Below are 144,179 nucleotides of genomic sequence, written 5' to 3'. Positions count from 1 at the left end.
GCCAATGCCAAAGAGCATGCACCGAAATTTGTAGCGACAGTAGGGAGTGCTCATAGTTGATACTAATGAACTTTCTTAATCTAGCCTAATTTTCCAAAACCCTTGCGATGCATCTACTCTTGAAAAGTACTTTGCCCCAGGCAGGTGAGGAACTGCGCCGTTTAATGTTGGCATACGACAATACTCCCCTCACCCAAGATACATTTCAGCGCACTGTAATTACTGCTGCACCCAAACGCGATACCGGTGGTTTCCTGAAGTCAATGTTTGAACCAACATAACATATATTGTTTCGCACAACGAGGTAAAATACAGTTCCGCCGCACGCGATGGCACCGCGTTCAAGCATATTAGTGCGCCAGGAGATGAATGCCCCGACGCTGTCGACGCGTGCTGCCTGTCCTCCTCGTCCGATGAAAAGACATTCTTCCAAAGACAGGGCTTCTGTCGACGTGTCATTCCGACGCCTCGGATTCCCACTGGTTTGGGCGTCCCAGCTGCTGTTTCCCGGACGACGCCATGGCTCCGCCTTCAGGCATCTTCTCGCGTTCCTAGAGGACACGGGGCTGTAGTGCAAGTTGTGATTTCGCCACCTTGCTACCGCCAACAGCGGCAGATAATGGTACCGGGCTCTGCAATCGCATCTGCCTTCTCTTTCTTCTATCTCTGCCCCTCCCCTTCCCCAAAGCGCTGAGTCGTTCTCCTTAAAGGGCTAAAGAAAATAGCACCCCTTCCCAAACAGAATGTTCCTCTCTCTTTCTCTAAGCATCATAATGCTTCACATAGCTTTTGATAGATAGATAGATAGATAAACTTTATTAAAAGAATAATCAGAAAAACCGCTAATGGTCGGGGCCCTTAGTCCAGGGCTCCGCTGGCTCTTGCCATCTTCTCAGCTCTCTTAATCAGCTTGAGCTGGTCGTCGAGGGCCGAGCTGGACAGCAGTGCCTCCCATTGCTCCCTCGTTATGTTCGTGTCTGGGTGTTCTATGTTGTGTAGTGTGCACTCCCACGTAATGTGGTATAGGGTTGGTGTGGCCCCACACCATGGGCATTCGTCCCTGTAGGCTGACATGTACGATGGACCTGCAGGGGTATGGAGCGAGTTGTCACATTTGTCGTGCACCCTAAAGCGCTGCAGAAAAGCAGCGCTTCTATCCAACCTTCCGACATGCATTGCATACGGAGCCGTAGCTATGCGGTAAGTTACGGTCGTGCTGTCACACGACCTGCGTGTAAGCTCTGGTATCCCAGCGTAAATTTTTCCCAATTTTTGAACGCCCTTAAAGCATGGGCGTACGGGAATCAAACATCTTGTACTTAAAACAACTGCAACTTTCTTTATTTATTCTGACATTCGTCACGCTTCTGAAAAAAGAAAAACCGCGTAAAACGCACATGTTGAAATCTGTGGCGATGCGAACATATTGCCGCGACACCATCTGTGCCCAACCACGTTGACGATAACGACGACGACCTCGTCTGTGCAAGCGAGGCGCTAGAGAATAAGAAGTCTGGAATGAGCGCTTGTCCTAACTCTCTCGAATAAATGCGCATATTATCGGCGATTTATTGCGGGTTTTGCACGCATCGCCTCACCGCTCACCTACTTAACCAGATAAGATGTCACGTCTGTGTGGGGCGAGGAGCAGGAGGTGGCATTTAACGAGTTGCGGCACCGCCTACGAACTCCGCCTGTTCTTGCCCACTTTGACGTGGATGCGCCGACAATGATCCACACCGATGCCAGCAACGTAGGTCTAGGCGCCATCCTTGTTCAACGGCAAGACGGCGCTGAGCGAGTCATCGCTTACGCGAGTAGAACATTGTCACGTGCCGAGTCGAACTACTCCACCACAAAGATGGAATGCTTGGCTGTAGTATGGGCAGTTACCAAGTTCCGCCCGTACATATACGTCCGCCCATTTCAAGTTATAAGTGACCACCGTTCTCTCTGTTGGTTGACCAACATGAAAGATCCATCTGCACGTTTGGCACGCTGGAGCCTACGGCTTCAAGAGTACGACATGACAGTGGTCTATAAATCGGGAAGGCAGCACTTAGACGCTGACTACCTTTCCAGATCGCTGATCGAGTCGTCAGGCGGAGACGATGACGAATCCGCAGGTTTTTTGGTCGTTGTTCATGCGGCCACCATCTCTCAACAACAGCAAGAGGACCAGGAGCTCGCGTCACTTATTGATTTCTTAGAAGGCCGCACCACAAACAAGTCCAGATTGTTCTCAAGGCACGTGTCATCATTCTGCCTACGCAACAGTGTTCTTTTTAGGAGGAACTTCTCTTCAACAGGGAATAGATATCTGCTAGTCGTCCCTAAACCTCTCCGCAATGAAATTTTGCGGGCCTGTCAAGACGAAGCTACCTCAGGTCAATTAGGATACACAAGAACATTAGCACGGATCAAAGAAGTATTACTGGCCACGGCTCGCAGCACAGGTGAAGCACTACGTTCGAACGTGCCTTGACTGTCAGCGACGAAAAGTGCCACCTACGAAACCTGCCGGATTATTACATCCCATTCCAGTACCGGAAACACCGTTTGCACAAATAGGTAGGGACCTTTTGGGCCCATTCCCAATGTCTGCTGCCGGAAATATATGGATCATAGTTGCGATATATTACCTCACGCGATATGCTGAAACCAAGGCACTTCCTAGCAGCACAGCAGCCGAGGCCGCACAGTTCTTCATAAAAAAAAACGTCGTCCTGAGGCACGGTGCTCCAGCGGTCATCGTAACCGACAGGGGAACCGCGTTCACGGCTGAAATTTTGCGAAATGTACTCACCCTCAGTGGCACGGCACACAGAAGGACGACAGCCTATCACCTACAAAGCAATGGACTTACGGAGCGCCCCAACAAGACTCTCGCAGACATGCTGTGCATGTATGTCGATGTGGAACACAAGAACTGGGACCAAATATTACCCTATGTAACGTTTGCTTATAATACGGCTCGGTATGAAACAACAAGAATGACGCCATTCAGTCTCCTCCACGGTCGAGAAGTAACTACAATGCTGGCTGCTATGCTTCCTCATGATTCCAGCGATTCCGAGACTGACGCCGCAGATATTAAAGAGCGCGCCGAAGAAGCAAGACAGCTCGCGCGCGTTCGCATAGCCAGCCAGCAAGACCGTGATGCCCGACGTTACAATCAACACCATCGATGTGTCGTCTACCAGCCCGGCCAGAGAGTCTGGGTTTGGGCTCCAGTACGCCAACGAGGCCTCGCGGAGAAACTTCTGCGCCGATACTTCGGGTCGTACAAGGTTCTACGACGCCTTAGCGACGTCAACTATGAACTCGTTCCTGACAGCCCATCCTGCTCGAGGCGCCGTCACGACCTGCCTGAGACTGTGCACGTGGTGCGCATGAAACCTTATTTTTCTGAGTGACATGGACACTCTGTGGTTTGCTGGACACTGGATGCTACCCGCCGAGCATCGGGACGATGCTCCTTCTGGAGGGGGGCAAATGCCGCGACACCATCTGTGCCCAACCACGTTGACGATAAAGACGATGACCTCGGCTGTGCAAGCGAGGCGCTAGAGAAGAAGAAGTCTGGACTGAGCGCTTGCCCTAACTCTCTCGAATAAATACCGCTCTCCGCTCTTGTCTTATGTGAGCCGTGACAATATATAGCGAAATGGTAATTTGTATGCTTTACACGTAACCGTGATGCTTAGAATATTGTTTACTTTTATCTAGTGCAACGAGTAATCTCATGAAATGGTTATGTTTGTGCACAGCAAATGGAACAACTTTAGAACTGTCATGTGATGCCAGTATGAGAATTCACCCTAAAGACTGACGTCATCTGACTGACCTGAGCGGTCCTCGAACCGTTTAGTGCGACTACGTCAATAGCCCCCGTAAACTACCCCACCCAGGCCATAGAGCCATCACTTCTCTAAAGTAAAGCGTCATTCATTCCAGTCATTCATTCATTCAATCATTCATTCATTCTTCTGTCATTCTCGCGCAGTTTTTATGTATTTACACTAAACCTCTCACGGGGTATCTCGAAACGTAAACTCTAAATCAAGTGCACGCACAATGTGAAACTTATACACAGCGATGACACAAGGAAGAAGGCAATGTTTACTGTAGGCTTTCAAATAGCGAATAATTATCTGCTGCTATACAGTCTTCAGCCAGCAGTTGTTATGACCTGACCCTGAAACCGTTTTTCGCTGGCACAAACACATTTATACAAAGTTTTCTCCAAGTCACCATTGAGCTAAGGAATTCTTTACCTCGCAATATCCGTTCGCGCGCGTCAAATGCGGCCTAAAACTCCTCCCATTTTTTTGTATAGTTACTAATTGCGTTTCTATCAACATATACTTCCTGCTTGTTGTACTTTAGGCTTGAACCTACACTACTGCAATAGTCCTTCCTATACGCTGCAGTATGTTTAAATAAATAAATAAATAAATAAATAAATAAATAAATAAATAAATAAATAAATAAATAAATAAATAAATACCTGTATGGTGTAATACGGCGATGACAGACTTATGACGCCCAAAAAAGTACGACACGTATCTATCAACGTTTAAGAATTCCTTGCGTTGTATGTCGCGGTGGCACGAATCCATACTGGAAAACCGACCAAGAACGCGCACATACGCTTTGGCTCCATACCGAATTTATAGATCGAGAAAAATAGCGTAAATCAACGAATGCATTGAAATATATGATCCGCTATTTTATTAACAGGTCGTTATGCTTACCTGTGAGCCAGCATTATTTGTCCAGGCTTTACGAATAAGTTACTCTGCTTCTTAAACTTAAAACAGAGGTACGCTTACTTTCAAATGATGAAGCGCCAAAAGAAAGGGCACACCAATGAAGAAACAACAGTGACAGGACAAGGGGCTACTTGCAACTGTATATTGAGGTCAAGAGCGGCTGCATATATAGCTACGGGGAGGGGGGGGGGGGAAGAGGAAGAGGGAGCGCTGAACCCGTGAATGCGCACGCGCGAGCACACAGAAGATGTATAGGAAGGGAATCACGAGATTAACCGAAATCTAAAACCTATCTAAAAGCATGCTTTCATTTCTATAAGTATTCAAAGACGGGGTGCGGCGGACACAGGCTCTTTTTTCTTAATCTGATTGGGCTCCAACAGCTCACGCGGCACAGTATCTTTGCTTTTAAACATGGTTGTGGTACCGTGAAGCTTCGCTTCACATACTTGCTTATTCTCATTCCCGCAGGCCTTGCAATGAAGCGGCAAGTTTCAGCCATAACTGTTTTTCAGCGAAAGCTTGTGCTCCCGCAGGTGTTCATTAACGCAGTTTGACCGATATGCAGTTTCCCACACTTCATCCGTATGCGGTATACGACGCCTTCTTCACACTTCGCAAAAGGGTTTGTATGTTTAATAGAACACTCTACTTTCTTAGAGTCATCAGATCGAATCAGGCGGCACAAAGTAGCAAGTTTCGGGGGCCCGGAAAAAAATCACAGGAATTTTTCCCAGATGTTCAGGTCCCTCTTCTTCTTCCCCCCTCCCCCCAGGTGTATATATTCAGCCACTTTTGACCTCAGTTAACCGTTGCAAGTATCACTTTGTGCTGTCATTGTTGTTCCTTCATTGGTGTGCTGTCTCTGTTGGCGCTTCAACTTTTGAAGGCTATGAACCAACTAGCCCCACATCTTGTTCTACTGCGCTTACTTGCGCCACATTCTCGTTCAGCATGCAAGGGATGTATATGCCAGTTCGCTGGTACTTTAGCTTAGTACACGCAGTGCTTTCACACATATGTTATTCAGGTTTCCTGCCACATCATTTGCTTACCTCTGTTGTTTTCATGTGTTTCGTTAACAGTGTATTCAAATTCTCTTTATTCATGACTATTCGGGTGGCAGCGTGGTTGCCAAGCACTGCCTATGCGCGCCGTGGGGCGTAACATTTCATTCTAAATTTTGTCTGCAGTGCAAAAAGTAAGAAACATTAGAGCAATGCTTTATCCACTTGTGTATTCGAACAGAATTGCCGGCGTCTTGTGAGTCCTACGTTCTTTGTACGTTTCAGTGCGCATAACATGTGACAGAATAATTTCGTGGACTGACTTCTGTCTGTTCGGGCAATTTGCATATTGGTAATACCGTGGGTCTGCAACATTGGGTGGAGGGTCAATGGGGGCCAGGTATCCACCGCCGTTGCGGCTATGTGCATGTGTCAACGATTGCTTAAACAACGAACGTGTGGTTTTGGGATACTATCTTGAATAAGAAACTTTATTCGGCAAAACAAAAGATGACAACTGCAATTAAGCTTCGCTCTTCTTGCGGTAATGAGGTCCTCAGTCCAGGACTACTGCGGCTTAAGAAGTCTCGAGGGCCCGCCTTACCAGTCCATATATACGCTGGCCACGCCGGTCCGAGAAGAACAGCCTCCCACTTTTTGGGAGTAGGCCTCGGGATGTAGGAGGTGTGCTGCGTGGGGACAGGTTACTTAGAGTCGTTTACGTTGGCGCAACAAGAAACTTATTTTTGCAGGTCACTTAGTGCTCCCTCGACGTGCAGTGCGGTCCACACCAAATAGTTACCTTTCCATACGTAGACTTCCGTAATCTCGAAGCAGTCGCATTGTAACCACGGAGTCGTCAGTTTAGCGGACAGAAAGCGGTTCTGCAAGAAAGTCGGTTTGTTCTCATTGTCTGCCCACTTTCTTTTTCCTTCGATTTTTTTTTTTTTTTTTTGCTTCGCGAACGTATACACACCCTGGATAACGTCAACCGGAGCATTCAAACATGGCGCCTTTTCATTCCGAGTAAGTTTGTGCGTCAAATGCGGGAGTAGGAAACGAGGAATTCGGATAGATAATAGAGGATGACATTGCCTGGCAGTCGGACGCCTTTGTTTGCCCGCAATGAGCATGTAATCAGCACAGAACCACGCGCCTCTCAACTCCAGCATAGTTTACCGCCCCCCCCCCCCCTTCTCCGCGAAGCATCGACCGAGGCACACCGCAAAATTCTGCGTGTATGCGACGTCGGTAGCGTGGCCGAGCGGTCTAAGGCGCTGGTTTTAGGCACCAGTCTCTTCGGGGGCGTGGGTTCGAATCCCACCGCTGCCACCAACGCTTTTTAGATTGTTCAAATCACGTTTTATTATGAGTTGTAGCGTCATGCAAAACATTGAATTGAATTCGGGCATCTTACGTGCCGAAACCACGATTTGATTATCAGGAATTCCGGATTAATTTTGACCACCAGGGGACCGTTAACATGCTCCCAATGCAAGGGACACGGGCGTTCTTGCATTTCGCCCCCATATAAATCCTGCCGCCGCGTCCGTGGTTCGACCCCGCAACTTCGAGCTTAGGAGTTATACCCCATAGGCACAATGCCACCACGGCGGGTGCAGGACACTGACAAGGCTCCGGATTTTATTAAGGAATAATCAGGTGGTTCACTATTTTGTCATTCTGTAGCTCATTTGTTAGGACCTGCTTCGCCTTACAAATATTTATAGATGGATTACGGGCGCCAGAAACCTTTACTCGCATGGTTTTATTTGTTTGAGAATGTATATATTGGTATTTATTGTGTAGCTGCCTTCTTCGGAAAAACGATCATTTGCGGAAACATTAACACTGCACGTGCTTTCATTTATGGGAACAGTCACAGAAATGCAGCCGTTTTCTTGGTTTCGAGCAGCTCGCCAGAAGCATACGGACGCCAGCGCTTAAATATTCGATGCATACAGAGGCAGGTGGGCAAGCTCGTCCAGATGTGGCATGACGCGAATAGCCGCAGCTGCAGCTGCTAGTGGTAAATATAGTTGTCAGGGTGTGTGAAGCTATAATACACCTCGTGCAAGTGGAGCGCAGCGTTTTGACTAGCAACTAATGCATAAAAAATGTTTTGCCAGGGATTTGCCCTATCAGCAGTACGAATGATACGGATGAGTCACTGCCTCTCGGCTGCCCTATTTTTTGGAATGGGAAGAACCACCCTTGGTCCTCGCTTGGTCATTACGTGCGGTAAAACGGCGTAGCGACAACGCAAAAAAGTACTAAATATTTGTCCTCTGCTTTAATGCATGACACAGCGTTTCCTTTAAAGATGTAACTAGAATTCCAAGGCATCTTGTCGGACACTTTCAAAATTAAAATCTCAAAACTGGTGCAGTCCGGAGAATTCGTTTCAAGTTAATACGCCTCTCGAATTCACGGGCTTATAATTAGCAGAATGAAATGCGTGCCGTAATTTAAATAATACAGAAGTTATTTTGTGGAAATGTACTAATTATGCAATTAGGCATATTGATTTCTCGCCGAATTTACATGAAGTAATTACATGAAGTAATAAAGAGTAATTTACATGAAGGGTTATAATTGCACTATCCGTCACAAGCAATTTTAACAAAAATTTGTTGCAGCTAAATACACGACACCTTATACCGTGCAGCGCAAACAAGACGAGCACACGAGAAGGACGCATGAACACAATGACACGGCGGCAACTTCCAACCACCACGTTTATTTCCTGGAACGACATCGGACCTATACTCCCTGCGTCGCGCGTTGCAGAACGCGTGTAAAAGAGTGACCATTTATTAAGCAACAAAAAGAACAAATGAGAACGCTGACATTATTATACTTTAATCTGTTCATGCGTAGTCATTGTTATCAGACCAGCAAACTGGCCCTCATTTCTGCCAATAATAAAAGTACCCTCAATACAGGGACGAACGCTACTTATCGCGACACTAGTCAGGACTCCTGAACTCGCTACAGATATTCCTTTTCACCGCAGCCTGTATCCTAAAATTCTTCTTTCCTGGTCCTCCCGATAAATGTGATAAAGGAATCGCTGACATTGTAATTACCCATGTGATAAAGTACAGCTGGCGCGGAAAATTCTGCGCACTATCCCGATCCTGAAATCTCTTATATTAATATATTAAACTGAGAAGGGAGTAATGTGGACTTTAATCCACCTTGAGCTGACTTTCACCTACCTTAACCCACCCTTATCTCCCTAATCCACTTTGATCAACCTTAATCTACTTAAGTACACCCTAATCCACTGTAATTCACCTTCATCCTACACCACAGTGGTGTCCGCGTGTAGGAAAAAAATCCCGAAGATAGAGCAATGATGGGGTATCCCGCGGTTTAAGTGAAACAGGTGTTAAACACTCCCCATACGTCAGCCGATCCCAAAAATAGTGCAATGCCAGTCCCACCCGTCATGGACGTGAAGCAGGCGTTAAGCACTACCCATATGTGGGCCGATACCAGAGATAATGTAATGCCGGGCCGACCCGCGGTGGAGGTGAACCACTAATATGTAGTTCTGGAGCATGTCATATGTTGAGTTATTCACAGTTTCCCGTCGTCACCACTGAACGTGCTTCGCGCTACCAATAGCTATAGATGGATTATGGGCCACCACAATTTATAGGTTTTTTTTTTACTCCCATGGTTTTATTTGTTTGAAACTATAAAGATCGGTTTTATTGTGTAGCAGGCTTCCTTAGAAAAATGACCAGTTTGGAAGCACTAAAACTGTACGGGCTTTCGCTTACGGGAAAAGTCACGGAAATGCAGATGTTGTCTGGGTTGCGAGCAGCTTGCAACTAGCATATGGACGCCAGTGCTTAACTATTCGATGCATATTGTTTTACCATCACCTTCGAGATCGTCATCACATTCTTCTTGTTTCCTCGTTGTATACTCTTTGAGACAGAAACAGCGGAGAATTAAGAAGACGGAATTAGGGCTGGAAAGGCGAGCAGAAAAACCAAAGCAGAAATGTAAATGAAAAAGGGACAATGACAAAAATGAGGTAAGAGAAAATGACGGAATATATAAAGAAAAGAAACAAAACAAACAGATTTAAAAGAAAGCAGATAGAAAGATGGACTAAACAAAACGAGAAAAGAAGAAAGAGGGAAACGCGACAAAATGCCCGTTCGTAGCGGCGGTATTGAGAGCGAAAATCACTCCATTATTTGAATACAATGCCCGCGTTCTTGCAACGCCTCCCAAATAGCAGGCACGTGTACTCTGCTTATGGCGTCATGCTATTTTGACCGAAATTTCCGTTGTCAAGCCCGGCGTGATGAAAGCGGCGACGTCGAAATCACCGCGACTTACTCGGGACCATCCCTTTTAGATTCTATGGCAGCAGGGCAAGGTATATATGTAGCATGACGTCATGGATCGAATTGCTCAGGCCTTCTGGTATCTAGGAGGCGTTGATTCTTGGCGAATGTGGCTGCCATTTCGGTGTGCATAGTGTGAATGATCGTTCACGATGTAACACGTGTTGCACTCTGTTTAACCGTGACGCTAGTTTATGCGTTTTTTTTTTCTTGGCTGCATTTAAACGCAATAAAGAGGCGGGCAGGGCGCGAAGCTGTAAAGGCAGTTGGTCGCGTATTGAGCACACATGCACGAAGGCCGATCGCAATGCGCAGCCTCGCTAAACCTGTCGGTAGCGTGGCCGAGCGGTCTAAGGCGCTGGTTTAAGGCACCAGTCTCTTCGGAGGCGTGGGTTCGAATCCCACCGCTGCCATGATTTTTTAGCTTACTTTTAGTCATGTGAACGTTCGGAGAGCTCTGCTTTTTACTTTACGCTGCTTTCGGTTGTTTTAGGACTTTAAGGCTAACACGCATTTACTGTTTTCTTTACGCACTTCTTTCCGTCTTCTCCACCTTAACTTGCTATGACAGCTATCGGCGGTTGTTGTCAACGATAATACTGTCAGGAGAGGAGCCTAGTTATAGCAATTAAAATTACCTGTCCGTGTCCTTCCCCCTGCCCCCCCCCCCCCCGTTGTGATTATAACATATAATATATTATACACCCCACTTGTGAAAAAAATATACTAAAATACTCAGAAAAACGAGCCGCTTGCATGAACTGCCTCATAATGATCATCGTCATCCCCACCATCACCTACTTTTATATGAAGTAGCCGTCTCCCATATTACTTTCAATGACCACACATACATCTTATAACAGCTGCAAATTCCTAATCTCACTTACTAAGTTAAAATGAAATAATGGGGTTTTAGGTGCCAAAACCACGGTATGATTATGAGGCACGCCGTTATAAATAAATTTATAAATAAATAAATAAATAAATAAATAAATAAATAAATAAATAAATAAATAAATAAATAAATAAATACCTGTAGGGGTAAAATGACGATGAGGGGCTTATGATGCACAAAAAAAAAAAAACTACGACACGTATCAATCAACATTTAAGAGTTCTTTACGTTTTGTGTTGCGGTGGCACAAACCCATACTGCAAAACCGACCAAGAATGGGCGCATACGCAGTGGAACATACCGAATGGCTAAATCGACGAAAATAAAGTTAATCATGAATGCAATAAATATATGCAGAAAAACGGACTAAAAGAAACACAAAAGACAAGAATGAACATAATTAATCGTTACCTCGCACAGTCTAACATGTGGTGCACCCCGATTACAACCGAGGTAGAAGAAAGGCAAGAGCCGCGGCTCTGCTCCATTCATTCGGCGGAGAGAGAAACGCGCGCTTTGTCGACGCAGCCGAATATGCGAACGGCCAAAAACACACCGCCGTAGTCATAGACGCAGAGTCAAAAATCAGAACCACATGCAGTGTATACACCAAACACTCGGAAATAGCGAAGGGTGTAGCGATTGCGCTGGCCCTCACAGAACAGGAATGCGAAGTCGTACTATAGGTGACTCGCAAACGGCAGTAAAGAATTATGCCAAAGGTCGAATTTCCAAGGAAGCCCTATCCATTCTGGCCAAAGCGGGCAGTTCCGAAACGGCGAGCTCGAGGATCATATGGTTCCCCGCGCACGTCACCACGGAAGGCGACGCGCTCCCGAACCTAAACGAGACGGCGCACCCGACGGCGCGAGACATGACCCGCCGCGCAGAACAGGGTAACGCCTCTCGCACGATAGCGAACGCTTCTCGAGCAGAACGGGACAGGCTCACCAGATACAACGACATAACCAGTGCATATTTGAACGCCAGAAGGACATACTCACCGCCGAGTCCCAAATTGAACAGGAGGCAAGCCGTCGCCTGGCGACAACTCCAGACGAACACCTTCTCTAATCCATTCCGTCTGAAACGTATCTTCCCAGATAAACATCAGGATGACACGTGCAAATTGTGCCAGGAAGGACCAGCAACACTCAAACACATGCTGTGGGAGTGCCATGTAGTTATAGGAGGGATGGCAGTTACTACGGAGACCTGTCGTCGAGGTGGGTCGCCGCTCTGCGCAGCTCAGGCCTCGGAATCCAGACGTGGGCAGTCCAGCAAGCCCGTCAGGCGGCGTTGAGGCAGGGCCTTGACGTTCCCCCGTGGGAGGCCTGAGCCCGGGTCGCGTTAAACCTTGCCGCACGTACGAGAAAGTTGTATCCATCCATCCATCTAACATGTGTGCGTTACTAGCAATTGCCAAAACTGCCCTGAATAAAATTGATTTCTTTGGGAGATAACAAAAGAGACGGTGAGGTGGCGTACCCTTAAACATCATTACTCATTACTGCAGCTTCCACGGTCGCGCGTGTGCGCCGACTTTTGTCTCTAAACAAGACTGCAGGGCTGTCTGCTTTTATGCATATGTTCGCGACATCTTGCATTAAGCATTGAATATAATCCACTATTTCATTAACAGGTCGTTGAGCTCTATGAATACCTGTGAGCCGGCATTATTTGTTCAAGCTTTACGAATGAGTCATTTTTAAAAAAAAAAAACTAAGACGAAGGTGAGCTTACTTGCGCCACATTTTTGGTCAGCATACAATGGTTGGATAAGCCCTTTCGCTGGTACTTTCCCATACATATCATTCACGCCTTTTGCAACATTCATTGTTTACCTCCGTTATTTTGGTGTGTTCTGTTAACAGTATATTCAAACTCTCTTTATCTACGAATATGTGTGGGGCGGGGTGATTGCCATGCTCTCCCTATGCGTGACCGCCACCCTGCGTGAGCGTAATGGTTCTTTCTGCATAACGAGTGAACATTAGAGCAATACTTTATCCACTTGTCTATTCGAATAGAATTTCCGGCATCTTCTGAGCCCTACGCTCTCTGTACGTTTCAGTGCACGTAATATTTCTCAGAATAATTTTCTGGACTGACTTTTGTCTGTTCGGAGAACTTGCAAACCGACAAAACCGTTCGTTCTACAGCATTGCGTGAACGGTCAATGGGGGCCAGGTAGCCACTGCCCTTGTGGCTACGTGCACGTGTCAACGATTGTTTGAACAACAAACGTGTGGTTATTAAGGAACGAGATTGATGAAGAAACTTTATTCGGCAAAATAAAGACAATGAAAAACAATTAACTTTCGCTCATCTTGCGGTAGTGAGGTCCTCAGTCCAGGACTCCTGCGGTCTAAGCAGTCTTGAGGGCCCGCCTTACCATTCCACACGCAGGTCCGAGAAGAACGGCCTCCCACTGTTTGTGAGTAGGGCTGGGAATACGGGAAGTCTGCAGCGTGCAGGGGGGGGGGGGAGGGGGGGGGACGTTGACAGGTTGTGTGCTACAGAGTGAGGCATATTCTTCGCAGTATGCGCACTTGTAAGAGCAAAGTATGGGTGTACGGCGGGGTAGAGAAGGAAAGTTTATTTAGTGTTGCCAAACGAGATAATAATAATAATAATAATAATAATAATAATAATAATAATAATAATAATAATAATAATAATAATAAATCAGTGATCAGTTACCGTGCCCAAGAACAACCATGAAGTCTAAGAGCTGGCGCACGCTTTCATTAAAACAAGAAAGAACTGCAGGGGAATATAAGTAAGAAAAGACAATAAATAAAAAGAACAGTCTTGAAAGAAGTAGTGTACATACAGCACGGCGCAAGGTGAATATAAAAGAAGAAAGGAGGAGAAGAGCACTTGAACAATATATCAAACTATGACACAACAACGCACAGCTCAGAAAATAACCATGACAGTGAGTTTTGAGAAAAAAAAATATTAACATCATAAAAATAAACGTTCTAAAGACTGCATTCTGTGGACGGTCGAGTGTTGGTGATGACAGGCGCTAACATGGAAAGGTCTATGTTCTCTGATCTTGCGCGGAAGACGAAACGTTACAGAACTGCGGCGCTCAATGTAGGTGAGGATACGGTGTTAGGGTTGGCGTCTGACACCACGTGGCGAGAGGTCATTCACCCTACCACCTGAGCCGGAGCCCACGAGCGACCTCATCCCCGTCGCCTCTCATGGTCGTGGCATCGCGTGTGCTGACCTCATCCCCGTTGCCTCTCATGATCGTGGCATCGTGTGTGCTTACCTCATCCCCTTCCTCCCCCCCCCCGCCTGAGCCGGAGCCCACGGGGGCCCTCTCTCCGTGCCTGTCACGTGTCATTCGACGGAAGCAAGATCCCGCCCACAACTTGTAGAGAGCCTATTTAAGGGGCTCCGAAATGTACTTTGAGACACTTCATACTGATACGTCTTACTTCATGCTTTTCTTATTTTCTTTCAACTACCTTTGAATAAACCGTGCAAGTTTCGCACTAGCAAATCGTCTCGCCCCTGCTTGGTCGTCATGATCTACCGGATGCCTGCAGCCCGCCGACAACGCCACGCTACCCAATAAGTAATGTCGGTCGAGCTTCGTTAGGCAGGCGTCGCTACTTCTCGGCAGCAGTACGGTACGCTACCCTGGAGTACGCAACAACGGTAAAGGAGTTGGAAAGAAACAGGCCAGCACGATTACGCTGGCAGCGAAGTAAAAGCAATGACAATTATCCTATAGTGCTAGAAGGAGGTGCAGTGTCCGTGTTAGCAAAGCGCTGATGATATATGCTTATACAAATTTTTGGGACCGATCGATAATGTCACTGTTGGGTCTATAAATACCACTCCAGACGGCCGACGCAAATTCGAGTTGAGGAAAACGGATTGTTGCGTACAACTTGGGGAATGCGGTGTAGGAGAATTGAATTATTTCGACAGCCTGCGAGCAGTGACAAAAGAGCGCATACTCGGTCTTGCAAGGCGTTTTGTTGTAGGTGAAAAGTGTAAGGTTGTATCAAAAAGCACAGCGAGATCATTAATCTCACAGAACTTAGAATGTAAATAATAACAAAATGAAATGCTTGCTGTTTTGCGTGTGAAAGTGATGACTTTGGTGTTAGAAGGATTCAAGGTAGGGATATCTTTGCACCATTTAGAAAAAGAAACCAGGTCAGACAAGTTCCTGGACAAGACACGTGGCTTTGGGTATACCGCAACGCAGTATACTTGTATATATGAGTCTCCTCCTCTTCATCATCGCAAGTTATCACTTTGTGTTTTTTTCTCACCCTCCTTATCCTGTGCAGAGTAACACTCCAAAGCCAGCAATAGCTCAAGCCGACCTCTCAGCCGCTGTACATAAATTTATATTTCACTGCACAGAGTGCGGCCAGGAAGCGCATCTCTGTCCCGCGTAATTAAACGATCAATTGCTGCATAATGCCTGCATAATATAGAGTCATATGTTAAGTATCTCGGAAGCACACGGTGCTGATAATGTAACTACCATGATATTCAGTGTTTTTTTTTAATTGAAGTGGAACACCTACGTTGTTGGTACGCGTTGATACTTGGTGCGTATGAATGTGAGCAAAACAAGCGGACGGTAGATAAAATTCGAACTTGAAACTAAAATTTGCATACTGCCTTGAGTCACCGGCAGAGTGCGTCCGAATATGTGAAGAAGGCGATGACGCCGGTCGGCGAAACGGAGAGTGGTCACGTGGTGCGAGAAGCACGTCAAGGGCGTGAAGTGCGACAGAAAAAGAATGAAAAATTCACGAGCCATTTTACTCTATGAAGCTGAATGACTAGCGAGGCTGTTCAGCACACAAAAAACAGGTTACACAAAATTTCGAACAAAGGTACGAACTCATGTATTGTCTTAATCGGTGGTCATCGCGACGAAAGGCACGCAGGCATTTTTATTGTCTTGATCGGTGGTCATTCGGGTGAAATTCTGGTCTCCGTTCCTGCCGTCGCTCTTCGTAGGCGCGTTGCTCCTCGGGAGTCCGGGCTATACGCGGCGTCCTCATTACAACGACAGAGGACAAGTGCATTTCAAAATGCAGAATGGCAACTTTTCTTTATGTTTTTTTTATATAAATTCGCGTGGACGACAGGACCGCCAGGCCCGAGGAGCCGGAGGAAACTATCTAGAGAGGCGTGACGTTATGACGGGAGCGCTACCACGGCAGAGCGGAAGGAAAGCAAACTAGATACGCAAGGGTTGGAACGCTAACAAAGAGAGTGCGGTGCGAACGGAGCGGTCGACGCGGGGCGCACAGCGGAGAGTCTTTGAGAAACCTCTATTATCTACCTGAGAGTCTACTCACCTTGAAAATGGTCCCTATTGATCAGTAATGTACTCAAAAATGCAGACCCAAGGGAAGAGACATGTAAGCTTTTGTATAGAATGAAATTATTTTGCGCCGAATTCGGGACGTGAGTTTTTGCACACGCAGAACAAGACTGCACGGAGCCCTATCCATAAACAGCTTCTCTTTGAGACCACGGCGATTGAGTTAGCATTGCTGACATGGACGAGGAGCAGGGCAGACGCATCTCCACCTGTGATCTGGAGACGGGAAGCGACAGCTTCGAGGGTCACGGACCGGAGAGGGGACGTCTGAGAGTTGGCCGGCGACAGTTCCAGCTCCTGAGCCCCGACGTCGTCGCCGTGGCAGAGATACAAGGCCCGGGTCCAGCCCCACGCTGCCGTAACCGGCCACTGTCCAGTACCACGGAGGCAATCGCCTGGGCACGTCAGCCGCACAAGGCCCCACTGGCCCCGACTGGGTCCTATGCCACGAGGGTCTCTGACGAAGACTACAACCCTCTCGCTCGAAATTAAGTCGACGCCCACGCCGCGTCGGAATTACGCAGGGCAATGTCATAAGCCACACTGGGCCGAAATCCGACACGACTGGTGACGGTTGATTTCTCGTGACTTCTTGTTACTTGTTTACTCGAACGGAAGAACAGTATATAACTGGGGGTTAGTTTGTTCTTAATGTATATAGCTAGTTTCATGAATTTCTCTTATGTGCATAGGGTTTATGCTGTGTTCGTTTACTTTGCTGTTTATTTGTTTTGGGTTAGAATTGTTTCTCGGGATAAATGAGGTTTTTTGACGTGTTTCATCGTTTCTCTGCTCATTTCTGGAATGATGAAATTCGTGAGAATAGGCCATCCTTCACTTCGTGAAACAAGGCTACCATTAACGTCTCTACCTGCACCGGATGATAGTTCAGACCTAGTTATTGCCCGAATTAGCCGCGTAGCCAGAACCCTGCACCGCTTTTTAGATCCTTTCCAGACCATTGCTGGTTCGAAATCATAACTGTATAGCGGAGTCGAATAGTATCCGCGCCTTCCGCGTTACCACGCGAAGGTTCTTTATGTGCTATACATACACCGGGAGTCCTGAAAGTACAATATGCCTCAGACCGTGGTGCCACTGGCATCGAGAGCATGGGGTCTGCAGCCGTCGCAGCCGCTGCGCTGGTGGTTGCGGAGGTCATGCTTCGGTATTCACGAAAGGTTCCACTGGAAACCGGTTGCGATACGAAGGTGAGCGCAATGTCGTTAACCGGTGCGAAAAACACGGCGGCGAGCCTGAAGAAGGCGACGTGAATACGTGACGCAACTCCCGCGCTAAAATTACGATGCCATTTGCGGGCACCCGTAAGTGCAAAAAGGACTTCCTCACTGTCGTTCACGTTGGCGGAACCCGAAACAAATTTTTACGGGTCACTTTGTGCTCGCTCGAGATGCAGTATGCTCCATACCAAACGATTTGATTTTCCTTACGTAGACTTCACGAATCTTAAAGTATAGTCGCACTGTTTGCACGGGGTTCGCATTTTGCCTGTGCAGAAGGCGATTTTGAAGAAGAATGTCTTGTTCTCATCGCCCGCCCCATTTCTTCTTTTGTTGTTTCTTTGCTCCCCACATATACACACCCTGGATAACGTCAACAGGAACGTTCAAACATGGCGCCTTTTCATTCCGCGTAACTTTATGCCACAACTGCAAGAGTACACAGGAAACGAGTACTTCGGATAGATAAGAAGTGATGACATTGTGGGGCACTCGGGCGCCTTTATTTGCCCGCACTGAGCATCTAATCAGCACTAAGCCGCTCACCTCTCAACTTCAGCAGAGTTTAACGTACTCTCCGCGAAGCGTCGTCCGGAACACCCCACAAAATTCTGTATGCTGTAAACGTCGGTAGCGTGGCCGAGCGGTCTAAGGCGCTGGTTTTAGGCACCAGTCTCTTCGGGGGCGTGGGTTCGAATCCCACCGCTGCCAACGACTTTTTTAGATTGTTCGAATCACGTTTTATTATGAATTGTAGCCCTATGCAAGATATTAAGTTGAATTGGGGGGTCTTAATGTGCCAAAACCGCGATTTGATTATGAGGGGCGACGTGGTGAGGATTCACCCCGGATTACTTTTGACCGCCAGGCGATCTTCAACGTGCTCCCGACGCATATGACGCAGACGTACTTGTATATCGCCCCCATCTAAGTGCTGCCGCCACGGCTGTGATTCAATCCCGTACCCTCGTGGTTAGCAGAGTAACACCCCACCCGCTGAGCCACCACGGCAGGTGGAAGATACTGACAAGTCTCCGGAATTCATTAGGGAATAACCAGCTGCAGTGGTTCTCTGTTCTCTCGTTATGGAGCTCATTTGTTAGGTTACACTGAACGTGCTTCGCCTTACCAGTAGTTATACATCGATTACGGGCCCCACAATTTCTACTCTCATGGTTTTATTTGTTTGAAACTGTAAATGTTGCCATTCATTGTGTAGCTGCCTTCAGAAAAATGATCAGCTGCGGAAACATTATAACTGCACGGGCTTTCATTTACGGGAACAGTCACGGAAATGCAGCTGCTGTCTGGGTTGCGAGGAGCTCGCCAGAAGTACATGGACGCCCGTGCTTACCTAGTCGATGCATACAGAGGCAGGTGGGCGATCTCGTACAGATGCGGCATGACGCGAATAGCCACAGGTGCAGCTGCTAGTGGAGAGTATAGTTGTCGCGATGTGCGGAGCTATAATGCACATCGTGTAAGTGGAGCTCCGCGTTTCGGCTAGCGACAACATAAAAAATCTAGTAGCGCAGCTTTTCCTTATCAGCAGTACGAATGATACGGATGAGCCGCTGTCTCATATTGTGAGACGGAAAGATTCACCGCACTTGGTCTTTACGTATGGTTAAACATGATAGCTAAAACACAAAATAGTACTAAAGAATTAACGTAAATTTACCTAGCAATATTGAGCTTCATCAGTTACCCATGAGAAACGTGGCGCTAGAACAATTATTGCCGCGGATAAATCAAGTTAGCGATGAAGCTTGAGAATCAAGCTAAGAATTGAAGAGAGTTAACGACTAAATCCATCAAAAGTGCGTATTCACTTGATGAACTTAATAACCTCCAGCTGCGAAAAAAAAAACGGAAATATGGCATACTTGAAAGGTATTTTCTAGCTAAAAATCTTGGGACTTGGGCAAATTTAAGCGATTCACTAATGCGATCAGTGCCGGTCGCCAAGTGACGGGGACCACGTAACCCCGGTGGGAGAGTCGAGGGGAGGGCACTTATGCACTTTGCACCGGTCGAAGGGTCACTGCGACGCTCTTATTCGTCACCCCAGCGTCATTGCATCACCTGATATAGGGATACGAAAAAAAAAATGACACGATGCATCAAATATGACAACGACCCGCGCTTCATTGTTCGCTCTATAGTATCACGCACCGAGCTTTGCCGCGAGCTTAAACTCAATCTTGCTCTCTGTTTGATCTCTATCGAATGCATGCTTTATCACAGGGTAAGATATTCAATAAAGGGCGTTAATTGTGCTCGATTTACCACGGGGAAGTCTACATGTGCAGTGATGTAGGGGCCACAGCGATTAGAGCAAATAGCACCAGAAATGCATGCTGCTGCTGCTGCTGCCTGGCACAGAGCATTGGGGATGGTTCAGACATTGTGCGTACGTGACAGGAGCGCGGCAGAGAGCACAGGCGACACGAAAAACTGCTCGTTTGGGCCTTCGCACCACGTCGAATGTGCGCAATGGCTTCTGGAGCTTCCTGGCCGTCGCCATCTTAGCCTCTTGATAGCAGTAATTATCCGTGAGCACCCGCAAGCGCATTGCAGAAGTTGCAGCGCTCACATTTCTACTACTGTGCAAGTCCAGAGGGATGCTAGATAGGATGGTAGAGTGGAGGTGGAAGAGAAGGCAGAGAATGGATAGAACTATAGGCAGTCGCGAAACGAGTGAATGTTGCCACGGGTCTCGCCACTTCACTCGCAGTTCCCATACAAGGGAAGGGGGGGGGGGGGGGTGATAGGGAAAAGGTGACGTGAGAAGGCAAGGAAACGCTACTACTATAGACACGATAGCGATTGCGGGCAATCAGGATAAATTGAAGTTCAAGGTGCGGTAGGGTGCGTTCTTGCTAATATTGAAAAAATAAATAAGCCACCAACTTACGCAGGGCGTGCTGAAGCAGAGCTGCATTAGAGCGCGGCGTAGGGTTTAGGCGACACTATAGTATGCATATACGGAAGCGGTCACACTTTAAATCAACACTTCTGTGCCCGTCGCGGTAGCTATCGACGGGGACGATAGAAAAAGGAAAAAAGGGAAAAACGATCGTGCATACAAATTTAGGGATACGTTAAAGAATACCACGGTGTCAAAATTAATCTGGACGGATTAATTGACTGCCACTACGGCGTGCCTCAGTGCCTCATAATCCGATTGTGGCTCGTACAGCCCCGCATTTCAATTAAAGTTTAATTCATATGCCACGATGCGATGTGGCATGTGAGGCATGGGACACGCTCGACACTCTCAGAGTTCATAAAGTATGGCGCACAATAACGCCTCAAGCAAACACATCCCCCTATGTGTTCTGTGTACTATGCAGACAAACAGAAGCGGTGCACGCAAGGTAATGTTTAACGTCAACTCACCACTTTCGCGTTGGACTAAATGTTGAAGAAATTAAACATTCGCTGTCAACGCTACCGCTAATTATCGGCAATCAAAGCAGGAGAAAGATTCGCTTACATCGATTCCCACAGTGCATGTGGTCTAGATGATTTTTAGCCTATCCTCCAGGAAGGTCCACATGGACGTCTTGGTGAAAGGCCGTGTCGGACCATGATGAAGAATCTTAGGTATGTGCAAGAACCCGTCGGCATGGACCTACCCCGCGTTAAATACACTAAGCTCTGCTGTGGCACGTCAGAAGTGCTGGGGCAATGGGAGTTTTTATCTTGTTTTAGAGGCCCTACAGGGCAAAACTATTCCAATCTGTTTTTATTCTAAACTCCTGATGTCAACTTTACGTAAACGCCGACGCAAGCATCGGGTGGTGATGCGCAAGGTTGCCTGAACAGACAATCAAACGCTCTCCTCGTTTATAGTAGGTCGCTTTTGTTTGCTTTAAAAACGAATAACATTGCCTACACTGAGTGGCTTATCTTATCTAATTGGCTGACAAGAGGCGAGTAACACGCCCAAGTGGAGAGGGATTCGACGGTGCCGAGCCAATGCAATGAAAATCGATAACATGATTAAGAGGGTAGTGCCAGCGTCTGCGATTGGTCCGCTTTCCCTTACTTATCTTGCGGTGGCTCTTTAAGAATACCGCTAAAACGGATACTCAGCAAGGTAGAGTTGGCAGAGTGAGGTCGTAAACGTACCACTACAAGGGATCGAATAAACATGGTAGGCAATGTTAAAGGCACAGAGCCTGGAAGATCAGCGAAGTCTGGTGGACCGGGCCCGGGCTGCGGCATTAGCCAACGGCTTTCTGGACTAAGAGAGCCGCCCACCTAGGGCGAAGAAAGAACACTTTCTCGCTCTTTCCCACAATAAACGTTCATTCCTCCTCCTTCTCTCCGGCAGGTCCGAGTAGTCAATGCCTGAGCGACGAGCGACAGCCATCTTTTATTCCTTTCGGAACGGGGAAGCCTGCGGGTATTCAGAAAAAAAATTCATTTTTGTTCGGCATATTAATGCATCTTTAACGCGTACACGTCCCTTTGACGCGGCGAGCTTTCGCGGTTTTGTGACGTCGCGTGACAGGCAGGTGAAGTGACCGCATCCCGAAAACTTTTGAACAATAGCAAAGTGCTAATGGTGAAAAGGCGTCGAAAGAGGAATAATTATTTTTTTTTTGCTCGGTTTGATCGGGCATAATCAATGTGTACGCGACATATATCAGGTGGGTAGCTATAGATATATTGCGGTTTTCAAGACGTCTTGTGACAGACAGGCGAAATTGGGAGTGCCCCAAAATATTTTTTTAGCAGTAGTTTTGGGCGGATTGCCGAATTAGAAACCTTTGGAATAGCTTTACGTTATAGCGCTCCAGCTACGCATACAATGCTAATTTGAATGCCAACTGTGCGACTTTTTTATTTCATCGTGATCTCGCACAAGGGTTCGACAGGATTTTTACAACTGATTCTCATTTGATAGGTAAAACGACTGTGGGAGTTACGTCAAGTGTTATTCGGCCATACGCGGTGATGAACTGCTTGGAAGCTTATAGCGACACAATGCGGCTATTCTGTTCCTTCGCATTTCCCAATTAACGCTCTGCAATTAATTATCCACATTTCTGAATTTTGCTCCACTAGTCCGTATACTATACTACACTTTTTGAAATGCATTGGTGTTCTGGTAACTTTTGTGCTTAAATGAATAAAACGGCGTTTTCTTTGAAAGACTATCTGGAATACCAAGGCATCTTGTGGGACACTTTCAAAATTGATATCTCAGAACTGGTGCAGTCCTGAGAATTTATTTCAAGTGGGAACGCCGTCCTAATTCACCGGCTAAATAATTCGCAGAATGAAATATGGGCCTCAAAAAAATACTATAGAAGGTATTTAGCATAATTATATTGATTATGCAATGAAGTATTTTGATTTCTCTCGGCAGTAATGACCTCCTCGTAGAGTAATTTATATGCCAATTGCGCTATCTGTCACAAGGGACTTTAAGAAAAATTTGGTGCAGCTAGAGACGCAGCACCCTATATCGTGCAGCGCAAACAAGACGCGTACACGAGAGGGGCGCATGAACACAAAGACACCAGCGACGACTTCCAACCAAAATGTTTACTTCCTGGAATGATAGCGCACGTATAGGCGTGTAAAAGCGTGAACGCTTATTGAGCAACAAAAACAAGAAATGAAAACGCTGACATATTTACACTTTAATCTATTGATGCGCAGCGATTGTTCTTTATTCGAAAAGGCAAAGGAAAGTTTACCAACACGCGCCACCACCAAGCCTGGCAATCAATACTCCGCGTCCATTATCAGTCGAGCCAACTGGCGCTCATTTCTGCATATAATGACAGTATCTTCAGTACTGGTAGGGGCACAGCTCCTTGCAACATTGGTTCGGGGTCCTGAATCTCGCTACAGATACTCCTTTTCATCACAGCCTGTATCCGAAAATTCTTCTTTCCTGGCCCTCGCGATATAATGTGATAAAGTATCCACTGACATTGTCATTGCAGTTGTCATAATGTTTTGCTAGCGCGCTAAAAACCTGCGCACCATACCGATCCGGATATCTGTTTCTTCAATGTATAAAACTGAGAAGGGAGCCAGGTGGACCTTAATGCACCTTGCTCTGATTTACACTTACCTTAACCTACCTTAATCTCCATAATCGGCTTTAATCCACCGCAATCTACTTTAATCTGCCTTAATCCACTTTAATTCATCTTCATTCACATTACTCCCCTTTAAATCACCCTACTCTAAGTTGTTCTAACTTTAATTCACTTTACTTCACTCTAATTCACTTTAGTTGGCTTGGATTACCCATACTCACCACAATTTAACGTTGCTACACCATTTAAATTAGGAAGGAACAGCGCCAACTAAGACGATCACAAGTGGGGAGAAATTCCTATTTCAAGTATGCACCATCTAGCCCAAATGAATGTTGTCCTGAACACCATTTACTACCTTCTGTATTACTACTGACGTCATACAATATGCTGATGACGTCACACTGATTTTTGGTACCACTCATTGCTGACAACAACGCCGCCTTTTCTTTCCTCTTGGGATATATAATGCTTCAGTATAATGTCATAATTCATCAGAAAGAAAGCTCACTCGCTGTATTAAAAATGCCCGTACCAGGAAGAGCTTTTCTTCAGTGAGGAAGCTTTTTTTCCGCGGAAATTGCACGGGTTAGCTTTGTGGCTCAATGCTATAGTTACGTGCAGACGACTGCATTCTCTTCCTTGTCGCGAAATTACTGTCACGTTGTAGTGGCGGTGAAATTACCGTGACAGTGAGCCGGGATAGGCAACACTCAAACCATATACTCGTAGCACAATAATAGTGTCGAGGTTGTCAGCCGTCGAATCTACTCCCACCAGCCGAATTCGTCCGCGTTTTCTAAGTGCTTCACCTTAGCGTCCAGAATAATAGCTGATTCTCGCGTATATTCGAGACAGCACAAACATATTCGCGACGCGCGCGCAATCTGGCCATTGAATCGGCGGCAACGTAAGAAAATATGTGGATAATCTAGGCGTGTTTCGCACCGAGCAACGACTTGGTAACAATGAAATTCAGGTAGAATTGGAGGCAGGCAAAGAAAGTAAAGCAGCAACGCGTGGCAATGTGTTACAGCATCAAGATCAAATTCAAGCGTGTTTTTTTTTTCTTTAAGTTCTGGTAACCTTTAGCTGGAAGTAGCTATCTGACACGCAGAACTCTTCGATGCACACTGGACAGCGCGCGCACGGGGTAGTATCGGCATTACGTATCTTATCTGACAGAGGTCAACCACAGGAGATAATCAACTGACGTCGCGAGCTGTCGGCCGCAGCCGGCCAGATAATGAGCGCGCTTTCAGTGTGTTTGTTGACTTATCTGAGAGATTTCCACAGGGGCCGCATTTGGACGTGGTGCCACAAGAAGGCCCGCTTTGCACGGAATTTTATACGTATTTCTGTTTAATAATATACTAAATAGCCAGCAATTGTCGCTGTAGTTCTTTCCAGGAGTTCATCAATGTGAATCAATGAATGAATACCGGGGCTTTTAAGTGCCAAGAACCACGATTTGATTATGAGGCACGCCGTAGTAAGGGAGTCCGGATTAATTTTGACCACCAGGGGAACGTGCCCCCAATACACCGGACACGCGCGTCTTTGCATTTCGCCCCCATCGAAATGCGGCCGGGAATCGATCCCGCGACCTCGCGCTTAGCAGCGCAACACCATATATCCGCTAAGCCACCACGGCGGGTACGAGACACTTACAAGGCTCCGCAATTAATTATGGAATAACCAGCTAGTTCGTATATTGTACTTCTGGAGCTCATTAGTTGGTTTATTCATAGTTTCCCGTCTCCACACCGAACCTGCTTCGCGCTACCAATAGTTATAGATGGATTATGGGCCACCGCAATTAATACATTTCTTTTTTGCTCAAATGGCTTTATTTCTTTGAGAATATAAATGTTGGTATTTATTGTGTAGCTGGCTTCCTCAGAAAAATGATCAGTTTCGGAAACATAACTGCACGGGCTTTCTTTTAGGGGAACAGATACGGAAATTCCGCTGTTGTCTGGGTTGCGAGCAGCCCGCAACAAGCATATTGACGCTCGTGGTTAAATATTCGATACATATTGTTTTACCATCTGCTTCGTGATCGTCATCACATTCTTTTTATTTTCTCCATGTGTGTTGTTTGTGACAGAAAGAGGGTAGAATTAAGACGCCAGAGTAAGGGCTAAAATGGGGAGCGGAAAAATCAAAGCATAAATGTAAAAGAAAGAGGGACAATGACAAAAATGAGGTAAGAGAACATTGCGGAAACGAAAAAAAATATGAAGAGATAAAACGAGAAAAAAAAATGCCTATAGCAAAACCAGATAAGACAGAAAAGTGAAACACGACAAGAATACCCGTTCGTAGCGATGGTTTTGAGAGCGAAAATCGCTCTACTATTCGAACATACAATCGAGGTCCCTGCATACAATGCCACTGTAGTTGGTTAATGTGGCTGGAATTTTGGTGTGCATTGTGTGAATGGTCGTTGACAGAATAACATGTGTTGTGCTCTGTTTAACGGCGACGCTAGTTTATGAGTTTTTTTGGCCTGACTGCCTTTAGACACAATAAAGAGACGGGCAGGGCGTGCAACTGCAATGGAAGTAGGTCGCGGATCGAGCACACATTGGCGAAGGCCGATTGCAACACGCAGCGACGTAGAAACTGTCGGTAGCGTGGCCGAGCGGTCTAAGGCGCTGGTTTAAGGCACCAGTCTCTTCGGGGGCGTGGGTTCGAATCCCACCGCTGCCAGATTTTTTTTTCAGCTTTCTTTTAGTCGTATAAACGATGGGAGAGCTTTGTTTTTTTTTTAAACTTTACGCTGCTTTCGCTTGTTTTAGGACCTTCAGACTAACGCACATTTATTGTTCTATTGATTCACGTCTTATTTTATTACTCCACCCTAACTTGCTATGACGGCTGTCTGCCGTTCTTCTCAACAAGTAGGAGCCTAGTTAAATGAACTCAAATGACCATTCAGTTCCCTCTGCGCCTTAAGGTGAAAATAGCCTACTTGTGAAGGCACACGAGCTTCTCGCAAGAAGAGTATAATAATAATAATAATAATAATAATAATAATAATAATAATAATAATAATAATAATAATAATAATAATAATAATAATAATAATAATCACCAACACCACCTACTTTTATGTGAACCTGCCGTTCAAACTTCTCTCCCAGCTACTTTCAATGACAACTTACGCGTTCTATGCTGGCTGCAAGTTCCTTAATCTCATCGTACCACCAGATATGATATCATTCCACATTAAAATTATTGCGCGTGCGGCATTTGGTGAGTTGAGACCAATCTTCGCGGCCACCTCCTCTCGCACACTCACACACCCACTCAGTACTTTATAACCGCCTTTCATTGTCCCGATGATTACGTTTTATTGCCCCGCTTCCGACGTTTGTCTGCAAAACATAGAGCTTTGAATTTATATTCTTTATTTGCACAAGGAACAAAACATTAGGCTAATGTGCAATGTTTTGCAGCCTAGTGGGTGCGAGTGCAAAGGCTCCCACGTAACGAATCAACATTCAGTGAGCAGAAAGCCCAATTTTTAAAGGGACACAAAAAAGAAAAATATGTTTGATTTTATTAGTAAATTACGCTTCAGCTATGCTAACAAAGTCTCAGGAACATGTGCTGCATTCCAACAGCCCGAACACAGGGGAATACTTCGAAATGCGCGACGTCACTGTGACGTATACCGGCGGTCTGACTGGTTCCGGTGCGAAGGTCGAAAAAAAAAAAAAGAAGCAAAAATCATTGTGATTTATCCATAGAGCTTATAATTGGTCTATTGATACAAGATTAACTAACATGACATTTTCAAATAAATATTCAGAATAGTAGAGCCTTGGGCCAGTTGGTGATGCATTCTTGAGTATGTAGAGGCGCGATTGAAGGGACAAAATAAGGCAACTGGTGTACTGAACAAATGAACCGACAACTGTGAACGTTTATTGGAAAATTTCGCCGCGGCAGGGTGATGCGCGATATAATGTTTTAAAGTAATGTTTTATCGTTCTAAGCTGTTCTTTCTTTTGCTTGTCTGGTTTGTCAAGCATGTCGTAGTGCTGGAATGACATTACATATACGCACAGGGGGCACGTTTCGCGCAGGCCTACAGCAACAGCTATTTTTAAATTTATTATCCGTGGACCAGCATTCATAGCCTTCAGGTTTGTGGCTTTTCAACTTCACATCCCTAAGCATACTTTTGAGTACATTCTATGTCGTATAGGACGCGCCTAAACTTCGCGTAGTTGGCTGGCATTCGCTGCAGAGGCAATACAACCGCCGAGACCCTGGCCGACCCAGCAGCCACGCCAAACGCGGTAGCGAATGCAAAGCAGAAAACCGCCGAGCGTCTTGGTGCTGGGGCACTCGGCAATTCAATGCACAGGAAGAGCAATGCAAGCTCACGCACTCACATACACACACACACGCGCGCGCACACATAAAAAAAAGAATAATAATTTCGCGAACAGAAATTTTAACAGAGCATAAAATGCATACGCGAAGAGAATACAAAGCAAAACTGGAGAAACAGAAGAAAGGAACACGCACCAGATATGAGAGTTTTTGTTCGGTTATTGAAATTCCTCTGCAACTCCTTTCAGGAAAATATTAAAATTAGGCATGAAGATGTCCACGCTCTCTATATGAGCTTTATATTTCTCCTGCACTCTAGATAGAGGGTCACAAAAATCTGAGTGCTGAAAAGCGCGCTGTTTCCTTGTGCTTTTTTTTTTTTGCAGAACGTAAAAGCGCACATTAGAAAGCAAGTGCAAGCAGCAAATTTTTCCATGTATTCATTTGTGGAGAGAAATAACGTCCGATTTGTTGCGTTTACAGGTGAGGGTAGGTAACGTGAGTGTCTGTGTTAGCCCTATGGTGATGGAATACTTTTGACAGAATCGATGTTTCAATATCGATGTGAACTTTTTTTTTTTTGCACATATTCGAGAAGTTCACAATTTGACCTACAAGTGCCGACCCAAACCACGGAGGGGTACCCAAGAATTGGAAGGCATGCGCTGTTATATAAAGTTACAAATGGTCCAGGTTGTTAGAAGTCCCTCGTCACCCGACGTACTGTACCGAGCGTTTGAAATGCACGCCACCTCGTCTGTTCAGCGTAGGTCGAGAAACTCAGAGAGCTCTCGAAGTACATACACTCCAAGGTCTTTCGTTCCTGGAGCTCTTGGCAGGAGAACATCTTTAACGCTATAGGAAATTTTTACCGCTTTCAAAAGTTTCGCTTCTTCAGCATTATGGTATAATACTACTACTACTACTACTACTACTACTACTACTACTACTACTACTACTACTAATAATAATAATAATAATAATAATAATAATAATAATAATAATAATAAAGGGACACTAAAGGCAAATACTAAGTCGACGTGCACTATTTAAATATCTTTCCAGAAAACTCACAACGCTTATTTCGTGCCAAGGAAATGCTTAGTTTACTAGAAAACTGTATCTGAAGGGTCCGAATACCTTTTTCGAAATTAAGATATCCCGCCAACCAACCGGGGGAGTGGTGACCTTGCATACGCCACCATCGCCCTTTGCAGCCGTCGGTGAGTAAAACGGCGCCCTACAGACGGTGGCACCGAGCCAAGACAGAGCGGCGGATTAGTCGCTGCCGCTGCTTTTTGTTCAAGTGGCTTAGACCGTCAGGGCATTGCGCAACATAGCACGACAGTTGAATTTTCTGCTACTTGCAGTTTGTGCGAGTTTCGCGAGCCAGCAAAACAAGCGCAGCTCTACGCGAAAGCGAAACTGCTGAAACACGAAAGCGTGGGCGGCGCAGAGTCGAGCGAAAACGAAGCCTTTCGGCCACCCGCGACGTTCGGAATGGTAATTTCAATTAGTTCTATTTTCTAGAAATAACATAGAACTGGACAAGTAGTATTTTATTTCGTCTTATAATACAATGCAAGGATGTTCTTTCTTTTGCGACGAGTGGTTGAGTACTAGCGACTGAACTTAAATGAGGAGTGCCTTCGTCATCGGGCAAGTACTTGAATGTCCCGGGGGAGTCCCTAATCATGTCCTGCGTTTACCTCAGTTTATCTATTATTAAGGCTTTGTTAGCGATAATATTGACGCCTTAGAGATTCTCAAGCAATATATAGTCTGCCACTTTAGCTTGACTTAATGTTTCCCTCTAGTGGGGCCCCTTTAAGGGACGCCGCTAGTTTTCATGTAAAAGGAAGACCACTAGGTAAAAGGAAGACCACTAGGGTTGAGGATTGGGCGAGTTGGTATTGCATTCTAGAACTGGTACAGCGCAACATACAATTCCTTTGTATGTTGCGCTGTACCAGTTCTAGAAAGAAGACGTTTGGCCATTGACGTTAACATAAGATCCTCTATCAAGAAGATAGCTGCGCAAGAGATTTCGAACTGACGAGTCAATATCACAGTGCGTAATCTCGATCAGAAGCATTGAGTGGCAGCATTGAGTGGCAGTGGCAGACAGAACCGTCGGTAGCGTGGCCGAGCGGTCTAAGGCGCTGGTTTAAGGCACCAGTCTCTTCGGGGGCGTGGGTTCGAATCCCACCGCTGCCACATTTTTTTTGCACGTGACCATGCCAGAAACATGCAAGGCCCATACGAAGTCGGTCACTTCGTTTCACCATTTATTATCACATTTTTGTTGCAGTGCTTAGGGGCGTGCGCGAATATAATCGTCACTCATATAGGTACTGGCGGCAATGACATATCAGTTAGCTCTATTGGTTAATGCTATGAGGAGTGTGTAGATGCTGTGACATTGCCCCGCCCACAGCATCCGACTACGTTACAAATACCATTAAGAAGTTTTACGGTGTCCGCTATTTCGGTAAACGTGGATGGTTTGGGCGATTAGCCAGATGGGCGGAGGCGTAAACTTGAGCTGCCGGAGTGGTGCCCAGCCGCTTGGAGGCGCAGAGAAGAACCAGACAAACATGGAGCTAATATTGCAGTTACACATTCTTTTTCGCTGCTAGTCTAAATTTTTGCAGCAGTGTTACTGTGTCGCGATTCCCCGCTGCCGAAACATTACAGCAACAACGAAGTAAAATGAATTTTGTTAATGCACTATTAGCTCTGTGTCTGATTGGCTGAGTTTCACCAGGTGGCACCATCTGTCCAGCCACTCACGCTTACACCTCCGCCCATCTGGCTGAACGCGTAGTCCTCCTGCGTTTGGCGAAATACGGGACAGGCTAAAGCTTTTTATTATAAATTGTGCCAGGATAAATACCACGGACTGTTATCCCGATCGGTTCATCAAAGTTATCACCTTTGATTACACTGTCCCCGGTGTAGGCACAGCTTTCGTTACGATAGAGTTTTAGCATGCCCGCTATACCGGTACACGCAAGAGCGTTTGCGTAAAAAAAACCGGTTTAACTGACGCTGGTAGCAACACCTTGTGACACTTCATCTCCCACAGTGCCTTACAGAGACATTTTAATCGCCTATATAGCTGCCCACGCAAATCGGAGGGAAGCGACAAAGTTGAACATTCGAAAAGAGGCTGTCATCAGCCATCTACAGAGGTAAACTTGCGAGAGAGAACCTTGATACTATTCCACTGCCTTCTCCCACGTGCCCGTAGATTTCACTCTCTCCCTCACTCTTCTTTCTATTCCCCCTTTTACTAAACCCCAGTGTAGGGTAGCAGACCGGACGCTTGTCTGATTAAACTCCCTGTCTCTCCTCTCACAGCTTTCGTTCTCTCTCTATGCTCATGGAAAGACCAGTGAAAGATGGGGATCGGGGCTTCGTTATCTTGGAACTGAAGCGAAGGTCTTTTATTAAAAGAAATATATGCACAAGGCAGCCAAGTTATATTTTACCAATGTTTGAAAATATTCGGGTGGCCTACAAGAAGGCATTCCTAAAAGCATGCGAGGGTAGTGGCGTGGGCGTGTCGGTAAATCATAGAAACACAAGCACAGTGCTAAAGAAGGGGACAAGAGAGAAAGAAAGACACGGCGCAGCGCTGTCTGTCTGTTTTGATAATCTTGTCCCCGTCTTTCGCGCTGTGCTTGTGTTCCCTAAAAGCATGAATTGTCCACACTACGGAGCAAATCATGCATTTCTTTTTCACTCGGTTTAGGTGCGTAATTAGTCAAAATTATTCATTAATTTCAATACTCTTCAAGTAAGTGAAAACGATAACCAAAGACAAAATTGTAAAGCGTGGTCTAGCAGATGTACGACTTAACGGTATTTACCTTCCTACCTATTGCGAGATCGTTTCTTTTTTTTCTCTTCTTTTCAGCAGCGTAAAGAAAGCCCGCGAAACATTATTAAAAATACACCGCGTGATGAATGGCAAAGTCCAACGAGGCATAATATTGGAATAGAGTCGCAGTATTGTCCAGGCTCCGTTTACTTCTCGCTTCAGAGTAGCTCTTGATGCGAACCGAGTGGGGACAAAGTTGGAGGGAGAGAAACAATGCTGGAGAAATAGAAGATGCAGTGAGCGAGACAGAGCGAGGGAAAAAAGAAGAGGTCTTCCTCTGGTCATTGTTACAGGGCAGTTGGTCTTGTGCTATTCTCGTTGCACGTGGAACAGAGCGTACGTATCAGCATAGTTACTTCGAAAGACGTGCACGCAGTTTCGCGGCGTTTCCAGCTACCTTCCTCGTTTTTTTTTTGTTTTTGCTTTTTTTTTTTTACGGCAGAGGCCTGCCTAAGGCATGGCGCGTCTGAGGGCGCGGCGCGTGCCAATAGCAAAGAAGAAAAAGAAAAGTAGGACACATATCCAGAGAAGGGAGATTGAATTGCTGATTGTGAAGCGCGGCGAAGTCGGCCGCTGTCGGTAGCGTGGCCGAGCGGTCTAAGGCGCTGGTTTAAGGCACCAGTCTCTTCGGGGGCGTGGGTTCGAATCCCACCGCTGCCAAATTTTTTTCCCGTTCGGCGTCTGCTTTTACACCCTCGGTTTCCTTTCGCATGGCGATTTCGACGAGGAAATTCGCACGGTGTCACGACAACCCGCGATGGATCGGTCGTGAGGAAACGCTGCTGGAACTGCAGAAAGATACTTTTAAAATTTAGTTACTGGGTTTTACTTGCCAAAACCGCTGATATGGTGAAGTAGCATGCCGTAGCGGTGCACTCGGGATTAATTTTTACCACATGCGAGTCTTTGACATGCACTTAAATCTAAGTACAGGCGTGCTCTTGGATTTCGGCCCCATCGAAATGCGGCCGCCGTGGCCGGGATTTGATCCTGCGACCTCGTGCTTAGCGGAGCAACACCAAAGCCACTAAGCAGGCACGTCGGGTACATACAGATACGCCTTTCCATCGCAGCCTGTATCCGAAATGTTTTCCTTCCTGGTCCTCGCGATGTAATGTTATAAAGTATCCGCTGACATTGTGATTGCAGCTGTGATAATGCACAGTTGGCGCGGTAAAAAGCTGCGCACTATAACGATCCGCATATCTATTTTTTTAATGTACAAAAATGAGAAGAGAAAAAAAGTAGCAAGGTGGACCGTTCTTTTATTTCGTTCCCATCGAAATGCGGCCTTCGCGGGCGGGAGCGAAGATGCTTTACTTCGCATGCTTTCACTTTTCACTTTCACTTTATTCCCTTAAAGACCCCACTTGGGTATTACATAAGGGGTGGGTTACAAATAATATGAAATACAAAGTATATTAAATGAACGCTATTATTAGGCGGGATGCGAGGCAAGTGCTTCCATCAAGGCAGATGAGCTGGGCATAGAAAAGATTCTGTGTGATGCCGTGCGATGCATGCAACACCACAGTGACTACTATAGCGTGGTGGGACGGGGGCAATCGCCAAACACGTGCTTCTCGCACACCTATTTTTTGATTGCTTTCAGCGCTCACCAGCCTCAGGTTCTGCGATCACGTAATTTGGTTGACAAATGAAACTGCCCTAATTAAAGACAAGAAAGTGCTGCACGTGGAACGCCTGAGCAACATACACAGACACTCTTTCACAACTGACTGAAGGAGTTATCGAAATGCTGCGTGCAAGTACATTTCTTTTTGTGCATTTCAAAGCCATATACAGAATTATGCAGTAAGGCAAGCACCACGGTTGAATTCTCATGCTCAAACTATCGACTTGTTGTCATTGTGGCCCAGAAATAATTCATGACTTTAATGGAGGCGATATATTCCGTCAGGAGATTCACCTCAGGAGAACAAGAGATGTAGTTTGACATGAGTCCTTGCCACTTTGGTACTCATCTGTTTGCGGAAGCCTATAGAAAAGTGTAGGCGCGATATGCCGGGTGTTTAAGCAAACACTTCCAAAAATTTTTAAGAATTGCCTGTGACATTTCAAGTCCATGAGCCGACATATACTCGAAGAGGCGGACATTACTTACACAAAGAAGATTGAAACGCATAATCGTCTAATTATCAAAAATCACTAATTATGTGTTTAGCTAATTACCTAATGGTGCACATTGCAATTTACAAATTCTAACCGGGGAGCTCGCAATGCGGATACAATTGGAACGAGTTCTCAGGATGACACCAATTTCGAGATGTAAATTCGCGAACTTTGCGGAGAAATGTGCCCGCGACACATCCGCGGGGAACGACAGAGCGGACAGTGCAGCTCGAGCTATGGAGTCACCGAGGGAGTGTCCCCCGTGCAGACACCCTCCTCCCGTCCCAGGCGCCCCACACGCCCCGCATATCCAACACCAGCGTCACGAAAGACAGCGCTACCCCCCGCCACGCCCTCATGTTAGGCGTAAGGGGAGCGTATTGATTCGCTAATTAAATTATGGGGTTTTACGTGACAAAACCACCATTGGATTATGAGGCACGCCGTTGTGGAGGAGTTCGGAATAATTTGAACCAGCAAGGGTTCCTTAACGCGCACCTAAATCTAAGTACACGGGTGTTTGGGATTTCGCCCCCATCGAAATGCGGCAGCCGTGGGCGGTGTTAGATCGCGGATCTCGCACTTAGCAGCCCAACACCGTAGCCACTAAGCAACCACTAAGCACTAAGCAACCACTAAGCACTAAGCAATGGGTAGGGAAGCGTATGAGTGGCGCCGCCTGCAGGGAAATCCATACCGGCACCTGCGGTTAAAACATGCCATCCACCCCACCGCATACGTGGGCACTTGCCCGTAGTGCGGAGGCCGGCCAAGTCTCGCTCACATTACGTGGGAATGCGAGCTCAGGCCACCAAAAGCTAATAAGCCTCACATTCCGGCGCAAAAATTCAGACAGGAGCATTGGAAGACCTTCAGACCTGAGCAGTGGAGGACCTGAGCATTGGAAGTCGAGGAGTGCCCAAGAGGCACTCCTCGACCAAGCCCGGCGGGCTGCTGAGGCCAGTGGAGCCCTGGATTAGGGGCCCCACCCACCTGCTTCCACAACCCGCTCCTTATACAATAAACGTTTTTCAATTCAATTGCGGAGATATGCATTGGCGTTCCAGTTACTTTTGTGCATCAATGCACAAAACGACGTTCCGTTTAGAAATTAACTGGAACCATATAGTACACTTTTATCGTAAGTTTGACGGCGTATATCTCGTGAGTGGTTTCGTCCACAAAATTATTTTCGAGTGGATATGCCTTGCAATCTCACCTGCTAGACTTCGTCAATTGCAATATGGGCCATAAGGCAATTAGTTAAAAACGCAATTAGCGAGTTTTCTTAATTAACCGGTTATGCAAGTAATGTCCGCTTCTTCGAGTAAACTCATAGACTAGAATTGTGCTATCTGATAAAGGCAAGTAAACAAAGAATGATAATGTTCACTGAAGCAACCTGTATGCTCTTATGTGTGGATTATATACACGCGCCGTGGTCGCTTAATTGTGTGCAGGAGGTTGCGGGATCAAATCCCCGCCACGGCGGCCGCATCTCGATGAAGGGGAAATGCGATAACACTCATGCACTTTAATTTGGGAGCACGTTAAAGAATAACCCCAGATGGTCCAAATTATTTCGGAGTACCCCAATATGGCGTGCCTCACGCTCATTTCGTGGTCTGGCAAGTAAAATCCAGTAATTTAATTTTTTTTCGAATTATATTGTGATAGATTCGTTTAGTAACGAAAGCACAGACCGGTTATGATGGGAAGCAAGCAAAACAACTAGAAGATAAAAGTACCTTTATTGCGTTTTTCACGTATCCGAAAAGTCCAATATGGTTACAGTTGCCAGGAGTCAATCATGTGCAGTTATTTTGGACAAGTTTGAATAACATAACACAATAATAGAAGGTCCACATTAGGGGTGCATGCTGAAGTCTCGAGAAGCACCAAGAGTCACCTCTCCGGGTTTTAGTGAAGTCTGTTCCAATTAGCGTTTCTTCAGCAGAAGTGCTTTTGATATCTCTAGCTACGTTTCCCTTTGCGGCACAGTATCGACAAAAAAATACGGGCCCGTTTGATGGTTATTCTCGAAGGCTGAATGCCCTATTAGCTTAACTAAACATTTATTTTACTAATGGTTGCGTTGCGCGTTCTTGGTTACAAGCTGCAATTTTATCAACTGAGCGATTCGTATTGTACTTGCAATCTACATATCTGTGTCCTTTAATGGAGCTGGAAGAATTGAAAAAAAAAACAGAAGGAAACCCCTGTGAAAAATAGTGATTTTCCGCCTTTTGAAGTAACTTTGTGGAAGGTGCTTAGTTTACCTGCATGGAGAAATCTAAATGGCCAAATATTTATTTAAGAAGAGACGCTAATTAAGGTTTTCATTATTCACTTTAGGACGTAGGATGAAGCTTCGTTATTCCAACCGAGCACAGTGAAGTCATTTTTGTTTGTAACAGAAGTCGTAAGACAAGCAGCACTGTCAAGATATACGGCCTCAAAATGTGCTACGAAATTCGTTGTCGCCCCAGCTAACAGTTTCCCAAAAGCGTGCGTCAAGCCGTTGGTTGTGATCTTAACTGTAACGCCAATGCATTTTCTAGTAGATTTTGAAGTGGATATCTGGTAGATATGACTCTAGGCCTAGGACCTCTGGTGAGAAGACGTGACTTCACTTCACTGCTGGACTTCGATTTATCATTTCGAATGCGTACGTTGAACTGAATAATTAGAAGCGTAATTAGGGAACATATTTATTTGGAAACCTGCACAATGCCATTTGTTACGCAGAGTCCGCTTCATCAGGTCATCTATATTGACAAGCGGAAGTGCGTTATTTGCTCCATGCGAATAATGAAAGAAAATAGCTCTGCAAAAAATAATAGTAAATAAAGACGGAACACACGGCGTAAGCAACCTACGTACTTTTGAATAAGCTCCAGTAAATGCCGCAGACGACGTCATTGAACCAACATTGTCATTTCTGCTTCGCAGCTCAAGCATGCACTTGCGCACTGCAAAGATATACGACTGGCTACGAACAACAACAAAAGATAGTAGTGCTGCTCTAAGGGCAAAGCACTGACTGTGATTCAAGGTTAAGCGTTGTGTTGGAACTTATCGTATGGTATTCCAACTATACAGAAGTTTGATTACCGCGGAAGCCGACTTCCGCGGCTGCGACCAAATTTTCTGGAACCCTTCACAGCTTTGACGCAGCGTGCAGGACCTTTACTGACGACGCGCAGGCGCTGCTACGTTGCACGTAAACAGCCACGCCTCTAAAATCACATCACTTTCAGGTTTGAACACTTGTGTTGACTTGCACTTTTAATATTTGACAGTCTAAGAAGATTTAAGAGGGCATGGCGCTGTGAATGTTACCTTTCGTGATATTTGTTTGTGGGCTGCCATCCTCATTATTATGAGGAATAATTTAGTCATGAACGCAAGGCCTTGTATGAGCAACTTTAGTGATTGAATAGCGATATAACCGGCATATACGGCGTGGATAAGCATATAACATACATATGCGTAAATATATACGGAGCCCCACGGCGAGGGCATTGACAATGGTGAAAGCTCGCTTGAAGTGTCCATATAGTTGCTATCACAATAAAGCAAGACTACGGACATAAATATCTGGTTAAAATCTTTCGAGGTGGCAATATTATAGACGTATATGGCTTATATGCAGGAGAGTCTATATAACCATCCTGGTCTCAGGAGAGCAGACACCTGCTTTATGTTTTTCTAAATTTTTCTAGAGGGTTAACATGCGTACGTCAAAGTACTCTCATTGTACTCTCCTGCCAAAGGTGCATTCTAGAAGGCATCGAAAATATACTCTGTGTGTTTGAGACTTCGTTATAAATCAGCACAGAGTCGCGCCCTTCACAGAGCCTTCATCTTATCTCTCTCTTTCTTTTAACGCTCAATTCGATAATATTCTTTCGCTACAAAGCTGCTCACTTTTTCTAAGACGAATTGAAGTTCATGTCTCGTTCTGCCTGCATGTCTTTCCTATTGTTCTTCCTTTTAATTTGCGTTTCTCTTTTTTACGTAACAGAGAGAGAGAGAGAGAGAGAGACTTTATTTGGTTCCTTCAAGCATTTAGCGTCTCGAGGTCTCGGTCGTCTTCTTAGGCGCCGGCGACTTAGAGCTTCTTCCGGCAAGGGTGGGCCCCTATTCCAGGGCTCCACTGAGCCTAGCAACCTGACTAGCGTGCTGCACTAAGGCCCTTTGGGCCGTGAGCTCGCAGCTGGTAAGCCGACTCTCCCATTGCTCCGCACTCGGGTTATTGTGTTGGTGGAATGATTGATTGTGTTTACATTCCCATGTGACATGATATAGTGTGGGTGTGGCCCCGCACCATGGGCAGGTGTCTCTGTATTGTGTTGGGTACATTTTGTTTAGGATGTATAAATTTGGGAAGGAGTTTGTCTGCAATCTGCGCCAACTCGTTGCTTCCTCCTGCGTTAGAGCTTTGTGCGGTGGGGGATATTTGGCTTTCGTCCCTCTGTATAAGTTTAAGATTTCTGTGTATCCTCCGTCACAAGCGTGTGGGTGATACTCCGGGGCGTGCGACTGCTCTGCTCGGAACGTGGTCTCTCGAGCTAGGCTGTCTGCCCTTTCGTTACCCTCTATGCCTGCGTGGGCCGGAATCCAGATTAACTTGTGCGTAACGTTCCTCTCGGCGAAGTTGGCTCCGCCAAGAATTCTGAGGGCGGCTTTGCTAATCCTGCCCCTCGTGTAATTTTTGCACGCTTCCTTCGAGTCTGTTAAGATGTTTAGAGGCCTGCCAGTCCTATATCCTTCTACTGCCGCCAGCGCCACTCTCCTGGCACGTGTAGCCCCTAAGCGCGGTATACCTCAAGAACTTTCTTGAGGTATACCTCCTGCCACCCGAATCTTGGCTTATTCCCCTTAGTGGGTACAAGCCATAAAAGAGGATCATCATCATCATCATCATCATCATCATCATCGTCGTCGTCGTCGTCGTCATCATCATCATCATCATCATCACGTCCAACAACAACAACAACAACTTTTCCTATTATATATCGCGCCTTCGATTGTCCATGAGAGGCATAGAAGCAGCAAAGGGTACCGTTAGAGGCTAATCGACGGCCAAAGAAAGGCCGAATGAATGAACTGCGGTATTTATCAGACGTCCTTCGGTGTAGCTTACTTGTATATTGAGTGCAAATTGCCGCCATTTTAGACAATGATGCGAGGTTACTTTTGTAGTGCTTTTGTTATTGATGGTGTTCAAGCTCACCCACCGGGCCGCCGTGGGAACTCTGTGGCTATGGCGTCGTGTGGCTGAGCACGTCGTGGAGGAAGGAAAGAAGAGGAGGAACCATACCGCAACGCGATTGAAGCCGAAATTTGGTGGGCCAGTGGTGGCCCAACACGCAAGCACACGTCAAAGTGCGCGGTTGGTCTTAGTGTTCCCGCTCTGCAGCCAGAGCCACGGCATGACAGCTGAGCAAGAACGCGCACCGAATAAACTGCTGGAACAGATATATTAGGAACCAAAGGTCTAAGCAAATCTTGATTCTTGCTCCGTGATCTCGACGCAAGAGGTCAAGTGTTGGTCCACCACTGTGGCTTCACGGAGCTTTCGCTTGCCATGGCTGGCTGCATGACGTAATACTCCCTCCTATGTTTTCCTTCCTCCATGCAGCACATGTTCGCGGGTGCGTTTCACGGTCGTGGCGGCCGCATTCCGACTTGGACCGAATGCAAAAGGATCCGTGTACCATCCTTTGAGTCCACGTTAAAGCTTAACCCCAGCTGGTCAAAATTAATCCCAAGCCTTCTCGCTATACTGCGTCCCTCATAACACACAATACAGTTTGGGGGGCGTTGAACCCCACGGTTTAATTTTAAATGTCTTCAAGCTAATGCGTTCATGAGACGCCAAACCGGTCCGCGCGATTATTTTTCAGCCAATTCGACCGGGCTAAAGCGGTTTCCCCGGCCCTCGTCATTTTTTCATGCTGCCTGTCACCGTGGATTACTCTCAGGCACGTAAATCAGGCATGGCACCATGCTTTGTTCGCTAATATTACAGAACGACCTCGACGACTGAATGACAAAGTGCTACGTACGCTATGTTTAGCCAGATGAAGCCTATCAAGCTAGCGCGGGCGTTTCTGGAATTCAGGAATTACAATTGACCAATCAAGGTGTACCTTACACACAGTTGCGCCTTCAAAAACTGCCGACCGAGATGTTCCCACGCATCACGCTCGAAATCTGCATACGGCGCGCGCCTGTGTTGGCAGGCACTGCAGCACCTCCTCCTGCCGGGTCCTGGAGGGCGAGGCGGGCGTTCCGCCTCGCGTGCATGCGCGGAAGCCTGTGCTGGCGTCGTGTCGACGTCCTGTGGGCGCACAGCTCCAGCAGGAAGGCGACGAGGGAGAGAGCCGCCATGATGGCCCACAGGGAGAAGATGGCCGCCATGTCGTCGTAGCGGAGCACCTTGAAGGACAGCTCGCCGGCCTGCGAGCTGCCGGCCTGCTGCATGGCTTGGCAGCGGTGCCACTCTTGCATGCCGTCTTCTTCCCACTTTAAGTTCAGACCGGACTCCATGATGGCGGTCACTCTGCAGGGGTAGCAAGTGAGGGTGAGAAGAAAAGAAAGGGAGAAGGCAGGAATGTTGACCGTAAGAGCATCGGGCGGGCTTCCCCACGCAAGGGTTATAAAGGGTAATAGAAAGGAGAGGAGGAAGGAAAGACGCGGGGAACGTGTGGGCGCGCGTGAACGAAGCCATGGAGTGCGAGACCTTCTCACAGGCCAGTCGCCCTCAAGAAGCAGAAAAAACTTGGGAGTCGCTTAAAGGGACTGACAACCAATTTTCATGGTACCCATTTACTACGATGGAAAGCTTACCGGTCACTGTGGATAATTATGAAGTGCTAACCGGGAAAACGCCTTAGAACATTTTTATCACAATTTTTCGATCTTCAGTGAGGATGTAGTCGTTCACTGGAGGCATGCTGAAAACGGTGATAGGGGAGCGTGATAGCGATTATACGCCCGCGTTAGTGGGAGGTAGACGACAAGTGTGGGCTGCGCTGTAACAAAGTACGATTTTGTTTATGAAGTCGATGTTCCTGCGATTCATGTGTTCCGAATTAATTAAATGATTTCTGCGATAATAGCTACGTGTTTTTGTGGGTTCCTGTCAAACTGCTTTGGTATTTAACCAGTCAAAACTTAACCAATCAGATCGAAAACGAAACGATGCCTTTGCACGTGATATTGAGTTCAGCTTGTTGGCGTAGCCACGCGTTTTTTTTTATTTCGGAAACATAGAATAATGCGCGAGTGTCTAATAATATACCAACTGCAATTTTAAGCAATAATCATGTTTACTTAATAACAGTCCACTTACGTACAGTAATCTCACAGAATACATCCGAAGTACCAAGATTTCACCGCCAGGTTTCACTACTTACTCGTTCTTGAGCCTTTAATTCTTTGCAAATTTAAAATTATAATTCTTACCTGAATCGCGAACAGCGTGCTAGAATGCCCACCACTATAAATGATGGTCATTTCTTTTCCATCAACCTCTCGCAAAACATTCTGCCCAGTTGTTAGCCCCTTTAAGCTTCGCCTTTAAGAGTACAACCCCCGGTAGCGTTAAAGGGTCCCTGACTTCTTTTCACGCTTCCCGGGAACTGCAGCATATGCAACCGTAATCTTTACCGGCAAACGCTGCAGCGAACGCTGTGCGCGAAGGCAAGCTTTGTGGTTCTTTTTTGTCCCCCGCCCGGCCGGCGCCGCCGCTGCCGCGGATGGTAGCAACGCGCGCCGCTCTGTGATTGGTAGAAACGCGGCGCGCGTCACGCTGCTATTTATAGACTCGTTTCGCTCACGGCCAACTCACGCTCAACACCGCCCATGCCCCGCTCACTGGGCAACGGGACCTTTAAAGCTGTCGCCTTAAATGTGCCTCACTGTCTTGTAGGCCGACGCGATTGATGAGGACGGCTTTCAAGTAGCGCCTTCATAGAGATCGGCCGATCGCCAAGCGATCGCAGTGCTTTGTAGAGTGATTGTGATTGAAATTGAGGACAGTGAGAAAATAAAAATGCCGAGACGTTGCGAGGAAGTGATTGTAAACAATTTGAAGTTTTGGACTAGTGTGTCGCAGGCTAAATGCTCATGAGTGAGCGTGAGCTGGAGCTTGCATGCGTATTCATTTCACGACGCGTTATAGATAACTCCACAGGACCGCATTTCCTGATGATCCGTTTAATATTTCATTCTTCGCTTCTAATCATCCGCGGCACCGTGCGAGGACCTATATTATGCCAATATTCAACATCGTCATAAAGGAGGCGGGGCTTGATTCGAGCCCGACAACGAAAAAAAAGAAGACAGAACGGAAAGTGAAACAGATGGTTAGAAAATATGGCGATTCAAACAAATATTCGAAAGGATGACAATAAACGAATACTGTTGCCCACGATCCATAGACTACAATTTGCAGCGCTCCTGGGTTGTAATCTTCTATCGAGGACTGCGGGAACACTAGGTCGAACGCCTGCGACAGCGGGGCGAAAACGCTCGGCCTGTTTTTCTGAAAAGCTTGCCGCCGGGGTTCGGTCGTCGTGCCTTAGTCGTCAACTGACCCGACAGATGGAGACGTGGGCCGAGATGAAGGGCGCTCACGCTAAACGCTGCAGATGAGGGGCTCAAACAAAGTTCTTTCTTGGGAGCTTGGTATAACATGAATAACACTTCGGAGGAATGAGTTAAGCGCAAGACGTTTCTCGCGCGCTGCATGCTTTTCTCGTTTGTTGTGCCCTTTCTCATTGCTTCACTTTAGACTTTTTTTACCCTGTTATTTCTTTACTATTTTTTTTTTTTCAATCTTCAATTTCATTTGATTTCAGCTTTTTTCTGAAGTGTAGACAGGCGTTGTGCCAATCCCGGTAGAAGTTGCCTGCCTATACTCTTTAAATTTTTTTTCCTCCCTGTTAACTGCATTTCCATATCAAATAACATTATTAATTCCTTCTTCCTAAAATAATTGTACCACTTGATGGGCTTATCTATACCTTAGCGCTATACCTGCTTCCTTTCGCCTTAAATTTACAATTTCGTAACATTATCGGCATTCGAACATCGTAACAGTTATCGAGCGTAGCTCAACTACTGCGACACTCTCGGAATGTTTAGCTGCAGCGGGGTCCAAGTTTATGGGAACGCTGTATGGGTGCTTAGTAAGGGCGCAGGCGTTATTAATGTTGTTATGTCCCTTCAGCGTACAGAAGACGCATCCATTCTAAAAAAAAAAACAAGATACGTATATAGCAAAGACGAAGACACACTTTGCGTGTATCCTGCGCTCGAGCTCCGGAGGCAGGCGCTTCGAGTGCGCCACGGTGAAGAACCGAGTGAAGAGCAGCTCCGGGGCCACGTACAGCCTCCCTCCGGTGAGCCGGCACTGCTTGGAAAGCATGTTCATGGTCACGATACGGTCGCTGATGATGACGGCGCGGCCGCTGTAGAGTTGTTCCATGGCAGCGGAAGAATACAACTCGGCGATGGGCACGAACCCGCCGTGTCGGTGCACCTGTCGTGTCAGGGCTTGCATAGATGGCCTTTCGGATGTCTGCGGCGGCAAAACGAAAGGCACTTTCCGCGTAAATGTGTGTGCCTGCGCTCAAGGAAATGACCGCGCATTAGCGCACACTTGCGCCCGCACTACCGCGATGCATGCGACAACGGTAGACGTAGACGCTACGGCGCCATTACAGGCAACTAGTGAAGCTGCCGTAAGCGCGTATATAGACTGACATTACGTTATGACAACGCTCGAGTGCGACTGAACTATTTGCAAAGGTAACCGTGTGGGCTGCAACGTGAACCTAATGCAGCCGCTCTTATTTCCGTGCGTTCCAGCTATGAAAAAAAAAGTTGTGCAATTTATGAATGATAATAACGCTTTAAGTGGGCTGAGCCCAACCACATGTTGCGCAGCCACATGTATACGAGAGTTCTCCTCTAGCCCATGTCTTCTTCTATATTTTTGTACGCTACACTACAGTGACAGCAATAAGTCGCGTTGAACAGGCTAGAACATAATTATACGCTGGTTTGTCATGGCGTCGGCTTTATTATTGTTGCCGCAGTTTTGTCAAGGCAAGAGCAGACTCAGAGCTCGGCTTATCAAGCGGCGATGTGTTGTGAGGCAGCGCACAACTTCATATATGAAACAAGCGAGAAGTATGGAGGTAAAACGTGCATAGCCCGACACGACATTAAGGCCGCTACGAGGTGTATCAACTTGCTGGGTGCACCAGGAATCCAAAGCATTGGCGCACCATGTGAGCCATTTATTCTTGCAGTGCTTTGAGCAGAGATTGATTTTGGCAGTTCCCTGCCTGAACAAAGGTACATGTATGGCCCCAATCTCGAGACGCCCTGCTATACGCACATCTGCTTGTCCCTACGTTTAGAAAATAGCCCGTTATTACACTGACAACAGCACAAAGGTAATTAACGTCACTCGAAACAGTACCGTGATCCATGCCTCTCTGCGGTTCTCATAAATGTAATACAAGGCCAAGATGAGAATGTCTGCCCTCTAAAGCTTCTGGCGGGGGGGGAGGGGGGGTTGAATCCCAAAGAAAAGAAAAACCGCAGTAAATGCACCCACGCCAAAACTAAAAGGTGCAGTGTACGTACACTTTCTTGCACGCTGCTCCCGTGAGATGCAGGGAAAGTCTAGACGCTGCACGTGTGTACAACACATTGTGTGAGTTACATGCTCGACTTCAAGAATTTTGATATTACAAGACAACAAAAAGAGGCATGCGCTTATGACCTGAGACCCCCCGCGAGAGAGATGCTCGTTCTCAATGACTGATAGCCTGAACTGCTGGACGAAAGGCCTGCCAGTGTTTCTTTCTTCTCTTAGTCAGTCAGTCGGACACTCAAGTTTCGTCTCTGCTAATAAAATTTCCCTATTTATGTTGCGAGTGTATATACTGGTTTTTCGCAGGAGGCCAGGCGCGAACAACATTAGGCATCTGAATCTACTAAAGAATAGTGTATTCGCAGGATGCTTTTTTCTTTAGGACAGACAATATGTCATCAACTGAAGCGCTCGACTGACCAAACCACTGATACAGGCCCGTGAACGATGCGCATGCACTTACCCGCACGTAAGTCTCGTAGACCGTGTGTTTCCATATCAAAGGCCTTATCGCTGGCTGATTGGCGACATCACCTGCAGAACGGAACCGCGTTGGCTCCGTCTTGATGGCCATGCTGGCTTTGAGCTGGCCGGCAAAGCCATTCGTGAGCACCAGCACAGTGAGCCACCACAGCGAGTAGAGGAGCCGCCCACCGTGGCTCTTCGTCTGGGCCGTGTGCCCTGCACGCCGTGCAAAAGTTCCAACCGAGTTGGTTGGTTTCATGGTGAGCTCATCAGGGTGACCAACTTGGGTATGGCAGATCTTGCAACAAGTAGCGTCACGCGAAGACAGGCGGGCAGAAAGCGTATAGCACCTTGATTTTGTTTCGACACCAAGTTAATTGACCTGGCATACCGTTTCCTGCTTTTTCTGCGCTGGAAGGTGAACCCACTAGGTGAGCAAGGGAGAACGTCGAGCTTGTCGGTGTATTGGAGGCCTCTAGGTGCTTACCGACGAAGAACAAAGCGGATCGTGAACGGTGCCTTGTGCATAGCCCGCCAGCAATGAAGGTTCTGCACAAAAAATTAAATTATGGGGTTTTACGTGCCAAAACCACTTTCTGATTATGAGGCACGCCGTAGTGGCGGACTCCGGAAATTTCGACCACCTGAGATTCTTTAACGTGCACCTAAATCTAAGTACACGGGTGTTTTCGCCCCCATCGAAATGCGGCCGCCATGGCCGGGATTCGCTCCCGCGACCTCGTGCTCAGCATCCCAACACCATAGCCACTGAGCAACCATGGCGGGTCGGTTCTGCACAAGGTAGCATAAGGAACCGTTCACGCGCTGTTTCGCAGAAAGGAGCCTTGTGCACCTCAGTGTCCGGGTCACGTCATGCGCTGTTCACAAGGGAATGCTTTATGCCTTATCATCACTGGGAAAATGTATTTCGCGTGGTAGCCCGAACGAAACCCTTATACGTATATTAGAACTTGTATCTAGCCTTCATTGTGGCACCATCTTGCGGTTGCGGTAGACTTCGCACCTGATGAATACGGCAGCTATCGGTGTAACGAAGCAGGCCTCGCACATGCATATTTGCAAGATATACAGGCAAAATGACGTTTATTTTCTAGAACTAGATAATTTACCGTCTTCAACAGCGAAGTATGACAAAAAAGAATAATCGACAGCTTACATGTCTTGAGTATATCAATATTGTCTGATGTCACAGTTGAAATTTCGCTTTTCTTTGTTGTTACGCCTTCTTTGGAGATAAGTAAATATTAGCAAATCTTGTATATTGCTACCTACTACAAATACACAGTTTCATGCGATCAATGCCGACTTCTTACCCTGAAATCAACACAAAGTCTGTCGCGGCAGTACCACTACCTTAATTTCCAGTCCCCACAAAGTTTGTAGTATTACATCGTTTTATTTTAATTTTTGATCAGAATTATATGCTTCGGTGGCTTCCCGAATACGAGACAGCCAGTATTACAGTGCAAAGGAATGCTCAACAATACTTTAAACTCTATGACGCCAACTTCAGACACGCATATTAACAAACCTTCGTAGGTGAAAGAACGTAGTATGTCCCACGCATTCTCGTACATTTCCCAGATGAAGCTGCCGCCAGTCCGAGGCCTCCGCTTTTCAACGAAAGCTAGAGCAGCAGACACGACCGGAATGGTGGCCACGAGGACTGCCCACACCTGGGCAGGGCATGGCGAGACCTTGCCTTCTAAAAATGAACGAGGTGCGTCCGCAGCATGGTAATCAAAAAAGTAAAAAAAAAAACGGCGAAGTGGAGCACATTACGATAGGCGTGACTTTCATTCGCCATAGCTCGCCTGGCCACGTAGACTGTCCTCACTGCGACTATAGTGAGGCCTACAGGACCATTCCTGCAATTTGTCCATTCCGCTTTGTCCTGCAATTCATGAACTAGTTCACTGCGCTTAAGGTTCAACTCCGCGCTTGTGGGCAGCCGGACAGACACTTCTTGCACTAGGCGTGCATTACCTCTGCCGCAAGTGCAAGGAATGCTTTGGACTGGTTCTGCCCGAAGCCTGCCGCAGGTGAAACAAGCGGTGACGTACAAGAGGCATTGTGTTGCGAGGGTGAAACGACAAGGGAGGCGCAGTACCTCTTGGAGCAGTTTAGCACGTGAAAGCGGATCGAGTGGACCGTGTATACAGTGCTGTTTCTTGGACGAATTGGAATTGTATATTAGTATGGGCTTCGCATTCGAAGACAGGAACACAGTAAGGCACACAGATAAACAAGCGGGAGCACTCCCGTTTGTTTAACTGTGTGCCTTACTATCTTCATGTGTGCTATCTGGCCGTCCTCGAAAGCGCAACCCATGCCAGATCCATGTAGTGTACGCTTTGCGCATGTGACCCTGGTATGAAAGACAACGACGGTGCGGGTGGGGAAATTTCGAGGGTAAAATGCTTTTCTAATTTGCTTTTATTTTGGTGTCTTGATCGCTTGTTCGCTAATCAACAATCATTGCTCTAAAATGTTTACCCTAAAGTGGCCTTCCCTTGAGTCACTGCTGAATGCGCTGGCAGGCTTGTGTGTTCGTCGTAATATTGCATTGAGTTCCAGCAGGCATGCACAACGGCCGTAGAAACGATGACATAAAACTCATAGTAAAAAACGCCAATGGTAAAAAGCGGGACTGTCAATTTCAGCTGTGTGCGGTTTACTTTACAACTATCACGAGGCGCAGAAGCCCTACAAGTTAAGCAACTTTCGCAAAACAAGCGCGGACAGAGAAGTTTACGCCGCATGTAACAGAAGATTGCTGTCGAAAAGAAAACAAATTTCTATACAAAATAAAATGACAGATAATGCACAAAAACAACAACAAAAGCAGAAATTCATTCAAAGCGAGTGGCCATTTTGCATTTCATTGCATTGCACAGTTTGCCAAATTACGAGAGTGGGTAACAGAGGATACGAGCAGTGAGAAGGTTTACGAGGCTTCGCCAAATCATCGACCAAACACCCGTGAAGTTGCCACACTTTCGTGCTAAACAGGATCGTGCACCGAAAGGCATTGGGCCCTGCAGACATGATTACGTTACCGCTGCACACTCTGTTCCATTTTATCTCTGCTACTCTCTCTCTCTCTCTCTCTCTGAATAGGACACGCATACCCTCCTACCTCTCTCCTAATGTTGCCTGCATGATAGAGTATACGTATCTTTGGGAAGTTTGTCACAGTGTTCGCTGGCACTTTTCTGTTCACCCTTTTAACCGAACACGCTCTCTGCACGTATATTACTGATTCAAGTAACGTGAACAGCTTTGTCGCAAAAGAAAAAGAAAGAAAGAATGGAACCAGAGCATGAGGACATGAGAAAAAGGAACTCACAAAAGTCCGAGCAAGAGGTTATTCCGTACATGTGAGAGACGTGTTAAGCTGCATTTACTGAGCTATATGTTGGCTCCATTTCCGGCTTTCAGCGAAAGAACAGCCAGCGCATCAAGCGGACCTGTTCTGTTGCACTTAAATTAGTACGTTCTCTCTCGCTATCAAAATTTTTTATCCTCCTTAACGACAAACATTTCAGCGACACGTTCGCGCTTTGCTTTAACAATATATAGGTTGATCGCGATTCTATTTTCTCCTTTTTGATCCCTTCCAATCCTGTGTAAAATTGACACCGTTGAGCACCAGCCACTGCGGATTGGGACAGTTTAAGCAATGCAGTTTGAGCATAACAGTTCAAGGACCGCAAATATGTGCGCAATGTCCATGGAGCTAGCTGGAATTTGAATAACGGTCGCGTTTCGCACGGTTAGACCTCGTCGTCCTCATATTCTTTCCGATGGCGCCATTTCTTCTGCGCTGAGTCGTGTATGCTTACATACCTCCTATAAAAACGTCCTTCAGAAGGTTTTACAGGCTTGGGAGCTGCTTAAAAAACGCTTATAGACGCGGTACCTTGCAGCCTGCCCCCTGCGGGCGCCGAACGAGACTGCGGTTTCGGTTTGCCGCCTTTCGTTGAAAGACGCTCAATTCGCGATTACTCGAGCAACCGAGTGCACCGAAAGTGTGTTTACTTAGTGTACCACGAAATAAAAGGCATCCGCGTAGCACCGTCATAGAACTCTTGTGACTTGCCTCCCAGTCGAATACAAACAAGTAGCTGAATGCGTTCACAGCAGGCTCGCCCGCGACGGCGATGAGGCCGCAGTGGCTCGAGAACAGGACGGGTGCGTACGTGGCCACCTCGGTGCGGTCGTAGCGGACGAGCACGGGGGCAGCTGCCAGGTCCGCGGCCTGCGAGGTGTGCAAGCGATAAAAGCCTAAGGCGCCACGAAGACGAAGACAGATGTGAAACCGCATTTCAGTAACGCAATCGATTTAAAGATCAAAGGCGGCTACCTCGGCCCGTTCAGCCCGTTTCTTTGTCTGCACTCTTGCGAGGGCAGTTGAAACTGCGCGGAGCCTCCAGAACACGTTTGCCGATAGTCGTTACACATCACGCCGATTCCAGACGTGCTGCAATACGGAATGTTCTGTGTTTCTGGAAAGCATTTCCTAATGCCTTCGCATTAAGGTGAGGAATTTTTTTTCCGGGGAGCCGATATTCGCGGCGGCTTCTGTTAGAAAGGGGGTGATACCTGAGCGAGGAAAGTGATAACTGGTACCTAGTGATTCATTCACATTCCGAACTACCACGACGCCACCCGAGAACTAGTGCAGTGCAGTTCACAACACCAACGCAACCAAAATTCGCGTATCATTCTGCCACTACGTACGAAATTATGGTAGGCTGTCAAAAAGACTTCAAAAGAAGTTGGAAACCGCGATAAAAGAGCGATGGAACGAAAACTGATACACTAAATGTTATTAGCGAGGAAGACGGCAACATGCATTAGAGAGCAAATTCAGACAGTTGACTTTCTAGGCGAGATTGAAAGAAAGAAGTATAGTTGGGCACCTAATGCAAGGACTTGGTGGCCTACGAGTATGAATAACAGAGTGGCTGCTAAGGATCGAGTAGCCTAGTTGATGTCATTAGAAAATCAGACACAATGATCATATTAGGAAGTTTGCAGGAAGAGGACGGAGTCAGCTGACTCCTGATCGCTATGTTAGTAAATATGGCGGTGATGTGCGCACACAGTTGAACCATATTAATGTATATTTTAGAGGTCCAAGAAAAGAACGTATATGCCGGGAAAACGAAACATTCCACGACGTATGAGATCGCCCTAATTTGGAAAAGCTATTTTTTACACAAAAGCGTAATTGAAACTGAATAAGAAGCTAACAGACTGTTAAAAACCAGCTGTAAAAAGATCCCGATCGCTGCTTAGTAGTTAGATTGAACATTAACCAGCTTTGTGGAGAGGTTTCAGTCGCTATCTTTACTTTCAAGTTAGAGCTCGTGTTCTTTTGTTTAGTTTTCGTTCACGTGTAGAGCGCTGTTTTATTGTTGACTGTACACTACAAGCTCGTCAAAAAGTGGTGGCCGTAGTGGTGCTGCAGTAGGCGGGGTTAGCCTGGCGCTCTTGGCCGGCAGCTCGCCAAAAGCAAATGCAGTCGTAAGTACTGAGCTTCCACTTACCCCACTCTGAAGAAGTCCGATGATGCCCGTGTAAGAACCATTGGGCAGGCGCACTCCAAACGACAGTCGGTTGTCGTACACGATGTCGTAGCTGCAGCTCAAAAGAATGGCGACGTAGAACAGAGATACCACAAGCGTTCTAAAGCAAGTGCGGAACGTCACGCAAAATTCAGGGCTTGAATAAGAATATAACAGCCCCAACAGGCCGTTTACTTTGAGTAAACTGCTGTTACACGCCAAATATTCTCCGCGTTTCTTGCAGAACGATTGCAGAAACCCATGTTTACATTAAAAAAAAGGTCTGTCGCAATAATCATGACTCAAATGATAAAGGCGCAGAAATATGAGAAGGTATTCTTATGGTCAACATATTGGGAAGTACACTATGCGCTAAACAGTGCTTTGTAAGAAGCGAGCTGCCGGGAAGGAAATACGAAAAGAACAGAACTTGTCGTTTAGGGATACACATATACTGGCAACTTGTCCACAACTTGGGTGTAGGCCCCAACGTAAGCTTATTGCTTGCCTATTATTATTATTATTATTATTATTATTATTATTATTATTATTATTATTATTATTATTATTATTATTATTATTATTATTATTATTATTATTGTTGTTGTTGTTGTTGTTGTTGTTGTTGTTGTTTTTGTTGCTTGTAGCTTTTTAAATGAATATAAAAGAAAGAGATGAAGTCACCTTTTAATTGTGACGGCTACTCCTTTTCACATATCAGAAACAATAATATAAACATTATGTTGTAAGGAAATGAATACAAGCCACGTCATAATGCCAGAGATCCTCAGCACACAGTCCTACACAGCCATGGACATATACATATAAGTGGCAAATGCAAGTCGCCCCACAACAAGTTTGTAAATAAAGTCACAAACACACACGAGCGGCCATGATGCAGACTTCTATGAGCATATAAACAGATAAGGAATTACACAGAGTTAAAATAATGCAAGCACAGAATACAAAACAATATAAGACGTAATATACAAGCGCTAATAACTACTAATAATAGAAAGTAAGTTATAGTTAAGGATGCCTGTATCTTGGTAAAAACGTTCAATGCGTTCAATGCTTTTCGCGGTGATACATTTGCGATGGCCATGGTCCCAGCAATTTTTCGAGTGGGAAAGGTCGGTGAGGGTCAACGGTGTGTATGTCTTGTTCTAGTTGCAGAGGAGTAGATGGCGAACATCCTCATCGTCGTGGCCACGGGAGAAAGTCGGAAAAGAAGCCCGGTTTAAGCGATATATGAAATGCTTGGTGCATGCTGTCCCAAGGCGCAGTTGATGAATTAGCATCTTGATAACTTTCGAAAAAAGATTACGCTCCAGCTGCTCTGAGAGCAGCTGAACTCCGTCTTCACCAAGTGATTTCGCAGCGATTTCTGGTGACTCTTGGCCTGAATTTTACATCACTAGATTCGTGAAGTCACCAGGATTCCGTGGACACCTAGTTCTCAGGTGGGACACTTCTGTTCCCGGTGTTACAACGTTTCTGTGTCACGACCACGCCGTCGCCGTGCTGAGCCTAAGCACGCGCCGGCTCCGCGCCGAGAAGGGAGGTTCAAGTTATCGGTGAAGACATCACTCCAGAAGAACTGACCGCCGAAATGGGCTGGCGCACCGCCCTTTCCCGCCGTCCCGACGGGAAACGGGGCCAAAACTTATCTCACTATGACCGAACCCAATCGCAAGGCTCCTGTTCTCGCACTAAAACCAGGAAGAACGTTAAACTTCAGGTCCTCAAGGCCGGACGTATGCCCCAATTAACCAAGAACGAAATTAAGGTCATCGTCAGAGTTAAAGGGGCACTAAATATCCCCAAAGTCGGCAGCCTCACAGTGACTGCAGCCGTTTTCCAAGCAACACAACTTAGCCCGGAAGAAAGCCAACACGACACGATCCGTCCGAACGTTCAACGAAACATCGTCGTAATCAGCACGCCCCGACCGCACAATGCTGACAGGTACGTACGCATGAAGTCTGTCTACGTCAATGGTGACACCCACGAAGTCAACGCATACGAGGCTGCCTCAGACTACACAACCAAAGGAGTTATCCGAGGTATTCCCCTCACCGACAGCACCCGGACAATCGACGCTAACATCATAAATACCCGCAATCACCAAGGGCTGTCCGCCAAGCACATCGGTTCCACCACGGCCGTCGTCATCGCCTTCGACGGACCCAGTGTGCCTTACCTGGTCTGATACGGCGCAACACTGATCTCCTGCTCCTTGTACCGCAAGCAAATCGACATATGTTACCACCGTGGCCGTCTCAGGCACCGCATGGATGTTTGTCCATCCCCTAACAACAAGATCTGCAGGAGCTGCGGCGCCCACAAACCCGACCAAGACCATCAATGCACCCCCAAGTGCACGTTGTGCAGTGGACCCCACTCCACGGCGGACAAAGGGTGCACGGCCAAATACAAAACGCCATACGTCATTCGGAAACACCTCTGGGGACAACGTACCGCACAGCAATCAACCCCTCAACAAGGTGATTTCCCGCTCATGGACACCAAACGCCGCTCCCGCTATTGCTCCCTACCTGGAGCATGCCGTTCCAGGTAGAGATCCAGGTCGACCCCAAGAAGCCGACAGATTTCAGAAAAATTGAGCTCCGCAGAGGCAGGCTGTGACACGCCTCTCGCGAGAGGGTCCGGTCAGGTCTCCCCCTACACCTAAACAAAACACTGGCAATGCGGTCATTGATCAAGTTAAGAAAGAAAATACAGGTATACGCGATTTAATTCAAAAACTCGCACAGGACGTTCAGAGCCTAAAGCACCGCAAAACACAACCCACACATAAAGCCCCAGAGCCCCCTAGCATCACACCTTCAGAGGAACCCCCGATACCGACCCCAAAAAAGAGAGTCCTCCAAGGAGGAGCTACGGGACAAGTGCGCTCAGAAGTCAGACATGCTCGTGTCGCTACAGAGCACCGTCGAAACTCTCCACGACGGTCCACTCGCCGTAGTGCAAAGAGTTACCGCCATATAAAACAACATCCAGAGTCTTTTCACCACATCCACCCCCATCACCCCGGCTATAACCACGGACACGAGCGGAATCGGTCATGACACTCCCGCCTCGCCACCAGCGGCCTCTTAGATCCCTCATCATGGCACACACTAACACCGATACAGTGAGATGGCCGTGGAACAGTCGAGCAGCCACAAGCAGCCCGTCCTTCGCAAATACCTTCGCACATCTTCATGTCATCCGGATGTACTCATACTAAAGGAAACGCACGACATTCCGATTACCCTTCCCGGATATCAACCCTTCATCGCTACTAACGTCCCCCACGCAGTCTCTACGTTCGTCCGCAACAGAATTCCCGCAATCGAACAAGATCTCCCCGATCGTCACACCGAACACCTTTTCATTCAACGTTTCATCAAAAAAAGCGTACGGACGGCATCTTCATCCTCAATATTTATAACGTCTCGTCCCTATGCCACAGTCGCTTTCTAACGCTCTTTAAAAAGGCCCTGAACGCCGCTGGCAGCAGCCCGCTCGTCATCCGCGGCTACTCCAACATCCCGCACACAGGATGGGGCTACATACACTGCTCCGCTGCGGGCCGTAACCTTGTGCAAGGCTCGCACGATCTCGGCTTCACTCTCATCACCGACCCGACTTTCCCCACGCGCCTCGGCACCTTCACTGCGCGAGACACGACGCCTGACCTCATGTTCATCAAAAATGTAGTGAACGCTCAATGACGCAATACTCAATACGACCTCGGCAGCAATCATTCGATCATTGAAATTACTCTCCCACACCTCACAGCTCTATCAACGAAAACGAGGGATTTCGCATGGGAGGACTGGGGCACCTTTCGCAAACATCGCACAGCAGAAGCGACAGACACCCCGATCACCGATATAGAATCTTGGTCACGCGACCTTCAATTACATACCCAATTGGCTACTCGCACTATCAAAACGGACGTCCCGACTGAACGAATGGACAGACGACTTGCCCACCTCATCGAAGCCAAAACGTCAATCCTCTCCCGGTGGAAGGCTCAACGACTGAACGAACGACTCAGAAAAAAGGTTGCACCACTTAACAAGAATATCGAAGAACACTTCCGAGTTCTTAATCAACAGCGATGGGCGGAGCTTTGTAATTCTCTAGACGGGCAACTCCACCACTCCCGCTCGTGGAAAATCCTTAAACATCTAGACAGTACCAGCACCTGCTCACAGCAGCAGGATCGTCTCACCAAACTCCTATTCACAGAAACCAAGGCGCACGACCAGGCACACGTCACCAATACCTTATGCCAAAGTACATCCCCTCCGGGCCCGTAAAGCCTCACGGACAGTACGCGGGGTCCTCGAATTCTGCCTTTGATGAGGACTTCGGCGTGGCCGAGCTACATGCTCATCTGCGCAAATTCAACAGCCGTTCAGCCCCAAGAACGAACGGCGTCACCAGGAAAACTCTGAGAAACCAAGATGACCCCTCGGTGGAAGAGCTCACCGAGAACATTAACGACTATTAGCGCGAAGGGTACATTCCCCTATCATGGAAAACGGCCAAAGTAATTCATATTCCAAAAACTGGCAAGTCATCTAGCCTTTCCAATCTCCGCCCCATCTCGTTAACCTCGTGTGTCAATAAAGTTATGGAGCATGCACTCCTTACCCGCATAAACTTTCACCTTGAAGACACGTTCACATATCCCCGTCCCCCCTCAATCATCGCCTTTAGGGCGCATCTTTCACCCCAAGACGCCATGCTCCAACTCAAGCATCATATCCTCGATGACAAATCCCGACACACAAAGGCGATCTTGGCCTTCAATCTCGAGCGCGCCTTCGATAATGTCTCGCGCTCTACTATCCTCAAACGCATCTCCCTGCTCAACCTTGGCGAGCACACCTAGAACTACGTACGAGACTTTCTATCCAACCAATGGGCGTTCCTCTCGGTTGGAGATATTATATCGGAGAAATTCACTCGCGGATGTGCGGGAACACCACAAGGCTTAGTCATTTCCCCAATGCTGTTCAATTCGGTCATGCAGAAACTACAGAAGCTCAACGGCATAGAACATACCATCTATGCCGAAACATTACCATATAGATTACAACAGGCAGTGAACGGCAAATTGAAACCGCTCTGCAAGACGCCATTGATGCCGTCGAAAATTATCTCCAGGGCACGGGACTTCGATGTTTCCCCGACAAGTCAGTGCTCCTCCTATACGGCCCCACGATACGTGGACGCCCACCACTAGGATCTACGCACAAACGTCACTACGAAGAAATCCAACTCCACATGAGGGATGGTGAAATCATACCCGTGGTCTTTACCATCCGGGTCCTCGGCATGGCCATCGAAGCCAACGGCTGGCTCCAACTCAACGGCTGTATCCAAGATCATCCGACAGACAGCCAATGCGTCGTGGCTGCTGAAACGGGTGACCAACCGGCGACAGGGCATGAAGGAAGAGAGCCTCAGCCGCCTTGTTCACTCGTTCGCCATCTGTCACATCACGTACGTCGCCGCCTTCCATAATTGGTACAAAGCAGAAAAGACTAAGTTGGACATCATTATACGTGGTGCCTACAAGCTAGCCTTAGGACTGCCAAACAATGCCAGCACGAAACTTCTACTCCAATTAGGACTCCACAACTCCTTCGACGAATTAATCGAAGTACAGCGTCGGTCTCATCTGGAGTATCTCACTCTCACAGAAACGGGCCAGCACATTCAAACTAAACTCGGCATCACCTACCACTGTCAACATGGAGACAAATACCCAATTCCACGCGACGTACAGACTTGGCTACATGTCGACCCTATCCCAAAAAAACATGCACCCAGACTACAATAAAAAAACGTCGGACGGCAAGGGCTGCCTCCCTCATTAAAGCTTATGGCGACACCACGGGTGTCACCTTTGTCGACGCAGCTGAATATCAAGACGGGCACCGCTTCGCGGCGGCTACCACAGTAGGTGGCTTGCTCAAACATGCCGCCAGCATCGTAACCCAAAATGCCGAGACGGCCCAAGAAGGGGCCATCGCCCTGGCCACCCTCGATCCAGACTGTCACACCATCGTGAGCGATTCCCGCACGGCAATCAGCAATTACACCAAAGGTAGTATTTCACAACAAGCACTACGCATCCTACACCAAGCCCCTCACTCACTCGAAAACCAAATCACTCTCGCCTGGCTCCCAGCGCACGCCGGCGACGTACGTCCGCACGTCACCAACCTCAACGAGGTCGCTCACTCCGTAGCACGAGGCCTTGTCAACCGTGCCGGAGACAGCGCAGGTGCACCCGCGGAACGCGATCACCTCACCAGCTTCAACGACTTTACAAATCATTCTATCTCGAAAGAAGAACCTTCCCCATCCCTCAACACAAGCGAAACAGAGCACAGGCTACCACCCTTCGGCTTTTACAAACCCGTACTCCTCACTAACACGTTACCACAGGATGTACCCAGACATCTACCCTAGTAACACTTGCAAGATCTGTAAAACTCAGGCAGCATCGCTTCCCCACATACTATGGGAATGTAAACTCCAATATCCGACAATTAATAATGTGACCCTCTCGTCGAGATGGTACGCCGCCCTGCGCAGCTCCCACCTCGACGACCAACTCTGGGCTAACCAACAAGCCTGCGAGGCGGCGAAGAGGCAGGACCTCGATGACCCAGCCAACAAAACTGCTGGTTTCAATAAAAGTTTGTTCCTCCTCCTCTACATACAGCTGGCATTTGACTTGAAGGTCCACTTCGTAAAGAACTGATTCCTTCGTATTTCCAGTAAACCAGGTTGACATACACAGGTCTTTCTTTAGTACTCCTAATATGCGTTACATGTCCATTAGTGGATGAGTTAACTTCTGCATCTTTATGGGCCAATTTCGTCAACGAGTCCGTTAATACGTAGCCCGCTATACCAGCATATCTCGGCACCCACTCTAATATCACTTCAAGTTTTCTTTCAATAGCCTGAGTTAAACTGTTTAGTACTGCGTATTTTATTCATAGGTGTGGTTGGATGTCATCAATAGTTTCAAGACATGCTAAAGCCGCTAAGGATTCCGTACAAATTGCCCACTTTTTTGGTGTCTCATATGTTTTGATAAAATAGGTGGGTTGCAGAACTGCCACTAATTCCGCTATTGTTGGTGACGACGTGCGTCCTAGTCGTCAGGCGTACTCTATCTGTAAGGATGGTACAACATAAGCTGCAGTCGCACTTTCTTTACTATACAGGAATCTATACACATCAACCGTCCCTGTTGATGTGTGTGGATTCCTGGTAATTGTCCAATAGATGATGTATTAATAGCTTGTATTAATTGCCTGCCTTTTAAAACTGGATTTCGCTTAAGTATGATTAACCTGTTTCTGCTACGCGGTGTCATGCTCATTTGCAAACCCAAGAGAAACACATTACCGCCGCACGCGTCCAAGTATAAAACCGATATGCGTTTACAAAGCTCACAAACATTTAGCCTGAATGCCTGAAGTAGGCGTATTAGCATCACCATATAAGATAGAGAGTATTAGCATCACTACAGCTTTACAGCCATCACATTACGTGCAGGTGGTACCAACCAGACCGCACTGATTTATTATCGTGGGCCGAGCAGTTCTGTTGCCTTTCCATGGAAACAGCTGCAGCAGGTCGCTAATACGGCTGTGACAATTTGCTGCGTATTTTTCATGTCAGTAACAGGGGCTTAATAGTACGTACGAAACCAAGCTAATGTAATTCAGTTGCTGCACCTAGTTCTCCACAACCGGGCAAGCTCACCTGAAAGGAACGAAGTCTGCCAGCGCCTCCACGACGAGACCAAAGACGCCATTGATGTAAAGCTTTCCGTCCCTGTAACCTGCCTGCGAATACGGCGGAGCCTGCAAACACGGATAGGAAGACGACATGGCATTGTCGCGCCTTATTCGTCTTGCTAGTTTCTATATTTCATTTCGATTTGGAAAATTACTTATGCGGGAGCCCGCAAGGTGAAGCAAGGTCCACGAAAGGGAAAATGGTCATTCACCCGACTGTACAGCACGAAGCTACAAAGGAAGGCCGTACGGGTTTCCAAGGAAGAAAGCTTAGCAGTTCGAGAAATGTTTGTCCTGGTCCGGAGATGGAATCCGCCCTACTTATGCCTTTCCATGGAGGTCACTATAATCAGGGCTAACCATCTGCTAGCTTTCTGGTTGTTGGTCCCGGGTTAGATCTTCGGACCAGGGCGAACTTGTGTATGCTAACCGCCATACCTCGCTATGTGCGGCAGGCATAGCGTATGTGTGGTCTGTGCTTAAGTCTCACTTGGTTCGAAGCCACTTGAGCGTACAATACTAAACTGAAATTACCGAGGCGCGATGGTTACGACATCGAAAAGCAGTGTAACGAAATCTTCATTTCTGCGTGGGCGGGTGCGGCAAAGCGTGAGAAGGCGAAAGTCGGTTTGTCTTGGAGGCGCGTAATTCTTACCTAAATTGCTACAACTGAAATTGCACGAAATTACAAGTAAAATTGCACACCAAGTTACAACTATTATACGCAGTAACAGCAGGAAGAATCGCACTGATTCAAATACCCTTCTTGATTGATGTGAACTATCAACCAGTGGCCGCGCTCTATGGGAATGTGCCCGCTGACGTCAAGGGGCAACCGCCGGCAGCCCCGAAACTGGTGAGGAAATAGCCTCTGTCTGAAAAGGGAGTGTATGAGAGAAAAGGGGGAATGGAGCTCCACTTGTGAGCCCCACGGACTGGGTCACGAGCGCAAAATTTGGCTGAAAGGTTAACAGCAGCATACGCTATTCGTGGAATTTTTTTGTTTCACCTAGCTCGAGGGGTAGTTCCTGGCCCCTTTAGGGCGCTGTGAGCCTGCTAGCTTTCCATATTGGCCGGCGATTTTTCAGGCAGCACATTTAATTTGCGAGGCCTTGTTTTACAGTGATAGCAATCACACGGACGCTCAAGGCGGATTCGCGCCGTCGTGCTGACACGGCATCGACGGCGCATGCGCGGCCCGAGAGGAGAGTGCTGGAAGGTTAGAGGGCAGTGTTGCGGCTTCCGCTGCTAGCACGAGTGCTGTGCGCGCATACACTAGGCGTTCTCGCTGAGCAGCTCTGCGCATGCCTCACCGTGGTGCGTATACACTGGTCTCAGCATTAAGGACCGTAAACGTCAAACCGCATCTATCTAATTACTTCGCTAGGCGCTGACAAGCACCGACGGTTTTCCATCGGTCTCATGTCGTGCGCCATTGAAGTGCGATGTCTATAACGCCGCCTGACTCCTCATCGCCCTAGCGCTTTGAGACCCCTGCAGTATCTACCGGAACACCGTTTCTGCTGCGCAAGCGGCAATTAACTCGCGTGCTTGCTTCGCGCCAACTGTATATTTCAGGATATCGTCCTAAGAGTCCGAGCGGAGCCCTTAACATGGCTATCGCTTTCGAAGATTCTCTTTCGTGCAAAGCACATAATAAAAAAAAGTTATGTCACCAGAGGAAATTAAATACCTCAGTTGTGCTCCTTAAGCTAGCTAGATTACTCAAACAGGTGAAGAATACACTCGGACGGGAGAAAAAGGCTGAATCATTCGTTCATCAACAGTATTTGACTTCTTCCCTTGTTAACTGATCACGTTAAGACATATATTGCAGTTTACAAACTGGTGTGGTGAGTTCCTCAGGTTTACTCACTTGGATTAAATTCTGAGGTTGGCACGAGCAATTAGTTATGCCTTTCCGAATTGTGGGGCTAAATGCATTGATGCTACAGTTAACTTTGTTCTGCACTGCTCGAGAAGTGATGTCATTTAAAAGAAATTGTAAACTGTAGAGCTGTGCATTTTACCACAAGTTTGGCCACACTAACCTGAAAACTAGCGCTAGTTTTAGAGTTATGGACAAATGGACTTTCCTTGTGAACTCACCGGATTCGAGGGATCAGTTGCAACATACGTGCCTTACAAGGATCAGTTAGCGACGTGGTCTTTTATTCTTCAAACAAGCAGTTTCCGCTGGCTCGATCACGTTCGCGTTACCGACAGGTCAGTCAGAAAAGAAGGCACGCCACCAGTAAAAAAAAAAAAAGAGGTTGTTCATCAAACACTGTTAACAAAATAAATGTTTACTTTGATTTCTGGCGCGATGATTGGCCGCCTGCTCGCGTGGAATTTGCTATCCCGCTATCTGATACAAAGATTCTTGAAACTTACGTCGAGATATGAAAATTACGCCGGTTGTATACACAGCCTAAAGTACTTCATTTCTTATGCGCTACAATTCTCTTTATGTGGCAGGTGAAGGCAAAGTATGCGTACCAATAAAAAAATCGGGCCAAACTCACCGGCGAAAAGGTGACCAGCAGGTGAGATGCGTTCGAGGCCATGTTGGAGACGACTTCAGTTGCGTTTTGCCGCAGTGATACGTGCTGTCACGTTTATATAGGCGGATGCCTTGCACTGCATGGAGCTTACTTTACTTTAATAATGACAGAGAACAATACATCAATGATATGAAATACTGCAGGCGAACTTCCTACAGAATAAAGAAAAAAAAGAAATTGGTAGCTGCACAAAGGAGCTCCATATCAAGAATGTGAGTCCATAAGGGAAAGATATCTCAGTTTTTATAAATAATCAGCAAGCATATAAGTATACGCAACGTACAGAGAACGCTGCTCACTACAGCGCAGCGGGACTATCTGCCCTCCATTATTCATCACGAAAACATCGTACAGTCCTCGATTCAAAGGATCGCGAAGCATACAGAAAATGACGTGAAACTGCTCTCTATTCTTGAAAAATATGTTCTTATTATTCTCCCTAGTCCGGGGAACATGTCATTTCAGAGATATGGACATAAAGACAACTGAATATTGCTTATTGTACGTCTTATTTCCAAAGCTTGCCTGTAGCGAAGGTACGACTACACTCCCCAATTTATCAATAACCGTGTCAACCATCATACATTTATTCATTCGTTTCCAAAACTGATAGCAGGGACTGTATTGCGAAACAAAAATGTTAAATGCATTCATCGAGCCACGATGTTTATTTTTTTTATATTCAGGTTATAGCACGTTTCTCAGCCACCAACTCAACATTCAGATGTTACTGCGGTTTCGGGGGAGGTCGAAAACCAATGTTCCTGCGCAGTGTCTAGTCGAAGTAATGGTATGATTTTTCGGCGTCTCCACTGCTGGTGGTGGCGACGAAAGCAAATTTCGTCATAATCACAAAGAACATCGTTCTTCCCTAAAACCCACCAATCACACCTAACGAACAATATGAGCCGTGATTGGCATAACATTATCCTTGACTGCCTTTTAGCTGTGTATGGTCGTGATTAAGAAAAATAGAGCCCCTCTGTTTCCCTTTTTCTCGTTCATTCATAGCGAGGGTCTCGAAGCGGGAAGTCTTGTTGTCTTAGGTGGCACAGGAGGGTTTAATAGCCACGTACGTGCCTGCTTCCCTACGTTCACGCCACCAGGCAAGAAATCGTGTCCCACATCTGGCCATGGCTTTGAATGGCGCTGACTAACACACCCCAGGGCTAGATCTAGTACACAAAGATACTCCAAGTTAGTTTAAGGATTGATGGCCGTCGCTGTAGCAGAATTGGTAGCACATAAAACGTGTGATGCGAAGGTTGTGGGTTCGGTCCCCACCGGCGACAAGTGATGTTTTCGTCCACTTTCATTCCCCTTTATTCTTCATTAGTTTCTACTTTTCCAATTCAGCCACATCTATTTATCCCTAGGTCTTCCTTGGCTTCCTTGTATTCTCGCCTTATATGGTCGGGATTAGCAAACATCGATCCCCTCTATGTCCTCTTCTCTCGTTCATAACCGTAAAATTGAGAGCTGTGGATGCTTCCAGGCGCTTGCGTTGAGCAGGAGTTCCGACAATGGCACTAGCCTCACCTTCGACTATGACCATCACGAGGTTACTTTATCGACACTTAAGGGCGAAGAACTGTTTCGGTGATATCCAAGTAGCCCTTTCTTGGGACAACTGACTACGCATCGCACGCAAAGAGTCCTGTTAAGCAAGCCTCACTCGACAGGGTTCGGCGTTTGAAGGTTGCCAGGGTCAGTTTACATTGGCGGCCTGTCCGGATCCATAGATTCTTAGCACCCTCTGCTGCGTTACAGGTCTGACCGCCGCCTTAGTCAGGTGCTCCTCAGCTGCTGGGGACTGAGGGCCATTGAGTAATTGAGTTAGCCATTTGGGAGGGGGTGGCCGAATACTGCACCAGGGAGGCCAATTCCTTATCTGGTGAGGCAGCGTCTTGTTGAAGCTTTGTGGGGCTTCCTAATTTGATTGTACCTGGATTAGTATAGCCACGCTCGCTCTCGGAATCTTTTGCCGGTGACAGGCGTCACTCCAAGCCGGGAATTCACTAGTCTCAATCTCTTCTCCATGTCTTCCGAGTAGCCAGTCACGCGGCAACCTTGCGTGTGTTCGCGGGCTTCTTTCTCACTCGGAAAACCACTTTTATGTAGCACGTATCAAGCAACAGAAAGCGGGAGTTGTGCATGTTGCTCTACAATTTTCTCATTGACACTTTGCATCTAATTTTAATATTTGACAACTTGATTTATTAAGACCATTTATGTAGTTAGGTGGAATGCTAACAAACAATGAGTATCCCCAAGCGACTGCAAACAACAACCTTGGTTGTGTGCCGCTACGTGGTATTCGCATATTTTTAAATCTTGGTGCATGATAGTTCCACCTTGTATAATGTATGGTCAATTTTTATCTTTACAGAAAACTAGCGACTAAATCTACTCGGTAGAGCAATGACACTTTGGCTTGCTCGCTGGAGCAAATATCTGCAGGTATTGCCCCACGCCGTTCATGTAAAACGTTGGCGGCGGCAAAAACAAAACAAAACAAAAACAAAGACAAACTAAATACAGATGGCCCATGACACTCAAGGAGCGAGCAGCAGCCGCCAGTCGGTTAGTCGGCTAACTCGTTTCCCGTTGTACCACTGTTACTAGGAATCCAATGAGATTGAACTTGATGGATTGGCGGTGAAAGTGGTTGTCCGTGTATTTGCTGCAGCATATGTGACAGCCAGCCGCAATCAGCATACAAAAACATAAGACATTGAGCCAGTGACTCCAGTTTTGCTTTTTAGTTAGGATACATTACACAGTTCACAGAATTTGTTATCTCCAGCGTACCTATAGCTGCCTGCAGAATTCTAGGCTGTTAAGCCGAAGTATAGATGATGAAGTTGTGAGACGAAAGGTAACGTTTACTGTTGTGTGCCGCAACGTGACAAGCCGACGTGCAACTACTCACTGATGTATATCCGTCAGATAACGGGAACGTGATACTGTCATGCAATTTGACGCCTCCAGAGAGATAAACAAGCTTTAATGGGACGCCACCAAAGGTGTGATGAAGCTCCATGACGGAAAACTTATGTCCGGGTGAGGTTTAGTTACCGTCTTTGGGAAAGTTGACCAATGAGGAGAGCGCAATGCATCGCATATATTGCCAAACGCTTTGAAAGGACAATTAGCATGACGGGTTGTAATTCTGACGAACTCCTAAAGAAATTCATGAACGCGTAGATCACGAACCGGTGATTCCCTGGCTTCATCGTTAACAATGTTTCTCAGTATTAAGTGAGGCAACTCAAAGCATATTCTGAAACTCCGTGAATTCAGGTTCCTCCGCATTCAATCAAAGTACTCATATAGGCTGTGCATTATAGGGAAGATATGAATATCAATTATGGGGAATGTTATCTGTACCTTCCGACACTTGTGCAGAAGGGTGTTAGCGGCGTTAAACCTTACAAAGAATTGCGCGTAGTCGTTCGTATTCAGCGTCGTGACCAATGTGTCCTTCCGAGAGCGGGAGCTCTTTTCTAATTATGGCCTAATTCGTCTTCAGTACGTTGATAAAGCTATCCGCAGAAACATAATTTTGCGTACGTTTCGCCTATATGGCATCTTATAGAGCGGATTTCCTACTTGTTAGTGCCTTGCCCTCTGAGGGGTGGGCCACACTTACAAAATCGTCTCTCAAACCAGTAAGACCCTCGGTCACACTTTCTGTACTTCATGTTTAAAGCATGCCACAAACCTGGCGCGAGGTAGCAAATACAAGTTATGCTGCTAGCCGCTGTCAATACAGCGTTATATTACTTAAGTTCCATGCAGTGTTGAGAATTGGGAGCATATTTATACTATGCCTCACACTAAAGATCGATTGCTGCCGGTTATGTTATTAAAAAAAATATGTGTTCGCCCTTATTTCTTCAGTTGCGTAATAATTTAGTCTTCACATTACTAAAATTTTGAGCATAGCCCAGACAAAACAGCCCATAAGAAAAGAAGCAAGTAGAGTTTTATTAGCACCTTTTTTGTTATATATAATCCAGTCTGCCGGTAGTGGTTGCAGCGGACGAAAGCCAGGCGTGCGATCGACGCACTACATCGGTTCGCCAGAGCTATACAGCTATTGCTGCTGTGGCCTATCGAGACTTCGCTCGGACGAAGCTCAATGAACAGCGGCTCATTACCAGCGGTGACGGCCGAGCAGGAGGAGTGCTTAATCCTGCAGTGACTCTGCAAAGAACATAGCTTTAGTAAAAGGCGAACCTATAAGTCGCGGACAATTCCGAACATTTGCTTGTTTTTTCTGGTCGTTATTGTTTTTTGAAATTCTAAACGACTTGGTTTCTCCTTCTAGATACCAAAGTCAGCTTAAACACCGGCGATTGAAAAAGGAGGGTTTTTACCTTTATTTTTTTTTTGTCAAGTTACCAGTTCAATCTCGTATGTGCCTCGCCAAGTGATAAAGATAGGTTTCCAAGAGCAGCAACTCCCTAAGAAACAAAGAAAGAAAGAGAGAGAAGCGGCGTAGAATAATAAACAGGCCTGAGAACAGTAAGACCTAAAGAAAGGAAGTGCAGCTGTCACCGCAGCTCGCCGGGGGTTGCTAAAGAAGAACAAGGTCATTAGTATCTGGACTGAAGCCAGGAACTGCGCAGCTAAGATTTCTGGCTCTTTCACTTACCACGAGAGAAGCTTGGATATGATGCCCAATTAACTACGACGATAGGATAGGATAGGATAGGATGGGATAGGATAGGATAGGAAAAAATTTTTTTAGAATGCCGGCACTGGGGTAGTGCAGAGCAGGGCATAACCCCAGGTAGATGAATGGCCAGTGTCACGACGCGTTAAACTACAACGAATGTCTTTACAGTCAAAACAAACAATCAGTCAACCAATCGAACAAACCAACAAATAAACGAGCCAGTAAGCAACGTGTCGATGTGCCTTTAGTCATTACTAGGTGTTTTTTTTTTATTCTCGCTCCAATGCAGATGAGAAGCCGGCGCTTCCACGAGGCGGCAACATTTCCTTTGATTCGTTCAATAATTGAAGAAGGTCATTTAAAATCTGGTGCTACAAGGAACCCAAAATGTTGCGTGCACTCGCCTGGTCGTTTCGAATGTCACGCAGGGCAAATCGCCCAATGTCGCAGTTTATTCGAGGTTGTTACAACTCATGTCAGGGGCACAGGCAAAATATACAGAACATTAATGGCTCGAGAGTGCTGTCGCTACCTAAGCCGAGATGTATGCACGCAATGTCATACGCGAGCACATTCGTTTCTGCTTGTAAGCGCTTGCAGATTAGATAGATCATAGCATCTATAATCATTTTGGCAGGGTAAAGAAGAGCCTAAGAGGAAGCCTTTCCTCAAGAATGACACATGACAACCGGTCGACCTATTTGAATGAAATGAGTAGTACATAAGAGAATGCTGAGGTGCATGTAATTCCACCGACAGCAGAAAGCAGAACGTTGATCGAAGGTCTCAAATGTTTTGCGAAAATTGCCGAACATGGGCAATTCTAAAGAAATACTTAAACACCAAAGTTAGAAATTTATAATTCGGCGCTTGAAGCAGATATCACAGTTCTGCAAACTGTGATAAACGCGCTGAAGGAGGAAAAATGTGAAACATAAATTTACACCATGCGTCAAATCGCTGCAAAGTTCACAAGGGCTTTGCAAAAGTCTCTTTCACAGATTATTGGTATGCTTCAGAGAGGTGACTGATGTCTCATTTTGCTCCCTTTTGATATCTCAGTCGAAGGATACACAAATACCTCACGTAAGTATAGAAATAGGTAACGAACATTGAAAAGAAGATTGTAGCAGCAATTATGAGAGAGAGAGAAGTTTAATGACACGAAATGCCGAGAGGTCGGCCTGAGGTATATTCCTCTAGCCAGCTACTCGGCGTTGGGGGAAGGGGAAGAGGGAAAGAAAGAGGGAAGAAAGAGGTGCATGATGGGTGACTATAAAAATCAAGAGGCAAATTTTAGGCAACTGTAAATGTAATATTAATACATGTTAATACAGAGCTGTTTTCAAATAAGCCGATCTATGATAAATATGTACAGTGGAAAAAAACAAAGCTGTGCAACGCAATATTCGCTGGCCTGTGAAGTTTACTAAGTACTGTAATGCGTAGAAGTATACAACTGGGCTTCACAATTCAGTCTTGTATGGTTAGCATTAGCCAGGCTCAGAATTTTGTATACTATGCTCACGCGAATACGGCGTTAGTTTTGATATATGCACAGGAATTGGTGGTTAATTTGTTACGATGTTGCTTCTGCATAGGTTAATGGACTATAGAGGTCTTTTTACTGAAATTTCTAAAGTCCCCTTTGACAGGTAGCACAATTTTTCTGCTTGAGTTAGATTACAAAAAGAAACGGATAATATTTCTATGAGATACCACATGAAATATTTAACTAGTTAGAAAGATTTTAACAATAACTTTTAATTTATCCCCTTATTCTATCTGACGAAATTAATGAATTGAGGCAAGGGAATTCACCAAGCATGTATCTGGAACTAATTTTCAATCTAGCAGCTGTTCTCACATATGAGATTTCAATACTAGGTCAAAACGCCCCGCTTTTCAAGTTACCTTTTAATCAAACGCTTTTTCAAAAAACACTTGGTTTGTAACTTTGAACTCAATAAGTGCAACGTCCCCCGCTCTGCCTACCAAACTGGGCAAAAACGCTAATTGAAAACAACATAAAGTATAGTTTGCCTAGCATTATGAACTGTTGCCATGTTATTCTTTTGCATCCCATAAACAGAAAACTACCGTAAAGCAATTGGGTGCATTATCATAGTTTACGGTCACAATCACAACCAAACGTTTACGACACTACATATTAATTTTTACTGGGTGGCAGCCGTAGACGAAGATAACATTAGAAATACAACTTTTTTTTGCGCCTGAAAAAGGCCAAATACATTTTCCCGCACACGACAGATACTTTACATGTTGTAATTTGTAGTTAATTTCATTATTATTGAGCAGATGACGCACATTAAGATGCGCATTACTTTCCGTTCACGAAGCGTCAACATTTTCCTTACCGAACAGCGTACGGGGCCAATGGTCGTTTTTTAAAATTTTATTTTTTAGGAATACCCTTAAGGGCCTTCATTGAGGGTATTACAGAAATGGCACTTATTATCACATATAGTTACACACATATAAAATTAGCACCATTGCATCACCAAAAATAGCTTGAATACAACACGTATATTATAAAATAATTATTAGAGCGGTCAGGAGCAATTTGTAATTTAAATAGCCAGCAATATGGTTAGATTTCAAGATAAATTTTCGCACTAGAGAGAATGAAACACTAGTTATTGCACGATTGAACAAAACTGACTGGAAGAAAGGCAACGATCAAAGCGCTTGATCATTATTACAATCTAGCGCTTTCCTTGTTTTCGAAATTAAATTCACTACAGCACCCAAACAAATAAATAAATAAGCTATAATTAAATTAATCTTCCAGATCACTTGCAGGATCGCGTAATCAATTAATGCCTCCCGAATACGACGCCCCCAACAGCAACTCCTTACAAATTTCGCGGCCTACGGTACGGCGTTTTTATTCGCGAGGCCGCGACCTCGAAAAGAAAAAAGAACATATGTTGCTTCGCAATGGGTTTCCTCCACGTGTGCAAACTGCGTTCAACGCACAGCTGCATTGCAGCGAACTGCTAGGCGCCGAGCAACACAGCTGCATGTCGGTAGCGTGGCCGAGTGGTCTAAGGCGCTGGTTTTAGGCACCAGTCTCTTCGGGGGCGTGGGTTCGAATCCCACCGCTGCCATAAAATTTTTGCTTCCAGTTTTTTTTTTTCTTGGGGAGGAAAGAGCGTCACTTCAAGGGCATTCCGCAAGGTCGGGTAACAGTTGTGCTTTTTTTTCCTCATTTCTCTCTCCATAGTGCAATCAACCTTTCGCATGTGGGCGGGTGAAAACAGACCTGTTGATCCGTTCGTGACTGTATTATTTGGTTTCGCCACCAATGCCCGCTAGACTCTTGCTGCATAATGTGATATCGGCTGTGAAAAACGTGTTGGGCTTGACACGGGAATGCACGCTTGTCTTACGTACGATGCCAGGTGGGTCTGGATATTGGCATCAATTCTCTGAAGATACTTTACAAATTAAATAAGTAAATATTTTTATATCAAATCAGAATTCGTGTTCTCTTTTTTTTTTGTGAGTGCACATGACAGAGAATAATAACTGAAAATCGTATATTATTCAATTTCTTATTCTATATTTGCGATGGAGGGGAGTGAATTTCGTCAGGTGATCGCATATGTGCAAGCACCGATAATTTAAAACGTCCTGCAAAAAAGAAGAGAAAAAGAAATTTTCAGTTTCGCGTGCCAGAACCAACTGCCGAAATATTTGTTACGCTCTATCTTGCTGTTCCCTAAGTTGAAAGCAATAGTAGTATTTGGGGGGGTGTTTTTGAACGTAGTTCGACCATGCAGTTTTTTACACCGTGATATCTATATCACAAAGTAAAGTTCCGTTTCTTTTTTTTTTTGCTTTTTGTGCCTGTAACGGGAACCACAATAAAAGCGAAGACTGGTTTTGCTTCATGAGAATCAGGTCTTCGCATTATCGGCAATCGCAACAGGATGTGCGACTGCGTCGTCCTTTATCTTTCGATGCCCTGGCGTTCGCGTTTCCTTTGAAGCGGTGAACATGTCCTTCAGCAGTTACAGCGTCTCGTGCGAAGGACGTCCTCATTTTTCGCGAGGGAGGCGAGAGCGCAAGATAGTGACGCCTTGCTTCCATATAGGTGGAATCGTCAATTAAAGCGGTGTAAAACTAATGTTGAATTCCAATGGCAGAGTCGGAGCAGCCGACGGACCCTGCGAGCGAGCACTCGACTCTGGCGTAGAGCAACGCCTCCAAATCCGCGAGTGGAACACAACCTGCGCCGCCAGAGCAAGGCGGAAGCGGAACTTCTATCGCCGAGTTACCCAGGATGCCTTGCGTGTTGTCATTTCCTTCCGCTGTTTGCTCCCAGCGCCGTCGCACCGGTCACTTGTCTCTTCAGCGCCGTTCACCTGTTCTATTTTTAAAAGTGCGGAATGGATATCTCGCCAAGCGTGTAGCAGCTTTTGCTTCCTCGCGAGTCGTGACCGGTGGCGCCTCCCAGCAGACAAACGTGGTAAAGGAAATACGTCACGCACAGTTCCGGTCCACTCCGCCGATTTTGGCGGAGCATCTTTTTCTGCTCCACGGAGTGACTCTCGCTCTGAATCCACCCCGACTCTCTCATTGGAACACCTTACTCCCGCCCTCCCTCCGTCATTGGAACAAACTTGCTCCGAAACGAGCAGAAAAACTTGCTCCGACTCCGCCATTGGAATTCAACATAAAACTGCTAAAAGCATTCGATGGTAACGTTTCTTTTTTAAAGCAATTACAGCGAAGCTGTTAGCCTCTCGGTGCTCGGCATTTTTCGTGTCCGTCGGTGAGCAGAAATTATCATCATCAGTAATGACTCGTACCCCCTCAACAAGCAAAAATGGAATGGCTCCTTCCCCTCGTAATGCAGAAGCTACAAACACTCAGCAAAGGGAAGCGAACGGCGCATGCATTCATTGAAATCACCCATACCACACACAGAACAGCATACGTTTTAATAAACCACAAGCTCAAAACAAGGATCCGTACCATTAATAAAGCATTGCATACCCCCCTCAGCAGTGGTGGTGTTGCAACAGCTTCGCTAGATATCCACATTCGCAGGGCCGGATGGCGAGTCACCTTTTTTGTAACGGTCAGTTAACGTTCTCCTTATTGGCTACTAAGTGACGTATTCGTTAATAAGCAACAATCCTTCCGCTATTTTAATGTGTGACCTTTTTCTTCAAACTTCTTTTTTTATTCAGCCGTGAGAACTGCTTTGTGGGGCAACAAACATTGTGTAACTCTCTGGTAGTGCTATATACTGTATCTGGACACATTTTGCCACATTGACATATTCTGCAACAGCGCCGTTTAAAGTCAGTAAGAGAGGCCCGCATAGCAGCCAGTGGCGTAGCCAGGGGGCGTAGGCTGCTGGCTTCAGACCTCCCCCCCCCTCCCCCCCTCCCCCCTCCCCCCTCCCCCCCCCCCAATTTTTCTGGCCGGCGTCCTGCTTCTCTTTATGCCTGGCATGTCGCCTATGAACAAAGGCGCATATCCTTCAAACGCAGGCACCAGAGAATTACAGGATGGTACACGCCTTCATGCAGACCAAAGGCCTGCTCAAGGTATTAGTTGTATCATTATGCACCAAGCGTGGGAGACTTAACCGAGAATAATGGCACCTTAGCGCTCACCCTCCCACATCCCCGGCAAAACATCCTTGCTATGCGCCTGAAACCAACAATGTTGACCAATTAGTGTTGCACAATATGGCGAAATTGAAATATGGCTAATTTTCAGTGTCCATGGATGTAACCCTGGGCCGTATAATGTAAAACTATTCCTTTCTGATGTTATTGCGATCTCCTGACGCCAAAATTACGTAACCGCCGACGCAAGCACATTGCACAAGCACAAGCACATTGGTGACCCGCAGCGTTGTTTGAACAGCCCAGCAAAACTCTCTCCTCGTTTATAGGAGGCTACTTTGGTTTGGCTTGAAAGCGAACAGCATTGCCTACCTTGACATGTTTTTCTTTTTAATTTATATGGCTGAAAAGCAGTGAAGAGCACGCCCAAGTAGGGAGGGTGTAGGGGGGCCTTAGCTGGCACAGTGAAAGTATTAACCGGCAAAGGAGGGTATTGCCCGCATCTTCGATTGGCCCGCTTCCCCTTGCTTAGCTTGCGGTGGCTGGTCCACAATCGCGACGGCGTGCAACGGAAGGTTAAGATACATCTAAGACCGATCCCCAGCGATGAAGATTTGGCAGAGCGAAGTCGTATACGTACCTAACGGGCTTGACGTTATACTGCTACCCAAAAAGTTTTATTGTCCGCTGAGAAAGCCATTATTCCTTGCAGCTTCAAAGGTCAGTGCCAGAGCGATCGGCGGGCAACAATCTTTTATAACTTTAGTAACGGGGTAGTCACCGGCTGTCCTGAAAAAAGAAGTCAGTTTTATTCTGCATATAATGCATCTTTAGTGTGTACATGTCACTTTGACGTGATGAGTTTCGGGCTTTTGCAACACGGGCGCAGCCTGAAAACTTTTGGACCAATGGTGAAGGGCTAATGGAGAGAAAGGTGTAGAATCGGAAATTATTTTTTATTTTGGCATATTCATACATAACCAGTGCGCACACGTCATATCAAATGAGGAGTTCTCGTAGTTTCATTGACGTAGTGGGACAGACCGGCGAAGTGACGGTGACCCGAAATGTTTTTGACCAATCGTGACGGGCTAGTGGCAGAAATAGAACAGAAACAGATTGCCTTAAGAAAAGAGCGCCCCTTGCAACGGTTCGGAAAGCGAAACAGTCCCTTATTCTCGCGTGTGCTTGGTCGAAATCGCGTTTTCGTCAGCGAATACACGATTTTGATTAATCCCGCGAGTGTAAGTGAATGGTGTGCTTCCTGAAACCTTACAAGATTCCACCCCACAACAACATCTCATGGTTAAATGTAGCACGCATGGACTGACAGTCAGCTGACACGAGCCAAATATAAAGTCCGACACAATACGGACATATGCCCAACTCGCTGCAGAGGAGTTGGGCGTATACTACACTTTAGGATACCAAGGCGAACTGTCGGCGAACGCTGCCCACTACGATGCGAGAGCGGCGGGTCACAATCTTATCAGGCTTAGGAATGTCGGCGCGCGGCCGAAATGAGTTGGTAAACCAGTGGCAGTTATCGCAGGTGTCATGATAGTTCGGATCCCACTTTCGTTTGGGTGTGGCGGCGATGCGCATTTAACACGGATAAATCTGAAGCCATTTGATGGTGGCACGGAATTGGACGAAGCAATGGGATTAGTAAACTTGCAGATGTGTGGGATTGGTTCGGCTGACATAAAACAGGGTTAATTGGAAATATTCGGGTGCGGGGGCTTGCTCTTGGAGGCAGCGGTTTCATATCGGTAATGGCTTCTACTTACGATGTCGCGGCGAAGAAATATAATTATATTTCTACGCACTGCGAATAATGAGTAGCTCCAATACGCAATCTAGAGAAATTGCTCAGAGCCCAAGCTTTCATACCCGTCTCTCCTTTGGCCATGCTCTTCCGTACCGTCACTGGTGCAAAGAAAGCGTCTTGCGATGAAATAAACAAAGACTCTTTGCAATGGTCGCTCATTGCTGGAATCGACGTGTGCGCATATGAATGAATGAATGAATGAATGAATGAATGAATGAATGAATGAATGAATGAATGTTTCTGTTGCCCATATAGAAATGAAAAGAAGAGGTTTTGGTCCGGAATCTTGCTAAGGATTGCTTGCAATGCGTGTTTCCTTGTGTGGAATGTGGTAAGACACCGGAATGAGGAAGCGAGGAACAAAATAATGCGTTTTGAATTTTCATTCTCCCTTCGTGGAAGAATTCGTAGCATAGGGATCTACAGAAGATATTATTTGCGATTCATGGGTGCCGACATCTTGCGCTGTTACACAAGCGATGTCTCAGTTTTGTGCACAGCGACATCCAAATGTAATGGTCATGAAACACCGAACGCATCTAGGCAAACTATATTCATGCGCACGAATTGGCTGTGGCAGCGTTCGTTTCGCTGTTACATACAGAAACCGGCAACGTTCACCGCCCAAGATGGTGGCACTAAAACGCTTCAGTAATTTTTTTTTACTGAGCTTCAGGCGGACACATTCAAATGTCATATGCTTGCACGCAGGAATAACGACGCGATAACTATTCGGAATGTTTTTTAGCGGCGTTCCCACTGCACACATGTGGGATGCAATGCACAAACATCCTCACGCTATGCGAGTCGCGATCACTATGTGCAGGTGTCTCCACAGCTGCAAGCTGTGATTCTTTGCATACGATACCTGGTTTCGCGTCCTTCGGTGCAGCGTGGCTGATCAAAACGACTCGTATATATATATATATATATATATAGTGCCAATGAGCGCCACATTCCCAAGTATTGAAATAATAAGCTACGACATAAATCCCGTGCATATTACGCCCGCTCATCGGCTGAATCTCTTAATTTAAAGATCTTCAAATTCCGATATTTGGACTGCGCCACTGATCCGGCAACGTGGCACCTGACGCTAAGGCTAGTATACATGAGAAAATGTTCACCAACGTAGTTGTGCGAGTCAGCGAAGCTTTGTTCTGCGCAATAGAGCAAGAAATTAGATTCAAAATATGTATATATTATGTAGGCTGATAGGTACCTGTAAGGCACGCACAGTTCCTAATGGAATGTAGAGCAGAATATTCAGCTGCGTTTTGATAATTTTTTAGACGTCTGTTATTAGGACTACCTGTTCTTGGCTCATGGGGTATGTAATGGGCCCATTATTGATCAGTCATGCAGAATGGTATATGCAATCTTTAAATGTATTTACTTATCGGTCGTACTTCTCTGTTCATACAGCCCTCACCACCTGTCATCCCTCACCTGTCATCCTTCAGAGAGATTCCAACATGGCCGCTGGCCCAACTAAATTTGTCTGTTTTTTTAACGGCCCGTCTACATGTATAGTAAAGTGCGAAAGGTTATCCGCGCATCAGGAGTAAAATTTTACTGTCTCAGTTATAACCGTAATCTATGTATATTCTAATCTCACCGTAGCCTCCGTTATAACCGCTCGCACTTACAGGTTTCGAATAGCGGGGAAAAAATTGAAACAGGCAGAGCAATAAATGACAATGATATTATGGTGTGCTAGTGCCTCTGTCAGCCTCGCGTTCACCTTTTTCTTGTGATATCTTCTTGCATAACTTGAAACTATATTTGATTTATGCGCGTTAGATAGTGTGGAGTACTTTTCAATGTTTACCTATAACTCTTCGACTGCGGATGAAAAATGTTTGACTACGTGCACGTGTAGCACTTTCGCCATGTCATTATGTTCGATTGGGGGTAGGGTAAAGATCAGTCTTTAAAAAAGTTAAACAAAGAACGTTCGATAGCTTCAACAGCAAAATGTCAGCAACGTTATCACTCTGAATCCGTTCAACAACCACATTATGCAAATAATACCCATACCCAGCGTATGTAATATGAACGCTCGGTCGCCGGGATTACTCGAGGATGAAAGCAGAGCTGCCATTTGTCACCCGCTTTCTCGCTTCAGCAAGCGCAAGAAATTAAGATAACGAATGAAACAAAGAAAATAATTCAGCATGCGTTCATTCGCTCGCGTATTGAAAAAGTTGGAACAAATGAATGCGGTTGGAAGGGAAAGAATGCTCATTGAATTGCAGTCTGTGATAAGCTCGTAACTGGCCGTGGACGACGCGAGGCTTTGGCTGTGCATACTGATGCGTATTATACGAGTCAAAAATAAACGATGTCTCTTCTTAAAACGAGAATGTCATTTTATTTTCTGCACACAACGCTTTAATTTCATTTCTAAACATGCGATTATCTACAGTGCAACCATAAACTTGCTGTATGTAGCTGTTTTTCACCTGTGCAAATTATGTAACTTTAATTCTAAATGCGTGATTGTGCATGGTGCAGCAACCCGCTAATGTTCTGTTTGGTGCTTTACGATTTCTCCTTTTTTTGTCCAGCCGAAAGGCGCGCGTAACGCTGCGTGCCGTAGGGCGTGGTTCGATAGCAAAAAAAAAAAAAAAAATACAGCAAGAGTCGGGCGCCGAGAGATAGCGGTTGATTAGAAATCTGGCACGCGGCGTTAACTGTCGGTAGCGTGGCCGAGCGGTCTAAGGCGCTGGTTTAAGGCACCAGTCTCTTCGGGGGCGTGGGTTCGAATCCCACCGCTGCCAAATTTTTTTCAATTTGTTTTTTTTCTGTCCACTGACTACATTTGTAAGTGGGACGTAGTATGTAAGAGTGCTATAACCGTACTTTCTTGTTTTTGTTTTTCACACTGATTTTTTAACGCCGATTTACCTTTCGTAACTCAAATTCTCGGATCGGTTCCACGGTTATTCAGTCCTTTGATGCATTCTTTAAGCAGGCGCACGTCGGAACTGTGCAGAACGTTTCTTTGTGGACACCGCTCGAATGTACTTTCGAGAAAGCGTTATGCAACGGTTTGGACTGCAATCATAAAAACTCTTGGCGTGTACAGACGATGTAGGTCTTTTCTGTGTCAACAAAGGAAACGTCATTGAAGCAGTTATTGTTGCCGAGCAATTCAGTCTAATGTCTGGAAGTCCTGTTAATCGGCGAAAGTGGCGAGGATTTTGGCAAGGACAATGGCGGTCGATTCCATATATTTTTTCCCAACATAAAATGGGAAACTACTCTGGCAAAACGGCTAGGTGTCCCACTAGAATTCATTGAAGACAATGATCGGTACAGGTAAAAGAGATGCGCAGAAGGATTGGCAGATTGAAGGTACGTCTTTCTGTATTCGCCAAAGCGGTACAGTGTTATTTTTTTTAGTATTAAAGTGTAGTATGGTGATGCAAGTGTTATACTTTTCTCGGCTAAATATTTTTAAATATGTCACCGCTCATTAGATGATTTTGCCTCGAGTTAGGAGTGGTGTAGCCATTCGAACTTTTTCAGGTGCGTAGGGCTGATTGGGTCATCTCCTTGGGCGTCAACTGGTAAACAAGTTTATATACTTTCATGACGTTAGAGACATTTTTTTTTGTCCACTGCGTGTCAGTCGAAAATGGGCAAAGTGTTGCCCGACTTTGTTGATGCTACAAACAGTATTCCAGGCACCATTTTTGAATAGAATCTTTGAACAATGCTCAAATGGAAAGCCTGAATAGCGGTGTGCTCCACAGTGAATTTCTTGTGCCTCTAATAGATCCTTTTGATACAGAAGTCAAGGCCAGAATGTACTTGAAAGGGTAAAGAGTGTGAAAGTTTCACCAGAGGTCAAATAATCTTTTTCTTCAAAGTTCAAACAGAAGCACTTTCAATGAATACATTTCTAAAGGAAATTGGTTTTTTAGTACCTTGTGGAACACATTGCTAAATCTGCAAACAATCGTAAACAATAGATAGCGCTTTTTTACATTGTTGGGACGGTATGCATGTTGGGGATTTCTTCCAACGGAAGGTTAGAAATGAATTCCCTTTGGATGCCCATGACATTAGATATCTAGCAATAGAATATGGGGATAGGGTTCCTTTTAATTTAGCAATCCTGGTCGGCTTTCGCAGCTTATGGCGCTCACGAATGGCTGGTATAACTGCGATCCAGACACTAGACCGACGTGGAGGTACTGCCGAGAAAGCACAAATGCCTACTTGGAGATGCAAAGAGGGGAAGAATGCGCTCCGAAACGCGGTTGTCAAGGTTAGGATCCTTCTTAAAGAATTTTAATATGAATACGACAGTCCGTACGCGTTATCTGCAGGTTCTTGCGTGCTTCTTCTCTGAACTCATGTTTTGATTATGTTTGCGTTTCTGCGTAGATGTGTATGTGAAAAACAGGCAATAAAGAGAAAAATGAAGGAAGATAGCGTGGCCGAGTGGTCTAAGGCATTATACAGAATACTTAGCGCAGTAAGAACAAGCGACAGGACAAGCACTGGGATCTTGAGAAGCGGAAAAGGCTGAAGGTACTATAAATACCGAAAATCTATAGATACGAATTACCAACATGCCCAAACGTTATGGTTTCCTTCTGGCCTAGAAGGCGCTGATAAGAGGCACCATTGTCTTCGGGGGTGTAGCTTCGAATCCCCTCACTGCCATTGTTCAATTTAATTTTTTTTTTCTACTTTGATTCCGTTTGTGACACTGTTTCTTACCTTGAGTGACGCGTAGTTGTTCGAACTGGCATAATCGTCTTTTCTTTTTTAGAATGAACTCTTAGCAGTGATTTACCTGGAGTAACTCAAACTTTTGGTTCGCTTTCACATGCTATGCGATCCTTTGATGCATTCGCTAAGCAGCCATATGCCTGAACTTTGAAGGGCGCTGCTTGTGGAAGCCGATCGGATTAATTTCAATAGAACATGAACTACTATAACTGCTGGTGAAAAACGTAACAGTATTGCATGCATAAATTGTTCTCTAGAGTAAACTCCTTGACAACACAGTGGGAACTGTAGGATACCTATGGCGGTACTATCGGGCTGATGTTATCTGCCTGCTTTCATGTATCTGTCCTGTGAAACTACATTCCTCCTATATTATGCTTTCACGGCACGGCCTATCTTGAATCGGCTTTTCTTGTTTTTTGCTTCATACTGTTTCTGTTACATCATATAGTTAAAGAACCCGAGGTGGCAAAATCTAATTCAGAGCTCTCCACTACGCTGCCACTCGTAACCCACTGTACAGATAGGGAGGCTCAACCTCACATTTGATAAATTTTTTTCTTCATTTTCGTCGAGGCAAAAACCTTGTTCCAGGGATGCTGCATGAATGCTTTGCTGCTTTGTCAGTAAATAAATTACTCGATCAATTCGTAAATTAAATTGGAAGATACTGGAACGGTGGAGGGCGTCGGTGGGAGCACAACTGCGATACTTTTGTGTGCGCACTACGAATGAAGACGGTTGAATATCTTTGTTTGGGAGACACATATATGCTTTATCATTGCTGACGCGAGACAAAAGAGGATCGGTTCGCGTTGTAGTAGAAGAGCGAGGTGCTACGTGGTGCAACTTATGAGAAAAAAAAAGTGCAGTGTGGCGGAAATCAAAGTCAGTTGGCGAACGTTCATGTTGGTAAGGCAAACAGAACATACAAAAGGATGGTAATGAAGTATATGATGGGACGACAACAACGACAATGATGATGGTCCTTGACACTGGCCCACACCCACGGTGGGGCATTAATCTTCCAAGAAATGGGCGGTTGAACAATAGAGGAAAAGGGGAAAATAGCAGCAATAGTAACAGTAAGAATAGTAAGGTTACAAATATAGTACTGACATTAATTTCCACAATCACATTTACTTAAGATAGGAATAAGAAGAACATGCTGTTTAGCAATCAGGCTGCTTACGAATAGTGGTGGTAATTCAAGTCTTGAACCGGGAGAGGTAACAGACACAGAAGAGAGAAACTAGGTTCGTTTGATTCTCTCTCCTTGTTAGTGTTACAATAACGTTTATTAAATTGAATAACGTAATGAAGAGACAAGTAGAAAAAGATCGGCTTTGCGGCATGAGGAGACGTTGGGAAGTTAGAAACGCAGTTTACTTTAGTGGCAAGATAAACACATGGACAGGCAGAAAATATGGGCCAGCTGCACAATACTCACCGAATTATAGGCTTATAGTATTATCATGCGCTTTTGAATATCACCATTACATGGGAAAGTGACCTATCTTCTACTAACCACATATGTTGTTTGCTGTAATTACTACCGCTGTTTTTGTTGTTGTTGTTGCCTGATCGACTGCATAGGTGGATGTTTTCACATGCTGTTATTTTTAGCTTCCTTGTGAGTTTCTGTGAGCAAGTTTTTTTTTTACTTTGCTCACCATAACTACAGAACATTACTAGCAAATGTAATTGAGCTCGTTTCTGTTTGCGTCGTATACACGATGGCTACAATAAGAATCTCTCGCAGAGTGCTCTTTATTGAATGTCGTCCATTTGTATTCATATTGTTCTTAGGACGAGGGCGCTCTGATTAAACCCCCTATCGGAAAAACCCCGACTTCAGTATTTTTTTTCTGGTGATGTACTTCCTGCAGAGCGATGATATTTTGTTTTCTACCACTTACGGCTTGGGAGTTTTCCAGCACTAACATTGGGCAGACGGGTTGTTGTCTCGACGAACGGCTGCCACAGCCTAGCAAATTAAAAAAAAGAAAAAAAGAACAGCCTGCCCATTGTAGTTCGTACGGCTCCTGTCGTTCTTTTGAGCGCAAATCTGTGACATCTGCATGAGAGTCAGGGGGCACTTGATATTGTGGAAGCGTTCCAAATCAGAAAAGTGCCTGATAATTGCATGTCACTTTTCTCTATTTTTTTTACTGCAAAATAAGTTTGATAGGAGGTGTCATTGGTCGAGTGCGTGGGCGCGCAAGTTGGTCTTTCTGTATTCATTAGTTTTTTTCTTATTTTTTAGTTTTCAGTATGAAAATGTCAGTTATCAGTAAGCGCCTGTCCCGTAAGCTTCTCCCTGTGTCTTTCGTCAAGATTGCGCTGTTTCAAAAATGAACGTTACCCAACTCAACCAATTGTCCACTTTGCTAAATTCTGCCACTAAATTGGGACTTCTTTCACGTATTGATTTCGCATACCGTGACATTCAAAACCACAAGGCCATTTTGGCCTTGTGGTTTTGACATGCTACTAGCCCAGTGACATGCTACCAGTGACATGCTACTAGCCCATACATTGTGTAGAACATGTGCTTTAGCAACCGAAATCTAAACTGCTATATCACATCTGCGTGAGATATGCAGGTTTGCCGGTGCGGGTCTGCTTAAGAGAAAGGAAATACGCATTCCACTAATAAGCTTCAGCCATAAAGGGCGAATATAAAATTAAAGCTCAGGCTATATATCCAAAAAAAAAAGTTTCGGTGTGCGCATATCGTTGCCGTCTTCTACGCAGCGGTCTACAACATCTCATAGTCTCGCATATTCTCAATATCTCGACATCGCAGGGAACGCCTTGCTGAATTACCGCTGGAAATACTAACATGACTATGCATTTATTTTGCATGGCTGGTGAGCGCTACTTTCTGTTTCTCACTTCTGCATTGCGTGAAGTGCATTTTATCTTTGTAGTTTGCATAATACTCATATTATTATTCTGTATCAGTCTCTTCTTGAATTAATTACTATTTGCATATTTATTCGATAACTTTTTATGCGAAGCATATTAACGTAGGTTTCGGGCCTTCGCGCGACGCCCGGCGGTGGCCACCATTGACCCTGAAGTGGGGTCACGTGACATGACGTCACGTGATGACGTCACACAGGCTGCAGATGGTGCCTCATATCGCGCCGTCGGTCGCCTCCCGACGGTGGCCACCATTGACCTTCAAGTGACCTTCAAGTAGGTCACGTGACATGACGTCACGTGATGACGTCACACCGGCTGCAGATGGGGCCTCATATCGCGCCGTCGGTCGCCTCCCGGCGGTGGCCACCATTGACCCTGAAGTGAGATCACATGATGTGACGTCACGTGATGACGTCACACCGGCTGCAGATGGGGCCTCATATCGCGCCGTCGGACGTCGCCCGGCGGAGGCCTCCACGCTTCGGTTCGCGCCGTCGCGCGCGACGCGGCGGCGGCGCCATCATCGCTGCATCACGTGATATGTGACGTCACGCCAGGGATGAAGCGGCGCGCGCCCGCCGTCGCGTCAGTCTCTGTGCCCGCAACCGCGCCAGCGTCTTTGCGCCGGGCGTGTATGCGGTCAAGATGCCTCCAAACGCTAAGGATACGCTAAGGTTAAGCCCAGTGGATGCGAAGCATCCACTGGGCTTAACCTTGATAAGCCTCCAATTTTTTTAAACTGGATTGTTCATCAGTCTTTATTGTAACTTCTGTTGGGGGTCCCATTGTAACATACGATTATGGGACCCATTCTGAATATTTCCTTGATATACAGACGTTGTTTGTACGACGTTACACTTAAGAACCTTCGCAGGTGCGCGCTAATACAAGCAGCACTTATAACATCATGGACAGTAAAACCGTATCAGGGAGCTCTCACACCCTTAGGAAGTTTTGGGCTTCCAAATAACCGGAATCTACTTCAGTCTTTGCAAACGCTTCACTGTATACGATGCAAGCACCTCAGTATAGTCGTAGTATGTTTAATATGCTTTATTATAATCGAACTGAAAACACTTCTACACTATCTGCTCTCTCCAACGCAAGCTTCTGTAGGCTGCGCCGGTACCGCACTATGATATTCTCCATCTATTTGGTGTAACTGTTTCGCTTTAATACCAGAGGCGTAGAGAGATGTTTCGCTGTAGGCAGCGTACTCCTTCTTCATACTCGAGGTATTGGGCACTCTTTAAGAAAACGCCCTACTTCTCTTTTAGACTTTGCAGAACGCCCTATTATATCCTGTGCAAGTATTTCGCTATATCCGAGTCTATCTAAAAGCTTCGCTATGCGAGCTTAGTACTTCTATACACTCTCCGCTGTATCTGACGCGTGTTCGTATATGCTGCGACTGCTACACTGCGCCGTTTTTGTTCGGTAAAAATGCGCCTAAGCCTTTCTCGATGCCAAGCACACTGCTGATGCGTATAGCCGCAGCCGCAGCTGCAGTCACACGATAAAAGTGTCGTGAAACTCCCCTGTAAAGCTTCGGTGCAAAAAATGGTCCTCGATTCTTGAGTTTGCGCAACTCGCAAGCCTCATCGCGCCGCAACCTTCGCGATGCAGCGGGCCTTCCGCCTGGCGCCCACTCGAGCGATTCTGCGGTGAGGCAGCGTCGCTGTTCTGTAGACGCACGGCTCGAGCAGGAAGACGACGAGCGAGAGCGCCGCCATGATGGCCCACAGGGTGAAGATGGCCGCCACGTCGTCGTAGCGGAGCACCTTGAAGGACAGCTCGCCGCCGTGGGAGGTGCTGGCCTTTTGCATGCCTTGGCAGCGGTGCCAGTCTTCCACGCCGTCGTCGTACCACTTGGCGTGAAGCCCGGACTCGATCATGGCTCTTATTCTGCCGGAAGAGAAGGCCGGGATGGGCCCGCAGGGGGGAAGAAAAAAGACAAGACGAGAAACAGGTAAGGTAAGACGAGAATGCTCTTTAAACAACAGGATGTTCCGCGCTGAGATTTACATTCTGTTCTATGGGCTACGTGCAGCCTGCAGATAGCGAGCCGCCTTCAAATAAACATTTAGAAAACGCTGTCATGAGAAGAGCCAGCTCCAATGTTATGAACTCTGAAGGAATAAAATAAAAATTAATTTTTGGGCATTTGAAGAAAACAGGTGTTCTTAAGCTACAGAATGAAAACTACAAGTTGGAAGCATTCTAAGAGGCATAGCCTTTAAGTCAGGGATCTGTACTTTTTCAGGTTTTTAACCTTCTTGTCGCGTAACCATCCGTACCCCCCCCCCCCTCCGAAGAAAAATGACTTGACAGATTTAAAGATAGCAAGCGCACGCGGCTTGTAGTACTTGCGCATTAGCATCAGTGACAGTGCTCACGCGCAAAAGTAAAAATAGGCTTGGCCTTTTTTGTTTTTTTTATGCAGCGCTACTTCTACGACTACGCAATCTCACGGCACATGGCAAATAAATTCTCAGGAATCTCGCAGGGTGGAGAAAGGTTCATGAAACAGAAAAATTGACATCCACTCTTCTTGTGGCATGTACCTACAAAGCAAACCCATAAAGTTTTCTTAAAAACGAGAAAAAGAAAGAAAAAAATAAGCTTCAATTCGTCCTGGAATTCAAGCCTGGGACAAACGCTCCTTGCCGGGTGGTCGCTCGACCATCTCATCTAGCTACGAGGCTAGCAGATCGCACGCAAAGGCGAATTAATTGATAACGTGAAACATGGGATATTGAACATGGCAAATCAGTTTTATAAGTGATCTTATAAAAGGAAATTCAGATGAGAAATTCAAGTTAATGTCCAAGGTAATTAAGAAGAATAAAAATAAAATAAAACAGGGGCAGGAAGTTTAGTGCCAGCTGTAAATGGCAGCCATGCTATATGTAGGACTTGCTATTTCAGATGGGCTGCTTACATTGATTTGTTAAGGGCAGGAAAATTAACGAACATAATAAAATTTAAAAATAAGGATAAACAAACAATCCAAGTCCAGTTGACTGGCTTCGAGTGCGTCTTTCATTGGTCTACCCTTCCCACAGCCTAGACCAGTATAATTTTTTTTATCTGAGATCGTGCAAATAAGATTCCCGCAGTGCACCGAGTGCAAGCTACTGGATGATATTGTCGCAGCTCCTCACGACCATCACGACACTTTTGATGCTGAAGAAAGGTTTGCGAATCAGTGACCACTGCGATGGGTCCATGGCACATGGTATGGTCAGACCCTACACACACAGTATCCTCCCATCATTACACCCTACAAAGTTACACATGACGCGTATCGTCTGACCACCTAGAAACACCTCTCTTCATGGTAATCAATTAGCAAGCCCGAGCGGTTGCGTACCTGGCGCCATAGGAAGATCTGTCCAACCAAGACGACGCATCGACAGAACCACTGGAATGCTACAACATTACAGACATAGCAGGAGGGTCTTCCCCACCTTATTCCCCACCATATCCTTAACCGAGACGATGCCGTGGAGTAGCGACCGCTAAGTACTAATTCCTTCCGCTGCCTATTTACTCTTCACCTCTTTCATCTCATAGAGTCCCTACTGTGGAGCAAGACACGCCGTGGTTACTTAGGTGCTATGCTGTTGGGCTGCTATAGGCACGAGGTCTCGGGATCGAATCGCGGCCACGGCGGCCGAATTTCGTTGGGGGCCAAATGCGAAAACACCCGTGTACTCAAATTTCGGCACACGTTAACGAACCCCAGGTGGTCCAAATTATTACGGAGTCCCCTACTACGGCGTACCTCATCCTTAGATCGTGGTTCTGGCACGCAAAATCCCACCATAACGTTTTTATTTTTTTGCTGTGGAGCAAAGCCAGCTGTATACCACTGCACCTGGGAATGCCCACACCTATCAGGCTGCTCCTCCTATTCCTTTTATAGTGCCTCGCCCGATGAGGTGCGCATTTAGGATCCCCCAATTCCTTCACCCTCACCTTCCTCCTGGGAAAGTGCGCCGACAAGATCAAACACGCTGGAGCTGGGACGGCTGATCTAGCGGCCCCGCCGGGTGGTGCGAATTAATGGGGCCTAACGAAAGAGGAAGGCGCCCCACCTTGAATAAGAATAAATATTCTCCCTCTCTCTTTCTCCCTCCTCAAGGTGGGGTGAAAACGACAACCTTGTTTGCATGGCAGGACGCTCGAGCTACCCTGAAGCATGTGCTTCGGTGCCATGTAGCTTGACGAGTGCCTATCAGAGCTTGGCCGTGTAAGTGCTCCCCGTGACAATATTGAACACGCACTGTGTCGCTGTCGCCGCTATACCGCCGCGAGGTTATCGGAAAAGACTTAATTCGATATACGAGGTTAAATGCAGGTAGTGATTTCCTGTAGGGCCATGGGACATAATTGGGAGGCTATACGAGTCACGAAGACCTCGTTGCCATTCGGTGAACCAAAACTTAGCAATAATCCTCCTTATACTTCGTTTCATACTTAGCGCACAATGCTGTGGAAGCTATGCAAGGAGTCCGGTCACCGAAATGTGTCACTCCGCGCGTTCCCTGCGTGATTCGCTGTGCGTTCCGTGTATGCTCGGCCGCGCGCCGACGGCGTTTGCTCGCGCGAGCTTCCAAGTGAAGCTTCCGCGACTATCTGAAAAAGAAAAAAAAAACAAGAAAAACGAAAAGAAAACAATGAAAAACAAACTGATGCAAGGCAACCTACTAGCAGTGGTACCAATAAACAGATTATTTATATTTGAGGATTACATCGTTTTTTTTTTGCACCTATGGCTCAAACTATATAAATGAAGAACAGTCTCCCCTAACTGCTGGCTAGGACACCGAACTATTTGTTTATGCGAACGCAGCCACTGCAGAAAGTATCTGTAGCCTCCACAGCGTTGCACGCGATGCATGAAACTGAGCCTCTACATTGGTTTATAGGACAATAGTGTAATTACGTCGGTTCAGGCTGATATATACTATAAGATGAAGCAGTTAGGCCGATTCAGGAGTAGCTTTCGTCCTGCACACACCAGTCACGATTCAGGTGCAGCCACCTTCTCCCGTTGTGCAATCGTACGTGCTTCTAAAAGATAAAAGGAAAAAGAAAACGTGCATTAAGGAACTCAGTTCAAACGACTTAGCAATTTGCAATGATGACAAAAATTTGGAGCAAGTCGAGAGCATAAGGAGTTAGGCATCCCAGCGGCAGTGCCATTATTACTGGAAATGCAACTCTGACGAAAAAAAAAACGAAAGAGAACTCACTTTTGCGCAAATTCTCGCATCCAATTCAAATGAAATTGGCCAATTCCTGCAGTGGTGGCGCTCGGTGCTGCAGCCTTCTAATGTCCATCTACTTATAAAGAGCTCACATGTTGCTTGAATCGTTTTCAATTTCTAAAAAAGTCTTCTCCAATTTCTTCCACTTCTTTAATTAACGTGTATTCTATCCTGCCCTCGTGTTGTCGCATACCATCCCTTTTTTCATTGTTCCGGCGTAATCACGCCATTATGCCACCAAAAATCCCAGTTCCCTACATTGCTTCGACTTATTCTCATTCGGTCCAGTCGGAACCTAAATTTTGAAGGTGTTTCAACTTGGAGCAAGCGCAATAATATGATTACTTCTCGGTGCGCGAATGAACAGGATCCACATTATTAGGAATCCTTTTACCAGATATAGACGACACTTTATTTACACGAACAGTCCTGGCAGGCTACCTTAACTTCCAACTCAGGTAGCCAGTCGGAACTGTCTCGTTAACGAACTGAAATAAATAAATTTAACTGAAAACTGCATATTGTTATGAAGAAAACAAGGTCGACTGACAAATGCTAACTCTGGGGCAAGCGAAAATGTGGCGATGCGAAGAAGGCGATAACCTACTTTCCGTGAATCCTGCGTTCTAGGGCTCGCGGCAAGCGCTTTGAGTGGGCCACTGTCATGAAGTGCGTGAAGAGCTCCTCGGGCGCCACGTAGAGACTGCCACCGGTGAGCCGGCACTGTTTGGCCAGCATGTGCATGCTGACGTCACGGTCGCTGATGATGACAGCGCGGCCGCTGTACAGATCCTTCATGGCGCCTTCGGAGTACATGTCGGTGATGGGCACAAATCCGCCGTGGCGACGGACGAGGCTCGTCAGTGCTCGCAGATCTGGCCTTGTGGATGTCTGCGTCACGTGAGGTATCGGCACAGAACGCAGTTATCGTTGTAGGCGTCTATAAAGAACCTGTTCCATATCCACTAAGCCCATGTGGGCATATAGAAATTCCATATAAAAAAAAAACCTGCTTGCTCCGATGTGTCATAGGGTGCGTATCCCATAGGATATATGGGATATTCCACATAGGATATATGGGATTATATGGGACATGACCCACATCATACATGGGAGCATACAAGTTTTGCTTTTTTTGTATAGGATCCTGACATGGGGTAGCACAGCAATAAATAGGGCTATAGTTGGTTCATGTTGATTTTTAGAATATTCTCTTGGTGCTTTTAAGTCACCGTGGTCTCAAAAGTAAAACATCATATGTTCATAAGAGATTATTGGAAATATGTGAAATATATGGGACATGCGCCCTAAGATATACGTTGTCGGATATTAACAGTGACGATATGAGAAGTTTGGCTACTTAAGAAAAGAATTTACAAAAGTGGGCTAGTTGGTTTACTAGCGTCTTGAAACTGTAAAAGCGCGCAAATACGAGTACGAACAGAGAAGACAGGATAAGGCACTTACTCACAACTGAAAAATTTTATACAAAGGAAGCAAATATGCTATCAGAAACGGAGTAGGAGGGGTGCACATGCGTGTCAGGGACCACCCGCTAGAGCATTAAAAGGCAACGTTAACATTACAGAAAATCTATGAGGAAACTTAAATTCCTTATCGTGTAGCAATACTGAAGAGTGGCTGATGTAGTTATCTCCTCTTGTATTTATGGGGTGGGCCTCGGTCATTTCACTGGTTAGCTCGTTCTTGCTTTTGTAGATAAACTGAGTATCTTTCAAAAGAGCATAGCAACTCATCCGGAGAGACACATCTAGTCGCCCACTGTAGGGAATGTGTTTGCGCGTGTTTGCGCGAGGCGAGCTCACATGACTTTCTACACCGCGCGCCGCCTTTTGCAGACCATAGGGGGTATGAGTGAGTGAGTGAAGACTTTATTGGAAAACAAGGTATTGACGGATGACCTTGTTGTTAGGCAGCCACGAGCCCCTGGGCCCGGGCGGCTTCTTCAGCTCTCTCGATGACCTTGGCCTGCAGGTCAGGGTCGGAGCTGAGCAACACGGCCTCCCACTGCTCAGTACTACTTATTTCGTGATTTGTGTGATTTTCGGCTGGGCACGACCACATAATATGGAATAGATCCGCTTTTTGCTTACAATGCTTACATGTATTAGGGTATTGGTCCGGGTAGTAGTAGTGATAGGCTACGGGGTTGGGGTAGGTGTTCGTCTGAAGTCGTCTCCAAGCTACTTCTTGTCGCTTGTTAAGCGATTTGTGTGCTGGCGGGTACTCTGCCCTGGCTAACCTGTAGTGCTGAGTTATTTCCTGGTAACTGACCATGCGATCCCTCCCTGACCCTAGCGTGAGCCGTCCGGGTGCTCGGTTGGCGAGTCCTCGAGCGGCGGTGTGGGCGGCATCGTTGCCGGGTAGGGAGGAGTGTGCTGGTGCCCAAATGACCTGGATTGGTCGTGGGTGTTGGTTTGTGTCTATTATGTGTTTTACGGGAGCCGAGACCCGACCTTTCGCAAAATTGCGTACTGCTGCTCTGGAATCGCTAATAATGTAATGACAATGTGTGGAGGCTATTGCCAGAGCGATAGCCGCCTCTTCCGCTGTTTCGGAGCTTCTGGTGCGAATTGAACCACCAGCGCGTATTTGACCTGAGGAGTCCACCACTGCAAGGGACATACAGTTGCGTTCTATGTATTCTGCTGCGTCGACATAGACTACGTCTTCGAAGGAGTGGAATTTCTGATGTAGGGCTTTGGACCGCTCGGCCCTCCTTTCCTTGTGGAATTCGGGGTGCATGTTTTTAGGGAGTGGATTAATTTTGAGATGGCGCCTCTGATCGTGAGCAATGTCTACTTTAATGCTTTGCATCGACTCGTAGTTGATGCCGAGATTCTGGAGGATGTTTCGCCCGGCGGCACTCTGAGCTAGCCTTTCGTATTGAGATATAAGGTGCGCTTCTACTAGTTCATCGAGGGTGTTGTGCACACCTAGGGCTAGCAATTTAGCATTGGCCGTTCTTATAGGTAGCCCAAGAGCCTGTTTATAGGCCCTCCGGATAATCCCCTCTATTTTCTCTCTCTCAGCCACTTTGAGGCAGAGGTACGGGGTGATGTAGGTGATGCGGCTGAGAACGAAGGCTTGTACCAACCTTATGAGGTTGGCTTCTTTCATGCCAGAGTGTCGGTTGGCAATTCTTGAAATGAGTCGCATCGTCTGCTGAACGCATGCTTCCAGTTTATGAATTGTGTTGCCGTTGCGCCCGTGAGCTTGCATGAAGAGGCCTAGTACACGGATGGTGGTCACCACCGGGATCGCGCCTCCTCCGGCTCGCACAGTGATTTCTGGGGATGGCGCAGTGTCGGATTTGCGGTTTGTAGGGGCTCTGAGTAGGAAGAGTTCTGATTTTTGCGGGGAGCAGGCGAGGCCTTTGTCGGTAACGTACTTTTCAACCGTGTCTACAGCTTGTTGCAGCGTGGTTTCTATATCTCCATCGCTGCCTTTAACCACCCACAGGGTAATGTCGTCGGCATACAGACTGTGGTGTAGACCTGGAATCTGATTAAGTTGTTCCGGTAATCTGATCATCGCTAAATTAAAGAGGAACGGGGATAAGACTGATCCCTGCGGTGTGCCACGACTTCCAAGAGGGATCTTGTTCGATTGTAGTTCTCCTATTCTTAGTTCCGCTGTGCGGTGGTTGAGGAAATCTTTGATGTAGTTGTAGGTCCTCTGGCCCACACCTAGGTACTGCAGATTCTCTAGTATAGCCTGATGCGCTACGTTGTCAAAGGCCTTTATACGATCAAGGCCCAGGACAGCCCGGGTACCATTCTTGGGTATGTGGTCCATTTATGGCTTTCGAGGAAGCTTTAGGCGCTTACTAACAACTTCGACTGTTGGAAGCAGAATTCCAATTTAGGGCCTGAATTTTGTGAAAAAAATTTTCAAACATTCGAAAGCTTTATAAAGCTAGAAGCACGAACTTTACAAGTTAATAGCTCTTGATCAAAGACAGATATCGCAGTTCTGTAAACGGCATCCATTAGATCATTCAAAGCGAACAAATTCGATATGTCAATTTATATCTTACGTGAATTTGTTACGTTGTGTACAAGGGTTTTGCAAAAACTGTATCTGCATATTACAATTTTTTTTTAGATTCACGTGTGACATATCAGTTTTGTCCGCTTTAAATATATTATGAGACGCAAGTCACATAATTGTGATATCATTTTTTCATTGCTGAGTTATAGAGTTGTAAACTTGATAGTTTCGTTTTCTGAAAATTTTCAATTTTTGCCAATTTTGAATAAAAAGTTGACGACATAAAAAAAATTCAAAAACAATAGTCACTAGATTTCAAGTTTTTCTTTTGAATGCAACAAACCTCGTCTAATTTGGTGCAGTGATTGCCGAGAAAAACGAATTCTCCTTTCACATGTATTTAGGAGCACCCGAGCTAAAGCTTCCTTTTGACGAACGAAGAAAGAAAGAAAGAAAGAAAGAAAAAAAGAAAGAAAGAAAAAGAAAGAAAGAAAGAAAGAAGCGAATAAATAAATAAATAAATAAATACACTTTTTTCTAGTTGTGAGTGACATTGTCGGGATGTTATGTGTACACGGAGACGCACGCACACTCTAAGCTGTGGTAATTCTATTTATTTCTTTATTGTGTTGATTTGAGATTTTCGCAATAAAGTTAATCAGTGTTGTAGGTTCGCAATTTTTTATACAATGGTTAAAGCTTTGCGACACATAAGAGAGCGTAACTGAACCTCACCCCCATAACCAGCAAAGAAACCATATTGCTCGCTCATGAATAAAGATCCGTCAGCTCGTGTGAAAATAAATGCGCTACACTTAATTTTATAGTAGCGGAAGGATTGAACCACCAGGTCATCTTCAAGCAAGCTTCCTACGAAATCAGCCACCGCAGAAGACTTTACGCCGCCAATCCCCGGCTGGCGAAGCTCTACTATATTTCAGCTTCCTTTGTGTTTCACTTCTCGCCGATCATCCAAGGGGATCGCATAATTTTGTTTAGCCTGAATGCTCACTTCTAGCCACGTAGCCGTGGTGGGTAAGTGCTGTTAGTTCCTAGCAAAGCAAACTAACGAAACAACAAATAAACATACGTGTTCATTTGCCTAAGGTGTACGTAATCGTTCAAGGGAAACAGCCCAGGTCGGATTCGACAATGGTCTTGTAGCACATTTATCAATGACTGCCAGGCACGGAGCGCACCCTGGCGCCATAGGAAGTATAGGGACGAAAAATGACGATGCCAACAAAGGCAGCAAAAAATGAACAGAAGTGCTTCCGTGTATTTTGAATGCGTGATGTTTTGGTGAAAGAAACCCACAGACTAACGGAAGCACTGAGGGAAAAGAAAGGTATTGCCGAGGTTTTTTTTTTCCTCGCCCAGGTTTGAAACCCAAAGGGAGAAATTCAGTTTGAACAAATGGAGGCAATTATATCCACTGCAGTCGCCTTTCTGTGACAAGTTTTCCGCCAAGAAAATGAGAATTATCAGCGATCTTGTCGTTCCCAACTTTTTTTTCTAGCTTAGACTTCAAGCTTACGGACTGTGCTTTGCACGTTCACAACTGAGTAGAGGAGAAATCCACACCAGGTGTTCGCAAAGAACACATTCTTCTTTTCTAAATGAAGGCTTATGTTGATATGTCGACGAATACCGTCTTTTGACAACCAAATGCTTTCACTTAGCTAATAATCGAGACAAGTTACAGATAACAATCGCGTGCTTACCCGTACGTACACCTCGAACACAGTGTCCTTCCACATCAGTGGTCGTATGGCGGTCTGGTACGCGATCTCAATTGCAGATTGAAATCTCGGCGGCTCGGTTTTGATGGCCATGCTGGCTTTGAGCTGCCCGGCAAAGCCGTTGGTAAGCACCAGCACTGTGAGCCACCATATGGAGAAGAGCAATCGGCCAGCGTGGCTCTTCGTCTTTGTAGTGTGACCTGTAGTAACGAGTCCAAGTAATCCGATTGTTCCCCGACGACTCCCTAAAGATAGCGTTCAACATCTCAGTTTTAAAACACGGTGCGACTCCTAACAGGACTGACATCAAAAAGCACTGAGTCGTTTGCTTGGTGGTTTGTTCTCCGTCGTTTGCACAGATAGCGAAGCTACTTGAGAACCATCATGCATTGTTCTTGTTCTTGTTCTCATGGACATTTCTGCCTGTATCTAAATTTGTATAAATTTCCACGCATTTCGCCCTGATGCGAAAATAGTACAGGGACACTAAAACATCTTTTCGTTTTCGTTCATCGTTTCTTCGCTAAGCAGAGTGTCAGCTTCTTGGTAATGCAAGGTATCGTGCCAAAGTAAGCATTATTCAGTTTTCTTTTATGGATTCGGATATGTAGTGCACGTTATTTGTTTCAGTTCTCCCTCTGAAGTGCTTAAAACATTCCTTTTTAATATTTATTGCAATTATTTCATGTATAAAGCTAAAGATGCATTACCTCGAACAAATTTAAAATGTGTTACCTTAAGAAAACCAAAGCGATCCACGCGTGGGTTAGCCATGGACCTGTTGTTCTTCACTCTGTCCCCCGTCTGTGTGTGCTCTTAACCCTTTTAGATGCTTTTCTAACTAGCCCGCCAAGACATCCTGGTGAACTTCCTGAAGCAGTAGATAATTAAATGTACATGTCAATTTCTTCCTAGAGATTACAAGAAATCTCAAGAGGAGGAAGCGCCTGACAGAGGTCGCGTACCCCGCACATTACAGAACGCACACAATTTTAAGTGTATCGGATTATTCTTTTGTTGCTTAATTTTTCTACGCTGAATTCCAATAAAATACGCGCTATTTCACAAGAACAGAGTCCAAAGTATTGCTTTGTGAATGCGCACCATAATTAAGACTTCGCATTTACGTATATTTGGTGCATTTGTGTATTTTTCCAAACAGGGTCACCAGGCACATGATTTCTCCTCTTTTTTTGGTCTTCATGGTGCTGAAAGCAACACTCGAGGACATTGCTGTCTCATGTGCTGCTAATGTCGACCCACTTTCGCATATGCGTAGTTATGTGCTCTAATATCGTTGAGAAAGTTGGCAGAAATTACCACCATCATGACTAACATTTTTAGTTGTTCCTTTAAGTGCGCAAGTGGGAGACAAATTTCTCCAACTCAACTGCAACACAAGCCGCGTCACCCCTGGCAGCATTCGAAGTCACACACGAATACTAAACTGCATGCAAGGTGCCAGTAGAAAAACTTGGAACACCAATTTCACCGACAGCAGGCTGCGTTTTGCTTTTCTCGTACGCACCTTCGTAAGAGAAAGAGCGCAGAATGTCCCAGGTGTTCTCGTAAGTCTCCCACACGAAGCTGCCCTTGGTCCGAAGCCTGCGATGTTCGACGAAGGCGACGGCAGCAGCCACCAGCGGAATGCAAGCTACCAGCATTGCCCACACCTGCGATGCCATTACATGTATAGACCATGTCATAGAGAACGAAAATAAAGAGACGTGCACAACCTATAGAGAACACATTGCAAACAGATGACTAGCAGGGGGAACCGATTTGCATATACAAATTGACGGAAGTCGGAAATACGTGATTTCAAGCCTCGCTCATTCCATTGAATAATGAGACATTGCCGTCTTCTTTTTGAAAGGGTCGCTTCTGCAGAAGTGGGCGAGTCATGCTTCTAATGGAAGCTTCCAAGTATAGGAGTATGAGCATCCAGGACTTGTAAATCGCATCGAACAGTCAAAGCTTGTGCATTTGTGCAGCTATTAGCGACTTCGGCGATATATAATCACCTGTACATGCTGTTCAGGCATCTTGTCGGTAGAAATAGGTACGTTCGACGAAGGCGATTTACGCTGCTCAGACTCAGCAGATGGGCTTGCATTTGGCAGTTCAGGCCAGGCAACGGCATACGCAATTTTTGGGCTTCTTTCTCATTCATAACGTTGCGTCTGGTCTCGCTCAAGGACTGCGGTTTCAGAGTGCCAGGTGATGATGGCTCTGGACTAGGTTGGTACTGTGGAGGGTCTATTGCGCTGTCTGGTGAACTTCAGTAGCAGCGGTGGGAGCGCCGTTTTTCCACAGAATCGGAGGCTTCCTGGTGGTTGGAGCCTGCCCTTCATCATCATCATCATCATCATCAGCCTGGTTACGCCCTCTGCAGGGCAAAGGCCTCTCCCATGCTTCTCCAACAACCCCGGTCATGTACTAATTGTGGCCATGCCGTCCCTGCAAACTTCTTAATCTCATTCGCCCACCTAGCTTTCTGCCGCCCCCTGCTACGCTTCCCTTCCCTTGGGATCCAGTCCGTAACCCTTAATGACCATCGGTTATCTTCCCTCCTCATTACATGTCCTGCCCATGCCCATTTCTTTTTCTTGATTTCAACTAAGATGTCATTAACTCGCGTTTGTTCCCTCACCCAATCTGCTCTTTTCTTATCCCTCAACGTTACACCTATCATTCTTCTTTCCATAGCTCGTTGTGTCGTCCTCAATTTGAGTAGAACCCTTTTAGTAAGCCTCCAGGTTTCTGCCCCGTAGGTGAGTACTGGTAAGACACAGCTATTATATACTTTTCTCTTGAGGGATAATGGCAACCTGCTGTTCATGATTTGGGAATGCCTGCCAAACGCACCCCAGCCCATTCTTATTCTTCTGATTATTTCCGTCTCATGATCCGGATCCGCCGTCACTACCTGCCCTAAGTAGATGTATTCCCTTACGACTTCCAGTGCCTCGCTGCCTATTGTAAATTGCTGTTCTCTCCCGAGACTGTTAAGCATTACTTTAGTTTTCTGCAGATTAATTTTTAGACCCACTCTTCTGCTTTGCCTCTCCAGGTCAGTGAGCATGCATTGCAATTGGTCCCCTGAGTTACTAAGCAAGGCAATATCATCAGCGAATCGCAAGTTACTAAGGTATTCTCCATTAACTTTTATCCCCAATTCTTCCCAATCCAGGTCTCTGAATACCTCCTGTAAACACGCTGTGAATAGCATTGGAGATATCGTATCTCCCTGCCTGACGCCTTTCTGTATTGGGATTTTGTTGCTTGCTTTATGGAGGACTACGGTGGCTGTGGAGCCGCTATAGATATCTTCCAGTATTTTTACATATGGCTCCTCTACACCCTGATTCCGTAATGCCTCCATGACTGCTGAGGTTTCGACTGAATCAAACGCTTTCTCGTAATCAATGAAAGCTATATATAAGGGTTGGTTATATTCTGCACATTTCTCTATCACTTGATTGATAGTGTGAATATGGTCTATTGTTGAGTAGCCTTTACGGAATCCTGCCTGGTCCTTTGGTTGACAGAAGTCTAAGGTGTTCCTGATTCTATTTGCAATTACCTTAGTAAATACTTTGTAGGCAACGGACAGTAAGCTGATCGGTCTATAATTTTTCAAGTCTTTGGCGTCCCCTTTCTTATGGATTAGGATTATGTTAGCGTTCTTCCAAGATTGCGGTACGCTCGAGGTCATGAGGCATTGCGTATACAGGGTGGCCAGTTTCTCTAGAACAATCTGTCCACCATCCTTCAACAAATCTGCTGTTACCTGATCCTCCCCAGCTGCCTTCCCCCTTTGCATATCTCCAAAGGCTTTCTTTACTTCTTCCGGCGTTACCTTTGGGATTTCGAATTCCTCTAGACTATTTTCTCTTCCATTATCGTCGTGGATGCCACTGGTACTGTATAAATCTCTATAGAACTCCTCAGCCACTTGAACTATCTCATCCATATTAGTAATGATATTGCCGGCTTTGTCTCTTAACGCATACATCTGATTCTTGCCAATTCCTAGTTTCTTCTTCACTGTTTTTAGGCTTCCTCCGTTCCTGAGCGCATGTTCAATTCTATCCATATTATACTTCCTTATGTCAGCTGTCTTACGCTTGTTGATTAACTTCGAAAGTTCTGCAAGTTCTATTCTAGCTGTAGGGTTAGATGCTTTCATACATTGGCGTTTCTTGATCAGATCTTTCGTCTCCTGCGATAGTTTGCTGGTATCCTGTCTAACGGAGTTACCACCGACTTCTATTGCACACTCCTTAATGATGCCCACAAGATTGTCGTTCATTACTTCAACACTAAGGTCCTCTTCCTGAGTTAAAGCCGAATACCTGTTCTGTAGCTTGATCTGGAATTCCTCTATTTTCCCTCTTACCGCTAACTCATTGATCGGCTTCTTATGTACCAGTTTCTTCCGTTCCCTCCTCATGTCTAGGCTAATTCGAGTTCTTACCATCCTGTGGTCACTGCAGCGCACCTTGCCGAGCACGTCCACATCTTGTATGATGCCAGGGTTAGCGCAGAGTATGAAGTCTATTTCATTTCTAGTCTCGCCGTTCGGGCTCCTCCACGTCCACTTTCGGCTATCTCGCTTGCGGAAGAAGGTATTCATTATCCTCATATTATTCTGTTCCGCAAACTGTACTAATAACTCTCCCCTGCTATTCCTAGTGCCTATGCCATATTCACCCACTGCCTTGTCTCCAGCCTGCTTCTTGCCTACCTTGGCATTAAAGTCGCCCATTAGTATAGTGTATTTAGTTTTCACTCTGCCCATCGCCGATTCCACGTCTTCATAGAAGCTTTCGACTTCCTGGTCATCATGACTGGATGTAGGGGCGTAGACCTGTACAATCTTCATTTTGTACCTCTTATTAAGTTTCACAACAAGACCTGCCACCCTCTCGTTAATGCTATAGAATTCCTGTATGTTACCAGCTATATTCTTATTAACCAGGAATCCGACTCCTAGTTCTCTTCTCTCCGCTAAGCCCCGGTAGCACAGGACGTGCCCGCTATTTAGCACTGTATATGCTTCTTTTGGCCTCCTAACTTCACTGAGCCCTATTATATACCATTTACTGCCCTCTAATTCCTCCAATAGCACTGCTAGACTCGCCTCACTAGATAACGTTCTAGCGTTAAACGTTGCCAGGTTCATATTCCAATGGCGGCCTGTCCGGAGCCAGTGATTCTTAGCACCCTCTGCTGCGTCGCAGGTCTGACCGCCGCCGTGGTCAGTTGCTTCGCAGCTGCTGGGGACTTACCATCGGTAAGGGTAAGGACTTACCCTTACCATCGCCTTATGTATATTCAACTCCTTCTTGATTCGAGGCAATTTCTCAAGGTGGCTTCATGCGATCCTTTGCAGTTTCTGCACTTAAATACAGTTGTTTGGCAGGATTCCGTGGTGTGGGTCTCAGCACAGTGTGCACATAGTGCCGCGTTATTACAAACCCCTCAGACTTTACTCAACCAGAGGCACTTGTGACACTGCAGATGTTTCGGAATGAAGGATTTCACGGGGTGGTGAAAATGGCCCACCTTGACAATAGATGGTAGGGTGCCGCCCTCAAAGACTATTCTCACACACGGTGAACTGACAATCCAGGAAATATGCATGATGGTAGCTTCAGGAGTAGTTGTCTTGACTAAGATAGGAAAGTCTTCATTCGGTATTGCAACACCTACGCCGTAGATGACGCCTGTTGCTGTATCCTTGTCGACTGGAATGTAGAAGCGCACTCTGATTCCGTTCAAATTGGTTACTGTACGCAAGATGTCAAAAGCAGTTAAATGCACATGTACAGCGAGAATGTTTTTGCGAGCGTTAATTCTTATATCGGTTGGTTCATGTCGCACTAATCTTTCAAGGAAGGTGGAGACAGCTCGCCTATTCAGATGCCGCAGATTGTCCGAGGGAACCATCGGCATGAAGAGTATGGCGGGGACTCGGGAACTGCTTGTGTTCTGCACTGTAGGCGTACTTGAAAGCGAAGGTGTCCTGACGCTCCTCCGCTTCTCCTTGTGGCTCCGCAGGGATTCGAAGCCAACTTCGGAGTCTTCTCCGCTGGCCGAGTGGAGTTCCGTGTTGTCATTGGTGATATCGCCCAGGTTCACTGTTACGCTTCCGCTTTGGCACCGCGCAACACAAGGCCAAGTCTGGAGAAAGTCGGGCAGTGTCAACTTTCATCGTTGCTGGTGGGGGACCGATGCATGCATCGGTCCCCCCCCCCCCTTTTTAGCGAAACGTCGAAAAAGAAAAACGAAAATATGCAGAAAACGGGAAAGGACCGGTCAACTAGAGACACATTTCGTCGCCTTCCTTTTAGGCCAGTGTTTGAATTGACGCGCCTCTTACATAAAGGTATCGTGCGCAATTTTCTATCTTGCTCTATACTTGCTATGGATAAATTGCTTTACGGTGAAGGTACACTGCACCCTTTAAGTGACACCCGAGGTTGTGGCTCTTCTAGTATAGTTGTCTTATTTCGTAATCCCATCAGCATACACCGATAGCTTGTTATCATTCCAAGTATCTGTTGCACGTAGAGCAAAATTGTGCCTCACTAAAAATTAATTGGGGTTCCCAAATAAAAATATTTACTTTTTTATCGCGTACCTACTGGTCTTTAAGTCCCATTTTCAGCTTTCCTTCCCTCTTTCTTTCGCCGTCATTCTCACACGCAACATTGCGGCTCACGCATGACGCCAAGCAACACTGGAAGGAACGTCAGGAGTTTCAACACTATACATATTTTCGTGAGTAGTTGGGTTACAACTGCACCTCAGCCGACCCCCCACCGCATCAAAACAGAACATAAAGTTGAACAGAATCTTTCCGGCCCCTTTGCTGTAGCAAGATACGCCGAGCACCATGTAAAACCCCCAAACTTTCATGCCATAAAGGACCGATTTGGTTGCATAAAAGTGAATAACATAACAAGCGTCACCACTAACTTGAGGTTATTTAGGTTATTTGAGTCTTGCATATAGCGTGGGAATTGTTCGCAGGCTACGGGAAGCTTTGATATTTTTTCTTCATCTTTTCCTCACTCACGTGCTCTATCTAGCAGAGCATCCACAGTTCTGAACCGCTTGTTGAGCCGGTTCGGAACGGTTTCCAGTTCCAGTTTACAGTTCGGGTTCGGTTCCAAGGTGCCAGAAAACATAACGATACAGCTCTGGTTAAGGTTCAGCTCCGGCTTGGTTCGACACCCTGGTTTAAACGTTGCGTTCACATCGTGCATTATAGTTTTCAGTGCGCAGCGTTGGTTGACTTGCCTGCCAGTCGAAGACGAACAAGTAGCTGAATGCGTTGACGGAAGGCTCTCCAGCAACAGCGATGAGCGCACAGTGACCACTGTACATGGGGGGCGTGTACGTCACCACCTCGGATCGATCGTAGCGCACGATCACCGGAGCAGCGGCCAGGTCAGCTCCCTGCTTTGTGAAGAAAAGACGAAAACTGTAAGGTGGGCTTCCTTTTGTTTTTATTGCCATAGCAATTATGTCGACACTCCAGGCGCATTTCTGCCGTCGTCGTCGCCATCGCCATAATGTTCTGAACAAAGGCCAAGGGCCATAACACCGTCGCCGCGCGCTATGTGTGCGAATGAAAGCGTGCGAGGGTGACCGACTCGCGCTCGCAAGGGAGGAAAGTTGGGAGGAAGCGCGCCTTCTTCCGTCGTGCGCAAGGAACCGGGGAGAGGGGGGCAGGGGCGCGTTGTACTTCGGCAACAACTGCTTAAGGCACGGCCGCGCGCTGACGCGAGGGCTTTACTGTTACTGTTACTCTTTTTTTATTCCTGCTATGCTAGGATTTCCTTTATATTTTTTTTTATCGGACCTTCAACTAGCCTTCGGCTACAGGTTCGACAAGTGATTGTCACTTGTGTATAACAACCTGGAAAAAGAAAATAAACGTCTTTCTTTCTTTCTTTCTTTCTTTCTTTCTTTCTTTCTTTCTTTATTGTGAACGCGACCTGCTTTGAGGACAGACTCAAGGTGGACCGACGGCTCGTAGCTTTTAGTGTTCTCGTCCCTCAGTTTGCGTTGAAACGATAGACAGCCCGAAGGTAACTAGGCTCGCTGCTGGTGCCGCGCTTCCTGACGTTCGCGTTTTGACAGCGGGTGTCTGTAGTCATCGAGTGTGATGTGTGCACGTTTGCCTGTGCTCGCTGACACTATGCTTGTTATTTTATCTAGTAAGCGAGTGCTCACAGGTTTATACGGCCGATCAAACTACTATTCTTTCTTGTTATCGCTTTATACTGATTTGGTACCGCAATCGATGCTTTACCTTTTGGGTTAAACTGCGACTTTCTTTTACACAGCGAGCGCTGTAAAGGCGTATTTAGCCTGCTTCGTGCACGTCTAACAACTTCCAATTACGAAGCTTGTTTTCAACGGGGCACTCAACAAGGTTCTCTCACGGACTAGTCGGAAGCCATCCGTTTCGTTCACTCTGTCGCTTTTCGCAAAGCACAACACGAAAAAACGAATGAGCTGACCAGAGCGGCGCATTTTTATACAGGAACTGTGAGAAAATGTCACTATACCAGTGCACTGGAAATTATTGTTCGGCAAAGCTACCGCAGCATCTCGTTCGTAAGGCGGGGTTTTGGTTTACTGAGCGGCTTTTCACGAAGGACTTAACGCTAAATGTCATTTTTTTAGAAATACCTCTGTCAATTAAAACGGTGAGGCAAATTTTTCAAAGCGCATCATGTACAATAATTTTTGCTTCTTGATCTTGTGTGTCGACGTCATCATAACTAACGTTGTCTGGTGCTTCGGATGTGGTGTGAAATCACTCTCAAAAAGGACAGGCAAGCATTCTACATACGGGCTACTAGAGCCGCACAATGTGCACCCTTACAATTTTATTTAGTGACAGGGAGGTCTAGAATAGGGGTCCACAGCTTCATCATCATCATCATCATCAGCCTGGTTACGCCCACTGCAGGGCAAAGGCCTCTCCCATACTTCTCCAACAACCCCGGTCATGTACTAATTGTGTCCATGCCGTCCCTGCAAACTTCTTAATCTCATCTGCCCACCTAACTTTCTGCCGCCCCCTGCTACGCTTCCCTTCCCTTGGGATCCAGTCCGTAACCCTTAATGACCATCGGTTATCTTCCCCCCTCATTACATGTCCTGCCCATGCCCATTTCTTTTTCTTGATTTCAACTAAGATGTCATTAACTCGCGTTTGTTCCCTCACCCAATCTGCTCTTTTCTTATCCCTTAACGTTACACCTATCATTCTTCTTTCCATAGCTCGTTGTGTCGTCCTCAATTTGAGTAGAACCCTTTTAGTAAGCCTCCAGGTTTCTGCCCCGTAGGTGAGTGCTGGTAAGACACAGCTATTATATACTTTTCTCTTGAGGGATAATGGCTTGAGGATAATGGTCCACAGCTTAGGGGGCCTCAACAAGCGAACACTAGGCGTTCGCGGGCTGCACCACCGGGAAGGTGCTTTAGAATAGGGTTACCTGCTTGCACTAGCGTCACGCTATTGCAGCTCCCTTCGTGCGGGCGGAAGAATAATGAAATCAGGGCCGTTATCTTGTACACGTTCGAAAAGCCGACGTTGGATTTCGCCTCACGCGATTGGACTAGATTGGCCTAGGCCGCGATATAGGCGCAGCCTGGACAATCGCGCGAGGCGAAATCGAGCGTCGGCTTTTTGAACGGGTACAAGACAGCGGCCCAGGATAGCAGAGAAACAATACATGAAATAATGGAATCCGCAATATTTGACAGCGTGAAAAGTATACCTGAGAGCGCATCATTTTTAATAAGAAAGCGGTGACGCGTTTTTGATATGCTGGCAGCAACGTCGAGACGACGCAAAGCAGAGTTAAGGTGCTTGGGGCACCCATGCAATTTTTTTTTTGTTGAAATTTAGCGTTGGGAGCGTTGCGAAAACCCAAACTCGATGTTACCGTTTGGGTTCGGCGCATGCGTTGTGGCGAGATGCTGATCGTTGGTGCTAAGAGACGCTAACAAATGCGCAGTTGGACCAATCGTAGGCGCCGGCGCCACCCGCTCCCTCCGCTTATCTGTTTTCGGGACGCTGGCTCAGCGCTCATCGAAACCCTCTCCCCTGGAGCGTGCTGCTCGCCTCTTGGCAGCCAATTAGATAAGAAAAGCCGATCAATGTAGGCAATGTTATTTGTTTTGAAAGCAAACAAAAGTGACTTCCCATTTCCAAAAGGGGGTTCTCCCTTGCTGCTCCCTTCCCAAAGGGGGTGCTATAACGCAAAGCTGTTCCAAACTTTTCTATTCCAATTCTGCAATCCACGATTGGTCAAAAACTTTTTCTGACCACACCTACTTGGCCTGTCTGTCACGCGACGTCACAGAAACCGCGATAGCTCCCCGTTTGATAGGACGTGTAGATATTGATCGTGCATAATTAGACCGAACAAAAGAAAAACAATTCTTTCCGATTCGACGCCTTTTCGCTATTAGCCCTCTGCTATTGGTCAAAGGTGTTCGGGCTGCACCCACTGCACCCGCGAAAACTCATCGGGTGAAAGTAACGTGTAAGCGTTAAAGACGCATTAATAAGCCGAACGAAGCTGATTTTTTTTCCCCGAATAGCCAGAGACTGCGCCATTCCGAAAGGAATAAAAGATAGCTGCCGCCGATTGCTCAGGCACTGGTTAGTTGCACTTGCCAGATGGCATGGGTTTATTTGCGTACAATAAAACATTTTGCGTGACCGCGTAACGTTATCGCGCACTTTCGGAACGTTTACGACATCTCTGTGCCGACTCATCCTTGCTGAGTATCCGTTTTAGCGGCATTTTTGGCGTTCCGTTGCACGCCGCCGTAATTTTCAACCAGCCACCGCAAGCTAAGTAAGGGAAAGTGGACCAATTGCAGACGCCGGCACCACCCTGTTCATCCGGTTGTATGTTTTCAGTGCGCTGGCTTGGCGCCATCGAAACCTCCGCTACTTGACGTGCACCTGGACTCTGGGCAGCCAATTAATTAAGAAAAAACCTCTCAATGTAGGCACTGTTATTCGTTTTCAAAGCAAACAAATTGGACTGTTCAGGCAACGCTGCGGGTCACCGCCCGATGTTCGCGCCGGCGGTTACGGAAAATCGACGTCGGGAGACTGGAATAAAAAAAAAGAAATATTGGATCATTTTTACGCTATAGGCCCCATGATTACCGTCAAAAAAGCAAAACAGTCTATGCGAGATAATATGGTGCCATGACGTCATCGAGGCCGCCATGTTGCGGTAGTAGCATGGTGATAGGCCAAGTCCGTGACATCACGTCGTGCACATACGTTGTTCCAAAACAGTAGATGATTAAATCTGTACAGGCTCGCTCACCCCGCTGTGCAAAAGTCCAATGATGCCGTTGTAGGAACCGTTCGTCAGGCGGACGCCAAATGACCGTCGGGGGTCGTACACAATGTCGTAACTGCCCGTAAGAGGAAGACATATGGTGGGAAAAAAAGCTACATTTAGTTAGTGAGAAGCACATATACATAGTAAACACAAAGAACACAATCCCCACTCATACCCCCCTCCCCCCCTTCCTGAATAAAGTGCATGCATGACGTGCTGGCACGTTATTTATACAGCCACATCGCGCTTCGAAATAAATACACATCACCTCATTAATCGAAACAAAGGTCGAATGGCATTGGGTTTCGAGGAGAGTAAGGCACCACCTTCAGAGCGCTTTTGTTTAGTGATTTTAATAACTAAAGTATCAATATAGTAAAACGACAAAGACAGATCAAAGCCTAATGATTATGGGACAAGTGGGGATTACGCCATGTTAAGGTGAAAATTGGTGATCCGCGCTGCAAGCTTTCTGCGCTCGACCAAAGTTCTGCCTTCTGCCGAGGCATTTCTTTTTTCGATCGCGAAGGTTTCCAGTGTGAAGTATTGTACCACCTTCTTTTGTCACAAAAATTAATATTTTATGGCCATATACCGATAGTCACTTCGAGTCTCGCAAACGTGTGTCCAGTTCCAAGAGGTTTCCTTGCTTTAAAAGAGTTCATTTTTTTAAAATGAAAGATGGCACCCGTGGAAGGCGATGAAGGTGTTGGCGTACACCCGTAAGCAAAAGTATACGGACCGATTGGTCACCGAAAAAACAGAATTTCTTCGTAATTACCATGCATAAACTGAAATTGACAAGTGCATTCGAAAGTTCGCAATGGCAAGTTAAGACTGCAGTTCCCGATTTCAGGTTGTCCTCGTTTGGCAAATATACAAAAAGTTTATCGTTCAGACTACCGAGCTTCGTGAAAATGATTGTACAGTGCTCGTTACAGCATTCTTTCCGTTCTTTTACCGACCTCTGAAATAGCAACCGTACGTTCAGCTGTTTGCATGCGCACTCTTTATAACAACACATTTATTAAAACCCCAAGTCTGTCTGTTTTCGTGGCCTCCACGGCGAGATCACTAGCTGCACGTTCTGTGCTGATATCTTAGAAAGTCGCGCTGACGTTATAACTAATAATTCATTTTGCGTAATCTCTTTTTCGCTTTCCTGTACTTCTTGGTCTCTTTGTTGACCGCGTTCTGCGTGTCATTTCTTGGTCGTAATCGTGGACATCCACCTTTCTTCTGTGAAAATTAGCATTAGATTTGTTCACCATACACGGAGCACAAATTTACTGCACATTCCCGACCGTCGGTCGTGTTCAAGTTGCAGTCTGCATGGCATAAATCTTTTCAGCTACATATGTTTCCTGCCTGCACCAATCGTGTTTGCTCGCTTATACGCTGTCCACACTAATCAGAAGTTTTGCCTGCTCACACTTTCACCTGTCCCTCCGCCCACTCACGATGCAGCTCCACTCCTTGTAGAGAATAAGGCCACTTGTGAGATTTGCAGTGGCCTCATGACAGATCCTTGTTCGCTATAAGCACCGGCATCAGTTAGAAGGATAAGACGTTTCACGCCCCACCGATCACCGCTTAATCCATCGCCCCTTGGGCTGGCTTACCTGAAGGGAACAAAGTCGGCCAGTGCTTGCAGAATGTGACCAAACATGCCGGCCACGTTGAGGTCCCCGCCTCTGTAGACAGGTTGCACCCATGGTGGAGCCTACAGCGCGCAGTCGAAACTTCCACAATTGTGCTTTCGTACTCTGTGCTCGCCTGCTCCAAATTATTACCTAATTTCTGCGTCATAACATGCTCTCCATACTGCTTGGGAAGGCTTAACGGACCCATAGCAGCAGTGCTGCCTGGGGGCCAACGCTGGCCCCACAATAAGTACATTAAAGGATCCTATCAGATATGCCCAGTACCACCATTGCAGGCCCAGCACTAGTCCAGAATTCTACAGCAATAAAATAAGGCCTCAAGAACCCGTTTTGAAACAGTGCTTTGTTCTTAATGTGTGAGGCCATATTAAGACATCTTTCAGTTCACCTAGGATAGATTTGAGCACTGAGAGTCGAGATAGCGTGGTTCGTGAGTATGAGGCGTGCTCAAGTAAGAAAGAGGCTTTATTTCTGGAAGACTGGCTGGGTGTTTACGTCTGGCTGGGTCGCGGCGCTGACTCCACTTATTCGTAGAATGCAATCGAATACGGATTTTCGAAAGAAACAGATGCTGAATGCAAGATGAAATACCGGATATTTTTTATCCTGCTTAGGAAAAGAAACAACGAAAGAAAACACGTTGTTGGAAGGAATCCTATAGAACTCTGACATGAAGGTATGCTACAGTGTCGTTGTCATAACATTACCAGTAACACAGGGATACAGACGAGTTTCCGTAAGTGTTTGTATTGGGACAGAGACATTACGTTTAAGTCAGCCTCAGAATAGACCCTGGCTCTCCTTTAGGAACAGGACGTATTTCAAGAAAGTACGAGACTACTTGACTGGGCATTTATTACGAACAATGCTACTTAGAATTTTCATGAACTCGTCTTCTTCTGAACTAGCAATAAACGAATGCACACCAACATTTCCGATTGGCTTACATCAAGCAGCTGAAGTGACCTGCGCTATATATGAACGGGCCTTCTACGCTGCGTCACACAGACTTCCCGTATTTTTGCTAAGAATAAAAAAAAAATGATTATGAAATTCTGAAAGAGCATACCGTGATTATAAAGAGAAGTATTCGGTTCATGTTAGAATGTCCGTACAAATGAAAATATGTGGCAAGGGACAAATTTGCTTCTATCACACAAAAGGTGCACTGAGGAGGACCGAGAAAATAATAAAATATGCTTCCGTGTACAGTAGGTGACGCAAGGGCTTTATACCATACCTTGCATTGAAACATGAGGCAAAACAATATACATAAAACTAGAACGCGTAGAAATAAATTCTGCTTAGGAAAACGAAAAAACGTTATACGTAAGAGAGCAACATTGGGACGCCGCAGCAACTACGTATTTAGATTACAACCAACCAGTCCGACCACTCACCGTAGCAAAGGTAACTCGAAGGTGCGTAGCATTCGACGTCATGCTTAAGTGCAGGGAGACGACTAATGTGAAACTGAGAGACCTGCTCCATTTAAATGTATTCAATTCAAGTGCGTCTCGCAAGTTTATTGCTTCGTACTTGTTATGAGCTAATTTTAATGGTTCGGCAATCGCACCAAGCGGCACACTTGTCAAGCAAACAAGAAGCGACAATGGCGCAAAAGCATCGAACCTAGCAAAAACAAAAACGCACTATTATCTCTATGCACTTCCTAAAAGAGAATTGCACTTCTGCGGTGTAACTAAAGCAGATAACCTTGCTTCGCAGTGCTTAATGAGCACGTGCTTAATTAATTAGGCGTTCGGTAATCGGACAGCGAACGTGTTCGAGCAGCGTTTGATGAATCAGTGATTATTGAAGAAAAACAGAGCAACGAGTTTATTCTCAGACAGGGCGATAACAGACAATTATAATTCACGATAAAGGCATGTACCTATGCCATTAGAAAATCAGCTCAAGTAAGTGACAGTGAGTTGTGGGTGATCTTTGAATGCGAGTGTTCTATGCAAGGACGGGCGAAGTGTGTAGATAACAATAATCAAGGTTGCTTGCTGGAGGAGTTGGTGCATCGCTTAGCGAGAACCAAACCAGCCCAGAACAAGGCACGTAGATATACGGGAGAAGACAACAGAACATAAGTTCTGACGTCATCCTTTTTTTTTGTCTGTGCATGTCTCATTAATTTTTTTTGTTATCTCTGTATGTCGCATTGATTTTTTTGTTATCTCTGTGCAGGTGCAAGCAAGTCACGGCCATAAGACCTGGATAAGCAGTTCTCACCCACAGCTAGACTATTTCCTTGCTATAGCTGCGATGTTGCGTTACTGTCTTCAAGCACGCAAATCTATAAAAAAAGAATAGAAAACGAATTCGTACACTGAAAACAATTGAGACAGGCTACAAGTTGGAAGCCATCCGCGGCAACATGAGTCGCGTAGAAGTTTATTAAATTGATTAATTTTTAATGTCATTACTTTTTTTATGGGAGTGAGACTAATTAAAACTTGCCCGAGGTAGATAGCCCGATGTTGTTACCTCAACATGATAACTTGAACAGTTGAATATTATTGCAAAATAAGTTCTAATGTAATGATTGTTTAAAAGCAATGCTTCCCTCATAAACTTTCTAACGGTTCACGTTAAGGCAAGTGTCCCAATCGCGGAATTTAATCAGATGATTAATGAATGCCTGCCCGTTTGGCATTATGATACTACATTGATGTTCTAATTAACATATATAAACACTAGAAAAATGCAGTGCTAATGAGTGTAAACCATACCATCAGTGCATTCAGCCAAGGATTTCGAAGACATATATCTCGAAAGTGATGCTGAGCAGATAACTTGGGACGCATAGGTTATGACTTCATTACCACTCGGTTTCAACGTGCCAATTGCTACGTAAGCCATGATAAGGAATATTGAATAATATTATGTAGTAATGATGTTTTCCAACTTTTATGCCAAGAAACCCAACTCGCTGACATAAATTCAATCTTCAATTCACCCAGAGTTCACAAGTTTCTTATGACCGAACACTATTATTTTATGCTATTAAAATGGTCGAGTCTCCATCCCACTGTGCATAGGAATGTTCATTCTCAAGTGCAATGCGTGCTGTCATTCCCTGCTGCCGTTTTTAGTGCTATACGCTGATGGCTGCGCTTGAATTCGATGGAAAGTGCATGTCGAGAAAGTGCTTAGTGAATGAATGAATGAATGAATGAATGAATGAATGAATGAATGAATGAATGAATGAATGAATGAATGAATGAAGCCAAGTTTATTCCACATTAAAATGCGCCGAAGACGCTGCGGTGGAAAGGGGAGGGGTGTTATTGCAAAAGGGGAAGGGTAAGGCTGCCTCCATTTTATTAACGAACGTCCTGGAGGCAGCTAAGTGAGGGCCGCATGACGCTTGTGGCTGTCGCAGAGCCGATCGCCGACGGGTGGTGCCGCCGGGTCCTGGAGGAACAACAGCAGTGCTCGCCAGAGCTCGATGGCATGGTCCGAAGAGGTGGTATTCGGGCAAGCCCAAGTCCGGAGAGAAGAAGGCCAGGGTCCCCGCTGTGTGGTGGCCAGGGCACGAAGCCTTGGTGGGATGTAGAGGAGGCACCCCCAACAAAGGTGGTTGAGATCAGCACGACATGTGCTGTGAACATGTGCTTAGTGAACGTAGAAAGGCGTGGGCTTGCGCAGGTAGGTGGTGCTATAAGATGAAAAATACCCGGCCAGCGGCGCAGCAACATGCCGAAAAAGAACGAACATTAATGATTTTAATGCGTTCGCATTCTTTGGCGAACTCCCCAGCCTTGTCATGCGAAAAGCGCACTGCCTTGTATCTGCACAAAAAATTCGTAATTTGCAAAGTTAGGGCATTTAATCGCTATGATAGTGTAAATGTAGATGACTGGCAACTTTTGAGCGATAAGTAACAATTTGAAGCAGAAAAATAAAATATAAAGGGAATTCCCATAGACATACGCAGGGCTCTTTAGAGAATGCATGGTGAAGCATATAGTAGGCGTGGGCCAACTGAAATTTCGGGGTAATTAAACTGGAAATTTGGGGTTGGGTCAACTTGAAATTTGGAGGTGGGCCAACTTGAAATTTGTGGGTGGCACAACTTGAAATGTGGGGCAGGCCAACTCAAGTTAGTGTGTGGGCCAAATAAAATTGGGGGTGGGCTAACTTGAAGTTTGAACGTGGGCGAACTAAACTTGAGGGTGGGCGAAGTTGAAATCTGGGGTGGGCCAACTTGAAGTTTGGGGGTAGGCCTACTTGAAATTTAGGGTTACAAATGAAATGCGTAGTTGGTCCAACTTGATATTTGGGGTTGGGGCAATTTGAGATTTTTGGGTGACCCAATGTTCAATTCAACGCTGCTGAGCATCCTTCGAATTATGAACACCTCGTGGGCAGGCGAGCTCGTTGAGACGCTTGGTTCGTTTTCACTGCGCCTTACCAAGGGGCAGTCATAACGCAGGTGAGAGCTTGCATAGACAAAGAACGCGAGCATAACACAGGCTTGCGAGAGCGACAGCGAGGGTGACATAGCATCGCGGCGATGCACTCTCCCGTCACGCAACGCCTCACGCGCTATTGCGGCGGTCGCGTTCGCTTTCAACAGCTCTGTTCCGGCGAGGCGCGCTCGTGCCCAGCGTTCCGGCTCACTTGGTACGTACTTGAAGTATGTACTTACTGTACTTACTGTATGTACGTACCTACAAGTAGGTACCAACTGGCCCAGATTTCAACCCTTCTGCAAATCACTTGGTACGATTGCACTAAAGGGGCCGGATGCAGCGAAAAAGTCTGACCATTGTCTACTAAAACCTAAGCATTCCTTGCCACCGGAAAGGCTATGGGTATAAGCGCATAAGCTAGGAAAAGCAAGTAAGCAAAACTAAGCAAAAAAACGAAGTCACAGCCGAGCCCAACAATGCTCACGCATTGTAGACAATTCTCAGAATTTCTCCGAAATTCTTAGAAATCAATTGCACATTGCGCGTGCCAGTTTCTTCTTTCTTTGTTCGAACGTTTGCGCTGAAGCACGCCAGTTTCCTTTGCACCAAAGATGCAGGAATGAAATGAGCAAATTTAAAGCATTTCATTAATGGCTTCACGAAAACTTTGCTTAACATAGATTCCAACATCTGCGTTGAATCAGCATAATCTTTTTTTTCCTTCTGACGACGGGCTTTATCAGTTCGATCAGGCAGGTACCTTTTATTGAGGGCTAAATCAGGCCTTCCAACTTTCTTTTTATTTCAGCAGTACACTTCGTAAAGCGCGTTTGAAGTAACATTTTGTAGCTTTTATGAGAGTTGCTGTCGAGTCCAAGCTCTAAATATTTCCTTTAGACGATCTGTTCCAGCTACCTCTTCATTTTGACGCACCTGCAATGGATTAGAATCCCATGATAACTTTTTGGAGGACTGTCCTCGCTTCTTCTCCCTATGTAAGACGACTTTGGTAGTCTCAATACCATTGTTTTGACTGCCCTTGAACTTTCTTGTCCTGCTGTCCTTCGGGAATTCCGTGCTGGGTCACTCCTACAGTAATATCTCACTGATTTCATTCTTATTCTTTTCGATATTTTATTTATTCACCCTTGCTTTACGTTTGCCCACCTTTTTTATTATTTTCACTGAGGCTAACTGCTAAATCAGGAGATATCTCTACTACTTTCTTGCCTTCATTTATTGTCACGGATATGTTTTTACGCTAATTTCTCTCAGACATTTATGAAATACACCCTACTCTTGGCCGATCTCTTTGAGTGGACTCGTGTCACTGCCTTCAAGATGGTGATTATGATGATGGTCATCAGCATCATCATCATCATTACGTGTAGCAGCGTCTGGGCGTTCGGCTTTGCGGAAAGCATGCCCATGCGAAGTAGTGAAGACCCATGTGTGGTTGTGACCCCAGGTGCAGCTTTTTTTTTTTAAAAAAGAAGGCGCAGCTAGATACAGACACAAGCGCGCCTACACAGCAGCGCTGATAAATTATGAGGGAAAACGCACGACGAACGCTACAGTAAACACGCTGCACGCAGAAACCGCAGAGGGTATAGGATTTTTGATATGGCTAACGCTACAGCGTTAGCCATATCGCAAACAGATGATCATCATCATCATCATCATCATCATCATCATCATCATCAGCCTGGTTACGCCCACTGCAAGGCAAAGGCCTCTCCCATACTTCTCCAACAACCCCGGTCATGTGCTAATTGTGGTCGTGTCGTCCCTGCAAACTTTTTAATCTCATCCGCCCACCTAACTTTCCGCCGCCCCCTTGCTACGCTTCCCTTCCCTTGGAATCCAGTCCGCAACCCTTAATGACCATCGGTTATCTTCCCTCCTCATTACATGTCCTGCCCATGCCCCCATTTCCTTTTCTTGATTTCAACTAAGATGTCATTAACTCGCGTTTGTTCCCTCACCCAATCTGCTCTTTTCTTATCTCTTAACGTTACACCCATCATTCTTCTTTCCATAGCTCGTTGCGTGGTCCTCAATTTAAATAGAACTCTTTTCGTAAGCCTCCAGGTTTCTGCCCCGTAGGTGAGTACTGGTAAGACGCAGCTATTATACACTTTTCTCTTGAGGGATAATGGCAACATACTGTTCATGATCTCAGAATGCCTGCCAAACGCACCCCAGCCAATTCTTATTCTTCTGATTATTTCCGTCTCATGATCCGGATCCGCCGTCGCTACCTGCCCTAAGTAGATGTGTTCCCTTACCACTTCCAGTGCCTCGCTAGCTATCGTAAACGGCTGTTCGCTTCCGAGACTGTTAAACATTACTTTAGTTTTCTGCAGATTAATTTTTAGACCCACCCTTCTGCTTTGCCTCTCCAGGTTAGTGAGCATGCATTGCAGTTGGTCCCCTTGGTTACTAAGCAAGGCAATATCATCAGCGAATTGCAAGTTACTAAGGTATTCTCCATTAACTCTTATCACCAATTCTCCCCAATCCAGGTCTCTGAATACCTCCTGTAAACACCCTGTGAATAGCATTGGAAAGATCGTATCTCCCTACCTGACGCCTTTCTTTATTTGGATTTTGTTGCTTTCTTTATGGAGGACTACGGTTGCTGTGGAGCCGCTGTAGATATCTTTCAGTATTTTTACATACGGCTCGTCTACCCTCTGATTCCGTAATGCCTTCATGACTGCTGAGGTTTCCACAGAATCAAGCGCTTTCTCGTAATCAATGAAAGCTATATATAAGGGTTGGTTATATTCCCCACATTTCTCTATCACCTGATTGATAGTGTGAATATGGTCTATTGTTGAGTAGCCTTTACGGAATCCTGCCTGGTCCTTTGGTTGGCAGAAGTCTAAGGTGTTCCTGATTCTATTTGCGATTACCTTAGTAAATACTTTGTAGGCAACAGACAGTAAGCTGATCGGTCTATAATTTTTCAAGTCTTTGGCGTCCCCTTTCTTATGGATTAGGATTATGTTAGCGTTCTTCCAAGATTCCGGTACGCTCGAGGTCATGAGGCATTGCGTATACAGGGTGGCCAGTTTCTCTAGAACAATCTGCCCACCATCCTTCAACAAATCTACTGTTACCTGATCCTCCTCAGCTGCTTTCCCCCTTTGCATATCTCCCAAGGCTTTCTTTCCTTCTTCCGGCGTTACCTGTGGGATTTCGAATTCCTCTAAACTATTCTCTCTTCCATTGTCGTCGTGGGTGCCACTGGTACTGTATAAATCTCTATAGAACTTTTCAGCCACTTGAACTATCTCATCCATATTAGTAATGATATTGCCGGCTTTGTCTCTTAACGCATACATCTGATTCTTGCCAATTCCTAGTTTCTTCTTCATTGCTTTTAGGCTTCCTACACAAACACAAGCGGACATAATTGTCAGTGATTCCCAGACGGCGATACGAAACTTCGCCACTGGTGGAATCTCCCCAGAGGCACTACGACTCCTAAAATTAGCTAACAACCACGACAAAAGTTTCTATCTCATCTGGACACCCGCTCACACACTACCAGACGGTAACAATGAGGTGGCGCACCGCATGGCTCGAGAGCTTGTGGACCAAGCCTCGGTTAGCCCCGCCTCACCGACTACCGAGTGGAAGATCGAATCGTTGGAGTGGGAAGATCGAATGACTCGATTTCACCAAATTACACAACACCATAAATTGCAGAGACGTACTTTCCCGCCGCCGCAGCCAAAATTAAGCAAAAGTCAGTCTGTCGAATGGCGGCAGTTAGAGACCAGTTACTATCCGAGTCCAGCTGTCATGCACCTAATGCACGAAGATTTATACACGACTGACAAGTGCAGACATTGCGACTCTAGAGCCACCCTGGAGCATATCCTATGGGAATACAAGGCTATAATACAGAATAACGGTGATGCAGCCTCAAATAGCGACACCCTCCGCCCGCGCTGGAAGTCTGCGTTGCTCAGAACGGAGCTGCAGCATCAACTGTGGGCCGTTCAGCGAGCCGAGCAAGCCGCCAAGGGCCAACAAACCTTGGACGAATCCTATGTATAGGCGAGCTCCAGGCCCACCCCACCAAATCGCAGGACACTCAATAAAGTTATTTGAACGAATGAAAATTTCGTCACTGCAGAGGCGAGTATATCATCTCGTGTTTGTTCATTCATCTTCCCATACGCATTTGCTATTTCCGCAAGCGCTTCTTTTTTTACCACGCAGCTATTCTTCGGGCATTTAGTTTTCATCACGCGAGCATGTCCTGTCTCATGTGGCATTATCGACCCCGCACAGCTTTGCGTACTGGTTGAGTAGTTTTATACGTGTTGCTTAATTACACTTCTCCACGCGATAAGCCCTCCCCATACGTGGGCCGATCCTGAAGATAGTGCAATGCCAGGCCGACTCACGGCGGAGGTGCAGCCCGCCTTTAAGGGGCCCACATTCACAGCCACGCTGGTCATCCTTGTTCACAGAGTGCAAGAGCACTGACTTTTATTCATAAGGTACATAATATGGCATCAGCAACTTTTAGCGTTTCCATCTTTAGGTCGTCTTTTTGTCCAACAGTTCGTTGCGCAGTGCAACAGACATGTTGCACGGAGCGCTGTGTCTATAGTAACGTCACAGCCTGATATACCCTTCATAGTGCAATTGCGAATTTCGCGGAAATAAAAATGGTGTTCCTTTCCTCAAGAAAATTTACTGCACAGGCAACTGCACTGGTGGTCAGCCCGTACGGCTCTCCAGCTGTCAACTGAAATAATGATCGTGTCATGGGGACAAGGATGTTTCTCGGGTTTTCGATTTGACGCTGCCATGTACAGCGGAACAACCTCACCGTTTCCCATTATTCGTAGGTGCCCTAAGCAATGATATAGACTCATTGCAACAATTTTCGCTTTTGTTTCCAGATTCGAAATTCGCGAATGTGTTTCAGTACATTGCACACAATTATGTTGGTTAACGTGCACCAGAACTTCCCGGTTCATGATGCAATTCAATGATATACATATAGAGAGTCAAAGAACACACGTCGCAACGATCGTCAGCGACCAACCTCTTGAATCGAACCCCGCAAGTTATCGGCAAGCGCAGCAATAATTTTTAGTGTGTAAAGTTGCATCGTCGTGAATCTCGCTGCTTACGCTGCATTTGAGGGAATCCTACGTGACAGTTGCGACTTGTTTGCTTCAGGTGCGCCTCTTGGTCCACTTCGGTAATCAGGTTCCGTCTTCACAAAAAAAAAAGGGAGAGGACGTACTGAGCTATAGAAGGGTTGGAAAGAGCAAGTGACGGCCAGCATTGATTTTGCTTCATTTTATCACATTGGAAATATATCCAGTTTTGGTCGTGCGCTTTTTCGCAACATTTAATCGTTGACAGAACATATGCAAATGACATGAAAAAATTAACAATTAGGACATACACACACACGTACACAGAATGACAAAAGTCAACTTCCTTGCACCTTTTACCAATGCAGCAGGCACGACAAGACTTTTGGTACGATGTGCACATAAGTGAAAGAAATTAAATTACACAATAGATTATACTACGTAAAACCAGTCACAAATGTAGGGACCTTCGCACGATAAATACAGATGCGGCAAGCAAATACAACTTATTAATACTGTGAAATACATATATATGAATACATGACAAAACAAAAGGGCACGTCGTAATATTGGACACATTATTACGCAAGGAGGATGGTCGATGGCAAATTACAGTTACAAACGAAAAGTTTTGTAAAATCGCAACTGTATAATTTCGCGAGTAGTTAGTTTCGGCTTTCAGTAATTCATTTTCGCAAAGTGGTCGGGAGTAGCCAGGCGAGACGATCGTTTCACAAGAAGATGGGGCTTGAATTGATTAACAGAAGCTTAATAAGGAAAACTCCAGCCATTCAGCAACGTTTCGACAGAGGTGCTTTATCGGGACAATGATACCGCTTTCGTCTGGGCAACAGCCGTGACTATAGGGCAAGTCCCCTTGTAGAAGCGTTGGCTGGAAGCTGAGAATCCCCTTTTTCAGCGCCTATCGCACATAGACACAAAAGGAACCATAAGAAAAAATGGCAAAGCAGTATCCGAGAAATGGGCACAAATTGTTGAAGTGAAGAAAAAGGCTGAAATTAGCCAAGGGGTGCGCACGCGGTTAAGAATTGTCGACTTCAAAAAGGAAGCGATCTTGAGAGATCGTAAGGCGTCTGATGGCACCGTAGTTAGTTGCATTTTGTATGTAGAAAAGTATGGGATTGTGCAAGATTGGTCGAGCCACAGTGAAGAATCCACGCGAAAGAAAAAAGAAGGAAACAACGGTAGAACTGATGTTGGTAGGGAAATGATGCATCAGATGACGGGAGTAGAATTAAGCCTCCCTAGAAACAGTGTGTGATAGCGTTAAATTAAAGCTGGTGAAGCTAACGCAATAACATGTTTGACATGTGATTTCCGAGAAGGACGACACGTTTTAAGTATTGATAGAGTGTCAGCCAAAGGAGCACGTGATTATTTGGTCTCGAACGGCTGATGACGAACACATTGCATGAATTACCCGATTCTTGGCTAATCCCCCATAGTGGGTATGATCCACTGTCAGAGGCAAACAAACAAACAAACAAACAAACAAAGAGACACACTCAGGTTAGGGGCACAATTGATGGAGGCCAAAACCTTGACCATCATCATCATTATCATCTTGGCCAATCGCTTTTCGAAAAGCTGGCCTTAATCTGACTGTTAGAATGGTCATTTCGTTTGATGCTCTGGCATTTAGCGTCAGGACCATTTGTGGAGCAATTTCCACCTTCCAGTCTCCGCGTGTAGGGCAGCAAGCTGGAGAATGTCTAGTGAACCTCACTGCCTTTGATTCCCTCTATCTGTTTGACTCTCTCACATTTTTTTTTAATTTTCTGCGTTAGACAAGAATGGGACGCTATATGTTCCACTGTCTCCCATTCCCACGCTTTCGTTATAGTCACATTTATTTAGTTGTTATTCATTGCACACCTGTTTCGTGTAACCCCTAACTCAGAATGTGCGATTAATAATTTCGTTTTAACTTAATGTTTCTCGAAATTATTTTTTTATATTCTTGACTTCTTCTGCCGACCGATTTACTACCGCCCATGAATGCGTTCAATAAATTGACAGGATGAAGAAGAGGATCTATTATTGCGAAGCGGCGGAGGCTGAATTGCCTTAGCACCCCTGCCAGACGTCTATGCTGCATGTGGCGCCGGACATCAATGAGCGCTCGGCCTTGATCACCCGATGCTGACAGGTCTAGCGCCAAGCTATGCCTCGAGTCCACGTCGTGGAATTTTTCGATGACACCAGCCTCAATCTGTAAGTACCCTGACGAGAGCATGGAACCGCCAAGCTCTAAGGAGACGCCACCCGACAAGTCAAAGAAGCCCCAGCACGTCACCATAGCTACCAAACCCAAGCCAGCAACCCAGTCGTCCATAAGGATCCACGGGTTCTCGGATCTTGCCCGCGGGAACAGAGCCAACGCGGAAGATGGCCAGGCATACTATGCTGGCGGCTCAGAGCGGAGTGGCCAGCAGATTATCGGGCCAAGCAGGAAATCGAACAGCAAGGAGAACTTTGTCGTCGAGATGTTCAAGGCCGCCAAGAAGAACGGTGCTCAAGTCATAGAACCGGGAGTGGATGACGGGGCTTGTAAATCGCCGAGCGCTGGTGGCAGTTTGTTCTCGGGAAGTGGCTACAAACTGGGTGACGCTAGGACGGGCAGTGAGAGTGGGGCATCTTCAGCCCCGCCGGTCGCCTCCGCGCAGCAGCAGCCTTCTGTCTCGCGGGTGATCAAGATGTGGGAGGATGGCTTCAGCATCGACGATGGACCGCTGCTCCCCTACGACAGTGAAAGCACCCAGCAATTTCTCCAGGCTATGCGCCAAGGGGAGATCCCTGCGGAGCTATTGCAGGAGGCAGACGGGGCTGAGTTGAGCCTTATCATGGAGGACCACCGGCACGAGCAATTCGTGGCACCCCAACGGGCCAAGGTGATGGCCTTTGAGGGCACGGGTCACCGGCTCGGCGCTGTAACTCCGACACTAAGCCGCCGATCATCGGCGAGTATACCGCCGCTGGAACACTTAGAGGCAAACGCCAGGAAGGCGATAAAGCTGAACGAGTCTCTGCCTACGACCAACGTACAGATTCGCCTCTCTGATGGCTCGAGGTTGGTTGCTCATATGAATCAGACCAACACTGTGGCCGACATCCGCAAGTATATCGTGATCGCCAGGCCTGAGTACGAGGCAGCGACTTTCGCCTTGATGACAACGTTCCCGTGCAAGGAACTGACGGACGAAAAGGCAACGTTGAAAGAGGCGAACCTACTGAACGTCGTCATCGTGCAGCGCCTGGCGTGACAATTGCGACCGGTGTCATTGACGGAAATACATGCACAGCCGCGCCTCTGCTCACAATCTGGGACAACGAGAAAGAACCCGAGGGAAAATAAAGAACTCCGTTAGTTCAACGACTGGCCTACGCAGACCCTGTCTTGATTTCCTTCATTATTGTCTCTCGTGCTCCCTGAGTTCCTACGAGACGCAGATAGCGTTAATGGTGCTACTACTAAAGCCATTATTTTTAATGGCATAGATAGATAGATAGATAGATAGATAGATAGATAGATAGATAGATAGATAGATAGATAGATAGATAGATAGATAGATAGATAGATAGATAGACAGACAGACAGACAGACAGACAGACAGACAGACAGACAGACAGACAGACAGACAGACAGACAGACAGACAGACAGACAGACAGACAGACAGACAGACAGACAGACAGACAGACAGATAGATAGATAGATAGATAGATAGATAGATAGATAGATAGATAGATAGATAGATAGATAGATAGATAGATAGATAGATAGATAGATAGATAGATAGATAGATAGATAGATAGATAGATAGATAGATAGATAGATAGATAGAATAGGGACACGCCTATCTCTACTGCGATTGCTTTCTTGAAAACTTCGCGGTTAAAATCCCCCTTTCCCCAGTGCAGGGTAGCAAGCCGGACGTGCGTCTGGTTAACCTCCCTGCCTTTCCTGCCTTCTATTTCTCTCTTTCTCTCCCTCTCTCTCGCGGATAAAGAATGGACGAGCGTAAGGCAAATCGCAAGGAGATGATCGCGAAAGTTCTTACACTCGTCTCTTTTTTGCTGCGCACTTCTAAAATGCAGCAGTACCAATTGCCCAGCTGTCCCTACTACGAGGTTCAGTGCCTTCGATTATAAACTGATGTGACGTCTAAGAATAACCAAATTCACTGCAGTGTACCTGAGTTGGCCCACGCATTAGCAATTGGTCAGTTAGACGTAAATAAATTCTTTCTTAGAGGTGTATCAATGAAATTTTTTTTCGGATTCTCCACCGCCACGTTGTGCACAGTCCCTGCTAATTGCGATGAACGAGCCGTTCAAGCCCGAGCCCGATAAGTACTTCCCACCTATCCACATCGGTTGGCGCAACTTAATTGCTGACCTAACCCATAGTTAGGTCAGCAATTGGGCTGTGGGGCGCGTCCACAGCAATGGCGCAGTGGGGCGTGCCCACAATGCTCCGCCTTCTAAATGTCACCATTGTGTGTAGTTCCAATTTCATTTTGGATGTTAACGTAGACGCCACGACTTCCGTCTTTGGTGCCTATACGACGCGCTAAACGTAAGCCAAACGCGGTTGTCCTCAGCGAGCCGCAGTGCGCTTAGCCAGTGGACTCGTGGCGGCAAACCGCGGCGGCCGCGGTATCTACGCCATCTAGCCGACCGCAGATTGATGTCAGCTATTGGCCCATAGCAGCCGTCTAAGGGAATGACGAAATAGTGCGTCTAGAAGAGAGTGAGGGCAGGGTCTTCTGTCGAAAAGAGAGCGTTTGAGAGAAAGGTGACTTCGCGATCCACTTGCGAGCTCACGCACCGCATACGACAGCGAAACTTGGCTGAGATGTTCACAGCAGCGTATATGCCACTCGCGGAATATGTTATTTCGCCAAGCCCGAGGGTGGTTCAGGGCTTCCTTAAAGGGCTCCAGGTGGTCGAAATAATCCTGGAGTTATTCACCGCGGTGTCACGCTTAGCTCCAGTGTTGCTTTGGGTCATTAAACCTCGTTAATTAATCAACTAATCAACCAGTCCACTCTGCAGCATCCTTAGCTATTGCTGCTGTCCTCCGTACCCATTTGCCGCAAGCATGGCAAACACTTCTCTTTCATTACATATTATATTCTACATTTCTACACAGATAATAAGCAGACCCACGTGGAGATTGTTGCCCATGATGTCAGAAACGCCGCTGGCGACCTGGAAGACGCAATGGACAAGTTAATCCACGGCTTCCTAGACCGGAGACCCGTTACCACTGGTGCTGCAACAACATATATTTCTGGTTCGGACTGACAAGGTTCGGACTACTTTTGGTTCGGACTGATTCTGAGGTTAAGTGATTCCCCGTGCAATAGCACACGAATACGGAATCACAAGCAAAAAATATGAAGAAGGAATCATTATGTTTTGCTTCGCTTGCGAAGCAGCTATGTTGCAGTATGGCATGTCGCGTGCGATTAGTCCTGTAGAATGACGTATATTTACACGTGCCGTGTACACAGGTACCGACAGACATGTACACAACGAAGTGAATACGTCAGCACGGTGTGCAGAAATCGTGCAGGGCACCTCCATAGGACCCATTGTCATGTTTTATGCGCAGCACTTCTGGAATAGGCTGTCTTAAACGTTGCCCTTAGCAAAACCATCAATTAGGAATAACAATGTACAGAACGCGGTTGCACACCACAGGCTTCATGCCCAACTGCTTCAAATTCCTTGCTTTAGATGGCGCCCGTGACGGGTATACGAGTGATGAAGAGTCACAAGAATGGGAAGAATGAAATCAGAAGGGAACTTCTGTAAGATAACACAAAAGAGCAGTGCTTTGCTACTTGAAGCTCGAGCTGGTTTCTTAAGGACCAATACATACCGGAGCAAATATGATGAGGCATGTGTATGCTGCACCAAAAGTGCGAGCCCCACTCAGCTGAGACTAATTGAATGCGGAGGAATTGACCCAGTGCGACCTGTAGGTAACGTACACCTCCCAGGAAATGTATTTGAAGTGGACGGTAGCATCAACCGGTCAGCAGTCGATATACGCAAGAATCGTTCGGAGTATTGGTGGAAAAAATTAAGGAAGTGATTGATATGATTGGATTCGTTACAGGCATAGTTGGCTCTACAAGGTAAATAGGGAAGTTTTGAGGAAGAGAAAAAAAGATTAAGGAGAAGTATACAGAAATGATAGAATGAAAAGCATGTTTAGCATACCTGACTAACTCAAGCGGGCTAGGTGACTATTTGTCACAGCTCCGTTTCAAAGGGGATCCCAAATAAACCACCACCACCACCACCACCCCCACCACCACCACCACCACCACCCCCACCACCACCACCACCACCACCACCATCATCATCATCATCATCATCATCATCGAGCGGGCCCTCGCCATCGCGTTGTTGCCTATACAACATGTTCCACTGGCATACTTAGCGTTCATGTTCAGCTTCTGAGCATAACGTTGCATCTACAGCCTGTTCTTGCAGCAGAGCTAAACAAATTACATTCTTCAGTCATTTTTTATGAAAGCCCATCATTTTGGTGGAAAACAATCATGCGAGGTGCAAGTGAACTCGTCCGAACGGTGCTGCAGGATCAAACATCTTTCCTCCATACATACGGTGTCTACTAAGGTGCGATCAACTTTTCTAAAGGACATTGAAAACTTCGCTATTTGCGGATGACAAAGCAAGCAATATTTGTATAATCTGTCATTTCAATTCAACCGTGTGTGCTTTCAACACGTTCGAGCACCGCCTATTGCCGGCTCTTTTTTTTTTTTTTTTTCATGCATTGCCCGCATCGCACACAGTGCACTGGCGCTGCGATGCTAGCTCCACAAAATAGGTTTATACGTCACAAAATTTTTGCCCGCACAGTTGTGTCACTGAGCGCGTCGGCTCTCTGTATTTACATTAATTTTATTTTGCTTCCTGTCAGGCAATTCGAGCAATACATCATGACACAGTATCCGTGAAACTGCAGTTCACTCTCAGATATTGCTAAACACACAGACCTGTTACTACAAGAATGCACGATATTTAGCGGTTTCTTTAATGGTTGTTACATAAGCATCCTTCCAGTACAACCTTCCAGCATGTGCAATGTGAGCCGTGTCCTCCCTATCTTCGCTGTTCCCAGCTATCATGCGCTTGGTGTCGCTTGCTCTTGCTAAGCTTCAGCTGCATGAAATCACAGTATCGGTAAACGACCTAATCAGGCAAGTTCTAGTGGTGACGTGAGCTGGTGTCCTTCGAACGTGTCCAACGTCCACGTTGACTTGATCTATATCCTTTAATCTGGCAAATTTATTAGAGGTGCAGTTAGAGGTGCAGCCGCTTCTTTTACATAAAGCCGCCATGTCTTAGGTTATTTTTTGTTAGTGTGTGATAAAACGTACAAGAAACAGAGCGCGGCAGTAAGAAAAGAAAGAAAGACACCACAGGTTGCACTAATTCAAGAACAAGGTTAAACCTAGTTAAAGAAGAACAATATAAAATAAAGAAATAGACGGGCACGTAAGCAGTTCTGATGACGTGTAAATGCGAGCTCATTACTTGCCTCTGACTGTGTCGCTGAGTCATGTCGCCGAGTTTAGTGCTGCTGCGTTATGTTTCCGAAGGTAATGTTGCTGCTTATGAACTCGCAACACAAGCCGGCCATATTACGATTTCTCATTGAGTTTTATTTGCGCAGATCTCATTAAAGTAGTGTTTTACGCGCATTACGTTGAGCGTTCTTTCTCGATCACACCACTTTTGAGAACGATGACACCACCTTGCCGAGCGATGACAGTACTTTTCTGGGCGGCGCCATGATGCTCACACTACATTTATTCATCGGGTTCGTAGGCGAAATCCACTTCATGCTCTGGAAAAATGTCGTAGTCGTTGTCCGACGGGTGCCTGAAGCGTTTTGCATCTCACCTGTCGGCCATGGGCTCCGGCGACGACCCTCTGCGGGCCCCCGATAACGCGAAAGGCTGAGCGAGCGGCTGCAGCTCGCCGTGCTCGCCGTGCTCGCTTCCCAGCCGCTTGCTCTGCCATCTAGTGAATTGCCTGCCAGACAAAGCCCAACCATGAGCACAGGCTCGAAGATATTCATCACTGTCGCCCGCTGCAAAGGTGGGCGCAATACAACGGTGGCAGAGTGGTTATGGCATTCGGCTACGGAGCGGCAGCAGTGGCCGTGGGACAAAGAGTCAATTCTTATGCGTTGCCACTTTTCCTTTATTACTATAGTAACTATATGGACACTCAAGGCGCATTTTTCTGCCGCCACGATGTTCTGTTCAATGTCCAAGGGCGATAACACCACTGCCGCGCGCCGTATTCTAATGTGCGAGTCAAAACACGCGAGGAGACTCGATGACCGCGGCGCAATCTGGCGCGCGCAAAAGAAAGCTGAGAGGAAAGGCGCCGTCTTGCGTCTCGCGAGAGGTAGTTGGAGGGAGGAGGTAATATGTGTGCCGTTTTTCTTCCATGCCTTTCTGATGAGGGCGGTGTCGCAGAATTAACCAAAAATGCTTTCGCATTAAAATAATAACTAGAAAAATGAAAAGTATAATAGTCCGGCGTCTCATAACACACTGTACGAGCTGTAGTAAGTACGAAAACAAGGAAAAAACATGTTACGCGTTTGTGTCTGAGGTGAATACGCAATAATTCAAGTTTTAATAAGTCGAGATCTATAGAAAAGTAACAAGATCTTTAGTGCTAGCTAGTTCTATGGTGACACACAGCACAGAGCAGAGGTCAATGGCATGCATGGCCCACGTGCGTGCGCATAAAGAGGCAGGATTTCTATACAAAACACGTCCTGAATTAAGAATAATTTCAGACTTTCACTTTCTATGTGAACGACAGAGAGTTTCAGGAATGACCAGACAGTTTTAGATAATCGAATTAGAAACCACTATTTACTTTCTTTTCATTCATTAGTGATATTTCACATAGAAAATTAGCATGAATGTTTATTACATGTGTCTGAATCAATTATTACTTTAGTGTTACTTTCACATGCTACAAATATCGCATGCGAGTCAACTTCAACACTATTAAGATAGCAATTAAGTTTGATCTCACAATGTCTCTATATAGCCGTGTATCTTGGACGTTGCCCTGAAGATTTGTAAAACATCGCGAAGTTAGTGCGAACAAACCCGTGCACTACAATCACGGAATGGCTAGAATGCCGCAGACAAGACGAATGTTTCCGCAATTGGTTTGTCAGTATGTGCCTATAAATTCATCCGCGTTTACGATACTCCCCAAGGCAAAATTTGAGCGCAGCTCTGTACGTGATCTCCATTTTGCGATATAATGCAGCAAATAGTTTGAGCGACATGTAGCAGAGCCGTAAATCGTCGAAAATCTGATGTGCGGGTAAAGCGAATCGGCTTTTACACATACACAATTCGTCGAAGGTTCCAGCGTAATCGCGGGTGCCACGTGGCCTCCAGAAAGTGCTACACGGTTCGCGTCGCGCATACAATCATATGAGGAAACAATTGGAAACCATGATGATCAAAACAAGCGTGAACGAGACCAAACCAAGCAAACCAAATAAGCGCCAGCGAGAGCTGATGCGAGCAAACGATAGTACGAAACGAGCGGTCCGGCTGAGGCCAAATACGAGTACGCATCGAGAGGTCCGGCGCCTGCGCATGACACCAGTTTCCTGCGGGCACGTCACCTAAAGGGTGGCTCTAATTGGTCTCCGTCGTTCCACCTTTCATCTTTCGCTCTGTTCATTCGCTTGGTTACGCCGCCGACACCGCGACGCCGACGCTACACTGTAAACTTTAGAGTGCACACTCTACACTTCAGAGCTACACTCTAAACCAGACATGTGTAAAGTGGACACGGGGTGCTTGAGGTTTGCATTTGATAACAGATAAAACGTTGTAATTAGTTTAGAGCAACACCTTTATTTCAGTGATGCCTTTGAGTATGTTGCAAGTAAATCCATCTTTACTTCCATTCTGATTTTTCTTCGAGACAGAAAAACTAGAAAATAAAACTGAATTAAACTGGTTCGCCGTAATCTTCTTAAGGTCGCGACGCTCACAAACCATGCAATATATAAATGAACAATGTTTCTTTATTTTGTACGGCACATGTGCAACACATACGTCCCGCGAGAAATCAGGCTAGCCACCAAATTATTACAAAGCCACAACTTCAGGAAACTTACTTTCCATAGAGTCACCCACACATTAACGATTACCAACCATATTGCGAAACTCTCCTCAAGCTATAATTCGGAGACACCGAGTATTCTTCATTGAATGAGCCAGTGACTGCGCTACGTTTTACGGCGTTTCCGGCGTAAATTCCGGCGTTTTACGTGGCCAAGCCACGATCTGATTATGAGGCACACCGTAGCGGCGGGCTTCGGATTAGTTCTGATCACATGGAAATTTTATGTGCACGAGTGCTTTTGCATTTCGTCCTCATTCAAATGTCACCCTTTAGGCCGGGGTCGCCTCCGCGACCTGGACTTCAGCAGTACAACACCGCAGCCGCTAAACTACGGTGGCGGAAAATCAATGACATCATTAAAGCTGCGGCCAATAAAATGCGCTCACTGCATGGCTGTAAAACAAGAAGACACCATATGGATATATTATACGCATGTGTGACGTGCATAAGTTATACGTCAATACATGTTAAAACCATAAATAAAGCCGATAAGCGAGCCTGGTGTAGCTTTCAATTCTTTTTATTTATTCATTCATTTATTTATTTATTTATTTAGTTATTTATTTTATCTCAATATACCGTTAGTCACACTTGGGACTTTTGTAAGATGCCACGCTTAGGTGCTTTTGGATATGCAGCTTCTTTTTACGTTTTCTTTTTTTTTTGTCAACACACAATAAAGCGTCATAAGTGTAGATGCAGTCTCACGGGGGAAAAATAAAAATACACGTTACAGCATTTCATGGTCCTTGCTACAGTACCGCATAGAAGCAAGTGTGAAAAGGAATATTGTCATTCATCCGGCTGTAGCAAGGAAGGGAGCCCGTGCGGGTTTCTCAGAATGTAGCTTCGGGTTGCAGTTGAATGAATTAATTTTTTTTCTTTCGCGAATCCTCTTCCAACTTGCGGGCTGCCGCAGAACTTATCTGGGATGTAATAAGCTGTGTGTAAAACGGCATTGACCCGGAAGCACTGGATACTAAGTGCGGGACCATATGAACCAGGGACCTGGGGCGCTATAACGTAAAGCTATTCCAAACTTTTCTATTCCAAAACTGCTATCAGCCCTCCACGATTGCTCAAAAACCTTTTTCGACCACCTCCACTTCACCTGTCTATCACGCGACGTCACGAAACCGCGATACCTCCCCATCTGTTATGATGTGTACACACTGATTATGAATGATTTGACAAAAAAAAACCGTTATTTCTGATTCGACCCCTTTTCGCCATTAGTCCTCGGCTATTGGTAAAATGTTTTTGGGCTGCACCCACTTCACCTGCCTTTCACGGGACGTCACAAAACCGAAAAACTCACCGCGCCAAAGTGACGTGTAGGCGATAAAGATGCATTAATATGTCGAACAAAACTGAATTTTCTTCGGAATAGCCGAAGGCTGCCCCTTTCCGAAAGGAATAAAAGATGGCTGCCGCCGATCGCTGAGACGCTGGCTACTCACCCCTGCCAGAGAGCATGGGTGTATTTGCGTATAATAAAACTTCGTGCGTGGCCGTGTAACGTTTTCGAGCACTTTCGGCACGCTTACCACCTCATTCTGCCAACTATTCTTTGCTGAGGGTCAGTTTTAGCGTCATTCTTATGCTTCCGTTGCATGCCACCGCGATTTTCGACCAGCCACCACAAGCTAAGTAAGGGAAAGCCGACCAATCGCAGACGCCGGCACCTCCCTCTTCATCTGCTTGTCGATTTTCAGTGCCCTGGCTCTGCCCCAGCGAATCCCTCTCCACTTGAGCGTCATCCTCGCCTCTTGTCAGCCAATTAGATACGACAAGCCGCTCAGTGTAGGTATTGTTATTTGTTTTTCAAGCAAACAAAAGTGACCTCCTATGAACGAGGAGAGCGTTTTATTGGTCTGTTCAGCCAACCCTGCGGGTGACCGCCCGGTGCTTGCGTCGGTAGTTACGCAAATTTGACGTCAGCAAATTGGAATAGAAACGTATTGGAATAGTTTTACGTTATAGGGCCCTTGCCCAAATACGCATCCGACACACTCGGTGAGCGCTCCGCGCGACACCGACGTATGCAGATCACGCCCCAGTTGGTACCTTGCCACTGTGGCAGGAGAGGGAACGATAGGGCACACGCCATATCTTTACTGATAATTCCGGGCATCCCATGAATTGGACCTACACACTCCGACAGAACTGCAGCCAAATAAACTCCAGCCACAATCAAAGCCTGAAGGTTCGCATGAAGAGCGTACGCTCTAAGCACTTCCATGATCCGCAAGAAAGGCAAATATAGTCGGGGTGACTATCTGGGTGACACAAACCGCAAGAAAGGGTGATAGTCTGGCGGAAAGATAGCCTGCGTGCGTGCATGCGTGCGTGTGAGTAATCCCAGGCATTCGAGGAATCCTTGACCGAACCCTCACAAGTCAACGTTGCTGAATTTGCCATACTACGTTGCCACAATTGCCATAATTGAAAGGAAGTGCTGTTCAGTTTTATTGAAATCTTTTATAGAAAAGTCACTGAGGAACAACTGCGTGCTGCACATAAAGCAATGGCAGTCAGGATGAGGTGGATATGAAAAATGAAGTTGCGTATCGATCAATCCCTGTCTCCTTGCGACAAGGGAGTTTTGTGAAAATCAAATGAAATGAAAGGCAACGTTATCCCTCTCCCCCCCCAAAAAAGAAGAAATAATGGTTTATGGAGAAATTCTCGGCCAAAAACTTTTAAGGACAGCTTTAGTAGGCGGATGAATCATTTACAAGGCAGTTGAGAGGACAAAAAGCAAAACCAAAAAGCACACTACAATAATGTGCGAAATATAAAACACTGAAGGTTCTCCAATAGTAGATTATAACAGTACACGGGAGAAAAAATAAGAAACATAGAATTGACAGTACATCATACTTGCCTTTCTCAACAAAAAAAAGAAAATATACACAAGAAAAATCTAATAAATAAAGATGCAACCAAGGAATCAAAGAGCAAATACCCCAAACGTGTGCATTGTATTGTACAAATTGCAATAACGTTAAGAAAGGTACAATTAAGAATGAAAAGATTGAAATATCACAAAAAAGCTATCTTTTTCAATGTCACATGACAACAAAATTAACTCACACCTAAACGAACGCATTTCTTCTGGCATGAATATTTTTACATGACTGTATTGAGTAAGTATTGTTGGCAAATTATGCTGCACAGTTTGGAATTAGTAATTATTGTGAAATCGTTGAACAAACCAAACATTGGTGTTTCTAGTACGTGAGGTAGCACCTCTGGTTTAGTTAGGCATGCCGTATCCATGAAAGATTCGCAGAACCCATCTCCCGATGACTGTCGACGGTAATGCGCTTTGTATTCAATCAATGTAGCGACACAACTTATCGCCACCGTCGAAACTAGTTATGTATGAGCCGTTTACTGCAGTGGTACTCCTCCTTCGCGCTTCCCTAAGAACACCCGGAGACATCTATCAGCGCCGCCGCGAAGCGTAGGCGTAGCCTCCAAGATGCATGGTGCGCCGCTGCATGCGAACGCTTAGAAATGTTTCATGAGGTAACTGGGCTCCTACCTGGCACTTCTTTCTTGACACGCTGCGCCATCTAGTGGCTCTGCCGAGAAGTCCACGCCATGGCCTCCGATACGTGGAGCATGGCCCGCCGGTGCCTGCGAACGCTTAGAATTGTTCCCTCGCTTGCCCCGCACCCAGTGACACACACTCAGCCACCAAAGTTAGCGAGAGGTTCATTCGAGAGCGGAACGTACCCAGTGCATTCATGTCGCAGCCCTCTAAAGCGTTGGCGTGAAAGGCATTCATTGAAAAGCGATGCATACATAAAGTGTATTTCTGGTGAAGCCTGCTAAAGCGTAGCGTTGCTGTTATTGAGGAAGCCTTGTGAGGTGGTTTCGATTCTGCCCATCGTCGGAGAAACTTAAAGGATCTTTTCGGCATTGTAGAGCGGCACATTCCCCAGTGCAACATATCTAGTTACCCAAGTTGGCGTCAAAGAGGTTCATTGAAGATCATCGCAGACCGGGTGGCACGTATCCAGTGCGTCAAAGAGTTTCATGGAACATTGACACCTTCCAGAACCGCAACTATAGTGACGTATGTCGGTGTGAAAGAGATTCGTTGAAGAGTGGCTCATGTATACACATCGCCACATACTCAGTGACTTAAATTGGTCGGACGGTTGGTTCCTAATTCTGTTCCATTAGCGCAGTAGTCCGATGAGCTACCCATTCGACCATACGACCATTCGACAGACAGACTGGCTGACTGACTGACTTCGGAAAGTTCGAGAAGTACCCTAAGAATGCTAGCACATGCGAAAAAAAGAGAAAAATCGCAGAACGGTTGATATAGCAAAGAAAGACAAGACAAACAAAGACAAAGTATGTTTGCTATTCGGGAGGGAAGAGAGGCTCCCCCCGAAGACCTTGTCTTTCTTTTTTTCGATGCGACTTGTTTCGGTGTGAACGTTCAGCCATCACAGTGCGAAACTGCTCCGAACTATTGACTTGCGATGATATCTGGTCTGTTAGGATGAGGAGGCGTCAGTGCTTTTCTTTGTAAGCTTTGCGAGTTTCTTTTATGCACGAGAAGACGTAATAACTATTACTGTTCGCACCCGTTGAAATACTATGTTCATGAACCACCAGTGCAGGCTGAGGTTTCTTCGAAAGCGTGTTTATGCAATATTTTTTTATTGGACAGAGCCACAATTGCGGTTTCGGTTCTAGGCATGCGCAGTTTGAACGAGCTCATCTCGGTTTCATATTATCTTTTTTCGCCTATTACACATTATTGCTATTTCGTACATAGCTCTATACGCCAACGTGGTACGTCTCTTTTATTACCAGCTTCAATTTGACGCCTTTTACTTGTACTACGTGTACTCGAATGCCTCAATTTCTTTAATTTACGAGACGAAAGTGACAAGATACCCAGATACCACGAGCCTTAATGTGGTCTGAATTCAGCAAAAATGACCTTATCTTCAAAGACTTTGAACTCACCTGTATGGAATCAACTTGCAGCATATTAGCTTTGTTGCAGCAGACCACTGACCAGAAAAATACTATCACTAAATAGTGTCATTTCCTGAGATAAGCACGCAGCTTAAAACATCACGTACATGGCCGCGGTCGCATGATACAAATGAAATCTTTTTTTTTTTATTCGGGAGGCATGGACACATGCAAGCCATTAACGTCTCAATTACACATCGCGTTCAAGTGATCGATTCGATACTACTACAGAACACGTTACTACTATGAGAAGATAATTTCATGCATCATCGCGTTTGGGAACTATAAGCAAACGACGTCTTTTGAGGGTCGATAAGTACAGGACGAGGTTATTACCGATGGGAATTCTCTATCGCAAACTACGGTACATGAGACCGGCGAGGCAAGATAGAATGCTTATGCATTAATTCTCCTGTTTTGTGCGTCAGTCTTCAGCTGAAGGATAAACTGTAGCAGGTCAGGGGTGCAACGAGAAAGAGTAGCGAAGATAAAACAGGCAATTCAGACTAGTCTTAATGTCCGCTTTCCAAGGTTCCCCACTGTGCCATTGATTTCCCATACGGGGTACAATGGCACAAAGGGAGAAACCATAACATAAGTTGTACTTCACCTTTCGGCCATACCTTTGATGGCCATTCCCATCACGGTTAGTTCAGTGGCTGCAGGAATCGTTTTCCGAGCCCGACGCAATAGATTCGAAACCGCTGGTGAAAAATAATTGGGATGTTTCAACCGCAGATAAAGGCGCACAATAATTATTCTCAGATGCTAATCTGTAGACTTCTAATAAGGCCTAGCTCACATTGCAGGTGTTGCTTTTTAAAGTTAAACACCGTCTTTCAATCTCTCGGTCAATGGCCACGCCGGCAGGAGGCCGGAGCGTCCAGACCGAACAGGAGCCGAGGAGGCTACTGCCCTTGTCATCACGCAAACCTCCGCGAAATAGATATTGAGTGACTCCAAGCCTGTGGCCTACAACTACGTGGTTGGACGGGTGACACCCCTGGCCATCGGTATCTTTCATTCCGACACCGTCCCTTCTCGTCTCATCAAAATCGTCTGGGTGCACGCTCACGCGGCCCATCCTGGCACCGAGGCGGCCAATTCCATCGCTCGAGATTCGACTTACCGAGCAAGCCCGCCCCCGCCGGAACTGGGTACGCGCGACGCACTCATCACGTACTACGATATCACCTTGCACTACCGGCTCTCTCATCTCACCTTTCCCACTCCGCCCACATCCCTGTCCCAGCAACACCAACAATTGCGGCGCGACCTGCAGGCCCACACGTTTCTTACTCCCGCAAGTCTTGCCCTCCTCCACCCCTGGACGCACTCGCCTATGTGACAGCCCCCGCGCTGACTACTCTCACGTCTTATTCTCCTGCGCGGCACACTTGCCCCCTGCCTCTTGGCACCAGTCCGCAGCAGTAGGAGGCTGCTTTGTCCAGCACAGAGCCAGATATTCAACTGCGGCTGGCGACTTGGGCAAAGGACGTAGCTACTAGGCACGGCACGACTGAGGAATACGAAAGTAAATGGGTTGCGAGAGTGTTCAAGTATTTACACATGACAAATATTGATTCACTTACGCTACCGACAAAGCCGGTGATGGTGGTGGTGAAAAACTATCGTTGATGAGAAGGCCAGAAGTATAGAAAGTTAAGAAGCAGCGTTGTGGTTGGCTGCTTTTTAATTTTCTATACTTCTGGCCTTCTCATATATAAGAGTTTTTCACCACCACCACCACCACCGGCTGTGTAGGTAGCGTAAGTCGTTTGACAAAGATTGTCGCAAGAAACAGTCAACGTTTCATTGCGATAGAAATTATACTGGCACTCCAAGCAAACGTTCGCCGTAGTCGTCGGCATCGGCGTCGCCGTGATGTTGCGTATAAAACGTCCATGTGCGATAAGATGGCGGCCGCACGGCGTATGCTATAGGTGCGAGTGAAACCGTGCGAACGTGAGCCGAGGAGGATGGTGGCTTGATCTCTAGTGCGCAAGGGAGCAAGGCGGGGAGGAAACGCGCCGTCTTCCATCGCGCACAAGGCAGAAAGAGGGAGGAGGCGTTCTAATGCTGCAGCGGTTGCGTATGAAGCGGCCGCGCAGGCCGTATCTTGAAAGCAATTTGCGGTGGGTACATAGTACAGGCTATATTCTCGCCGCTTACTTCGCATTGAAGTCAGACGCCGCACGAAGGGCAATTTACTCGCTGCTGCTGCTGTCGCTTCTCCTCACGCCAGAACAACAGCGAATGTCCGCGGTCATGAAGTGAGATATGTTTACGTTTGCGTGTACGGGCGTGACACCATGCTTGTTAATTCAGTTACTAAGCGAAGGTCTATAAGTTTATATGACAGCTATATAAAAATAATATCCTCACTTCGTATAGCTGTCTAATAATTTGCTATCATACCAATGGTTCGTTTCTTGAGCAAAACTTCAATATGTTTTGCGACAGACCACATCCGCAGAAATACGCAGTGGATGTTTTTAAGATAAAATCATTTGAAGTGTGCGGTTAGCGGCTCGGCGTATTTGCCAGACGAGCCACTTTTTTCCGTGGTCCGCAAAAGGCAGCTAAGCCATATACAGTTTATGCAGTGAATAGAGGGTTTTATCTTGTCCTTAACCTTTTTACTGTTTACGGATTACACTCTCCCTCGAGGATAGGGTGGATGGATGGATGTATGCTGTGAGCGTCCCTTTCGAAACGAGTCGGTGGGTTGGGCCGCAAAGTTATCTTTTTTTTTTTGCCTAATGACTTAGCTATCCTTTTTTTTAAGAGACAGATAATTCCCAGCATCAAACTTTCTGAACAACTCTGATGTAGTTACTGATAGTCGGTTTCTTTTTCATCGCCGCCATCCAGGAGATTGTCTTCACCTCTTTGTCTTTGCGTTTAATGTTCTTTGTTGCCATGTTGCTTACTATACCGGTCGCACACTTGCTCATACTTGCTGGTAAATTTCCTATTTCTTTTTTTTTTCTTTTTTGCCATAAAGTCACTCTTGAAGTTTCTACGTGAGACTGGTTTAGACGATCGCCTTTAGAACCTGTGAGACGTGCAGACAGTGCGAAATGTGTTTGAGCGATAACTTTTTGTGTGAACAGGATTACTCTTGCGTGTATTGTGTCTACAGCGCGCATCCGCGTATTGGACAACGTGTATATAGTAGCTCATTGTACCCTAACATAATCACCAGCCACCTACCTTTCCCTGTATTTCCCACTTTCCCTTACCCCAAGGAGGAGTAGCAAGCTAGAGACATGCTCTCCAGGTCGACCTCTCCCCCTTTCTCTTCGTTAAAATATACTCCTCCTCCTCCTCCCCCTCCTCCTCCTCCTCTTCCTCGTCCTCCTAGTTCTTTTCACACTCTGTGAATCAATATTTGTCCTGTGTAAATACTCGAACACTCCCGCAACCCATTTACTTTCTTTCATATTCCTCAGTTGTTTATCGAAATCAATACTGCTCTGACCTTCATTCCCTTTAAAACTTGTTCAGCCCATATACCCTGTACAGCTTCATTTGTGGCCTTCCCGTGAGCGCTCAATACTATAGGCGACCCACTGACTTTTGGTTACCATCAAATCTTGATTGCTCCACTGACTTCAAGCAACAATCGCACTTCCAAATGTAAATCTTGGAACCGTTACACCTTTTCATATACGCCGGAGCACCTCGTACATATTGTATCCCGATAGCACTCTGTGTTTTATTATAGTCGCATTTCTCTTTCCTTTGCTATTATTGTTTCGTCCCCTGTTTCCATATAACTATTGCCTTAGTTTATCCATGTATATACAAGTGTATTTGTATTATTTCACTCTAGATATTTCCTGGTCCTGTATTGACACTGTCTTCTCTCTGTTTCCACTGAATACCATAAAACCAGATTTTTAACGCTAAATTTCAATCCTAAGTTCTCACCTTCCTGTCCACAGATATTAGCCAGGCGTTGCATATCACTTTGCCTGTTAGCAAATAACACAATTTTGTCCGCATAAGGCAAACCAGGGAACTGCCGCTAAATATGTTAGCGACATATTGTGACGCTTTCTCCAACTACGATGCGGTAAAGAAATTGTTTCTCGTGAGTATTCCCGCTGACGGAAAATCGCAACAGTACTGCGTGGCAACGATGACGTCGCTGCCAGTGCTTTACACCAGAAGCTAAGCAGAATAGGGTAGGCCACTGCAGTAGTGGCTCTGTGTGTACTCTGGTTAAGATCTGCGTGACAAGATGTCGATGCAGGTGTTATTGGTGTCGTACACCTCTACGGTAACGCGGTACCCGCAAGCGCTAACGCGTACAAGCTAAAACTGTTTATTATAGTACACGCTTATTTTGTGTTTAGCATTTATTAGTATAAGCTTATTCATTCAGTAGAAGCTAAAGCTAAAATATTTTGCTTACTCATTACCTCATTTGCGTACGCTTGCCTTCAGTGGGAGAAGAGGCTTGTGCGTAGGTTTCAAGCGTTGACTTTACAGTCCGCGGAAGTAAATCCATACGCAGCGAAGTGAAAATTTAAACGGCAGGAAGCACTATACTACCCAATATGGAAGATCGTTACCCATAACTCATCATTCACGTGAATGCGCACCCACCAGTTTTGTTCATAACACTTAATAGCTCTGAGAGAGCTAGGTGTACCGATTGAGGACGTATGACAATTTTTGCAGTCTCCTCAAGAAGGAAATGCGAAAGTAAGCAGCCTTTCATAGGCTGCATGGAGTTAAAAGGCTCTCAATGTTAAAATATACATGGGATCACGTATCACGGTTACGTATCACGCGGAGCTAAATCTCTCTATAATTTATTTATTCAAAGAAGCGGAACGCACATATGGTCACATAAAAAAAAAAGATCCCTAACAACAAACCAAAGCGATTCATTGTTAATGCAAGCGAGAAAAAAAAAAGCTTATCATGCGAAAGTGGATATAATGAATACGAACTGCATGTTCCCTTCCCATTATTTATCTTCCATCACTGGTATTCTCAGAGTTACTGAAAGCAACAATTCTCTTGTCGTCTTTTTTGTCCACGTCAGTTCAGCGCTATTACCAGAATCACTCACAAGAAGAAGCCTTGCTTAGGTAGGAGGGCACGCTATAGGAATCGATCGTGTTCAGATGCAGAAGCTGAAAGCCGACTTGCTTCAGCTAGTACATATCACTCTGAAAATGGCGAAAATAAGAACGCGTGTAAAAAGATTACTATATCGATAAACCGACTGTAATAAAAGTAAGCACTTACTTTCATTGTACGAAAAAAGTATCTGTGAATCCCACTGGAGGAAAAAGAGAAAATCATAGCACTACAAACAATTTATTGAAAGAAGAAACTATAAGCGGCCGTCCATTGCACATATACACGTTCCTATTACTTAGAACACATGCATAGGTGTCACGTTACGTACCCAACGTCGGGGGCTGTTATAGTATTTCAGTGTCAACAACGCCATTCCCGCAAGTGGGATCGAAAGAATCATATAGAATCCACAGCCCAAAGTCAATGACTATGCTCCCTTACCAACTCCTTCGCACGATATAGCCATCCTGGTCATATGACCAATTCATCATTCTCGCAATTTCATCACATTTCACCATTCCCGATGTTTATGAAGGATAAGAATGATACCTCAATTGCCGTATTTATTAACAGACTGTGCTTTCTTCAGTACGCGCCCTGGGCGGTGTGCAGGATACTTGTGTGGAAACCTTGGATACTTGATGCGTGGGAACCTGCAGTAGCGCTCGGTCCCCATCTTGTGAAAACACATCTCTAGCACGAAGACGACGAGAGAGAAGGCCACCATGATGCCCCACAGGACGAATATGGCCGCCATGTCGTCGTAGCTCAGTTCCTCGAAGGACAGCACGCCGGCTTTGGAGGCGCCGGACCGTTGCATGTCCTGGCAGAAGTGCCACGCCTTCACCCCCTCGTTGTACCACTCGAGGTGAAGTCCAGACTCCATGATGGCTCTCATTCTTCCGCGAAGAGAACCCGCCCGGAAGTTGCGTTTAGCAAATGAGCAAATGCAGAGAGAGAGAGAGAGAGAGAGAGAGACAAAGAGCACAGCACAAGGTAAAGAAGTGTGTAGTGCCTCTCCGGGAATATTTGGGCAAAAGAAGACTAAATATTTCATTAAACACTGCTCAACGCTCATCGCAGCTTGAAACCACTTGCACCAGGAAAAAATAAGTGGCTGAGCTAGTGAATGAATGAGAAAGTAAGTAAATAAATGAATAAACAAATGTACAATATGGAAGTAAAACAATATGTATTTACATAATCCAGTTTCGCTTTCTCACGGTATCTAAAAGTACGCTGTGAAATATTGATTGATTGATTGATTGATTGATTGATTGATTGATTGATTGATTGATTGATTGATTGATTGATTGATTGATTGATTGATTGATTGATTGATTGATTGATTGATTGATTGATTGAATGAATGAATAACGTTTTATTTGATGGGATGGCACTTTCACCTAATACGAAAAGGAGAAAGAAAAGAAAGTCCCTCGGGAGTGGCAGGCAAACGAAGAGCTTCTGAGATATTGTGAGGTATTGAGGCCCGACACTCGGTTAACAAAACGAAGATTTTCGCGCTCATTTAACTGGATCACCACCTTAGCGACACCGGGTTCTTGGCGAATTCGCCTTAGTTCTCATCTCCGGATCAACTACACAAGGAGAACGAAGACACAGACGTAGCGACGATTTGACTACGTTATCTTGTCGCCTTCGTCCTTGCCACATTTAGCTATCTTTGCAGTGCGAAAGACACTTGCGTAGACGTGCGGTGCGCCAGAGGACAATGTCAGAGAGCCGACAGCTCGACCTGAAAGCGTACTTTGCTTGAATCCTCTCCTGCACGTCGGCCGGCAACCGCTTGGAGTACGCGACGGTGCTGAAAATCGTGAACAGGTACTCCGGCGCCACATACAGCCTCCCACCGGTGAGCCGACATTTCGTGGCAAGGGTGGTCATGCTCCCGTCTCGGTCGTTGATCAAGACAGCGCGGCCGCTGTACAGCTGCTCCAGGGAAGATTCGGAGTACAGTTCTGACAGGGTCACGAATCCACTTGTGCGAATTGCCAGCTTGGTCAGTGCGCGAAGCAATGGCCTTGGCGACGCCTGCACCAGGGAAGTAATTCGTGAAACGCGTCAATTTTCGTTGCCTGCAATTGTGCGTTTGGTAATGGAAGAAACACAGCAAGCAGGAAAAGAAAACGGAGGGAGCGGGCAGCGATGAGGTCACCGAAACAAGCTGCCGAGTTGTAGGCGGGGCGTTGAACGTCCCATAGTTTCGTGGTTAGACTGCAGCAGGTTAACTCCAGGCTTCAATAGTTCACCCAACTTGCGTATTATGCGCACTGTGTGGTCCTCTTTATTGCCCTTTAGGCCTTTGTCGAAGAAGCACACTACGGCGGTGTTGTTCCTCTTTGGAGCTCAGTTGGGTGAAATAACAATGTTCTTACAGTGCCCTCGCAGTACTCGGCCCAGTGCGACACTGGTCCACTATGGCATCTGCCTGCCGTCAAGTACATCTACGCATGACGCAAACGCTAGCATTTGTACACTAGGCAAGAACAGGTTTATTCAGATGCATACGAATATTCGTATGCTTCACAATTATCACTGTATAACCCCATATCTACGTGCTCCTTATCACTTTTCATATTCCACATTCTTTTACATATACATACTGTAACCATCGCATTGTAATGTGACCCGCCGTGGTTGCTTAGTTGCTATGGTGTGCGGCTGCTGAGCACGAGGTCGCGGGATCGAATTGAGGCCACGATGGCCTCATTTCGATGGGGCGAAATGCGAAGGCACCCGCGTACTTAGATTTAGGTGCACGTTAAAGAACCCCAGGTGATCCCAATTTCTGAAGTCCCCCACTACGGCATGCCTCATAATAAGGTCGTGGTTTTGGCTCATAAAACTCCATAATTTAATTTCTTTAATTGCAATGTGAGCACAGTCTCCATCAAGCCAATTAAGCGGCTTTTTTAGCCCTGCCCCAAAAATTATGTATGTGCTTGTCACGTTGACAATGATTTCAACAAAAGACGGAAAGTATTCACACTTAGTTGAGCTCCGAGACCCGCAACCCTATAGGCATGAGCACTCACCCGCACGTATGTATCAAACCCTGTGTCCTTCCAGATGAGTGGTCGTATGGATGTCTGGTACGCGATGTCTTCCACCGAACGGAATCTTGGCGGCTCGCTCTTGATGGCAATGCTGGCCATGAGGTTACCGGCGAATTCGTTTGTGAGCACCAGCACTATGAGCCACCAGAACGACAGCAGTAACCGGCCAGCGTAGCTCTCTGTGTTTGCCGTATGTCCTGCAGGAAGGCGTGGTGTGAAAGTGAAATGGCTTTGCATCGTGGACATTTCGAAGTTGGAGACACCGTGTTTAACCTCTTGAGTCACGAATTGTGATAGCTTTCCATAAATGCGTCAAAGTTGCACAGTTACATTCAATGCGCGGGAGATTCAATTGGAAGCCAGTCAAGGTGGAAGGTAAATTCTCTGTGCATTTTATAGTAAGTCTTCTTAATTACATAGTAATCAAATTCTAGCTCAATTGTGCAATGGAACTTGTTGCCTTTTTTATGAAGAAGGATTCAATAACCTGCTTAATTTTATGTCACACCACTGTGCCGCTGACAACTGAATGTACGGTAGATAAAGAAGCATTAAAAAAAAGGTTAACGTGATCAGTATATCAAGATATCATTACAACAGTTACATTATGAAACAGAATAACAACACGTTACCAGTTGCACGTAGTTGAGTGCAGTGATTGTCGAAAGAGCTTATATGCAATCCTACCACCCAACCAATTGCTGAAAGCAACCCAAACATGGCCGGACTGGCAAAATAAGACATTTACTTACCTTAATCGAGAAAACAAATTCGTAGGCTGCATATGGCAAGGCATGTTCACTTAAGAGGAAGCTTTATATTTATCTGGATACATGGGAACGGAGAAATTGTTTTTGGCAATTATTGCACCCATTATGATATTTGCTGCATTCAAAGGGAACTGTTAAACTGGAACTGTAGGCAGTCCATTTTTCATTTATGCGATGCATTTTAATGCGACAGCGTTAAGGGCCTCGTGTCGTACAACGTCGTCGTCCCGCATCCGGCGTCATGCGTCGTTTCGGCAAAATTAAATTCGGACCACCCATACTCAGACCCTCCGTGTGACGCAAGGGAGTTACTGAAATGATTTAATTTCTCAAGCTAAAAAACGTAGAAAAACCGTAAAGTATGACTTACGCACAACCAGTCATGACAGCGTCGGACTGTAATTTGAATATGAGAGGAAACAAAATTCTGTTACGCGAAAACTAAAAAAAAAAAGCACAAACCTCTTTTGTAACGTTTCTGCCATTTGTAGCGCAGCCATGGCCTCCCAGATTCGCGCACGACAATCTCAAACGCCATAAAGCGGCGCGCCCGGTTCCTTGCAACACGTCCAGATGGCGCTCGCCACCGCCGCATCGCGGCCCACGCAAGAGGCCGCGTTTCTACCAGAAAGCTCGCCTTCGTGCATTGCGTTCGCCGCCATCGTTTCCCGGTAAACATAACGGTTACGTAAGCAGCAGTTGCCGGGAAGCGTGAGAAGCAGTCAGGAATCTTTGAATGCTATCGTGTTCCACTCTTAAAGTTGGTGCTTAAGCGTCCTCTAAATTTTTGAAGAAAAGCTCTCGTAAATCGCAAAATTTCAACCTTACACAAGTATCAAATTTACGCCTTTGCAACTCAGCAATAAAACAAATATTACAGTTATGTAAACTGCACGTAATACTTGTATTACATGTAAAGCAGACGAAATTATTGTATTATACAGACCTCTGAAATATACCATTCATTTGTGACTACCATATTCGCAAAACCATTATAAACATTGCATTGATGCCACCTAAGCTATATATTTATATATCAGTTATGTCCATTTGAGATGATCTAACAGAAGCAGTTTTACAGAGCTGTGACATCTGCTTTTAGTGCATATATACGAAATTGCAAATTTAGTACTTCCCCCTTTCATTTTTTTTTAGGTTCGCCAACTTTCGGCGATAGAAAAAAATTAAGGAACTAAATCAAACTTCTGCTTCTTGCATTGCTAGAATTTTACTTTCCCTGTCAAATGCAACAAATTTAACTTCATTCGGTTCAGTGGGTGTGTCCCAAAAGCATGTCAGCATTTTACATGTGTTTAAGTAGGAAAACGGGAGTTGGCCCCGTGTTTGAGCTTTCTCTTAACGACTGCAGACTATTGTGCAGAAGTGTTCTCCTCCAATCGTTTGCGCACGAACAGGTTCGTCTGGGCGACAAGGCAGTTTTCTTGCACCAGAATCAGTAGGCATATTCTCCACTAAAATTGGCCTTTCTTCCTGCAAGCTGCAAAGATTGTCGCTTTGCTTTTCAACATTCTTCAATCGAATACAAACTGAATAACAAAGAGAATTCGACTCGCATTCCAAGTGTTGAATATTCGCCCGCACTCTTAATTTTGCGGTTTCTAGGGATTTAAATACCTGTGTACAAAAGATTGCATTCTAAAAGAATCAAGGGCTCAAACGGAGTTTCTAGAATGCTTTCTTTCAGTGTCGAAAAAGCTTAACTAGAAGGATTTTTTTTTTCGTTTTTGTAGCCCGCGATGTCGCACTGACGTGGCGGTGCTGAGATGTGAAATTTAAGAAAGGTAAGTCTGGCGTTTATTTCCTCCAGTAGCAATTAACGATACCAAAACTTGAATTAATATATGAAGCTCTGCAAAAATAATTAACCAGCCCTAGCTGATTCCTTGATGTTCCTCAGTGTTTTCTCCATCCGTTCATGCTGTGGTCTCGTACATGACAACTCACTCCCCCCTTTACCCGACGCCCCCAAAACTCGCGTATACTCTAGAAAAATATGCACAAGTTACAATAAATAGTACATTAAGCTATAACAAAGTCGCGTGAACTGGTTTTTGTTACTCTCTTTGGATCTGCGCCCATCCACGCCTTCAATACATGTATAGCGAGCCATCGGCGTTTGATCGACGATGCTGAAGTGGCGACTATATACGCACGCAGCTTCGCGCGCCTCCCGCCCGAGCCAGTGCTCGAGCGAGAAACGATCGGTCCAGCTGCGTTCAATGAGTTCGTCTATGTTTGTCCGACGAGGAATGAAGAATGTGGGAGATCATAAACCACACGTCTTGCCACAAGTGGTGACCACAGACGCCTGACAGCAACTCGCCGCCTGCTCATCAATCCGAGCTCGCAAGGCCGTTCTCGTTTCCTGGGCTACGCCGGCAGAAATCTCCCGTCACGACAGACCATGGACACCACACCCCGGGACGAGGCCCCGACGAAAGCTGCGGCAACCGAAGCTGTCGTCGCCAACATCAAGCTGCCCGAATTCTGGCAGACCTACTCGGAACTCTGGTTTCTGAGAATCGAGCAACGTTTCCGACGGCAGCGCGTGACGTGACAAACCACGAAGTTCGACCGCGTCGTCGGTGCATTACCGCTTCCCGTCATCGCCATCATCAGGCATATTCTCCAGTGCCCGCCTCCTCAAAACCCGAACGATATTCTGAAATCCGAACTCATACGCCGGACATCTGAGTCGGAACATCGCAGACTGCACGAATCACACAGCGTCACCCTATCCATGTGACTGAGGGAGCAGCAGTTTTTTCACGTCCTCGTCGTCTTGCTCCTGACCATTACTAGATCGCGCGGCAAGAATTCGAACATATGCTCGAGCTCGGATACGTCCCGCCATCATCTGGTCCATGGTCATCACCGCTACACATGGTCCCCAAGCCCTCCGGTGACTGGAAACCGTGTGGTGGCTACCACGCGCTCACCACAGTACCGGATCGGTACTCCATCCCACACATTCAGGGCTTTACCGCCTTGCTACACAGGCGCACAGTATTCAGCAAGATAGGCCTAGTCAACGCATACCACCAAATACCTGTGGAACCTTCCGACGTACCAAAGACAGCCATAGTAACACCTTCTGGCATGTTTGAGTACTTTAGTTGGCCATTCAGCCTGTGCAACGCCGCACAATCGTTTCAATGATTTGTCGATTAGTATCTCCGTGGATTTGCCCTGCTGTTTCGCATACATCCACATCCTCGTCTTCAGCGCTTCAGCAGACGACCCCGCGCTTCACATGCGCCAGGTGTTCGAACGACTGCGAAAGTACGGGCTATAGACGTGAACGAACCGAAGAGCGAGTTTGGTGTCGGTGCAGTGGGCTTTCTTAGCCATCGCGTTGATGTCCACGGCATATCTCCTTCTGCTCCTTGTGTGGAAGGTATAGTGCAGTTTCCAGGACCTCCCACCACACAGCAACTAAGACAATTCATTGGGCTTGCCAATTATTATCGGCGCTTCATTCCTCACTGCGCTGTCACCTTGCAACCGCTCAGCGCACTCCTGTCCGGTCAGACAAAAGCAAGCGCTCCCGTATCCTGTACAGATGATGCCGAGACAGCTTTCAGTTCCATCAAGGAAGCTCTCGCCAACGCGACTCTCCTGGCACATCCCATGTGCGACGCCCTGACGTCACTCACGGTGGACGTCTTGGTCTTCGCCGTCGGTGGAGTGCTGCAGCACTTGGTCCATGGCGTGTGGCAGCCGGTCGCATTCGTCTCGCAAAAGCTCTCGCAGACCGAGCAGCACTTTTGGTCGTGAACTGCTCGCGGCCTCCTTGGCCGTGAGGCATTTCCGTGACTTCCTCGAACGTCTGCAATTTTACATCCTCACTGACTACAAGCCACTCACGTACGCTTCGACCGCTACCTACTCTGCCTGAGATTCACCAACTTGCCTACACATCCGAGTTCACGAGTGACACTCGGCACATCAGCGGCACAGACAACCCAGTCGCTGACGCACTATCCCGTATACAAGTCAACACAACGGTCCAGGAGCGCCCATTTGTGGGTATTGGAGCTATGGCTACACCACAGCAAGAGGACAATGAACTTCAGGCTTTACGACTGAAGGATAATTCCCTCCAACTTCAAGACGTCCAATTTCCAGGCTGCGACATTTCTTTGGTTTGCGACGTCTCTGAAGGTTGTCCTCGCTCTTACGTTCCGCCACAGTTTCGTCGCACCGTCTTCGATGTCATGAATTCCTTGTCGCACCCTGGTATTCCGTGCGCCTCAAACCTCGTCACTACACGATACCAACGACTACGCATGAATATCGAAGTCCGACGCTGGACACGGGCTTGTCGTCAGTGCAAGTAAGCGAAAGTTTAGCGCCACACCGTCAGTCCGCTGCGAACCTTCAGGCCTCCTGGCGTGCGTTTCAGCCGTGTGCACATGGACCTGGTCGGTCTTTTGCCTCCATGCAAGGACAATCGCGATATCTTAACGTGCATCGACCGGTTCACGCGTTGGCCTGGGGCATTGCCACTCAGCGATATCACCGCAGAGGCCGTCGCCCTAGGTACTATTACATTATGCATTAGTCACTACGGAGTCCACTCGACCATTACAGGGGATTGAGGTCGTCAATTAGATTCCGCGCTGTTCCCCCGATGTCCCGTCAGCTGAGGGTCAGCCACATCAAGGCGATGGCCTACTACACCGTGTACAACGGCATGGTCGAACGTTTTCACCAGCAGTTAAAGGTCTCACCCGCACCATCACGGACACTGATACCATGGACGGAGCGACTACTACTCGTCCTCTTCGCCATTCGCGTTTATTCTACGAGGACGAAGTGGCGCCCAAGCACGCAGCTCCACGCACCTCGCGCTCGAGGCAGCGCTTGACCAAGAAGCGATCGGACCATCTACGTTCAGTGATTTTGTATGAGTCGACCTACGAGTAATAAAGAATGTGGGACATCATAAACCACAGCTCTTCCCACACATGCACGCGCTTTCACGAAATAGAATTAGTTGTTACTTGGCGCTCTTTCTGTCCGTTTACTCTTTCCTCCGCTAGCCCTCCGCGCAATGAGCATTGGCATCATTGAGCGAAATCTATTTCTGTGCTCGAACTCGTCATTTTTTTAGCTAATTTATTACCGAATGTCAAGAAGAAGAAACGCGAAACTGTTTTGTCGATGAACTGCGATTGCCGTAAATTTATTACCTAATGGTACTTTATTGAAAAATGAATGTTCCTAGGCAAA

General features: G+C 46.1%; 1 protein-coding gene, 8 non-coding genes and 1 pseudogene across 9 annotated transcripts; 9 read left to right on the top strand and 1 right to left on the bottom strand.

The window, feature by feature from the left end:
* Positions 1 to 7,032: 7,032 nt before the first annotated feature.
* On the top strand, positions 7,033 to 7,114 carry TRNAL-UAG (transfer RNA leucine (anticodon UAG)). Its single transcript has one exon. It is a non-coding gene; the product is annotated as a tRNA-Leu (tRNA).
* A 3,369-nt stretch (positions 7,115 to 10,483) lies between these two features.
* Positions 10,484 to 10,565, top strand: TRNAL-AAG (transfer RNA leucine (anticodon AAG)). Its single transcript has one exon. It is a non-coding gene; the product is annotated as a tRNA-Leu (tRNA).
* A 7,729-nt stretch (positions 10,566 to 18,294) lies between these two features.
* TRNAL-UAG (transfer RNA leucine (anticodon UAG)) lies at positions 18,295 to 18,376 on the top strand. Its single transcript has one exon. It is a non-coding gene; the product is annotated as a tRNA-Leu (tRNA).
* A 7,990-nt stretch (positions 18,377 to 26,366) lies between these two features.
* TRNAL-AAG (transfer RNA leucine (anticodon AAG)) lies at positions 26,367 to 26,448 on the top strand. The gene has a single exon. It is a non-coding gene; the product is annotated as a tRNA-Leu (tRNA).
* A 3,770-nt stretch (positions 26,449 to 30,218) lies between these two features.
* Positions 30,219 to 30,300, top strand: TRNAL-AAG (transfer RNA leucine (anticodon AAG)). The gene has a single exon. It is a non-coding gene; the product is annotated as a tRNA-Leu (tRNA).
* Positions 30,301 to 32,547: 2,247 nt separating this feature from the next.
* On the top strand, positions 32,548 to 32,629 carry TRNAL-AAG (transfer RNA leucine (anticodon AAG)). Its single transcript has one exon. It is a non-coding gene; the product is annotated as a tRNA-Leu (tRNA).
* Positions 32,630 to 68,986: 36,357 nt separating this feature from the next.
* Positions 68,987 to 69,068, top strand: TRNAL-UAG (transfer RNA leucine (anticodon UAG)). The gene has a single exon. It is a non-coding gene; the product is annotated as a tRNA-Leu (tRNA).
* Positions 69,069 to 76,078: 7,010 nt separating this feature from the next.
* TRNAL-AAG (transfer RNA leucine (anticodon AAG)) lies at positions 76,079 to 76,160 on the top strand. Its single transcript has one exon. It is a non-coding gene; the product is annotated as a tRNA-Leu (tRNA).
* Positions 76,161 to 82,655: 6,495 nt separating this feature from the next.
* Positions 82,656 to 116,971, bottom strand: LOC142578325 (glutamate receptor ionotropic, delta-1-like). The gene is made up of 8 exons (XM_075687723.1): positions 116,802 to 116,971; positions 105,114 to 105,185; positions 103,474 to 103,564; positions 99,401 to 99,559; positions 93,618 to 93,762; positions 92,072 to 92,289; positions 86,941 to 87,224; positions 82,656 to 82,962 (listed from the first exon to the last, which is right to left on the bottom strand). Exons 1-8 carry the CDS (start codon positions 116,969 to 116,971, stop codon positions 82,656 to 82,658), a joined length of 1,446 nt encoding a protein of 481 aa, XP_075543838.1.
* LOC142578324 (NSFL1 cofactor p47 pseudogene) lies at positions 116,970 to 117,998 on the top strand (annotated as a pseudogene).
* Positions 117,999 to 144,179: the final 26,181 nt, after the last annotated feature.

The sequence above is a fragment of the Dermacentor variabilis genome, chromosome 4 (assembly GCF_050947875.1).
Source record: "Dermacentor variabilis isolate Ectoservices chromosome 4, ASM5094787v1, whole genome shotgun sequence".
Lineage (NCBI taxonomy): Eukaryota > Metazoa > Arthropoda > Arachnida > Ixodida > Ixodidae > Dermacentor > Dermacentor variabilis.
Note: the sequence above shows the minus strand (reverse complement) of the source record. Positions and strands in the feature narration are given on the sequence as shown.

Bases quoted from the DNA above. Each gene is read 5' to 3' on its own strand.
- LOC142578325 (XM_075687723.1), bottom strand. From the start codon at position 116,971: ATGCTCTCGTCAGGGTACTTACAGATTGAGGCTGGTGTCATCGAAAAA. The intron at 105,186-116,801 runs GCAATTCAGCCT...ACCTGTCTACAG, and splicing joins CGTCTGGCAGGGGTGCTAAG to AGGCGGGGACCTCAACGTGG. The intron at 82,963-86,940 runs GTAGGTTATCGC...CTCTTCCGGCAG, and splicing joins GAACGCAGGATTCACGGAAA to AATAAGAGCCATGATCGAGT.